General features: G+C 47.4%; 7 protein-coding genes and 1 long non-coding RNA gene across 13 annotated transcripts; 2 read left to right on the top strand and 6 right to left on the bottom strand.

Annotated features, from left to right (window-relative positions):
- Window positions 1-8,917: 8,917 nt before the first annotated feature.
- MRPL23 (mitochondrial ribosomal protein L23) lies at window positions 8,918-19,947 on the bottom strand. Of its 3 annotated transcripts, XM_021526740.2 has the most exons (5): window positions 19,881-19,947; window positions 19,626-19,748; window positions 18,925-19,007; window positions 17,019-17,092; window positions 8,918-9,265 (listed from the first exon to the last, which is right to left on the bottom strand). In XM_021526740.2, the coding sequence occupies exons 1-5, from the start codon at window positions 19,904-19,906 to the stop codon at window positions 9,101-9,103; spliced, it is 471 nt and encodes a 156-aa protein (XP_021382415.1). In that variant the 5' UTR covers window positions 19,907-19,947; the 3' UTR covers window positions 8,918-9,100. The 3 variants fall into 3 exon arrangements, with proteins under 3 accessions (XP_021382415.1, XP_077640379.1, XP_077640380.1); XM_077784253.1 differs by lacking the exon at window positions 19,626-19,748 and having other exon boundaries at window positions 19,881-19,933; XM_077784254.1 differs by lacking the exons at window positions 19,626-19,748; window positions 19,881-19,947 and adding an exon at window positions 19,435-19,453.
- Window positions 19,948-21,653: 1,706 nt separating this feature from the next.
- Window positions 21,654-42,648, bottom strand: TNNT3 (troponin T3, fast skeletal type). 2 transcript variants are annotated; one of them, XM_021526732.3, is made up of 13 exons: window positions 42,131-42,648; window positions 41,550-41,564; window positions 36,714-36,725; window positions 35,132-35,155; window positions 31,028-31,046; window positions 30,196-30,241; window positions 29,304-29,420; window positions 28,895-28,972; window positions 28,549-28,662; window positions 28,280-28,389; window positions 27,360-27,450; window positions 26,618-26,658; window positions 21,654-22,046 (listed from the first exon to the last, which is right to left on the bottom strand). In XM_021526732.3, the coding sequence occupies exons 1-13, from the start codon at window positions 42,213-42,215 to the stop codon at window positions 21,998-22,000; spliced, it is 801 nt and encodes a 266-aa protein (XP_021382407.2). In that variant the 5' UTR covers window positions 42,216-42,648; the 3' UTR covers window positions 21,654-21,997. The 2 variants fall into 2 exon arrangements, with proteins under 2 accessions (XP_021382407.2, XP_021382408.2); XM_021526733.3 differs by having other exon boundaries at window positions 35,132-35,152.
- A 10,144-nt stretch (window positions 42,649-52,792) lies between these two features.
- On the top strand, window positions 52,793-72,353 carry PRR33 (proline rich 33). Of its 2 annotated transcripts, XM_021526724.3 has the most exons (4): window positions 52,793-53,036; window positions 58,532-58,661; window positions 67,583-69,121; window positions 70,031-72,353. In XM_021526724.3, exons 2-4 carry the CDS (start codon window positions 58,641-58,643, stop codon window positions 70,067-70,069), a joined length of 1,599 nt encoding a protein of 532 aa, XP_021382399.2. In that variant the 5' UTR covers window positions 52,793-53,036; window positions 58,532-58,640; the 3' UTR covers window positions 70,070-72,353. The 2 variants fall into 2 exon arrangements, with proteins under 2 accessions (XP_021382399.2, XP_021382398.2); XM_021526723.3 differs by lacking the exon at window positions 70,031-72,353 and having other exon boundaries at window positions 67,583-69,849.
- On the bottom strand, window positions 62,200-110,186 carry LSP1 (lymphocyte specific protein 1). Of its 2 annotated transcripts, none has more exons than XM_021526725.3 (11): window positions 110,015-110,186; window positions 85,567-85,719; window positions 83,382-83,471; window positions 79,998-80,181; window positions 78,900-79,031; window positions 75,747-75,790; window positions 75,502-75,583; window positions 75,001-75,141; window positions 74,130-74,210; window positions 73,163-73,277; window positions 62,200-63,569 (listed from the first exon to the last, which is right to left on the bottom strand). In XM_021526725.3, the coding sequence occupies exons 1-10, from the start codon at window positions 110,092-110,094 to the stop codon at window positions 73,188-73,190; spliced, it is 1,077 nt and encodes a 358-aa protein (XP_021382400.2). In that variant the 5' UTR covers window positions 110,095-110,186; the 3' UTR covers window positions 62,200-63,569; window positions 73,163-73,187. The 2 variants fall into 2 exon arrangements, with proteins under 2 accessions (XP_021382400.2, XP_021382401.2); XM_021526726.3 differs by lacking the exon at window positions 110,015-110,186 and adding an exon at window positions 98,258-98,669.
- Window positions 110,187-110,859: 673 nt separating this feature from the next.
- TNNI2 (troponin I2, fast skeletal type) lies at window positions 110,860-112,733 on the bottom strand. The gene is made up of 5 exons (XM_021526739.3): window positions 112,617-112,733; window positions 112,199-112,327; window positions 111,723-111,812; window positions 111,414-111,590; window positions 110,860-111,106 (listed from the first exon to the last, which is right to left on the bottom strand). The coding sequence occupies exons 2-5, from the start codon at window positions 112,319-112,321 to the stop codon at window positions 111,008-111,010; spliced, it is 489 nt and encodes a 162-aa protein (XP_021382414.2). The 5' UTR covers window positions 112,322-112,327; window positions 112,617-112,733; the 3' UTR covers window positions 110,860-111,007.
- A 1,890-nt stretch (window positions 112,734-114,623) lies between these two features.
- On the bottom strand, window positions 114,624-116,820 carry LOC144246490 (uncharacterized). The gene is made up of 2 exons (XR_013340185.1): window positions 116,594-116,820; window positions 114,624-114,658 (listed from the first exon to the last, which is right to left on the bottom strand). It is a non-coding gene; the product is annotated as an uncharacterized LOC144246490 (long non-coding RNA).
- Window positions 116,821-125,330: 8,510 nt separating this feature from the next.
- Window positions 125,331-128,268, bottom strand: SYT8 (synaptotagmin 8). Its single transcript, XM_077784252.1, has 8 exons — window positions 128,163-128,268; window positions 127,641-127,798; window positions 127,416-127,511; window positions 127,016-127,183; window positions 126,649-126,816; window positions 126,339-126,456; window positions 125,823-125,956; window positions 125,331-125,739 (listed from the first exon to the last, which is right to left on the bottom strand). The coding sequence occupies exons 1-8, from the start codon at window positions 128,266-128,268 to the stop codon at window positions 125,506-125,508; spliced, it is 1,182 nt and encodes a 393-aa protein (XP_077640378.1). The 3' UTR covers window positions 125,331-125,505.
- Window positions 128,269-132,166: 3,898 nt separating this feature from the next.
- LOC110468663 (cytosolic 5'-nucleotidase 1A) lies at window positions 132,167-138,496 on the top strand. Its single transcript, XM_031504865.2, has 7 exons — window positions 132,167-132,255; window positions 133,599-133,657; window positions 134,311-134,478; window positions 134,811-134,940; window positions 135,432-135,554; window positions 136,605-136,783; window positions 137,310-138,496. The coding sequence occupies exons 2-7, from the start codon at window positions 133,613-133,615 to the stop codon at window positions 137,610-137,612; spliced, it is 948 nt and encodes a 315-aa protein (XP_031360725.2). The 5' UTR covers window positions 132,167-132,255; window positions 133,599-133,612; the 3' UTR covers window positions 137,613-138,496.
- Window positions 138,497-139,459: the final 963 nt, after the last annotated feature.

Below are 139,459 nucleotides of genomic sequence, written 5' to 3'. Positions count from 1 at the left end.
ATGACCTCTGTTTCCAGCATTCCTTGGCAGGCAGGAAGTGGCTGGAGCACTCAGGGACCTGTTGTGCTCTCTTCTCCACAGGCTTGAAATTGATATGAAGGCCTCTCACCCAGCTGGTCCAAAGTTGCAAGATATGCTCCATACAGAGGTTGTTTATAGCTATCAAAAGCAGTGAAAAGAAAATACAATAAAAACAAAACAGCTCTTTTACTGAGAAATTGTTATTGAACAGCACAGCTCTACAGCTAAGGTGTTCAGAGTTGCTCTGGTACTTTTTCCAGATAGCTAAATTAATTACTTTTAAAAAAAGCAAATTATGAAACAAGCTTTTGACCTCAGTACATCAATATTTTGTGTAGTGTGTCATACTCCACCAAAGAGGGAAAGGAGGGGCCCTTTTCACTTAAGGACACCTAGATCTTAGCCAGAAAGACAAGAGGGGTCCAGAGGAGAGTGATCACCACTAGATAATTTCTATGACACAAAATGAAGGCAGAAAGATGCTATGGAATTGACCCAGCCCAGTTTGGGAATTCACTCTCCCGATTCCCAGGCCACAGAAATGAGCTTTCTTTTGGGGGCAGGGGGAAATCATGACGTTCACAACTGGCAGCTGAAGAATGCAGAAGGGTGCTCTACCTCCCCACAGGGTCTACCACATAACTGGAAGTACTGTAGCTGAGACAGCTGCCAAGCCTGATGTCTTTCCCAAGCTCCATCTCGGCTCAGATTCTGCAACACAACAGAGGCTGATCCAAAGGTCAGGAAAAGAAACCCTGCAAGAGGCAGCTGACAGACTATTTCACTTCTGAAATAAGTAAATCTCTTCCTATCCCCGTCTCCATCTGCTGGATTCAGCTTGTGCCTTGACGCACGTGGCACCGACAACTTCCCAAAACTCTTGTTCTTTTAATATTACCATTAGCTCCCTGATATCTTGGTTATCCACAGAAACAGTCAGTGTGCCTGCATCTAGCAAAGTTCTTGGCCCTGATATTTTGTGGCAAAGAATTGCACAACACTAATCTAACCCACTGCCCAGTGAAAACATTTTATGTCAGTTTCTATCTTGTCTTCTTTTTTGTTTCTGACAGCTCCCATTCCCATATAACATAAAGGGATTCTGCATAGTTCATCTCTAATAATAATTTCTTCTAATTTCTCTCTTTTCTAGAATTAGTATTTTACAGGCTTTTCAATGTCTTTTCACAAGGGGTCTTTCTACAATCACAGCTGGCTTCTTCACTCCCCCTCCTCTTGGAGACAAAGTGGCCAAAACAACATGGTGTATCCCAGTATTTAAGGGAACCTTTGCAACAGGGAAAGATGTCCTGGGATTGCTGAGCAGCTTTCCCATCAATTCAAACAGGGAACATGGAGATAAAAGGAGTCAACTCCTTCTGTTGCTTGAAACCTCTGCTCTGGGATGCATGGGGCAATACAGAACTGACTTGAGTCCGAAAACATCTGCTCTTAACACAAGACCAAGGCCATAGGCACACCCATCAGCTCCTGTCCTCTTTCACCAGTCAAAAAGGATAAGAAAAATTCCAAATGGAAGAACACCACTTAACTCTAAAACCTGCTCCAGTGGAATTATCCATTGCTTTCATTAGCCATTCCCTTGCCCTGTCTCACACTGCAGAACTCTGCTGGCCACATGCCACTGCTCTCAGTGCCCAGAACCAGAAGAATGTACATGCAAATAAATATGGGATGTGCCCATCTGCTAATCTAAAGACATTCACCCCTACTTGTGAATAAGCACCCTTAGTTTCTGTTCTAGATGTTTCAGAACTGTGAGATATGAAGATCCAGTCAGACAAAGCAGCCTCATCCACTGAGATGCCAGCAAGCAAAAGTAACATAGATCTCCACTTTCCCTCCTCTGTTGGATCTCCAGTCAGGTCACAATCACTATTAAGCCCATCTGGAGAAACTGAAGCATTCAGAAGTTCACTGAGTCATCAAAAGCAACAAAGAGCAGCAGCAGCAGGCTGCCACACAGCTCTGGAAAAGTCCCCTTCAAAACACTAAATCCCTGGAATGAAGGGCTGCCTTGCTTCATCCATGACATTATTTTAATGGCACGTTCATGAATTCATCCCAAACTTCATTCAGAAGAGTCAACAGGGAGGTGCTGGGAGAGAGGAGCATCATCTCCAGTTTGAAAGCAACCTATCAGGAGAGATCCCATGGGCAGAGTGGGGAGCACCACAGTGTTAGAGCAACACAGAGTTTCAACATCAAGTCTTAGGGCACCTTAGGCCTCCTCACACTGACCCTGTGGAGATTTGCCTGATCAGCCCTTAACAACAGGACCTGTGTTTGAAGTCCAGGACCCAGCTCCATCTGCACAAGCAGTAGCAGCATCAGGCCCAACATACATTGGGCAAAGAAGCAAAAGAAACAGCCCACCTCTGTTTCAAAAGGCTTGAAAGTTCCTGCCCTTCTCTTCTTCTAGCCCCTTCCATAAAAACTTCGCATGCAGAGCAGTGTCTCTTGGGTCCCTCATTCTCTTGAGCAAAGTAAACAGACCTCCAGTGCAGTGACAAATGAACAACAAACAGAGGGAGAAGAAGAAGAAAAAAAAAATCTTGCTGCCAACTCAAAGATTTTTTTCTTGGCATGTTTAATTAAAAAAAAAAAAATGTGCAAGCTATGCCCCACGGGTGACCCTGTATAAAACATTCCAGCAGCTCCAATGTCTGCCATTTCCCCCTCACATCACCACAGACACCCCATCTCTTCCTGTGCTCTTACCCTGCTGCACACACACGCACATACAGAGCCCTAAGAATCCTGGCACCCAGATGGCTTTTTCTTTTTCAAGCATGCCAAAACAAGCTCAGCTCCTAAATCCCTTTTTGAATTTGGACTTGTGTGGAAATGTGTTTGCCTCCATCCTATGTTTATTTTCTTTTGTTTTCAGGTTTGTTAGCCCAAGGGCAAATGTTGTTCCTAGCACCAGTTTTGGGGTTGGGTTTTGTTTTATTTTGTTGTTGGTTTTTTGTTTTTTGGGTTTTTTTTTTTTTTGTATTTATCTTTCAATCAAGTGTTCCTCCTTGCAAGGATAAACAGGATGTTTAGAGACTCTGGGTATGACGACCAGTCTTTGACAGCTGTTGTGAGACACCACACACTGGGTTTACCATGTGTGCAAGCACTGGCACAGCTCAGTCTGCAGCAGGCTCTCTTCATGACCTAAGAAACCTTCAACAGCTCTGTGTTTTCAGCATGGACTCACGAGAAATGCACCACACAGACATCATCCAGAACAACTCCCTGGCTTCTCCCTCCATTTAGGAGAATAACACCTGCCCACATCACAGCCATTCCCTTTCTAGGCTGCTCATTTCACTTTTTTAGCTACACTAAACTATGCTCTGCCTCTGAGAAATTTTTCTTTTCCAGGCGCATACAGACAGGCAAGAGTCAAAATACTTCTAAATCACAAATCAACACAGGGAGTTTCCCAAGCCTTTTTTTTTTTTTTTTTTTTTTTTTTTTTTGAGTGGAAGTTTTCCAAGCCTTGAATCACTGACATTGGTCTGACTGCTGAAACAAGAACTTTGGAAAATGAAACACAGATAGCACTAAGGGCTAGACCCCAAGCAAGACCTACTTGCTGTCTAAAACACTGTGTGTGAACATCCAGCATCCCAGTCACCACAGAAGAAAATGCACTGCCTAATTCTCCGCAGCACAAATCTTAATCACTTTTTATTTGCAGCATTTTCTAATAGCAGAACGCAGGAAAGGTTAAGAGACTGATAATTAGTCCTGTTTTGTAATTAAAAACAATGAGTTTTGGACCAGGCCCTAATTACTTTGTTCTCAAGCCACAGAATAAGTGACTGTGATATACTTCCCAAATTCTGAAAGCTGGGTGTGTCCACAACAGCAGCACACACTTTGATAAGCCATACTATACACAAAGAGCTAAATGCTGTCTAAACAGTCATAAATCACTTCAGAAGAAATGGCTTAACCACTATGTCATCTTATCTAGTCTAAAACCTTTTGCATTTAAAGAAAATAATATTTACAGAAATTACTTCCCTTCTCTACAAACACATGATTCCTGAGCAGCAACGCTCAGTTTTCCTTATTACCACCACTCTGCGTAATTCACAGGACAAATGACAACATGTTGGTGACTTTCCTGCTGTTTGGGCCCAGCCTATTCAAGGAAAATTACTTGGTCCTGCAATGCTGGTCAAGTTCAAACCTTGAAATCTATTCCAGGTAACATTCAACCACAAGTTTCTGGCCTATGCACAGAAAGTACAGCATGAAATTTTATGGTGTGTGTCATTCAGGAGGTCGAAAGGGATTATCACAATGTTCCCTTTTAGCCGTGGCACCTACGAGCCTTGGCATGTAAGCCACCCTGGAAAGCCATTCGCAGACAACTGCTTTAAATTGGACTCTGAGCAGTCCTTGAACTCTACTTCAGGAGAAAGCAGCATTGTCAAGATAATGGTTTTACAAGCTTTCAGTCCTCACAGGAAAAATAGTGTTTGCTTTGTGTAGCCTGCCCTGCTGCACACATTGAGCAGACGTCCTCTCTCCAACCCTCACCACTCTCTGCGAGTTGTTCCACAAACACAGCAGAGCTGAAGAAGCAATAGCCTGTCCTACAGCCTGAAAATCCAAATAAGTAAAATACTTCTCCTGAAATAAAAACCCCAGCTTTGATGTCATTGGGATAACCTGGAAGGTGCAGGAATTCCCCAGCCATGAAGGTATTTTCCACAGCAAATCCACTTTGGATAAAGTAAGCCAAATTTTCCTACTGCTTCATTCACTCAGCACTGCTGCTGGTAGTGGGTCAAGAGTAGATCAAATCATTGAATACAATTTTCTGTCACCCAATGCATAATTTGGGAGTCCCAGTATGGGAGCTGAGTGATGCATTGACACACCTGAGGGATGGGATGCCATTCAGAGGGATCTGGACAAGATCAAGAAATGGGAATCTTGTGAGATTGAGCAAGGCCAGGTGCAAGGTCTTGCTTCTGAATTGGGGCACAAAGAGATTAGAAGGGTGGAACACCTCTCCTGTGAGGAAAGGCTGAGCAAATTGGGGTTGTTCAACCTTGAGTGGACTCTGGAGACCTCATTGCAGTATTTCAGTATTGAAAGGCGGCCTACAAGAAAGATGGGGATAGATTTTTTTAGCAGGGACTGTTGCAATAGGACCAGGGGTAATGGTTTGAAACTAGAAGAGGGTCAGTGCAGATTAAATGTAAGGAAGATTTTTACCATGTGGATGGTGTAACACTGGAACAGGTTTCCCAGAGAGGTGGTGGATGCCCCATTCCTAGAAACATTCAAGGACTTGTTGGACTGCGCTCTGAATAACCTGATCTAGATGAAGGCATCCCTGCTCATTGCAAGATTGATGGACTAGACAATTTTTAAAGCTTCCTTCCAATCCAATCCAATCCAATCCAAACCATTCTATGATTCTATAGTTTGGGTAACACAGCAGATAAATCTTGCAACAGATTTCTGTCTAACCACTTACTGTGGTTAGCTGTGCTGAACCCTCTGAGGTCACATAGCAAGGCTCAGGTGACAACAAATGGTTACAAGACTCAGTACCTTTGTAATCTATAGGAACCTGTCCCTAGTGCCTATCAGAGCATCACCTACAACACAAAACTCATTTCTAAGGTGTAGTGTTAGGGGAGTCGCTTAGATAGCACTGTTTCTGCAATTCATTTTGGTTTATTTAAAAAAGAAACACAAGGAATTGCATGTTCCCTCTGAAGTGTCCTGGTACTGCTGGGATAGCTGGATGGTATTGCTGGGATAGCATCCACTCGGCATAGCCAGATGCCTTTCTCCACCAGGCTGGCCAGCACAGCCAACCACACATCCGCTGGCTGTTCCAGCACTTCACTCTCTTTGGGGGGTTGCACACGTTCAGAGCGGAAAGGAATTGCGTTCAATATCTCCCTTGCACGTCAGAGAAAGCAGCAGCTGCAGAGCTGTGCACGCCAAGGGCAGGACGTGGCTTCTCCTGCACCACAGTGAACATCAGTCTCTTCAACCAAGTCATTACTCTGGTCCTTGGAGAAGTTGTTGATTGTATATATGCACATCCTTGGCCCACAGGTATGGCCAGTAACACAGCCAAGGGCAGCTCAACACCTCTGACAGCAGGGCTAGATGTAACTTCACAGGAGCTACTGACCCTTTACATCACCCAAAACAAACAGCAGGATGTGCTGGAAGGAGCACAGTACATTGAATAAAACTAAGAAAAAACTCTGAGTCCCTGTCCTAGTTTCAGCACTCGTTTGCTGTACTTGTCTCTGGTACACCTAATACAATCTGTGCCTTTATATTAAAGTATCCTCTCTGTTATCTTTTAGCCCACCTGTACAGCTTGGGAAATGGGATTTGTGAAGTACTGAAGCACTAGATCATACTAACCACTAGCATTTCCCCAGAAACACTGCTCAACAAGGGACTGGGAAAGACCTGAGTTCTCTTTAATCCCACTTCCATGGCAATTGGGAGAATTAAAGGAAAATAATGTTGGCTCTTTTCTTTTATCTTACCTTAATTTCACAGGAGTACTGTTTTAGAGGTGGCTGGTAACATCAATGAATGAGACTCTGCCCAGTAACAGTGGCTTGGAACTAGGTGATTTTTTAGGTCCCTTCCAACTCAAACCCTTCTATAGGATTACATGATTGCTCTCTTATGCAGCTTGAGTATCTGGCAGAATTTGGTTACAGCAACTTCATGCAGATATGGGTGTATTTGCATCTCTGTTTCTTCCCTCTCGTGTTACTCTAAAGAGAAAACCTGCCTTGAACATGAGCTAGAAATTAATTGCCCATGGAGAAATCACAGAGTAGCAAAGCATGGTAGACCTGCACAGGGGCTTTTGATACTCACTGAGCTTAGAGCACATTTGGGACTGCAAATAAATTTCACTCATCTTGGTGAACACCAGTACAGAAGCTGACAGCTCCAGTATCTCCTGACCATTAATCGGGAAGGCAGAGGGTGATGGTTAAACCTATCTTTGCTGTTACACCTAATGCAGCCTCATTTATCCAGAACTAACATACCTGACTGTTATTTGCTCAAAGCTGACCAACCACTTAGGAAGATGTATGGCAGCCCTTTCTATCTCCACCATGGTGAAAAAGATCAAGTCACCCACATTGGAAATAACCACAAAGGACAGTGAAGAAAAAATAGCAAATTCCGTAATATTATAATGAAGGAACATAGCCCAAGTTGCAATATAGGTCATCTTCATACTGATCTGTGAGTTTGAGAAACAGCTCCTTTAAAAAATGTATTAAACAAAGGAGGTGGGAGGAGGAGGCTGTGTACAGCAGAGAGACGCTTGCACTCAGACAAATTCAGTCACCCTACTTTAAATCTGCAGGCCAGCTTCTGATTTAACCTGGAGTTTCACATGTCACTACAAAACTCTGGAAATGTTGCCTTTGCAGATATGCCAAGCACATGAACTGTTTTCAGTGAAGTCAGTATTTTTCCATATCTGCTATTGTAACTCTGCTGGCAGGCTGGGAGTAGCAAATCCTCCTTATCTCCCTCCTCTCTAAGAGCATCTCTCTGTTTAAGTACCAGCTAACTTAGATCATGCACGATCCCCCTTGGAAAGTGGACAAAGCGGAGGGGTGTAGCCAACAAACCACAGAAGGAGGTGGACTGTCATGCACAAGGAAAGTAGCAGGGATAAGGAGGTGACTAATGAACAGAAGGGGGTGCGTAAAATCCTACTTGGATTGACTCTCTGGAAAAAAGCTGTTTCCTTGTAAACATCTCACTAGTTGTCCAAACAAGAAGTTCAGACACAGAACAATAAAGGAGAGCACCCGGGTAGAAGGGTTGAAGGCATGGACTCATTCACCATCCTGCCTATTGCTCCAAGTGGAAGAATTCAAAAGCCAGGGAAACATTAGCTATACATTTAACCCTGCATGTGCTGTGTTGCAGCAGCCTGCAGAGACACCCTTCTCTATCTGTGAAGTCCTTCCTAGCCCTCCTTTCCCCCTACTATTTCTGACACAACAGCAAACCACATTATTGACAAAGAGGAAATATCCTCATCAGAGCAAGGAGAAACAGCCACAGAGGCAAGAAATGAAAACACTGAACGTGGCAGCCCAGAAGGCCTAGAAAAGTTCTACCACTACCCTGGCATCAGTAACTTGGAAGTAGAGGCAGTTACATCAGAAGAAGTAAAAGGAGTCTTTTTATTAGTCCTCAGCACAACACAGGCTACACTGGCAGAAGCATTTCTATGCCAATACAACTGTGTCTACACAGAACACTTGCCAGCACTGCAAGGTAGCTGTGGAGTGGGGAAGAAAACCAGCACAACTATGCCAGTAAACATTCCTAAGGCAGGCTGGTCACAGAGGACAGCTATCTGCACAGCACAACAGCAAGCAGAGATGTGCACCACCTCTGGCTGCTTCTTGATGCTTAAGGGGATCAAACACATATATGTGCAGTCACAAACCTGTCCTATCAAGCCTGTCCCCAAAATGCCACACAACTGTTATAAGAGCACATTAAGATCACGTGCGTTTCTCCAGGACAGGAGGGGTCACTGCAAGGAAGGCAATAAGATAGTAGGACATAGTAAGTGACAATAGGGGAACCCCACATCCTGAGCCTATAGTCCAGTTTTCTACACTTCCAAGTCCACCTCTAGCTAACGTACCTTGACTTTTAGACATTCTAGTCAATACAAACTGCACGTATCCTAGGAAATTAAATACCCAATTTCTACTCAAAACAACCCACAGCAGCACAAAAAAGGTAGGCACAATGACACTCTCATAGTCAGAAATTACAAGGAATTCCACATTTTAGAAACAGTCCACAAGTTCACAGAAAAGACCTGGTGCAGTCAGATTTATTTTACCTTTTTATTTCTTCAGGGCCATTTTGTTGTAGTCATGTACAAACAGCCAGAAAAAAAAGACATGCTAGCAAGGGCTGCTCAAGAATAAACATTCGGTCTTTACAAAAAGAGAAGAGTGCAAGTTGTGCTAATCAAAATCCCTCTGGGCCTAAAGGAAGGCAGCTGGCTTCAAAGTCCAAACCAATCAGGGACTCCACCTCGTCTGGGGTCACCTTCCTGCTTCTGCTTCTCTTTCTCCATATATTTATCCCTGAAGTCATCGAAAGAGCGAGTTTCTGCGTCTTGTTCTTTCTCTGGAAATAGGTTGGGAAACTGAAAGGTTTGTCCTTGACCCTAAAGAGAAAACAAATGGTCAGAGAGACATTCCAGCCTTTCTGCAGTAGCTATGATCTTAGGGTGAAACACCACCCTGAATTTTCAGCTAGTGCAGAATGACCTCCCAAAATCTCTTTCCACCCATGTCCCCAAGATACATGTACATCCCTTTTCCTCAAAACCTAACTTTCAGCCTCTCCTCCTGTGTGCTACTTAAGATACTGACTTTTTTTTTTTTTTTTTTAACAGATGAATGATCAGGAAATGGAACATCTCTTCAAAGACTTTGAATCAACTCAGAGATATTGTGTGAGTCATACAGTAAAAGCAAGATGAGCAAAATAAGTGATTTTGTTAAAGTAACACCACCAGGGAAATACACAGTGGAGCAGGCATTCATTATGTTAACACTCAGGATATGAGTAGTGGTTGTAGTTGTTTAGATCTCCGCTAAGGATAAGAGAGAGCAGTCCTAGCAGCTGTTATTAGAGGGTGTAATGTGGGAATACAGAATAACAGATATCAGAGGTCTCTTATCAACAGACATAAAGTCTATGGTGTAAAACAATTACAGTGGGAACAATCTGTCTAATATATCACTAATGAGATTAAAGCGATTACATCTGCATCAGTCATTCTGCCTAACAGACAAGTCATTTTAGTGAAACACCATCATCAGATCTATGTCTCCCACTTGGAAAACAAACATTGCTTGGTCTCTGGTTTTTATCTAGCAGCAGGAAACCATTTTTCTGTGGAAATGAACTATCCCATTAACATTACCTACTTATTTTTAGTGGTGTTTGCTCTAAGCACAACTTCATTAAACTCAACAATATCAGCCCTCCTATGCTGTATGGGACCTTGCACAATAAAACTTGTAACTGGTCACCCATAACCCTAAAACTATTCTCCAAAACACTTATAAACGTTACCATATATTAACTCTTTGGCAGCATTCTGCATACAGAAATCTCAAGAAAAACATTTAACTGTTTCAGATAAAAACAGGTGGGTTTGGCTTTTTTTTTCAGATCAGCCAGTCTTTAAATTTATGCAGTAAATACAACCAAACAAGAGGCTCAGTTATGACATGGTTCCACAAAGGACATGAAAGGAGCCTTCCCCAGCATACCTACTCTGCATTTTGGGATCAGAAGTATGACATAAATAAATCCAACAGAACCATTACCATGTCTGTAACCCAGCTGAATGTCTGTTATGTTTTATTTAATCATATACACTCAACCAGGCGAATAACAGGTGTGAAAAAATCTAAACCTCATATGCTTTGGAGAGAAAAAAGCATGTATTATCCCAGATGAGATTATCCAGACTGGAATCTACAAAATACCAACTCTACCCAGCAATGCTCCAGTTGTTTTTGTAGTGCATACTTCTTGGGGGTTTCCTAAGAGCCTGACCATACTACAAAAACAACAAGGGAGCTGCTGTGTACATTGCTTTTTCCTTGAGCCTAGCCTGGATAAGCTCAAATGGAACATATCAAGGTTTTCTTTTCCATTGATGTACACTCTGGGGTTTCAGCTCTTTTGTACCTTTAAATTACCAACAGGTATCCTCATAATAGCTGTCCTCTGACAGCTAAAGCACAGTCCCATTTCATGGCACAGAAATTGGACTTACCACGGTCCTTGAGCAAGCCCAAAGCTGCAGCCTACTGAACATCTTCCTGTACTAGGATCAGCAACAAGCACCCTTGAGGCCAAGCACTGCCCAAGATTTTAGCACACTGAAGCATTTGGAAAGGAATTTGCTAATATTACAAAAAATTGCTGTGTTTTAACTGCAGGACCTACAGAACAGACAGGGCCCACACTAAAGACCTGTCTGCCCTGGAGAGGAAGCCATTTTAGCTAAATAAGTCAGAAAACAACTCAGGCTAACATGGTAGGCACACGACCTCCACTGAAAATCTGAGAACTATTAATATTGGTAACAGTGTAGTAAGGGACTGTTCTTGTTATGCAGCTCGCTCTTGCCTTCTGGTATGCTTCCAGGACCAATGCATTTCCCTTATTGGAGAATGAAGGAAAGCCGTCCCTAAAGCATACTAACAACTTCCACGGTAATTCACCAAGCATTGCAAAACAGTTATTATTTTAAAAAAAGTGAAAAACCAAAAAAGATACACACAGAGGCTGTAGCAAAACCAGACGAACCTTTAAGCTGTTTATCAAAGTGCTCACAGTTCCCCCTTCAAGGCTGGTGGAAGTCAAATATTGAGCTGAAAATGTCAATCTGTATCTGGAGTCTTTTAATAAATCCAAATCAGCACAGACAAGTCGGCTCTTTCCAGCTCTTGTTTTGTGAAGAAATTCTGATTTTGGCTGGCAGCCAAACATGATTTGAAACAGCCAAGACATTACACCCTGAGAACTGAAGGTTGATAAATCTTAAGTAACAATACTCTGCAGTAATACTGCACTGTAAGGGTCTGGAGTGATGAAAGCTGTTTGAAAAATAGCTGTTGTGCATGCTCAGTAGCTGCTTTTCAGAAGAAGCCTGTATCTTGGGTATTTCAAAATTTCAAAAATACCAAAAGGCATCGACTTACATAAAGGATTGTGAGTCTGTCCAGGCATATTTACACTCAATGCATCTTCTACATAATGCCAGAGGCTACTGAGGCTCAAGCTCATATGCCACCTCCTTAAAAAAAAGGCTACCAAAGGGACAGAGGGCTTGTCACTCCTTTGCACAGTGCTGCTTTTCATTAAAGTTCTTCTTTGCAGAGGTTTTTCCTTCTATATAGCAACCATCTGACAACCATATGATAAATGCATTCTTAGAATGAAATCCTCACTGGAATTAAGCAAGCAATTTTTACCAAGTTCATCAGGGTTTATCTGGTTTACAAATTGCTAGAACATGAAGTGCTGGCATATTCAACCGGAAAAGAAGATTCTGCCCTACTTGAAAACCTTGCATTTGTCCATAGTTTTACATTTTGCAAGCTATTTATCCCTTTAATTGCTGAATTACTGAAATTATCATAAGCTGAAGTAGTCTCTAAAAAGGCTAGAACTTGCTTCTGCTTTAGAACTTCTGCCAGCAAAATTACCTTAGCTAGAAGCACAAAGAAAAGGGGAGAAGATAACACCACCTTTCTACTCAACACAGCTGTGCTAAAAAAAAAAAAAAATCCTGTGAAAAAGACACTGGAAAAAAGTAATTTTGCTAGGATAATTCAGTCTGTCATGGAAGTGGGTGGTGCACTGACAACAAAAGCTCTTTTTCACTAATGTGAAGTGATCCCCTGATACTCTGGAATTTGTCAGGGCAAGCTCTATCACCATGTGTTCACCTTGCTCTCAAGCAAAGCCTTACAGTACTATTAAAAAAAGGAGCAAAAAGCCCCGAACAAAGCAGAGGTGGCACTGAACACCTAAAAAAGTAAAGGCAACATGATGATTTTGCACATTGCTCTTCTCAGTTTGGGGTCTTCCCAGTGATCTCCCTTTTTCCTACAAATTCTAAGGTTATGCACAAGTGAGATGTGTGGTTTCACAAGTGAGAGTGCTCAGATAACAGAAAAGGGACCATTTAAACTGCTACTCCTCTAATTCTCAATTCAGTATTACCCAAAATGAAAGTGAATTATATACAAGGCCTTATGAGGATTCATTTGTTAAATGCTAGTAACATTCTTCACACAAAAAGTGACTTAAGCATCGAACATGCATTTTCCCCGTTAGATTTCAAGCCTTTATCCTAAGAAAGGCTGAAAACACACCTTGTTCTTGGAGTCTAAGGAGTTATCATAGGAGTGGCACAATTGCCTCCATTCATTTTAATGAGAAGTTAAGTGACCATAATTAAGCCTATGAAGTCAAGTGCTGGCCTTTCACTGCTGAGTCTCACGTCAGAAAACTGCTGGAAGGATTATCCAGCACAAATTCACTCATACGTCTCTGACCTCTGAGTCCCCTGAAATGGAAGATCAGCACAGATATTACTGTGCAGCAATGATGCAGCAAACACCAATCATGTAAACAGCTGTGAGATCTTCTGGTTATTTGGATAATTGAAGCACTTACTACTGTCCTTCAGAATTAACAGAAAAGTGATGTTTATTGTATCATTAACTACGAAAATGTTGGACTCCCAAAAGCATGGGATTCAGTCCAGCAGTAGCAGCAAATGCAGCTAAGTTTAATAATCCAGTGCATTTGAACAATTCTCCTACTACTGCAGTAGTAACATCTGATGCTAAAACGTATAGAAAAATAGCACAGAAAGCCACTTCAAAAATCCACTCAGGAACAACACTGCATATGGATCACCCAAGTTTCCTCTGAATTCAAAAGAAAACTGCTGTCACATCTGATGTGCAAATAGGCTATCCTGTACTGTGAATGTACAGGATACTCTAAACAGGGGTTGAGGAGAAAGCATTTGCAAAAATGTTCCCAACGGTGCCATCATTCAAACAGCTAAATAGGTGTTAGTCCTAACGCTGACAAGGTCAGACTCCTTTTTAAAGCCATCTCCACTAGATTTCTCAAAACAGGTTTAATTAAAAATAGGTCTGGATTCCAGAGGCTTGTCTACAGTTGTGCTCCCATGGGTACTAACACCTGCTAAGCTAAACCAGTGAGAACACTGAAGGAGGAGAAGGAGGGGATGTTGTTTTTTTTTCATTTCCCTGATGTTAATTCAACTGCAAAGTTTCCCACTGTCTTTCTTTTCTTCTTTTTTTTTTTTTTAATTATTTTCATAATCACAATTATAGATGTATTGAAGTGAGGAGAAAGGCTGCTGTATTACATGTATTTTATCTAGTTTGCAAAGATACAAAACTTGGGTTTAATTTAAAAAATAGAACAGTAGAAAAGCAGCATTTGATAAACAGGACCATAAGTCTCTAACTTAAACCTTTCTTACCACATTCCAAAAGGGGAAAAAAGGCAAGCAGGCTCTGGAATGGCAAGATATTGTTGATCCACAGCCTTCTATGATTCGAGGTATTTTTTTAGTGTGAAAATATTATGCTTGGACAGATCATGTATTTGTCCAGTTACCGCCTGAGAATAAAGTAAACAGCTCTGAATATCCAAGAAATAGTATTTGGAAAAGAAAGGACAACAATGCTTACATGTGGAGCAGCTGGGGCATAGTCTGACACCTAAGGGCATGTTGACTATGACTTCATACACCTTCCACCTTTGAGATACTTGCAGTAAGTCAAAGGATGTGTGTGTTGCACTGGGACACATAAGGTGATGCTTTATGAAGCAGGGAAACATAACTACTCATGAGAATAAACTCAATTTTCATTCAGGTAAACTGCACCACAGCTGCAATGTCACACTGGAAAGAGCAATACTTCCACCTAGTGGGCAACCGAAAGATCAACCCAAAAGCTTACAAAAACATATTCATATTTTTCCAGTCATAAGCAGTTTTAACTTGAAACTGGACTAATGAGAGAAAACACAGCTGGTAAAAATGGTGGGAAAGCCCAGCTACTCTGACTCATGGCAGATGCAAACTAATTCTCATGAAAATAAGGATTTTACAGTCGTTACCAAAGACTCCTAAATTAGGCAGATAGTAACAATGGACTGCATGGGGCCTGTAATGGCCTGATCACACCATGAATGAGAACGAAGGCGAACCCTTTAGATTCAGAAATGACACTGGGTTTCTGGCTTCACCCACTGTTTCAAGCTGGTGTGAACACAGAGCTGGGAGCTCATTGTCTGAGACATCAGAGCTAGTGATGAAAAGCAAGAAACAAAAGTAAAAAGAGAAAGGGGGAAGAATAAAGAAACCTAAATGTTAATGTAATTAACAGACCACAACAACAATAGGAGAAAAACAGACCAAAGAGACCAGGAATGAGGTGAGGAAAAAATACAGACACCAAGCTTCACTAGCAAGAGTTTAACAAATGGCCAGGATTCCCTCCCTGGACATGAAAAACATCACCAAAAAGTGGTCCCCTGACCCTGTTCATGGAAGAGATAGAAAACATGGCATTCCTTAAGAACTTATTATGGTAACTACAGTGTAAGGCAGTGAGGGACTCTTGCTGTCCCATGTACTATGAGACCTCAGCTACAGTGCAACAGTGCCCTGTGCATTGCCTAGAAGACAAAATGGGAGGCTGGAGGAACAATCAAACTACTCCTGTGCACCTGCCTCCAATACCAAGCTTGTTTAGGTAAATCTCCACACCTGGGCTGACCAATGCTTAAGGTTATGGCAACTATTCCAGGTTGAGAGGCTAAATGTGAAATATGTAAAAAGATACTGCCTTAAACCTCTTGCTCCAACAGAGCAGCAGCATTCTGCTTCCCACTCCTTCCCCCTGAGTATCTATGGGTTGCAGACTACCTCCTTCTCACCTCAGAAGACATAGGACAAAAGACTGCATTACAGTGAAATAAAATTTGAGAACTGACTACAGTTCACTAGAGACCTATGTCTCCTTCTGTCTTGGGAAACAAGTTTCTAAAAGCAAGGAAGTCACTAGCAGGGGCTGTGGCAATGGAAAGTGCCTGCAACTTCCTACTAAAGGGAACAACACTCAGAGAAAGCAACTTGTGAGATACAAGATCATCAATTCAAGCATTCACTTCCTAATCATACAGTCCTGCTCTCCAGCAAACAAAAACCTAACACAGACAATCCAGGAGGGAGAATTTGCTCACCAAAGCAAACTCTTCCTTGAAAAAATGAATGTGCATTTTAGCCATAGTAATGTAAAATCCTCACAGAGATGAGGCTGCCTTTAACTTCAACACAGTAAATAAAATTAACTAATCTAAATATAACTGTTACTTTTTAGTAACATTGAACTTTACACTGTTCTTTTAAATTAGGTAACGGCTGTCTAGAAAAACACTGTCCTCACTTTCCTTTCTACTCCCCTTCCCAGAAGGGCTTAGAAAAAAACTTCTAAGTATATTTAAACTTTGAAATATTAAAAATCAGATTTCCCATTGTTTGTGCCTCTCGAGTTTGACCCCAAGTCCATATGAAATCTTAACCAGTCTTTAGGGTCACAGAGTGTTCCTCCAACACTGAATCCTTGTCCCAAGACAGAGTTAACAGTGACGTTGTGTTGCCCACTGCAATTTTGAGCTTCTGGTTTTACAACCATGAATACCATCCCTTTAATGTCATTTCGGTATGTGAAGGGGTTTTCTGTCACTGGTTGCACTTCTTTTTTGCATAAAGACAGGTAAGCCCGACAGAAGTTTAAACTATAAATTGGTGCTGTTATGAAAGAAATTTACATGAACATTAAGCTCCTTTTCCACTGGGCAACCAATATATGTTTCAGAGACCTGTCCAGCCACAAAGCAAACTTGTTTAGACATGACTAAAGGCTCCCCAAGGAATAAGCCTTAGTCTTCTCTGAAATTCAAAGACCTTTAATAAGAAGTTCCCTACCCTCACAATATATTCTTTCACTTACTAGACATTTCAGCAATCAACCACATAAGTTGTGAACCTTCCAGCACACAGACTACAGGGTCAGCATGAAACTCTCTGGCAAAACAGCACCCTATGACATCAGCCCACAACCTACAGACAGACCTCAAACCAACACGGGACTTATTTTGTTTGAATTTGATCTGTAGAGCAAGTCATTTAAATCTCTTTACATTCTGGAATGTGTTAAAAAAACTGTTGGTATTAGAGGATTGGCAGAAATAATTCAGCCAACCAGCACAACTCACTGGCATTACTTTCAGCTTGGCTGGTTAACAGTGCCTTCCATGTTAACTCAACTCACCAGCTGTACATAAGCGACCTTGTAATCTGGCTTCTTCACTCTCTGATTCCTGTGATTCCTCTTGTTGTTTGCACCTGCAGGAATGAAAAGAATCACACCTTTTACTTCCCAGGACTTCTGAGTTCTCCAAAGCAAGGCTAAGCTGAAGAAGGGACTCGGCTATCTCTAATTTATTGTTAAGAGGAATACTCTTTCTTCACTACTAGCACAGTACCACAATTATTAAAGTGTATTTTAATACACTGGTAGACACTGCTCTCCTTGTTTACAAGCAGGGAAAGAAGGCATCACCAGCCTGCTGCCACTGTGCTTTCACACACAAAGTCTGCAAAGAAGCAAGGAGAAAAGTGCCCCAGGTAGGGGCCAGGGGTGATAAACTGCCTTCCCAACATCCACAGCTTCAGGAAGACAAGGGGAAAATTACCACTGAGTAGCCTTAAACTTGACAATTTTTACTATTCAGCAACGAGCTGGATCACTGTTTATACACCAGGATATTATATTCCCATCCAAACAAACTAAAGCACCTCAAGCTTCTCCAACCATGCTGGTCACAACTGAAGTGGGGAGTACAATTCTCCCCCTTCGTGTCAGGCAGATACTAAAGCTCTCAGACTATTGGGAGTTGTAACCCTCTTTAATCCCTGTCTATATACAATCACCTAAAACTAGCAGTGGGGGACAAAATGGTAATAAGGACAAGCATGACTATTTTTCAGTGCTGTTTGGAACTACATGTGTTTGTATTTATGACTTAATTTAATTCTTGTTTTCACATAAGCATATTACAGAGATTTCTCCTTCCTTTGTAAGTTAAGAGTTTTAGAACCTTATTTTGAAGCTTTTTATTTTATCCATTTTTCACTACTACAGGTCTTTTTTCCTATTCCTTTTACAATCATCCTTTATCTTACCATTGTAAATAGACAATTCCTTTCATAGAGTCACTACATGAAAAATCAAAAACCCAGCCATCAAAGATGTCCTAACCAAGAAGTCACTCTCCATCCAATAATTACACTGCCTGGTAATAAAAAATGGAAATTAACATGAGAAAAAAAAAAAAAGAAAAATATTTCTGACTGCATCCAAACTGCAATCAGAGAAGCTCTGGGGAAGGAAGCAACCCTATGTAAAGGTGATATTATTTAGATTTATCTTATTTCAGTTAGAGATGAGTTCATCTGCCTCTAAGTCAGAATTCAGCATAGGTTAAACTAGGGATGTTTTTTTTTTCTCTTGGGTTGTTTTTTTGTTGGGATTTTGGTAGACATTTGGGTGTTTTTTTGTTCTTGTTACTGTTTCTAGGGGTTGGACAAGAGAGAAATACCACAAGTGGAAACATTCAAGTCTGTAGCAGAAATCTGGTAACAACAGATGATAAAAACCTGAAAGTTTGTCAATATGTTTTTCTGGCATTATCTACTGGTTCAACAGAGGATTCTTCTTTGCTCTACAAACTTTACCTTTTGTTAGACCGTAACACCTCCTGTGTGTGCATGCAAACTAATCTCAGCTCATTTTTTAAATGAAGGCTACAGCTGAATTTAAATTAAATTACTACTTGTACTAAAACACATGAAGCAGTTCCTTCTGAAGGGAGACACCCACCGGTCTTCAAGTATCAACTACAAAAGCACAAGCTATAAAACTGTCAGGATGATCATCCTTTTTAAATCCAGATTTTTCTTTTTAGAGTGAAACTTACATCATCATTTAATCACAGCATTCAAATATGAAGTGGTGCATGTTCATTTGAGGGGATGAATAAACAACTATGCTAACAGCTAAGCACCTGGAACCACCGCATCCAAAGTCTGCTGAAATCTAACAGACCTTTTGAAAAGTAAAAGTCTACTCTGGCTGCACATGGATGCATTCCTTTGCGTTACTCAGCTGCACTTACCATACTGTATCCTGGTTCTCACAGCAGCTACAGGCACATTGTATATTCTTTCAAGGTAATTCCTGATATCCAGTTTTGTCATTCTAGGCAATGAAAAAAACATTTTGGGGAAAGAAAGAAAAAGAAGTGTAAATATTTAAACAAAATAAACTAGAGACTGATTGATACTGAGGAATAAATATGTCTTCTTCTTGCTTTAACCAAGACAGATTTACAACATGAAAGTGTAAACTCAATCGAGACCACACACTGCCACAGCGATTTATGAACCATAAACTGTAACAACTGTCAAATACTTCATCCTCTGTAGCCTCAACATTCAAAATGCCAGGTATATTCTGTGTTCAGCAGGCTTTCTCACTGCCCAACCTGAGACGCCTTTATTCCGAGTAGGAGCTGCTGATCTTACAGAACCTGCCACAGTCTAGGTTCTAATAGGTTCTAATGTGTGCCAGCAAACTGGTCAGGCTGAGAGAGTCCTGACAAATAACTGGATACCACCTTGCTTACTCTGGATCAAATTCTAAGCCCTTCTTCTTCCCAAGCCCGTCCCTGGGAAGGCCGAGCCTCGCCAACACTCGGGGAGAGGAGGCACGCAAAGCTCGTCATCAAATCCGTGCCCTCCGCCAGGTCTGCCCGATGCAGAGGGGCCCTTCCCTGCCGGCCCTGCGCCCGCGGGCCGGCTCCGTGCCCGCACTCACTCCATGGAGACGCGGAACTGCACGGTGTCCTCGGGCTGGGGCACGCCGGGCCGCACCGCCAGCATGAAGAAGTTGGGACGGAAGATCCGCAGCTGCGGGCCGCCCCTCTGGAACAGCGGGTACCTGCGGGAACACACCGCCGCTCACCGACCGGCCGACCCCCCACCCCGCGGCCCGCCTGAGCCCCAGCGGTCCCCGCCGCCCTTCCCTTCTCTTCCCTTCCCTTCCCGGCCCGGCCCGGCCCGCCCGGCTCACACGGCCCTCCTGCCGCCCGCCGCCATGGCCGCCCGCGGCAGCGCCGGCCCAGAGCGGCTCCGGCGGCGCGGCGGCGCCCCCTGCTGGCGCGGAGGAGCGCGGCGCGGCCCCCGCCCCGGCCCGCGGGGCTGAGCGCGGCCCGGGCCGCCTCACGGGGACAAGGACAAGGAGCAGCCGGAGAGGGACATGGGGAGGGGCCTGGAGCGTCTCTCTTAACAGGAGAGACTGCGGGAGCCGGGGCTGCTTAGTCTGGAGAAGAGAAGACTCGGAGGGGCTCTCCTTGTCGCGTACAAATATCTCAAAGGCGGGTACCCAGAGGATGGTGCCAGACCCTTCAGCGCTGCCCAACACAAGGGGCAATGGCTGTAAACTGGAACAGAAGTTCCGCCTCAACGCGAGGAAGAACATCTTCACACTGAGAGTTCACTGGCTGGCCAAGGGAGAATGTAGAATCTCACTCCCTGGAGATACTGAAACCCACCTGGACACATTCAAGTGTCACCTACTCTGGGTGACACCACCTTAGCAGGGGGGTTGGACTGAACAATCTCCAGAGGTCCCTTCCAACCCTACCAGTCGTGTGACTACACGAAAATCTAGTCTCTGTGGGATGCTGCAGTACTGTCTCCTTTGGTCCTGTCCTGACTCTCCTCCTGCCCTCCACACTGGTGAGACCCCAGCACAACACACACAGGGCTGTTGGATCAGGTCCGGAGGAAGCCACAGGGATGCTGGAAGGGCTGGGACACCTCCCTTGTGAGGACAGGCAGACAGCTGGGGCTGCACAGCCTGGAAAACAAGCCTCCATGGAGACCTGATTGTGACCTTTCAGTACGTAAGGGGGCTTACAAGAAAGACAGAGACTTTTTACCAAGGTATCCCATGACAGGACAAGGGACAGCTGTTTTAAACAGAGGGGGAAGGTTTAGATTTGATGCTGAGATGAAATTCTTTACTGGGAGGGTGGTGAGGCACTGGCATAGGTTGTCCAGAGAAGCTGTGAATGCCCCATCGCTGGTACTGTTCAAGGCCAGGTTGGATGGGGTTATGAATAGCCTGGTCTAATGAGAGGTGCTCCTACCCATGGCAGGGGAGTTGGAGCTATATGGTCTTTCAGGCCTCTTCACACCTAAACCACTGATGAGTCCATGACACTTCAGCACATGCCAACAGAGAGCCAACAGGTATCAGAAATAGAAATTTGGAAACATGGGAGAAGCTCTAATGGGCTTCCCACCACCAGGGCAGTTCAATGCTTGGCAAAGACAAGAGGCCCTACAGAACAGCTTGCCTCTCAAATTTAGTAACAGCCACTCATGTTTTGACATCTACATTGAATTAACCAAGTAATTCACACTTCAGCATTGGACTTTAATATTGTATGCAGGCTAACAGCCTCAATAAATATTTTAATGTAATATTTGAATTAATCATTCTCTATTGCACTTGTGTGCATTTAATAAAAGCTATGTGCTAAGAACTACCACTTCTGTAGATTTGTTCCTTTATTCCCAATTCTTTGATTCACTTCATCACTTGAAGTCAATTTCAGCTACATTTGGCAGCCAGATTATGAGCCCCCTGAGAACAGTCGGCTTTTGGTATCTGCCTGTACGATGGCTTAAAACAGGCCCCCAAACCTGAGACTTTGCTGAGCCTCTTCACATTTGGAGAAACAGATCAAATGATACTAAGTAAGGATTTGGACCAACTCCCAAATCCTTGGAAAATGGGAAGGCATTAAATAAAATACAAAACACCATTCCAGAGGGCTGTTATTGGAGTAGGTACTGGTTGTGCTTTATTTACAAAATCCAGAGATTTGTACACAGCAATCTACAGGACAGCATAGGACTGGTATCAGGAGGATAAGGGACATGCTCAGCAGGAATTGAAGATGCCAGCAAGGAGTCATCCCAGTTCCACAGGGAACTTGCTTCCCCTTGCCTGAGGAAGCCACCAGACCCCTCCAGGAAGAAAAGCAGCAGCAATAGCCAATCCAGGCTGATGTGATTTTTGTTATCATTGAGGCATGAGAACACAAGTGATCGGTGAAGGAGGAAAGAGGAGACCAGCAGGGGTTCAGCACACCATTAAAGGCCATCCTGCCTGGTGCTTTACTTCCAGCGCCCACCAACCTTGCCCTTGGCTCCTGCCTTCTTGCTGCTACAATGCAAAAGGAAAGGAAAACATGTCAGCATGATGGAAGCACAGGGGCACTGTGGCCACTCTGCATTTCTGACTCTAAGGTTAGGTCTCAACTGCTTTCACTTCTCACATGTTGGGCACACCTGCCATTGACCACATCCTGAGAAAAATATTGTCGATATCGTGGACAAATATTCCTCCTGGGGCTCTTAGTGTGAAAGGTAGGATGTGCATGCCTGAAAGGGATGGACCCTTCCAGACTCCTGGATTACAGGGTAGAAATCTAGGTGGTCTCCAAACTAAGTGACAGGCCTATGCAGGCACAGACTTTATATTTTCTGAATATCTGAAATCTGCTGTGCTCTGGATTTTAGGATTTAGAACTCTATCTAGAGAAATTTGCTCAGTATAAAAGAACTCTGATCAAATTCCCCAGATACTACATTCACTAGTGGAGGCAAAAAGCTGAACAGTAATTTAAATACAACTAAGAAGTGCTTTGTTCTAGCAAAGGAAGAGTGGCTGTTTATATAGTGAGAACAGAGCTTCCAAAAGAATTCAAACTATTTTTTAGGCCTGATCTCCTATCAGTATCCCTGTCTTTTCATGGTGTGTGGGAGCAATCCAGCTACCCTCCCCACTCAAATCACCTGAGGCAAACTCTCTCTGAGAGTTCTTGCACACAGAAGAGCAATCCAACATGCAAGCCACTTACCTTCTGCCTGAGAAGCCTGAACTCAGAATGGGGCTAGGCAGGAAGTTAGTTGAGTTAGATTCTGCACTAGTTCCCATTAGCAGCACCTTGATTTGTGGGGCTTGGCACACCCCCAAACCCTTCCAGCTCACACACACAATGATGAGGCTGCTTCTTGAACCAAAGCACATGCAGAGTGTGGGGCTGGGGAGCAGGCACAAGGTGGTGGGGCCTTGCTGCCAACAGAGGCCTTTCTTCAGAACCACTGATTCCTCCAGGGAGAAGAAAAACATGGGAACATGATATCTGGGGAGATTTTTGTTGTGCTGCCCCATGGATTGGTTCAAGAGCACCAGCCATATTTACAGAAGGATGTAGTACAGTGACAGAGACAAACACATAGTGGATACTTTACCTTTGACCAAGATAGGCTTGGTCTATTTGAAAAAAAATGATGGTTTACATAAAAGAGAGTATGCACTTTCTGCTTATCTTAAATTAAGCTCTATGCCCCCTTTTGCCAGCCTTTCTGAAGGTTCAAAACCCAGTGTAGGAACTGCATAGCTCCTCAAACAAAGACAGAGTCCTTTTATGTCTACAAGCACCTGTGATGTTTGATGTTACACCTAACCTTTAGAGTGTGCTTAAGGAGATTTAATAAAGTCTGAAGCAAGAGATTCATTTGATCCTTGTATAACACACTGGCAGGCACTGCCTTGGAATGATAGTGTCTAGCAGGGATAGAAACTTAAGCACACAGAAATCTCATTAGCTCTGGGCTTCTCGGTGCAACCTTTTCAAATAATGTCCTGGGAGAGTATCATGTCTTTTTGGGGAACAAGAAGGCCTGTTGTGGGTGGTGTGGTAGCACCCCACAAGAGCAGGAGCACCCAGACAAGCCATGGCATCCTTCTGCAGCTGTGCATTCTGCTGATGATTATCAGCCTACACTTCTGTACAGAAAATACCATGGGGAGGTCAAGCCTTATGTTTGGCATTACAGACAACCAAACCTGCAGCGTTACATTCATTTGATAAGCCAGGGTATCTTGAGGAAGTGGGAAGGCAGCAACTGGTCATCCAAATATATCACCAAAGACCACTGCTTCATTCCTGGTGTGACTTTGGTAAAAATATACAGATGCACAGAGAAGATCAAACCCACCACTGGAGACCTCCCTTTCTGCCCTGCAGTTACTTCTCTGTGTGTGTCAGTTTTCTGCATGTTCTAACCCTCAAGTTGTGTCTACCCCTGGTATCTCATAAATCCATTAAAAACACCTAGTATAATGATATTAGACTCAAAAAAGTAATGAAATAGTCTTGTGGTGAAGGAAAGTGGGAGAGAGATGAGTGAAAAGAACTCACAACAGTAATCCCATTATGTTAGTCTTGTTACACACCATTCTTCTTAAACTTAGCAACCACTTGTTTATCCTTCATAAACAAGGGTTGTAGTCCCTCAAGTATTCAAAGCACCTCAATCAGGTGTTTGAAAAACCCAACAATAATCAGAGGAAATTTTTGAAGGTATGGTGTGAAGAAACATGATCTGTTCTTGTTAGGTGTTACATTCACTTCAGTTTCCCCTTCATTTTCTCAATGTGAGGCAGGATGGGAGTTGCTCTTCCATCTCTAGCCCCATTTCATTGCAACAAGAAAATGTCAGTGTTGAGGCTGAAGTGACACATTTGAACACTGAGAAGATATCCCCAAGCCAGGAGCTAGGATGGGGATATAAATACTTACTGCTTCTGGGCCTGATCGATCCGGTTTCTGAGGGTGACAATCTGCAAACAACATACATGACCAGGGTTTTTAGAGACAAAGAAACCTTGTTCCCTCAAGGAGAGGAGCATTTTACCTGTGAAGTGCTCAAAACAGGCGCCTGTAGGAGGAATTAATACTTTCTTGGAAATAAAAGCTCACCCATGGTTGAAGGACAGAAATGTTACTTCTTGGCAATAAATCCGCACACCAACTTCATATGTCAAGGGACAGAAAAGGTAGAATTTTATAACCCTTACCAGAAGTGTTTCTACATATTGAAGTTAATCTCCTATGAACTTGCATGTCAAACTGCAGGCAGGCAAACTGGAATGAATATCACCTTGGCCAACTGGAAAGCTCTCCAGTGGCTCCATCACCTTCATCATTCAGTGCTACCTGCTCACACTTCCCTTACTCCTATGCATCAAGTGTTTGTGTAAACCCAAAGATCTTCAGTGATCTTTGGATGGGGACCACAGAAATGGAAGATGAGTATCACATTCTGCTGGAATACCTTTTGCTGGCTGGCAGAGCAAGAGGTGAGGAGCTTGCAGCACTCACCACTTTCCCAGCCACTCATTTAATAAGAGATTACCTAATGCATAGAATCATAGAAGAGGAAACACCTACCTTGCATGGGATAAACACATTATAGCCTGACTTAGTAACTCTGTTTGGTCTGTAGGCCTGAACTCATTACTGAAATCCAGGGACTCATGTACTGGAAGAGCCTACACTAGGATGTAATAGAGACTTTTGCCCCTTCATCTTCTAATTTGTAACTGAGTTAGTGTTCAGCTTGGATTTCCTGGACTGAAGAAATGCCTTTGCCATGAGGTATGCTTTGCTTTTGCTTTTGACGCAATTCAAAATTCTGCACAGGTTCTGCCAGTCCAAAATTTGACAACCTAAATTTTGAGTATTTAAAGTCGCACTTGACGGTCCCGGCGTGCAAAAAAAGAAAAGCAAAAGTCATACATTCCAGTTGCCCCAAGAACTGGTAATTCCTGTCTCACGTCTTCCCATGGCAAACAGAAAAAACATAAGAGACTGAAATATTACCAGGAACAGGACAACACAAGCAAGGAAAGATCAACAGGTCACTTGCTTTTGTACTTACTTGTGGAAGTTTTAGTATTTGTCACAGCAGTTTAAATTGCTATTTTCCAGACAAGTATTTTCCCCAAGTGTTGAGGAGAACCGTTTGTCTTCAATTTGTCCCAAGCACTTAAGACTTACCTTCAGTCACAAACCTTATGATCGTGACTATGACACTCACTCTCCAATGAAGCACCAAAGAGCAACAGACACTAGAGCTAAAGAATGACTCTTCTGTGTCCTGCTTCCTTCCTTTTTCTCTCCCTTGCATCCTTGCTTTGTGTCCCTCATTCTCTTTCCTATTTTCACTTACCTTTCTCCTTATTTTTTTCCTGCTGTCATCCTCCCTTTATTCTTCCACTTTTCTGTTCCCATCTTAGCTGTGCATTTTCCTTCTGCTTTGCTCATTCTTTGTACTTAGTCTCCTTGCTTTTCATCAGCAGGCACCCACCTCTGTGTTTATGCAGAGGTCTCTTTACCATAGCATGTACCCCTCCCCTGGCACTGCCTTATTCCCTGTTTTTCCACACCCACTTGGCCTGTTACCATTAAGCTAGTCCTCTGCAGTATTCTGGATCTAGATAACCATGTGCCACAAGGTGGAGAAGTTATCCAAACCCATACTATTCTCTCTACACTGTAGTCCAAGCTATTACACATGTATCTGTGTTTCTGCTTGTACCCCAGGTGATGCATCAGGGGTGATGCTCCCATGCATGCAATACCTGGTTTTGGATAGGGAATTATTTTCAGGTGCTCTCAATAGATTGCATGCTCAGTTCTTTAACCAAATCCCTGTTGGACTCATGACTCTTTTCCTAAATTACCACTTTACATCTTTTCAAAGAATGGAAAAGGAGAGAAAAAGGAAGTGAATGGAGAGACATAAGATCCATTTTTCTCTTTTCTGTCTGCACTTGGAGCCAAGTGCCAGCTCCTGTCTGGCACCGGCTCTGACCATGCGGCAGGCTCATGCATTTGGTAGCCTTTGCTGCTGCTGTTACACAGGCAAGTTCATTGTACTTACAACTTGGAAAGCTCCTGCAGCCTGCAACGCATTGTTAAAATCTAAGAGAGATTGAGATAGTTACATTGGTGTTGCTCACTGCCTGTCAGCATGTGTCTGTGTGATTGGGAATTAAAAGGAGAGCGAGACAGAGAGAGAGATCCAGTAGGATTTCTCAGCCACTGAAACCTAATGCAGGTGAGTGCCGCCCTATCAAGAGACTGTGTGAATGAAACATGCCCACTTTCTGTTACCATATGACACTTCAGTCAGATGCTCCTCTCTGGAGACAGTTTTCAGTGACTCCAGAGAGCTCAGCCACAGGAAATCTGTCTGGGATGGAATAAAACTTACAACGTTCAAGTTTGAAATCAAAGATGGATCTAAAAATATTACGTAGCAATGGAGGTGTGTGAACTGAGAGTTACTGAATTTTCAGGTCACAGTTACCTATAGATAAACAAGAATGAACAATATTCCAGGAGAGGGCAGGGGGTCCATTTTCCATTGGGATTGCCTTTCCATGAGGCACTGAAAACCTTAGAAATTATCTATTCAGTTTTGGCCTAAAACGTGAAATCCAGTTCAAGTATGTATGTTAGGGGAATGCAGTTCCAAGCATTTTGCTGCATAAATATTGCAGAGGGTCGTTGGAGATCCAAATAATGTCCATTTTTCTATCAACATGACTTCTGCCAAATGAATCAGAGAGATTTTTACATGTTGGACCCTGCGCCATTAGCAAAATGGCCTCTCTACTCACCTCATATTTTTTCCTCTTGATCTGCTCTGTAAAGTCATACTTTTCAGTCTCCAGCTGATATAGCCAGTCCCACAGCTCCTTAGCTTTGTCCCTGTGTGTTTATGGGGGAAGACGGAAGAAACACATGACATCAGATATTTTCCTTTGTTTTCATATTAATAATGAATTTTATTTGATGCCGTTCACACATCTTCCTGTAAACCCTCTGTGCTCTCTTAAAGCTACTCAGCATTTTCAAGGTCACATTTTTCTCACCTTCATGTCTTTTAGACTTGCAGTCTTGTATGTGTCACATATTAACATAATTACTCTAATTTTCCCCCAAACTCCTAATGAAAGATAAGACTGCAGTGGAATCAGACAAGAAGGAAGGAGGACTCTGAAGGTCACCCAGATAAGCAGAGCAGTTGCCATTGTGCAATCTCATCTGTGTCAGGGCTGAGGTAAGCCAACTTCATCTTTCAATCATGTGTAAACTCCAACACATGCAGTCCAGACTATTATCTGATTACTACCCTGCACCAGAGCACTTAGCTTTCAAACCTCCAGCCTTTATGGAGATCCTATTCGTACCTTAGCAGCATAACTCACCCCTGGGAATGCTACAGATACCAGTCTGTAGGCTTGTTCACCTAATTCCAGAGCTAGTCCTGAGAGCAGCTAATCCTAATTAGCAGAAGAGGCTAACAGAGCTATGCTAGGAGCACAGCTAGAGGGCTACCAAACCATTTCAACACTTCCGTACATTCCCATTTCTCCTCCATTCTCCAGGTTAAGCAAGGGCACAACTTAAGTGGGTCCCATGATGAATTTCAAGGAAGGCCCGCTCCTCTACCTCATTTTATCACCAGAGAAGATTCCAGGACAGTAAAACCAAATATCAGTGGATTACACTCCATAAATTAGGATAAACATGTTACCTCAGCTTGTCTTCATTAAGGTGGTCAATGTTCAGGGGCTTGCGCCTCTCAGCCAGGACCTTCTTCTTCGTCTCTCTAGCTGTTTGCTTCTTTCCTCTCTTCTGGTCAGCCTATTTTCAGAACACCAATTAACATCAGACTGCAGAAATTAAGCCTGAATGAAACAATTTCAACACTGGGCCTTTTCCTCAACTTCTAATGAAGACTGTTCTCAGTCAGCTTAATCGTTAAATGTTTTCATATTTCTTTCATCAATACATGATTTTTACCTTAGCCAGATAACTGCTGTATGTTGCACCCATGGAGGACAGAGCCTTCTTCTTCTTCAGATCATCCTCAGCTTTTCTCTTGGCATCTTCCTCCTCTCTGCGTGCTTTTTCCTCCTGTGGAGTGCAACACAAACAAGTGACTCCAGGACAGACTCCCAGCTTCCCCAGCAGACAGTGTCAGTGCAGGGAATGTGATCGGAGAAGTACATTGAGGAGAATTAGCAACTCCTGTTTTCTGCCCTTGCTTTTGAGAGTGGTCACCTCACCTCTGGACTGAGGCAGGCAGAACCTGTAGTTTTTCTGTCTCTAGATGCAGGGACAAGGAGAGGGAAGTAATGACACTCACCGCAAGCCTTGCCTGACGCTCCTTCTCCTTCTCAGCCCGGATTCTCTGCTGCTCTGCTCTTTCAGCTCTGCGCTTCTCCTGCAGGGAGCAGTGGCAGAGGCATTGGATCACCACCGTGGCTTTACCTGCCTCCACTGCTACATCCCACTACCAAGAGCTTTGCTTCATTGAGTGTGAGCCACCTTCTCTCTTTCTAGAGTGAGCAGAAGGGTCTCTGTGCAATTCTCAGATATAAAACAAGGGGCTAAGAGAGGGGACAGATGGGGGAGAAGCCATTTGATGATGACTTGAGCAGTCACTTCTTGTACATGACAGCACAGCTTTCTGTCAAAGTCTGACAGCGGTTTCAGCTTCTCATCTACAGATGATCTCTCAATCTAGTACAGGGAAATGGAGTACAATGACTCACAATCCTCTCCTTGAGGGCAACCAGTTCTTCCTCTTCCTTTCTTCTGGCTTCAAAGTGGCTGTCAATCAAGGCCTGCAGTTCAATCAGGTCTTTGTTCTGCCTTTTCTTTTGGATGTCCTAGAAAAGTGGGAAAACTCATTAAATCCATATTTCTCTAGTATTATGTGCTGGACATTCACAGCACCATGCATGCACAGAGAAACTAAAGCAGAAAATGTCTGTAGATTTCCATCCAAATCTATGGATTTGGTACAATCAGACACTCAGTCACGCAACAGTCAGGAGCCCAGAAGTGTAAAGAATCCAAATCTCCTATTTCCCTACACCCTGTTTTATCCCTGGTTTTGCTTATACACCTATCTTTGCATATATTCAGCTGCCTCCTCTTGGCTTTGTAATAGATGTATTACTTGGAAAATATTCCTGCATTTTGGGCAAAGCAAATATTTCTGTGGAGCTTTTCAACGCCAGACTTTCTTCATTTTTCTATCAACTTTCTAGGAAGGTGTTCGGCCCTCTACTTATTATTGTAATTTTAGCTAGTGTTTCTCAGCAACAGATGATGGCTTGTAACTTTCAAGGCATTTGCAACAGTGGGACAGAGGATCTGAGATCTCTAAAACACTTTCTCCTCATAATGGCTTCAAAGATTCAAGGAGATAAACAAAAATAAAGAAATACATGACTTTAGCTTAGTCACATTATCAGTGAATGCATTCAGTTTCACGGAGCAGAGAGTAGCCTTTTGCTGAAATCAAATGACAAATCAACCATACTTTTGTCTTTGCCTCTACCCTCAGCAATATCCAGTGCAGGAGGAATTATGTGGGTTTGCACTCATGTCTATTATCAAGTACAAAGGACTAACACAGCCAGTCTCAGGAATACTTACATCAAAATCTACTTTCTCACCCTCTGGTATTTTAGGAGCAGTTAGTCTGCAGAGATTCAAAAACAAAACAAAAAGAAAAGAAAAATAAAGGATTTTCAACTTAAAGAATATGCAGCTTTTTAAACAGCCTATTCTACCCCATCCTCAGGAATCACGCTGACAAGAAGGAATGTTGGTGGATATAGGGAGGGGTGAAAGAGCACATCAGTGGAAAACTACTCCAGAAAATTCCTAAGGACCACTCTCCTTCCTGGAAGGTCATGCAGGGCAGGGAGTTATCCCTAAAACCCCTCTTTATTCCCAAAGCCTGCGGTCATTCCCTACCACATGGAAAGATGTGTTTTTCTGTGATTCTGCCTGTGCAGGGCTCTACACTCTGTCCTGGGCAGCTGGCAGAGTGGGAAGGGAAGGTGCAGAGCCAGAAGGTCCAAGGTAAACCTTAGCAAAGCTCAACTCAGCCCAGCCCAATATTTGCCATTGTCAGCGACCCTGGATGGAGAGGGCAGTTTCCCAGCCATGGCCTCTCAGAGCATTTACTGTGGAGCTGCCTGTATTTTGGGATACTGTGAGCCCTCTGCATCTCACACAGTCCATGAATTCTCTGACTCTACCAGGAACAAGTCTTAAGGCCCAGGCCAGTAAGTGCAGCTAAGGCATCCTCTGAAGGAAGCAGACATCCTGGAAAGGCATGCAGGGACAAACAGACGGATGCTGTGTGAGGGAGAGCTGCAGAAAGGCTGCTGGTGGCCATTTGCCCAATAGAGAATCGAAGGGCTTCTGCCAGATCAGGAAAATGAGCCCAGGGTTTTGAAACCCTGCCCGTCATACTTACTTTATTCTGGGCTTCTCCTCTGTATTTGGAAGGATGTTGCAAAACAGGAAGGGAAAAAGAGGAAGAAAGTTAAAACAACAGAGATCACGCCAGCTGCTAAAGTAAGAGGAGGGAAGGGAAATTTAATCTTAGGGGAAGCATACAGAGAAACTGGTTAAATCTCAAGCACTTCCAAAACAAATACACACACTCACACACCCCTTCTGCTAGGAGTGAATCTGTTTTTACCCTCAAAACAGAATTTGGCAGAAAATAATCGAGACTATATAAAAGTCCCAAATGTAGCATCTGGAAAGTAGTGGTTTTATGTAAATGCAAAATTATATTTCTCAAACCATCCTGACCAAAGCTCTAAGGAGGCCAGCTGGGCTGGAGGGTAGAAGAAAATGATGCCTTTTCAATCAGCACTTTTTTGTTAAAGTTAACTCGAATTCACAATATCATATCTCAGTGATAGCCAGGCTCCGCCAGTTTTGTTCAAATTCCTCACACGGAGTCCAGGAAGGGAAAATTTTTATGACAGACATTTTCTCCAGGCTCATTGGCTTCCAAGACATCTTAGGGCACGTGTCCCTGAGATACCTCAGTGCCATGTGGAAGACACTTATTCTTCTGCACTGTGTGGTGCTCCTCAAACCCAGCTTGAAAAGACCATCCTCTCTTAGCAAGCATCCTCTCCTGCTGAGGTACATGCAGAATTCCCAAGGGCATTAATGGGAATGATGTTTTCATCTCCAGGAGAGGCATAATGCCCTGATAGGCAGGCCAAACCATCACAGAGACTGCCAGCCTGGGCCCTCTGGCAGTGAGAATTGTTCCCTTGCAACAAGTGACCTTTCCCTGGCTCTCAGACGTGCTGGTCATATGAGTTACTCGTTTAACATTTGTGCTTGTGGTCAACTTCCCTCCCTGCTATTCTTTTTAAACTTTAGTTATTCACTCCAGCGTAATGCCAGCAAGTTGAGTGCTGTAACTCTCACAAACAGAAATAAATTAAACCTATGTGCTTATTCTGGCCCATTCTCTCAGAGACCCAGGTTGACTTTCATAACCACACGCTACATTTGAACTTTCAGGGATGCTGATGCATTCTGCAATACAAGACTCTCCCTGTGTTGGCTCATTGGGAGGAACTGAGGTAAAAAAGCTTACAGCTTACTGAATCTGGTAAAAAAAAAAAAAATTAAAAATTGTAAAGTAAAAGTAAGAATAACTGCTTCAGTAGCAGGTGCATGAACCCTGTTATCTATATCATAAATCAGAAAGATATTAAATTTTTTCAAGTGCTTATTTTTATCCAGCAGTTTGGGGACAGATGGTGGAAATTTGGACTAGCAAATAGAAAAAATAGAAAAAAGAAAATGAAATATTATAAGAGGGGAAAACAGCAAAAAACTTACACTGGAAAAAATTTATTGAGGCAATCAGATGTAAGGGTGTTGGATAATAAAAAATTGAGAGAGTGGTTGGAAATGGGTTATTGAGATAATCAAGAGAAAAGATGTGAAAAATGGATAAAATAAATCAGAAATTGACATTTCCTATTTTTCACTCTTTCCCATACAAATTTCATTAATGCCATTTTAAGGGGTAGACTTTTCTCATTTACTGCAAGAACACTGCCTGCCAAAACATTTCTCAGTCGAGGCCTCCAGATGCCAGAGCAATGCTAAGAAAATAAACAGCATGTAATTACAAATGTATTTTAGACTGCTCCACTATAAAGGAAGTCCCAAATCACTCCTGAAGAAAAATACCATTAGCCAACAGCATGCTTTTCTATTCCTCTACTTATTTTTTTGTTTTGCTTTTCAAATAGGCAGTGAGCTTTTTAACATGTTGGCTAAATTGCCTTTTACCTAGAGAGAGGAAAAGTAATTATAATTAATCAGTCTATCAGGGATGTTATTTACACAGGATTCCCTTCCTTCATGACATACCCAGATAATTTTCATAGGCATTCCTGTTTGGCTTAAAGCTGCCAGTTAGTAACACTTCAAAGAGAGGGGGGGAAAAAAGAGTAGACAGGAAATGACTGGTTTTGTTTGTTGATCTTGGTTGCCAGGATCGACACCTGTCTGTCAAGAACTGTGTGAATTTGGTCTCAGCTGCCACCAAATCAGCACTCCAACAAACAATCGTAAAAATGAAAAAACAAGGTTAGTTCTTGAAATAAGAAATTGTAGTTAGAATTCTTAAAGGTACCTACAGAAAACCAGAAAAAGGGGTATTTTATTAAAAATTAAACAGCAAAAAATATCTGTCCTCTGCAGTGCATGACCCAGCCTTTGTCCATACTGTATGAACCAAAAGCAGTCCAGGGATGGGGTTTATTTTGAAATGCCCCTTCTTTGAAGACACTGAGTCAAGGAACTGGGCCAAAATTTGTTGACCAACAGGAATTGTCATAGCAAATTCCTGTTCCTGTGGTGGATTTTGACTGACATTCCAGTCATTCCGACTGTGAGCCATGGGGCTGAGACAAAATCCCCACATAGACCCCTGCCAAAAGAAGGCAAGAGACACTGCAAATCCAAGTTCACTGCCCTGGTGGTTAGAGACTCTTTGAGTTTCTGGTTTCCCAAAGGCTTTGCACAGGGAGAGGATACACCACCAAAATACCACCGCCCTGCTTGCTCCTGCCCAGACTTTAGAAATTCACACAGTGCTCTCCTTCTCTGGGAATCCATCTGAACTGCCTTTATTTCACTCAGAAATCCCTAAACACCCTCCCTTAATCCCACTTCTCAGAAGCAACATATCTAACTCACACTGTGTCCTTGGGGAAAAAAAGGAAATCAATATGCTATTAAAAATAAAAGCATGAGAAAAAGAAAGAGAGGGGCTCAGGAAGGTCCTCAGGATACTTCCCTATATTAAAAAAGAAGCCTGAAAAGCGAGGAAGAAAATTAAAATAGAAGAACAACAACAACAAAAAAAATCTACAAAAGCAAAACAAGGAAATGTAGAAAACGCAGGGTGTTTTCAAGTGACCTTGGGCTTTGTCTTTTGAAACATCTGCCTGGGTGTTCTAGGGGCTGGGGCAGTCAGGAAGAACCCAGTTACTTCAACAGCCTCTAAAACTTGATGGGAACTTTCTATATGCTTAAACTGCCCAGGGAGGGGCTAAGTTATCTTCTACAAGAGCAACACTGACCCTGCATACGTTTAGGTTTGGTCCTTTCACATGAGCCTTGTCCCTACCTGTGTGCTCCAGCATTCACACAACCAAGTATTACATCCAGGCTATATTTAGCTCCACCCATCTGAATAGATGTTTAATGTTTAGCACAATGCTAAGTTCATGGCTTGAGCAAAAGTTTACATTTCTGTAGATTCGGCCTGGAGCCCATGACCACCTAAGGCTGTGTGAGGGATGCATGTCTATGCAGGGCTCAGCTGCATTTTCAAATATGCCACTATGATTTAAGAGATTCTTTCCTGAATTTTGGATATAGAGACATTTTGCTGATGAGAGCTAGGACACAACAGATTCTGGCTAAAAGACAAGTGCAGAGCAAGCTTCTAGAGCTTGATTTTCACCATCTACTATCCTAATGAGGATGTAGAGGCTTCTCAACACACTAATGACTCCCCAAGGGTGAGTGGATATGCACAGTGAGCGATTCTTTGCAGCAGAGATGTTTTGGCCCAGTTCCTGAATTTAAAATAAAGCGAGGAACAAAACAGACTCATAAAAGAGAGTGAGATGTTAGAAAGATGACTTTGTTGTCCTAAGACAACAAACTGAGCTACCATCATTGTATTCGCCTTCTTCATTGGCTGTAGGTTGGAGGACAAAAGAAAAAGAGAAGAAGCACAGTAGTCAGTCCACAACCAGCACTGTTCTAAGAGCACCTATCCCCACTCCCTCCATTACGCTGGGAACCTTGGACTCTTTGGAGATGGAACAAGAAGGAAAAACACCTTTTTGGTGATTTGACTTGGCTAACAAGCGTCCCTTTCTCCAGGTTCATTGAAATCCATCTAGAGAGATCATTTCCCTCCCATACTCTCTTTTCTCTTGAACAATGTAAGTGGTTTTGACACTTTCCCCAGCACTGAAAGAGAAAAAGGATGAGGGTCTGTAGGCACACCACATACCTTCCTCATGAGCTTCCTCTGCTGCTGTCGTGGTGCAAGCAGTGATGGAAAGACAGGAAATAGAAAAAAACAAAACAGAACAGTTATTTGAAGCTCTTGGAATCCTGAGAAAGAGACCAGGGAAAAAAAAAATAAAGGAATTAGTGATTTAAGGCAGGCAGAAAACTGAAGAGACTGTCAGGACTTGAAAATGCTGTAATGTTAAAGCAGCAGTAAGCATGGAGGTTAAAGGAGAAGGGGCTGCAAATGATAATTGTGGTTAATGTTTGTTTCTCTTGTTTTCTTCTCTTCTACCAGCCCAGGACTCCTGTTCTCTCCCTTTCTCACACACATACACACTTTTGTGTTGCACCTAGGTGGAGTAAACCAGAAGTCATGTCACATACCTGGCTCATGAACTTCAGGCGTGAAGTGTCATGGAACAAGTTGCAATAGACAACAAGAGAATGAGAATGAGAAACCTGTTATTTCACGCACCAAAAGAGCTTCTGAGCCAATGGGGAGGAGGGGCAGAGAAGAAAAGGGGAGCCTTTTCAATGAAGTTAAGAAGTAAACAGGCAAAATATTTACATTTGAAATAACACATAAAGAAAAGTCACAGAACAGGAAAAAGAGGCAGATTTATGATAATGGTCCAGTGCTTAAAAAACACTTCTAATCATCACATGGCATAAAGCACAACCTGACAGCACAGTGTACTGAGGTTTACCTTGATTGGAAATATGCACATGAACATAGCCAGCACTCTCAAAGCACTATAGGACCCGTCCTTTACTACAGCAGTATTTCAGCCATTTGAAATAAACGCAGTGTGGTTCAGAAACCTACTGAAATACCTGCCATAACTCATCATCAACGTTCAGCTAACTTCCAAAGAAGCTCAGTTCCCTTCTAGATCTATGGCTCAGGCCATTTTCTTCCTTGAAGACAGCATTGATGTCTATGTAAATGTACTGGCGCTCTTCAAATCCATTTGCAATGTAAAATTACAAACAGATTACTTCATAGGAAGAAAATGTTCATTAGAAGTCTGGTCAGGTCTACATGTCATTCTTCTGGGTTTTGGCAAAGCAGGAATAGATCAGCAATGTGAATTTGCAGGGCAGATTTTGCTTTTTAGCCAAACACACACACCACCAAATATTTTGCAAAGCAGGCATAAAAAACCCACAAACTCACACAGTGTTTATATTCCCCACAGAGAGTCAATGGGTCAAATTCTACCCTGAGATTTTAATAAATCCTCCCCTATAGGAAGAAATATTCATTCCCATATCAGAGGGCAGAATTTAATGCATTCCACAAGGAGACTTTTTGCTGAGCTACCCTTTCACAATAGTATATGTGTGTTCCCCCAGTTTCTAGTGAAATTTTCATGCAATGAGTAAGTTCCCTCCACCTTACTGATTATTACACTTTACTGAGAAAAAATATTAAACTAAAATAGAATCACCCCAAGGGCATGCAAGTTATAATCCACCCTTAACTGATCAGTTGTTGTCCCCTGTCACCTTGTATTCACTTCTCACACACACCATCACAGCAGACAGACACCAGGGAGTTTAGAAGTTAAATCACATACCTGGAGGGGGGGCTTCATTTAGTAGGATGTGTCAGGGGAAAAACACAGGAAAGGAAGATAAAAGAATTAGAAATAAGTTATGCAGGAAGGGACCACCTCAAACTTTGGTAAGACTGGGTTGGAGAAGTATAATTTGCAGACCAAGTTATAGGGATGGACTGTTAATAAGAGTGGAAAAGGAGTGTAATTACAGTGGGAAGTAGAGAGGAAGGAGATGCCATAGAAACAAAAGATAAAGGGAATTTGAATGTTGATGATTTGCAACAGTTTAAACCATGCGAATTTATAAACCATGGGCAAGTGTAGTAACACTGTTGGATCCTTAAATTTGAAAGAAAACATACCCAAGAAGAGAGTTTTACAGGCATTTAGTGTTACCTAGGTTTCAGTTGCCCTTTTAGCTATCAGAGCTGGCATGAGGATGTGAGAGTTAATGAAGGAGGTACTGCTTTGGATGTATCCCTATGCCTGCACCTGAAACTCCACCATCTAAGAATCCCTGCTAGCAGATTCTGGGCTTAGCTCTGCAGAACTGGCAATATTTGTGTTTTCACAGAGCTTGTCTTTGCTGCAAAGGACTGGAAGTGCTTGAGTTTTTGTGCCAGAATCCACGCTTGGGTTTCTGCAGCTCAGGTACCCTCAGAGCTCAGGCACTATGGGGTAATCACAGCCTTCAAAGACTTCACTAAAAAAGCTTATTCTAAGCTTCTTAGATGGTGATCCTTCAGTTACAAACAATATTTATACCCTCCTATAGGGAAAATAAGTTTTAGGGCATTTCAAGAATGGATTGATTCTTCATGATTCTGGTATTCTTCAACATCTTCAAATTTCTATGTACAGGAACACTTCTGATTAATACATAGGAATTAAACATAAACATAAAACATGAGCTTGGTTAGGTGAAAAGAGTCAAGAAGTAAAAATAAAAGAACTAGAGCAAGAATTCCACAACAACAACAACTGTGACTTGTGCAGGCCAAAGCTGTGACTTAGAAGATGTGGCAGGCAAAGACAGCATTAATAACAGAAAAACTAAAGAATCATGCAGTTACATGAAAAGCTGGGACAGTCTCCTTCTGGCATAAAGGTTTTTTTAAGTTTGTTATGTTTACATTGTCTTTTGGTTTTATTGTGCTTTATGTTACAAAGAGAAAAGAAAGCATGGAGAAGGTGTGGTTATGGCTCTATTTTTTATCATATTATGTGAATACCTTGTGTTTTGCACAAATTTCAAGCTCATACATCTGTCAGTGCTAGAGAACCAGCTCTCAAGCAGTGAGTGGCAGTTCAATAAAAATCATGGAAAAGATATACAGAGGCAGGCAGAGCAGCTCTGATGGAAACAATGACCTTTAGCTCGTGCAAATCAAAATCAGAAAAACCTTAGGTGCAGATTAAGAGACAAAAATGAACAGGATTAAAAAGAGAAGAGAAGAATGTGAAACAAGAAGCGAGGAGAACAGGAGAGACATGAGAAGCAGTGAAGAGATGAATGTTGAAGCATTAAGTCATGTAAAAATCAATCAGCTTTCACCTCACTCCAGCCTTGGCAAAAGCATCAATCTGCTCTGAACTAAGAGGCTGGTCTCCCTCTGTGGACAGCAGAGGGAAATGGCTGGGCTGGGAGGCTGCCGAGATGTGACTACTTTAATAAAGCTACTCCAAATCAGAATCATTTCCACAGACAGTTTAGAGGACACTGCAAGTTCAGTTTCTATTTTCCCAGGTAACAACCATGATAACATTCCCATACGCACTGTGAGGGTGGCTCCAAGTCCGGTGAGCGCCTGTTATTACAGCTCATACATTGAGATGTTTGTCTATAAAAAATGTTACTACATTTTTCATGCAGCTGTTAGCTTTATCCTCATTATTATGCATCACAGAGTGATAAGGAAATTATGACTGGTCAAAGGTGTGAGGAAGCTGCAAGTTACAGTTTATCGTTAAAATTTGATTTATCGTTAATATTTGACTTTTATGTTTACTTCCACCATCCTTGAATTCCTGAGTATAATACTAGAGTTACTGGTAAAATTTTCCAACATAAATCAGAGTTTAAATTAAATTTCAATATTTCAAAACTCACATAGCTGAGATTTTAGTTAAAAAAAATAGAAATGTTTCACAACCATAAAGGCTGCAGAAATATTAACATCTCTGGAACAACACTTTTCCACTTTTTGCCTTGTGGCATCTTCTTATTCCAGATTTATTCTTGCATTACACTATATATACCCCACATTATCCTTAAAGGCAATGCTTCAGAAGCATCTAAAATAGAACTTTCATTTCAAAATTTGAAAATCTTCCATAAAGGAGAGAGGGAAAAAAAAGTTGGAACAAAATGTTTTAACTAAATAAAAAACATAATTTTCAAAAGCTGTCAATGAAGTGTTCCTCTTTTTATTTTTTTTTTTTTTTTTTTTTTTTTTTTTTTTTTTTTTTGTTGGTTGAAAAGTTTCCATTTTGTCCCAATTCAGCACATGACCCAATTGTGAAATTGCCAAGTGGAATTGAATTTCCAGCACACAATAACCCTTCAGATTGATGCAGAGGAATTCAGAAGTCACATACCTGGTTCATGGACTTCTTTAAAAGGGAAGTAGCAGGGAAGGAGATGCAAAGAAAAATAAGAGAATTAGAGCAAGAAACAGAGGATAATTAAAAACCTTTACACTTTCCTTTGCCAAGGTGGTGGAGGGTGTATTAAAGGGATAAAAACCATTAATAATATTAAGTGAGAAATAGAGGGCACATGTGAATGTCAATTAGAATTGTGGAGAGGAAGGGTTGTTTGAGTATAAAAATGCAGATGCCTAACATATAAATTCATAATGTTATAAATCAAATGCCACTATATAGCCTTTGGCTGACAAAAACATTACTTGTATTTAAATTAAGTCCATTACCCATAAGTTTGAATGTGCAAAAGGGGTATAGACAACCCGCTCTTATTCATGTGCATAGAAATCCCAGCCACTGTGGAAATCAATGGGCTCTGAGGAGCTGGCATTGATTTTCTTGGTGCCCAGGAATTCACCACAGGTGCATAGGGCTGCACACCAATGTGGGAGGGTGAGTATGAGCAAGTTACTGCTCTCCAACCTGCAGGATAAAACATCCCATGGAAGCCTGGCTGGGCAAGCAGAGAGGGGCAGGCAGAAGGGCAATTGCAGTAAATGGGTTTGGGCTGCCAGGCTGATGCTTTAAGAAGCATGACCTTCTATTTTGGCAATCACAGAGATTGTCTTACCAGATCTGGACCTTAATTCTGGTTACAAAATCAAGTCAAAATACAACCCTGCCACCCCATTTTTTGCATAATGCGCATTAAACCAGAAACACCCCAATAGGTATGGAAAAAGCACCCACTACAGCTTTTCTCAAATATGCTCCAGTCAAAGTGATGCTACTTAGCCCAATCCTTACCCCAACAGTAAAAACCAGGTATGACACAGTGTCACTTGTTGAAACGCTCATGACTTTGGGTGCAGGTCTCCCCACATCTCCATACACTGCTGCAAAAGGGAGCTCTGTCTCTGTGCAGTGACAGGGGAACTGGGGAAGAGGTGCAGCCAGCTGAGGCACACAGTATTGCCTCAGGACATGGCTGTCCCACCTCTAACCCTGGGGCGTGGCACAGAGGAAATGGTTTGAGGAACACTATCCCTGTACCAACTGGTGTCCATACAAATAGCCTGGCTGGAGCCATCAGGTGCTGGGGAATACATAAGCAGCGCCCAGCCTGTGCCCCAGGCTTTGTTTTCAAATAGCAGTTAGTACTCATTGCTCATCACACCACTATCCTGTGAGAGCAAAGCGACCGTGCGGAAGATATTTTTTGCATCGGCTCATCTTCAAGCACCTCCAGAATTCCTGCACGAGTTACTGCTCCAGACAGAAACAGAGGAATTCACAAGTCATAGCACATACCTTCCTCATGAGCTTTAGCATGTGGGAAGTCACAGAGCAAAATGCAAAGGAGATGAGAGCGTTAGGAGCATCAGAACAACTTTTCACTTGGGCAAAGTGGAGTGAGGAGGGAAAGACTAAGAGTACGTTGCAAGGAAATAAAATGAGAATGGATACCAAAAGCTGTACTGGCAGTGAGGGTGTAAATGGTCTGAGATATTAGAAATATAAAGCTGATTTAAGCAGCCATATCAGATTACATTTGTCTTATACAGCCATTCCTGCAGTCCTGCCCAAAGCCAGGAGCAGCACGCTTCTTTCATAACCCTGATGCTTGCCCAAGTGAATTTACAACCTGAGGCCAGCAGGTTTTGGGTATCTGCAAGTTCTGCCATGAAACAGTGGCCTAGAAACTCCATTATATGAACAAGAATACCATCTTTAATCATTTGCAAAGCTAAAGCATCAAATTTATATTTATCACCATTTGCTTTATACTACAGGGTTTAAGCTGAAAAAAAAAAGCATGTGGAAAGGCTATTGTAAGAATATCAGCCAATCATGAGCATTTCTGCATACAGTGTGCAGGCCAGATCCACCCCAAATGGTCCAAAATAAGCCTGCCAAGGAGATCCAACCAATCTCAGAGTAAAGGCTTTTCAACATTCATCCTTCTAAGAGGTTTACATTTCCCAGCACTTTTCAAGGTTTTACTTCATGCGACAGTTACCACGTACATCAACAGTGCATTCAATGTCAAGACAGGGCATGATGGCAGACAGCACAAAAAACAACGTGGTGGCAAGTTTTGTCTATATTAATATATCTATTTCTACCTCCTGTTTCCCTTTGCCATGGTTTGCTGGCTAAGCCAAAGCTTACTCTTAAAGACGAGAATTCAGGAGTCATGTCACATACCTTCCTCCTGAGCTTCTTTAGGTGTGAACAGCCACAGGACAGGATGCAAAGGAACATTAGGAGAAATACATTATTACATGAGCTGAAATAAGCTGAAAACCTTTCATAGGCTGAAAATTCTGCTCAGGGGGAAAAGTTTAATCCCAGTAAAGAACATGCTAATGGCCAGGAGGGGAAAGAAATTTGAGGCACCTGTGGCTGAGAAACAACTTCCCTTCATGTGAAGGGAAAAAACAAAAATGTATCAGACAGGGAAAATCTCAAAGTAAGCTCAAATATCACATGCTAGAATTTCTCTCTGGTTCCAGTTTTAGAGGACAGCTCCTGCCCTTGCCCAGCTGGGTGAGCCCTGCACATGGCAGGGGCGGCAGAGCCACTGAGCCAACTCTGCCAGACCTGGCACTGAGATTATTCCCGTGTGTAGCAGTGGCAGAGCCCATCACAGAGGGGACGTGGAAAGCAAAGACAGCAGAAGCAAAAAGGCAAAGTAACTGGTACTGCTCCTCTTGCACCACCCTTGGGGCCCCATCACCACCACCAAGGAGACAGCAGGGAGCAGTTTGGAAGGTGATGGCACGTACCTGCTGGAGGAGCTTCATCAGGTGGGATGTGGCAGGAAGCAAAAGCAATGAGATGGAAAACAGGAGCAGTTAGACTAAAGAGCATATGAATGCAACAGAGGGTTTTTTAAAAAAGCACAGGATGTATGAAATAAGGAAACAGAGGAGGAGATGAAATGAGCACACACAGATACAAGAAATGTAAAACCATCTGGACCTGGATGCTGTAAAAACTCTGCAAACTGCTCAGAGTGGGTCGATTGTGGCACTACAGACAGGTTTACCCCTGTTTGTGCCCATAGCACAAAGCTTTGCAAATATGGAACCAACATACCCTTTGGCTCCTTGCACCTGGAGCACCACATCCCAAACCTCTTGAGTGCAAAGGGTGAGTTTCTGTTCCAGCCCCTCTTCCACCCTGTCTGTCCCACCTTGCCAGTGCTGTGTGCAATGTAAGGAACCAGCTGAGCTTACTTGCCAGCAGCTACATGGTTATAATTCTGCAGTATTATGTATATTATACATCATATGATATAGCTCATTAACTTATAATATATGATATATTTTATACATAATATGACATTTTATAGCATATGTACTATATAACATAGGGCTAAGCACATACTTTACCACAGATGGATTTTGACTTCAAAATCCATCTGGTCATGATCTGCCAAGCTACATAGGAGAAACCAGTTGACACCTGATAGAAACCTTTCTATCCAGACCCCAGTTACTCCATGGCACACAAATACCCAGGGCTAAAAATCAGCCTCAGAGCATGTTGTGTCTTGGATAAAGGATAGTATCCACATTTTCTGTGCTGCTTCCTCCCCAAAACTGGAGCAGAGGTGTCTGCACAGATATTCAGGGATGTGGGGTGCCCTCAGTGAAATTTATGCAAGGGACAAGAAAAGCCCTCCAATAGTTTGTCCCAGCATCTCTCTTGTCTCTTGCTTTGTTCTACCACCTTGCAAAATCGAGGTGCACATCATCCTGCTGGTGCAGCAACCAGCAGGGCTGAGATGCTGCTTCACCTACCTTCTTCCTGAGCCTCTTCTGTGCGTGGGAAAGGTCACACAGCAAAAGAAATGGGAGGAGAAAAATTAAAACAGGAAATATGTTATTGGAACATTCCTGAGGTTTGCCAAGCTCCCAGGCCGTTATGGGTAAGAATACACAATGATGGAATTACAGGGTAAGAGAGAATTAAAAATAACATTTTTATGGGCACATTATGGGGTTATAAATGTTACTGAAATATGGGAATATGACCACAAGTGAAAACCACATAAAAAGGCATCCAATATGTTATTCTTTATTAGAGCTGGCTAAAATACCTTAAATCCAACTTTTGGTGAATTTTTAACCAAAAATAAAACTGTTACATTTCTTTTGCTTCGCTTTTTTTTTTATTTCTCAAAATTTTTCACCAACATTTTTCAGTTTTTGAAATTTCAAACAAATTCATTCCTGAATTTTACCAGATGGATATAAACTTTCCAGGGTATCTCCCTCCTTTTAAAATACTTCTTTTGACACCATTGTGCCAAAAAAAAGTCAAGCTGTTCAGCAAAAAATGTATAATAAAACAAATATACATATATGCTTGCTTTCACACACATATATACAAAAACATATATATATTTATATGTGTATATTATATACACTTTTATATGTATATATCTATGCATTTTATTTCTTTCATATATATAAATGCTTTTGTTTATTTTTTCAATAAATAAAAATATTTTGTATTAAAATGGGCCAAATTTCAATCATTTTTAAAATAAAATTGGCCCAATTTCCTACCAGCTTAATAAACAACATCAATGTCCACTATTGCATTGATGTCTGTGGCTCAAGACAGAGTCCTGACACAGGATGTGAGATATTTGCTCTGGATTTCTTTACACACATTCTCCCTCCACACTGAGAGAGAAAGAAAGCAGAAGCCATGTCACATACCTTCTTCCTGAGCTTCAGGTGGCAAGTGTCATGGAACAAGAAGCAACAGCAAGCAGGAAAATGAAAACAGAAAACTGTTAGAAACTGGTGCTAGGGTGAGCTAAGGCCTGGAGAAAAAAGGTGGTTAGAAAGTGATGGAGAAAAGTTATATGGAAGATAAATGGATGATATCAGAAAGAGACACAAAGGTCAAGCAAAAGTATGGAGCAGAGAGAAGATACACCTCAGAGGAGCCAGTCATGCAGATTAAAAAGAAATTCACCTGCCTATTAATGCCTATTAATGTCATATGAGTCATTAAATTCTTGAAAACAAAAAGTAGACGGTTAGGGAAGAAAGGAGAATGGCAAAAAAACTGCTTTTCCTTTTAGGAAGGCTTGTCTATAGGAGCAACACCCTTCGCTTGCTCTTTTGACATTTGACAAGACGTAAAGGATGGAGCATGAAAAATGCCTTTGCCTTCCTGGCTCTGCCACTCCATGCAGGACCAGAGAGACAGGTGATGACTGAAGGCAGCTCTACAACCTATTTAGTGTCTCTAATTTCTTTTTCTTAGCTTTTGGTCCCTTCAGAAGCAATGTCAGGGGAAATAGTTACTTAAGGATAATGTACCTTATAGCAGAAGCAGAAACTAGTCTCACCATGGCCACAGTTACACCTCTGTTCCCAGCACCACTGATGGGAATTTGCCTGTTGCAGTAACTTGGAGGAATCCATGACAAAAAAACAAACAAACAAAAAAAAAAAACCCAAAAAACCAAACAAAAAACAAACTTAAAAAAAAAAAAACAACAAACTTTGCTGTGTATAAATTTCCAAAATGGACATTTCTACACAGAGACAACTCTCTGTCTCTGAGCTGGTCTCATACCTTGCATGTGCAAATATTCCACCTCCAGTAAAGGGTTTTCCTTTTGACCCCCTTAGAAGATGCCTTACACACTAAGGGCAGATACTGGGAGAAATTCCAAGAGTTTGGCCCTTAGCTCTGTTCCAGACACCTTGAGAAAATGAAGGGTGACAACTGGCATCTACACTTGCCTGAACTGAAGCCAGTGTGTCAAAAGTGCCCAGCAAAGACAGTGATACATCTCCAAAATAATCTCCTCTCTGCTGCCTACAAAAGGTGAAACAACTTGGGTGAGAAGGGTTTTTCATGCTCCATCTTTCCAGATCAGCACTCTGTCTCTCACAGCTTGTCAAATCCCATTTTGCCAGCTAAAGGCATGGTAAGAAACATCTTTGCCAGTTGGTTCTCTGCCTTGCCTTTTCTGTCCTCAGCAGTGCCCTGTCAGCTGCTCCTCAGGAGCTGGACAACCTGCTCTTCTTTTCAATTTCAAAATTAAAACGCAATTTGTGGACACTGCCAAAATGAGAATGGCAGGAGTTCACCAATGATACGTTATGGGGGCTCTGCACCAGTCCCTGCTCTAAAAAGCTCCAAGTTTATGGACAGATGAGCCCCCAGTTTTTCACCATCCCCTCATACAAATACTCCATTTCACTGTAGCATGAAGGCTCTGCACATCACAGCAACAATCAAGAAACTTGATTGTTTTTTTGTTTTCCAACTGGTTTACTGATCAAGTGTTTCAGGTCGCCTTTAGCAGCAAGCACCAAAGAGAAGGGTGAAATGTAGACAAGAGAAAAGCAGAACCAAGAATCAAAGAAAGATAAATTACGTTCCACTTTTTTTTGTTACCTTCTTCTTCATACTCCTCTGCATTGAAATGGGAGAGGGGGGAAAAAAAGCAGAGAAATGAACCATCAGTCTTGACACATCAGTAGACATTACCCATGGCAGAGCCCTCTGTGCTCACAGGGATGCCGGGCAAGATGGTTTCTGAGAGGCCACTTGCAAACCAGCAAGTTAAATAACAGATTAAATTACTTTGAAAACAAAAAAGAGCAGTTATAAAAAGGGGAAGAAGATAATAAGGTATTGAATTTTTCCTTGGGCAATGGAGACTCAAGGTTACATGTGCATTAGAAGGGAAAAGGTAGCAGAGAGAGCCTCTGAATAGAAGAAAAGTCTCTTATGTATATTGCTTTATAAACATTGAGGGGATTTGTGTTCTAAAAGCAAAATATATTTCACATACAGAAGCTTCAAAATAAATTGCCAGCAGATGGCAGTGCCCTTACAAAAACTAGCAGCGTCCCCTCCCACCAGGGCATCAATCTGGGGCTGAAACCCCACAGGCTGCCCGCAGCATGGACAGGGCCAGGGTGCTGCAGGTATTATAAAAACCCCAGAAGCTGGTGACAGTCAGGCAGACAGAAGCACAAAAAAGAAACTTCAGATTTGTCTAACCATACCAGCTGACACAGCCAGCAAATGTTGCAGGCTTGCACAGAAGCAATTACAGACAGATTTAAGACTTACCCTCTCCTTGTTCCCTGTGAGAGAGGAAAAAAGAATATTGAAGCTAGGTAGGTATTTATCCCGTTCTGTACTGATGTCAAGCTTTAAACCATACACTGAAGCAACCCAATGCAATGTTGCCTAAATTCTGTTATTTGCAGGTCTGTCCATGATTCCTCTGATCCCATGACTGCCCTAAATCTCCCCTCTGTATTACTGATGGAAGAATGTAAAATGATCCCGTTGGGTTTGGTCGTACTACTCTAGATTTGTTAAACCAAGGCAGAAATCACTGAAGTGTGATTTAGGGTTTTATTCCCCCTCCTGCAGGGTTTTATTCCCCCTCCTCCTGGTGCAGTGTCACAGCCACAGAGCTGAGGCTGGCTGCAGGTGTTTGGGGGATGTCCCATGTTGGACAGGGAGGGGTCTTTGATGCTCTAGGTCAAGATGTCCCTTCCCCACTGCCTCGGGGGGCTTCAGGTTGAGCACAGAGCAGCACCCTGCAGGGATGCCCTTGTCTGCTGTGTGGAGCCAAGCTGAGCAGATCAACACACACACAACTTGCTCACTACTTACACTTCCTCGGTATCAGACATGTTGGCAATTAGTTTCTAGACAAAAGAGAAGAAAAGGAAAACAAACAAGAAAAAGAAGAAAAAAAGGTGTTATTAGTGAGTGCACCTCATAAAAAAATACCAAGGCAGAAGCAGATGGATTGACACTTGAGGACAAAAAAAGCCAAGCACCTGCTTTCCCACACACCAACCAGCTCCCCACCAACACTGACATTTTGGGAGAAGCACAAACCTTTGCCACCCATGTCAGAGGACAAAGGGAGGGGGGAAGAAAAAGATCATCTGGAAAGATAAATCCCATCAATTCAGCTGAACCCACAACAGACCCAAGGGCTGCCTAGTCCCAGCTTTGAATTACAAAATCCTCAGAGCTCAGGGAGATAGGCAAGGCCAGGGTACCCTCCCACACCCGTGTGACATTCCCATTACTCCAGCAAGATCAGAGGCATTTTTCCTTCTTTTGTGCTACCACAGGTGGAAAGGTGCCAGCTCCAAAACCTCAGTCAGTTACAAAAATAACTGAAATTACTAATAAACTTAAATACTTATTTGTCAGCACCCAAAAGTGTGTCTGGTTTATATAACTGATGAATGAGTGAGCAATAATTTGATTATTAGTTTAAGATGAAAACCAGCCACATGCCTAGTTAGGCAGTTCACATTTATATAACCATTTCTTTGTAATGCAACACTGGCTTTCCTAACAGCATCAGCTGCCCTGAGGCCAGGGGAGAAGATGAGGAAAAGCCCCTGAAACTTTCTCCAAATCCACAGCAGATCTTAAATTAGAAAGCCAGGCTTCTCCTTGCTGGCCCAAACCCCAATTTTCATTACTTCATTATTCAGCTGATATATGAGAGATGTCTTGAAGGAGCAGGTGGGCTGACTTAGGTTCAAAAGGAACAACTGCAGCTCAGCAGCTTTCTATTTCAGAGGAAGGCAGTAATCCCACAGGCTCCAACCCTGCCCTATAAGGGATTCTCTCCATTCCCCAGCAATGACCTTGGGCACCATACATTACCACCAACAGGATTTAGAACCCCCATGTTGCAAGGAGAGATAAACAGCCAAGATTTTTTCTTCTAGCTCCTCATTTATTCTCTTTTAGAACTTCAGCATTGCCCTGGAAGTAGTGCTAGCAGTGTCTGTGTTATGGCCTGACCTGAGGTGCTGGATGGGAGGGGTAATCTACTGGCAGGTCACATGAGATTTGGGTTCAGTGGTCTCTTGGTCCCAGCCTGCTTTTAACTTCATAGCTGTGGTTGCCCACTCCTTGGTTGTAACAGTCATCTCAAGGATGACTCTAGTTCTACCAGGCAGAGGGAACAGGGGGAATTTTGTGTTTGTGAGGAATTTCAGCTTTAAAGTCTTTTCTGCTCACCAATTTACACTGCTTCTTCTGCTCATTGCGTGAATGCTACAACACTGCTGGTCTCTTTCCCCTGGTCTTTTCAGTCTAGATTTCATAAAATCTTCAGGATGAAGACTTGCACTTGCTATCTCCTCAGTGGCTAGCATGTTAGCAGTCTCATTTCAGCCTTCAAAAATTATTCAAGCTATTAGTAATAATGCTTGACAGCATGTTGGTTTAAGCAACAGGACAGCAGAGCTTCTCCAGGCAAAAGCCTGCAGAGGGAACCTGCCTAATGCCCAGCTGTTGGCTTCTTCCAAAATACATGTTCTGTAAAGACTCAGGGCAATGGCCAATACTCCCATGGATTGAGCCGTGAGAAATGCAGCTTTCCTTCTTCCCGAGGTAGAGGATTAAAAAAAATAAGGACTTTTAAAAGGCTGTGGGCTAAAGTCTTCTCTCATTCTAGTGAGAAGAAGAGTAATACTGCTAAATGGTGAAGAAATCAGCTCGAGAACCCTCTGTGTGCAGACAGAGAGTGAGTGTCTGTTCAGTGCAGGGCAGGCACGTAGCGCAGTGCACGCTGTTCTTTCCAAGGCAATTGAAGTCAATGGGAGCCTTTGCAATCAGGCTTTCCATTAGCAGTTACTGGAATGAGCTCATCTCGTCTCCAATTTAGCTCTAAGGACATCTTGCTGAGAGTTGTCACACTGGCTGTTCCCCTACCCCCCTTCCATATTTGTTAATCCAAGCGCTGCAAATGCGAATGGGATTTTGCATGGCATCTGTCCGTGTGCTATAAAAGCAGAGTGAGAATGCCAGCATCCCTAAGACCCCAACCCTGAGGGGATTTCTTGGCCCCAGTTAAAATGAATTAATAATAAGTGCATTGGCAGACTCTGTACAAAGATGAGCCAGATACAGGAGCCCCATTGGCAAGGGCAGGAGGACAAAAAAAATCCAGGAGAAGATCACTGATTTCAGCCTTGCAAGGGCCAAAATTCAACCAGGTTTGGTCTCTCTCTCTGTCAGGAGAAGCTGGCATTTAAGGCAGTATCTGACTGCCACTGCTCTGGCTGGAAAGATAAAAAGGTTTAGCTTCAAGAAAAGCAAGGTGTCTGTCCACTTCATGGCATTCAAACGCCATCTGGTCCCTTAAAGCCAGGGGCAAAATGCAGACTGGCATAGCTACAGCCACCAAAGACTAGAAAGGCTCTTTGATGCCCAGCACTATCCACATAGCTAACTCTGTCATCAAAGCAGCCAGCAAAATTGGACTATATTTACATCCAAAAGGCAATAAAGAAAGCAATCTGTTAAGAGCGGCAGTTTTTGCAGCTAGGATTAAGTTTGCCCGAAGGCAATGGAAAGTCTCCAGCTGGCTCGGGATTAGCCTTTGGTGGAAATTACTTTACACACAGCAAATGCAGCCCAGGATTAAGGCTGTTAGCACCTTCAGGCAATAATTGGGCTTTGTTTGTATAGTGGCAGAAAAATGGATTCTGGTCTTGACTGAGGTTTAAGGATGTAATAAAATCAATTAGTTAATGCTGCCCACCCTTTGGAAGGAAATAAAAACACATGGGAAAGTTTCACCAGACAGAAAACTTCCTGCCTGCTCCCACCCCTTAAAGGTGAAAGCAAATGTTATTCTGCATTCTGCTCAAACCAAGCAGGTCACTGAAAGGACAAATACACCGATTCCTGCCCAGGTGGGCAGGAATACCATTTCTCTTTTGGCCCCAAATGCTCCTGGCCTCAGCTGAAAGAGCAGAGCCAGCACATCCCAAGAAGCCTATTAGCAGCTGAGAATGCACCCGGGCGGGGGAATGGGCTGCCTTGAACCTCCAGGCCATCCCTGGAAATAGCCCACCCATCAATCATCCCCTCCCAAGCCAGGCCATACAAGGTAGGCAAGGTAGCAAGAGCCATATGGAAAGGGGCAGCACAGAAGTGGCCATGCATGGGCAATGGGACCTGGCAGGGACAGCTCTGGGGCAAGAACTGGGGCTGTGATCCACACAGCCACTCTTTCCCAGCAGGAGCCACTGCAAACCCACTGCATGGATTTTTAATATATGTACATATCATATTAAAAGAGACGGGTATTATATACAATATATCTAGTAGATATATAAACATATGCATATACTTCTCTCTAATGCTGAAACAGAGTAGCAGGACTCCAGCACTGCTGCAGGAAAATCCCAATTAGGAAAATCCCAATTCCCTATCCCAAAATGTACCCTTTATCCTTGTCTGAAGAGTAGTATGAGCTGTCTGATCCCTGCAAGGGGCTTTCCAGTGATATCAAAGTTGAGACAGAGAACAAAAAGCCAATGACCATGCTCAGCTCACATCCCCTGCCTTTCCTGGGTCTTAGAATCAACAAGATAGGAACAGACCAACAAGATCATCCAGTCCAACCATTCACCAGGCACTCCCACTCTAACCCCTAAAGCACTCAACTGGGTGCCTCTTGAACATCTCTTAGGGACTCCACCACCTCCCTGAGTCTTGTCCTGCTGAGGGATGGCTGCCTGCCCTGGCAGTCACCTACAGCCTCACTGGAGCTCCCCCACAGCAGCAGCACAGCTCCCACCCAAGCTGCTGGCCCCAGAGTAACCTGTGCTGGTGTCCCTGCTGCCCCCATAGGATATCCACCCCCCAACAGCAAGAAACCCCCATGTTTCTTGATCCAAGAAATATAAATGTGCTCATAGAAAACTTTCCACTCTCACAGAAAATAAGAAAATTGCAAGAGAAATTCCTTGTGTGTGCAGAGGGTCAGCAGGAGTGGGTTAAATTCAGAATGCTGATGGGATGCTCTCCATATTCATTACTTCAAACTCCTTTCACTTTGCTAGCCTGACCATGCAAAACTCACAATTTTCTTCTTTCCTGTGGGAGGGGACAGTTTTCCTTGGCCACATATTTTTTTTTCCTAGGTCTCCCTCTAGACCCACAGTCCTCCTCATCCACCAGAAGCTCCCTGATAGTCTGCCATTCACACCTCCTGCCTCAGCCATCCATTTCTCTGGGTGACAGGGCAGGGCAGGTCAGCACTTTCTTCTTGCTGCTTGAGGGAACTTTCCCTGACTGCCCCAAGAGATAACAATTTCCAGTCCCAAATCTTGGTTTGGAAGGAACTATTCTCCCACTACTAATCCTTGAGAGATCAAAGCACCCAAACCTCTGTGGGTGACATGAGACTTGTGAGATGCCCAGCTAAAGCTCAGACCTACAAGCGGCTTTTCCTTAGGATCCTGTGTCAGATCCCAGATCCTGTGCAACCCAACCCTCCCCTGGTGCTTCTCCATTCAAACCAAGGCTCGTCCCTTCTGTAGTGTTGTCCCCCTTGCCAGGGGACCCCACTTACCTGGGAGGAGTAGAGAGAAGCACCGAGCTCCCTGTTGGAGGGGACGGGCAGGCTGGGATCTGCGAGCGTCCCAAGGTGATGCAGCTCTCAACTTATAGTGACATTTGATCGTCTGGAAGAGCTCATTGGCCCCAGGCTCCCTGTGCCGGGCAGGGAAGGGAGCAGGGATGGGCGGGGAAGGGGTGAGATAGCAGGGGAAGCAAGGGAAGGGGATAAAAAAGGTCATACCATGTATAGGAGCAGCTGGAGGAATTGCACAGATGATGCTAAGATGGGAGGGACATGTTTGGAGAAAAAAAAAACTCCAGGGCTTATGTTTCTATATTTACAACCAGGCAAGGCTCAAAGAGGGGTATCTGAGGCAAAGGCACCTCAGAAGCAAATTGGGGGGCTCCCATAGCTCCGTGGAACATGATCACTGCTAAAAACCTGGCTGTGGCAGCCTGGATCTCCCAGTCTCAACACTCAGCAGCAACCTCCACTCTCCCCCCTGGGCAGGGGCTCTTCCCAGCTCCCCTCCACATGCAAAGGGTTTGGCTGTGCTGCAGGGTGAGAATTTTGGGAAGGCCTGTGGACCTTCTACATTTAAGGCTCTTGGAAACCAGCAGCCACAGGCACGCAAGGAGGCAGAGGCACTTGGCACACACGTTGCCTGAAGTGCATCTGTGTGTGAGTGCTGTGCGGCTCACACCCCCCCTCTCACTGAGACTGCTGGGGCTCTGCCACACACCAGGGCTTCAGGGGACCTGGAACAAAAAGCAAGAGAGCAGGAATGCCACTAAGGAGCTTGTAAGCCTTTCTTAGCATGACATGAAAGCATTATTTAAGTTAGGACTTCTTAGGGAGGGCAACCCCAGGTGGCTGGAACTTGGGTGCCTGGAGCAGTTTTGCTGCCAGAGCTCTCCCCACAGTTGCACGACTATTCCAGCAGAGGATTGCAGCGCCTCACACAACCCTCTGGTTCAGGGTTTCCATTTCACTAAGTATCCCAGGCTTCAGCTTCCCGTCCTCTCCCTCCCCCCAGCTCCCCTTGGCAGGGCTCCCCAGCAACACAGCATGTGCCCTGCTGTGTGCCTGGCAGCTCCAGCACCCCCTTCCTCCCCGCCTGTAGGAGCCGAGAAGAAGTTCAGGAGCTGTGGGGCAGGCGATATTTTTGGCTCAGGTCACAGATTGATTCCTGCCCACTCTTTCCCTGCTGCTTGCAAGAAAGGGTCCCCATCTGAGGATGTAGAGACAAGCTTTCAAAGCCGTGGAGTGGGAGCACAGTGCTGCAGCTTCCCAGTCACCAGGTAACATGCACGAGCTAAAATCTGTCCAGCTTGCCTTTTCCAGCTGTCCTGCAGCTTATCCCCTGCAACCCACATCCAGCCAATGCTTTTGTTATGTGTCAGGTGGGAGGGGGACAGCATATCCATCCTCAGCGCTCCGGCTCCATGTGGGAATTTGCTGGGTAGGGTGGGGAGATGGGTGGGCACCCAGAGCTGCTGAGGAGAGCAGCAGCTGCATGGGAACACATGGCCAGACCTGGAATCACCACCTCCACACCCCTCTCCAGCTCTGCCCAAAGCACTAACACGGCAAAGCAGCTTTCACGCTGTGCCTTCGGAACCACCGAGACATTTTGCTCTCTTCCACTGGCTCATTTCCCCTAAGCTCTCCACCAGCTGGGCATGCCTCCAAGAAATACCATATTTGCCCAAACTAGCAGCAGAGTGGGGGTGCATGGGAGGAGAGGCTCCCAGCTGTTTCTCTTTTCGTGTCTGTGGTGGGCCCAGTTTGGCAATGGCCTTCACCAGCCCCTGTGCCTGCCTGCCAGCTATAGACTGTCCCTGCTGCCAATGGGGGGCTGCAACTCAGGCCTGCCACGCCAAGGACCTGATCAATCAGCTCAAAAGAAAGCATAAGAGTGTGTGTGTGTGTGTGTGCCCAAGTGCATGCAGAGCCTGGGCTTACAGCAGGGTGCTTCCCAGCAGGTGTGGGCTGAGTGCTCCCATGGGCCCATCTGCTGCCAGCCATTTGGCAGGAGCAGCGTGAGCATCTTTGGGCAGCGCAGCCTCCACCAGAGCGGTGCTGCTCCTGCCCACCTCACTCAGGGCTCACTCTAAGCATCCTGACAAACATGCAGCTGGTACCAGCACTGGGAAGGACAGGCACTCAGACCTCTCTGCTGCAGCTCTGTTTGCAAATAGATGAGAAGCAAACATTGCTGCCTGCAGTACCCACTCGGGTTCTGGACATGGCAAGCAACTACTCCAGACAACATGTGTCATGCCTGTGCTCTGTCCTCCCCATCACCATACCCTGAGAGCATGGCCTTTCTGCTTAGTACTGTCCCAAAGGATACCTGTGCATCCATGGACTGCCTCTGCCACAACTCATGTCATTCATCTCATTTGCAGTCCCAGCATGATCCGCATCCCTCCTCCCATGGGACAGAGGGACCTTTTCCATCCCTCAGCAAAGAGGGCTTGTCTGATGCACACCTCTTACATTTGCTCTGCTGACATCTGGTTCACAACCAAGGTTCATTCCCCACAATCCAATTTATGTCTGTCCTTTCTTCCCTTTGTGGGTCTCTCTATCCAGTTTAGCATGTAAGTACAGGCCCCTCCAACATTTGTTTAATACCTTAGCCACATAACCTGCTTTTCACACATTCTCTGTCACATCCTGATTTCACCTCTTGATTCCATCACACAGCAGTTTCATTCACAACCTGCCACATTTTCCTCATCAGCTTTGTCTCTTGTTACTTCAGATGCTCCTGCTCTAGGAGATATAATTTTTGCTGTCTTGACATCATCTGCTCTCCCTGCACCAGCAGCAAGGTGACTGGGGCTCTCCTCCGAGCTGCACAGCACAGCCATGGCAGCCTAGAGAGCAAGCAAGCACCACCACGTATCTCACACTCCCTACTGATCACAGAGCCCAGATGGGGGGGAGATGATCCCAGCTGTGCCCACACAGCTGCCAGAAGCCACTCAATTTCATTAGGAGAGGGTGCAGCTGCACCTGTCATGGGATAAGCCCCTCTCTGCCACCAGCTGCCAGGTTAGGAGACAGCACCAAGGCCAAAGAGCACACGTGAGGTCACAGGCATGAACCAGGGTCTCAGACCACAGAATGTCCCTCTGCCAGCTGACCTCAAGCCAGAGCCTGGCATGCTTTAACTGTGACAGAATACAGCAAACCAGTGTCCCTCCTTGAGCAGGAACTAGAGGCTGGGACAAAGATCTAGACAAGTTTCCATAGGCAGCATTGCCTAATACCACTGGCTACTTGAGATGGGCCACAGGAAGTTATTGTGCTGCTGGGCCACTTGCAGGGAAGCTGTAATCAACTCTTCTCATATTTTCTAGCTTTTGGTTGACCTATTGCAGCAGCCAGTGCACCCAGGGGAGATGATTTTACACACAATATGCACACACATTACCCCAGATAATTTTACAAGCTGCATAAAGATGTGTGCTTGATCAAAGGCTCACATACATGCTTTGTTCGGGTTTGTTTTTTATTTAAATATCCTTTCCCTGTGCTCACTGTACACCAATCAGTAGGCAGCATTCAGCATTTTCATGGATCATTGCCTCCATGGCTGGTTAATACTCAGCCAAGGAGCTGAAATAGCACTGGAAAAGTTTATCTGAAAACCTACATCCCTGGATGTCTGAAATCCTAGATGTTCATTAAAGACTACAGAGTTCATAAAATCAGCTACATCCTTCCCATAAAACTGCCCAGGAGATCAAATTTCTGAGATAAAGTAATACCTATCCCTATCCACCATTACTCTCCAACACTGAACAAACAGATCTGCTTCCAAAGCAGACTTTGCTTTGGCCCTGGAGTTGGGCAAGAGGAGCTCCTGAGGTCCTTTCTCACTCAGACTTGCCCATTACTGCACTTACACCTTCGTGGTACAGCTACAGAGGAATTTTCACTGACACCTTCTGTCATTCAAAAATGGTTAAGTTAGTTATGAGGAAAAGGTGTTTTACTTGATTTCACAGTCTGAATGATTCTTTATATCCCCTCCTCTCCAAAGTCATGTTTTAATGCTTTCAAAGCAACATTTTTTACTCTTTTGCATGATACAGGTATTTTGATTTTGGCATGTTTGTCTGCTTCTACAAGTACCAGCCTTGAAATAATTGAAGGTATCCAGAAAAATGTATTAAGCTGACTGGGAAAGTGTGGGGATGTGGTTTTCTGTTCTGTGACATTCAGTTATAAACCTTTTACCATGATTCAGGGCAGAGGGGAAATGGCAAGCACAAAAGCCATTTAAGAAGGCAAAGTAAATTTTGTACAGTTCCCCTACGTCCTTTCTTCTCTTCATTGCACCCCAGAGAAAGGGTTTCTGCAGGGGGGCTTATTCAGCAGTTCAAGGTTAGAGTAGATGCCCTATGTTCATTGAACACTCTTTCCAAGTTAATTGAAGTAGCTGTCAATAAAAAGGCAGATCAGATAGTGGCTAAGTACATTCCAAGAAAGGACAGAATATAAATACAGAATATATATATAATTATTTTCTGTTCCTGGGCAAAATCCAATGACCTGTTTTATGCAGCCAGTCAGAAAGAGATCAGAATAGCCTTTAACTTTATAACCAGCTCCTCTGAGTTATCAGCAGACCACTATCATTTTACTGGTGATAATGGGATCCTGGGGAATCTGAAACAGCACAAAGGGGCTGAGAAAAGACCATATTTTCTCCCTGGCTCCTCTAATAATACCATCCTCTTGGCACTTGGGCTGAGGATCTCTGACCTTGTTTCCCCAGCAGTGCCCTGGTGCAGTGTTTGCCATGCACAGTGATGCTCCTCTTGCAGCACTCATTCAGGTAACAAGGAGAGCAAACATTTGCCAAGCTGTGGGTTCACTGACCTGAACCTTGGAAGGTGGCTGGGGAGCCTCAGTGTGCCAAAACCTTCTGCTGGTTGTGGCTTCATGAAGTCACAGTTCAGAGGCATAAAAAGGAGAATAAAAGGCAACAAACTTGCATTCTCTCATTGATGACCTCATGACCTACATACACCTCTATTTAGCTTCCTGGCATTGCTGTTCTCCTCCTTGCATCTGGTGGGAGAGAGTCAACCAACATTTCCATGGAGGTCTCTAGTGTGTCATCCCTTCTGTGAAAATTGGTTGGTAGAAATATCTGCCTCTCTTAGCCTGTAAAAACAAACTCTACATCTTTGTTAAGAAATAGGAAGGGATCTGAACACTCCCTACTTCAGCATGTACAAACACAAGCCAGCCCTTTGCATCATTCATACAGTGTGTGCTGGAAATGCATGCATTAGGCTGGTGTGGTTTCAGTGGTGACAGTGGCAGAGCAGGACACAATGTGTCCTTGGGCATTTCTGAAGCCTGTTAAAAATATTCTTATTCAGAATATGGGGATTCTTAAGTTTCCCGTTGGGTTATTATTGCCTGTTTTTTTTTTTTTCTTAGCAACATCTTCAGTGTTGGGGACTCACAAAGTCACTAGCACTCCTAAAAGACAAGGGCATTTTTGAGACATTGAAGCTGTCAGTCAAAGAGGAATTAATTGCATTAGGGTGATTGTATGAAGGACCAAGCAGCTACTCCAAATCCTTCCAGAGGTCTGCACTGCAATAAGGAACAGTGTGTCCTGCAGAGCCAGGCAGGACCTCAGCAGTCATCAGGAAGGCAGAGGGGAAGAAGGCAAATTGAGAGCTCACCTCTGACACCCACTCCAAAGCACCAGCACAAACCCTCCTTCCCCACAAGAACCAGCCTCATCAGATGGGCCAGACCTCTGATGGATGAAGGAAGAGCATTGCTACCTCGATCCATGCTGGAGTAACTCAGATTAGAGAGGAGTCAATGAGCAACAAGGCTTAGCAGGGAGAAGCAGAAGGAATTTGCCTTTAGAGCTGGCTTTGTGGCATAGCTCACCAGCATCTCAAATGCCATATGAACAGCCCAAGCTAACCTGGGCATAGAGCTGCTTTGTAGACCTCCAGGAAATTGCTCTCACATGCCCCCATCTTCCTGGGAATGTGTTTAACCCCCCTGCTGCTGTGGCATTCACACTTAAAGGCTCCTGAAAAGCTGGCAAAAAGCAGAACATGAGAAGTCAGCTGTAAATCAGGAAGAAATGCCTCAAGGCCTAGAGGCAGAAAGCACCTGCATGATGTCTGGGCAGCTCACAGGCTGCCCAGGACAAAGGCAGGCACTGATGCTATCCCTACCAGCTCACTTCAGCAGTCTTAGCTGAGATCTTGGAGTCAAACTGCACACAAACCCCTCAACCAAAATTCACCAAAATAACCAACTCCAAACCTTCTCTGCTCCCAGTGCAGCATTTTCTACACTTGCATCCTCTGCACATAGCATGTGCCTCGCCAGGAACAAGTAGACAGAGTATGCTCTCTTCCTCTCTTGGGAAGGTAACAAAGCACAGCTCCAAATTTGCATTTTGCAACCCTGACTTTTGCAAAACAGTAAATCTCACCAGCCAACTTGAAAAGCCTCCAACTGGTTTCAGTGCCTGGAGCTACTCTGCTAGAATAGCCGTCCTGGCAACATCACCATCCTCTGCCCTTCACCTCTCCAGTACTTCAGATGCTGAACTTTGCAGAGCCAAAGTTGGGAGCACGCAGTGGTGTTACTCGATAGCCCCTCTTCACGCTAATTTTAGGTGGTGGAACTTTACATGCTTTTAAAAAGTACTTTTATTTATTTTTGAGAAATCTCTTTTACTTAGTGGTTACCATCAACACTTTTCTATCTGATGTTTTGAACTCGCCTACAGGTCTCTAGAAGTCACAAACAACCAGCACCTGGCATGATCTCAAAGGAACCTGTTAATTTTGTAAACTGGATTGAGTAGCATGATGCTCCCAACATGCAAATGATTTCAGATGGAAACAAATTACACATCAGTAAGTAATACATTTTTTCAGTTAATATCGATTTCTGACTTTTGTGGTAGACTGTTCCTCCATCACTCATTTGTTTGCCCTGGGACGTGTCCTTGCTGCATCTGCTTTAGACAACTAAGGCACAACCCCTGTGGGATTCAGGAGATCCTGCTTGGACTCCCTAGATCTAGGCTAGGTACCTCTCCAAATACAACAAATCAGGTTTGGCCATTCAAGATAGGGGCTGGGTCTCATCCTCACACTCTTTACACCTAAATGGATCAGACAGGTTGACAGTGAGGATGATAACTGAGCAGCAGGACAGGAGTCCGGACCAATGCCTGCAGCTGCTGATTGGTGTCCCCAGAGGAAGTGAGCGAGGCAGGAGACCAGTCAAGGAGCTCACAGCTGCTCCACAGCCTTGGGGAAGACCCACCTATCCAACCAAACACCTCACTGCATAATTACACTTGCAATTTGCTGCTTTCATGCCTTCAAGGGCTCACTTGTATAAATCCCAATGGGATCTCCCCCTTACTTTTACTCAACTTTTCCCCTTTCTTCCCATCATTCTTACAAGTCCCAAGTCCATGACACTTTTTTCTATTTATTTAACGCCTGTCTTTAGCATTGCTAAACCACTGTTTCTGAGAGTTATAAGGAAGAGATGAAGCACCTTTCTGAAATTTTGCGATCTAAATCAAATCACTCCAGTGCAAACAAAATCCTCAGGGAACTCAGTGCAAAATCCCAGGGAAATCACTTGTCTCAACACCAGGATCCTTGGAATGGTTCAATTTCTAAAGTAAATCCTAGCTGCAACTGCACTTTTGTCAATGTGAAATACATTTTTTCTTTTAACTTGTTTATACACAGACATCTATATATATAATGCAGCATCAGGGAAAGTGTCTTGAGCTGGCAAGGAGTTACCAACAGACCAACCCCAGAACCTTGTTCAGCAGCATATCAGCTGCCACCTCAGTATTTATAGCCACCCTGCTCTTTGAGCTTGTTTATTTTCCTTCCCAAAGGTGGTGGTGGCAGGAGGCAAAGCTCTGATATTCAGGCTCAGGTGTCCCCGAGGCTGACCTTTCCTTCAAAGAGCAGAAGCTGCAGACACATTTCAAGGAACAAAGTCATTTGGAAACTCTAGACTCGTGTCCATTACCACACCAGAGTCCCAGTGCAGAGCAGCACACAAGGGTTGAGCAGAGATCTGTTAATTAGCATGCACTCATATATATTAGGATGGATGTAAAAATGAGTCTGTAATTATTTTATACCTGGAAAGGGAACCTGATGAAGTCCAGAGCCCAGTCTCAATGCAGAACAAGTGCTACATAAAGACATAACACTCAAAACAGACTTGAGTTTTCTGTTATTTAAGTTTCCCCCAAGTTTAAATAATGCTGCTTGACAGCAGTACAGCAGTCATGGACCACATTTTTCAAGATCCCATCTTCCATAAATTCACGTAGAATTCATCTGTTAAACCCTGTTGGGGAAAAAAGCAGCCCTGAAGCCCACCACAAAGACAAGCAGCACATTTCAGTATCACTGCAGCCTCCACAGATTTACTTCAGAGCCAATGCTGCCAAAATGATGTTCCCCTTCTGCATAATCTAGACAAGATGGGTAAAAAAGAAATTGTAGTGAAACAACACCTCAAGGTATGCTACCAGTTCAGAGCACTGAGAGCCCACATAGGGGTTCCCAGTCTCTCTTTTTGGGCACTGCCAACCTGCCAAGGGGATGGTAATTTGGAGAAGCATGGCAGCACAGGGATGCAGGCAACCAGCAGATACAGGGTATCAGGAAAGCATCACTCTTCTCCACCAGGCTTTGAGAGTAAGACTAAGCCTGTAAGACTCACTCAGTGTGACAGTTTGTCCTTGCTATGCTCAAAATGCAGCAGTCTCAGGAGAAGACAGAGCTAAGGTCTCAAAGCAAAAGCCTCCAAGATGCCAGTGCTGCAAAAACCACAATGCTGTGAAAAATGAACAGAGGGAAGATAGGAAGCAGTCAGGCACTGACTAACACCAGACCGGTAATTGCTGCAGAGTGTACCAGCCTGCTCCCCTTCACTCACAAAATCAGCCACAGGTTCCTGCTGAGGGAAGGGATGAGCTTCCATGCCCCCATCCCCTCTTAGCATTGCCCAAAATGCACATCCAGCATGTCTGGGCTGCAGCATCCCTTTTTTGGTTTTTTTTTTCATTTTGGGAGGTAGGGGAAAGTATCACCATTCTGGTAACCCCACCACCATGTGCACGCCATGTTACTTTGGGAGGAGAAATAGCACATCAAGTTAATTTAGCTGTGGAAACATTTCCCCTGGCAGATAGAAGTACCTCATAAAGAGCTGCACACATTTACTCTGAGCCAGTTCTCTCCATGGTTCCTGACCACCACTAGAGAGCTCTGGTGTCCCATAACCTGCTCACTTCTCTGCTGTCACCACAACCTGAATTACAGCAGTTGTTTATTGAAACCACATTGAGGTCCCTGTGGGCTTTAAGTGGAGAAAATACACTCTGCAAATTAATCCTCCTTAGAGAAGGAATCTCACACAAACAACCTTTAGGGCTTTCTCTGCCCTCTCCAAACTGGCAGGGCACAGCAATAGTAACTGGAGAAGTTTTCAGCCATCATTTCTGCCAGCCAGCAACAGAATTGTGTTGAAAAATCAGTGCAACCAGTTTGCACACATGCAAAGTTATTTTCACCTCAAGCCAGAACATCTCTATGCACCACACTGCCACTGCTCCAGCCCCTCTTGAAAATCCCAGCACAGCAGAGGAAGGGCTGAAGGGAGGAAAATGGGGCCAAGCTGCTCAGTGCTTTGAAGAACACAGGACTCCTTGAATTCCTACCTCCCAGAACTGAAGCAGAGGATGGGGAGAACAAGAGTACCAATCAGCAGAAATATAAGAGGAAGAAGTTATATTTGGAATTATCTCCTTCCTTACCTACACTTTCCTGAAGTGTTAGGATAGCAGAAACTCTTCATTGTCTCTACCATAAAAGTGTTATTACTTGGAAGGTCACCCCCATAAAAAGGTTTTTCCATAACAAGGTAGATGGTTCCAGATAGAGCCATCAGCTCATTAGTGTGCTGGGCTCCAGTACAGACAGCTACACTGACCTTATCAAAGCTGGACGAGCAGGATACAGAGGATTTTTTTTTTTTAATAGCTCCCATCAGCAGTGATTTTGGTTCAAGCCTTTGAGGTTGCTCAGGTCTGTTACCTGAGGAGTTAAGCTCTGTGCTTCTCCTAGCTGATCACACTCCCCAGGAAGTCTCCGCAGCCTGATCCATTACTCCCTCCCCTTTTAAAAAGGAATTGCAACTCCTCCCAGTGAAAAACCCAGCAAAACAACATGGATCTAAATGGGGCAGGCACACAGAAAGCCCCTTTCCCTGCTTATGTCAAGCTCCTTTTCTTCTTGTCACTCAGATTGATGCTTCTTCTCCTCTACCTCATATTCAAGCAGAGTTTCAAGGTCTTGGAAACAGCTTTGCCGCAGACTTCTCCATGAACAAAACTCTCAGAGCTGTCATCATTACAACATCTTCTTCAAATTTTATTAAATGCTTACAAAAAAAAAAAAAAGAAAATCCAGGGGCAGAAAGTTTTAAGCAGAAAGCACATTGATGCAGGAGGAAAAACAAGCTGCCCTCCCCTCCTCCAGGAGGGTAGAAACAAGTTGCAAAATTATGATGATATGGAGAGAAGGAAGGAATGAGACTAAAGAGGGGATGGGGGACATGTTAACACCATGAAGTATGAAACATAGGAGAGTTCAGAAACAACCCTAGAAGTCCATTTGCAGACCTCAGGCCCAAGGCCAGAAATGTCACCCTTGAAGGACTCTGTTTCCTCAAGGTCACAGCAAACCTTGGTCTCCCCAACAATTCACTAGGATGCTATTTCACCAAGATAGCTCCCAGCAGCAGCCATTTCCCAGGTATCCTGCTCAGCCTCAGGAACACAGCTCACCAGATATCAAGGTGCCACCACAGCTGACTTTCAGAAATGTTTCACTCACTGGCACTGCAGCCCACTGGCTGGAGAATAAGCAAATCACTTTCCCACAGAAGGGAGATAACACCAGTGGCCAGGGAAAGGAGACCTCCAATCCATCTTAGGCAGGCAGAGAAAGGCAGCAGCCATTTGAAATGAAGCTGCTATTGTCCTACTGAGACAGAAAAGTGGCAGGAACATTTTGGCATGGGCACATAACTGTGATTAAAGAATGATCTGGGAACTAAAGAAAAAGACCAGGAATAAGTCAAATGCAACTTGATGTACACTGACTAGAGATGGAAGTCCCTCAAAGCAGATAACAGAGGAACAGAGGCTGCATCATAAACAGGGCAAGACTTTACCCACAGCTGGCACCAGCAGAGTGACAAGGGGTCCTTGCACTCTCATCACACTCTCCTTGAAGGTCTTTTTACACTCAGGACCTGCCCACTGCCCTCCTTTCAAACACCAATTCTTCACCAGATTTCTTTTGAGTTCCGTTTGCTGCCACAACCCATCCACCAAGGGGCACAAAAAGAGAAATTCTTAACCACATAACAAAAGCCTTTCCTGCTCAGCAGGGCAGCAGATCCCTCTCTTCCAACACTTAAGGTGAGGGAACAGAGCCTCTCATCTCCATAGCAGACAGATTAAAAAAAAAAAAAAAAAAAAGAAGAAAAAAGGCAAAGAGTCACATAGAAAGTTAAGACAGGGATGACTTTTGTCAGCTGATCTAGTTCCTTTTATCCATCTGGAGGCAGTGTGGGGTATTGCTCAAACCCCAAGAGGAGTCAGGCTGTACCCAAAGCAGTTAGAAGAGAAACATCCTTCAATTATCTTCTCTGGAGCAGAGGAAATAGTGGCATGGAGGGTCGTGTTGAATCAGGATCAAGCTCAGCTGCAAGACAAGAAAACACAAAGTTATGGATGCCATTTGGCTGCCATGAGCAGCACCCAGGGCTATACAGAAACTGTATCTTCTCTAGCAATTACAGGTGGGTTTCTGCCACCCATTTGCACAAAGCCCTGTGAAGCAGCCCACCCATAAATCTTTGGCACAAGTGAAGCGTGCTGGCAATGTCCATGCCCATGGCAGAGGAGATGCTGAGGGCTGTACGCCCCGCAGAGGTCATGGCTGCACTCCTGCCACACTGTCTCCCACCCCAAAAAAGAGATTTGCAGGCTTCCTCCCAAGCCCAAGAACACCACTAAAGCAGAGAGTGTCCCCTCTGTTTGGGACCAGCTGCAGCAGGGCTGGGTTCCTGCAGATCTCCATCTGCTCCATGCACAACAGCTGGTGCAGCCAAGGGACTCCAGCACACAAATGACTTTTCCATCACTTGATAAATGACTCCTGTATGCTGACACTCTCCCCACTATTCCTGATTTGGGGCTGACTGCAAATGGAACCAAGTCAGGAGAACAGTTGGGGTCCAAGAGTGGATGAGCATCCATCCACCCATGGGAGCTCAACCAGCAGCAGAGAAACTTAACCCTTTAAAAGCCTCTTGACATCAAGGCTTACTTCCTTCTATCTCATTAGAAACCCACACAAGTTTCTCAGGTAGTGCTTTCAGCTCCAGCCTTTCCACTGGCAATAAAGCAAGTCTGTCTGCCACTTTATTTTTGCTTCATTAGGTGGCAAGGGGGAAGACAAATCTTCCTTGTTAAGAATTTCTCCTGAACACACAGAGCTCTGAAGGAGATTCAAAACAAAGCCAGTCATGACAGGGAAGACAAATAAATTAACAGCTGATTTTCTTTTGCTGTCTCTCAGCATCTCGCTGCTCCATTAGTCAAGCACACAGATTCCAGTACAGTCACATGCCATGGAAGTTACCATCCATAAGGACTCCAAGACCCACAGTACAGCAGGTTTCAAGTCAGATGGGATGCTGAGATAGCAGCAAGAGTGATTTTAAGAGCACAGACTACTTGTAAGAGACAACAAATCCTGAGGTTATACAGCATGAAGCAGCCTCTGACTTTGGGAGCAGAAGGATTTTCCTGGTGTGTGCACACTAAACTTTCCAGTCTGAGAGCCCCCTTGCCCTCCTCGGTAGCATCTGGCAGTTTGCAGCAAATCCCAGACAAGATCCTTCTCTGACTTATGTGAGGAGCTGCATTTTTCTGGAGTGCAGTAGTCCATAGGACAAGGAAAACACTCCAAGAGCTGATCAGTAGCTGGGAAGTTCACTGCCCTGCCTCTTTAGTATTCCCTACACAAGTCTGAAGCAGGTCAACCTTATAAATCTGGTTTACCAGTGCTGCTAGACCATAGCTCATGTTGTAGTACAGGCTGTCCATGGGACCACATTAAACAAGAGCAGATTAAGTCATTCCACAATAAATCCTACCAGAAGGTGCATGTATTTGCTCACTCTTCAGCACATTTTTAAAAAGGCACAAAAAACCCCATAAGCAATTACCAATCCCTACACAAACAGAGCCAGAGTAGTGTCACAAAAGTACCTGCAAATCCCTCCAACTGAGACATTTTGGCTTTCTGACCCAGAAGAATTTAAAATACCCGTGAGGCTGGGGAGGAAAGCAGGTATATGACAAAGGAATGGGCTCTCAGCCTTTTTTTGGAACAGCGTAGACTTGCATCTAAGAGTAGCTCCTGGAACAAAGCAAATCCTAATGACAGCCTTATGCCTAAGGAATGAAGCTGATAAGACACTGGGAATGTCCAACAGTTGTCACCCCCAGCTGACACAAATCCCCTCCAAGCCCCCTCACAGAAAACAGCAGGTCTCTCATGCCTACAGCTAAAGTAAATCATAGAATGATAGAATAGCTTGAATGGGACCTTTAGTTGAAAGGGACCTTTAAAGGTCATCTAATCCAACACCCATGCAATGAACAGGGACATCTGCAACTAAATCAGGCTGCCCAGACCCCCATCTAGCCTGACCTGGAATGTTTCCAGGGATAAAGCAAGCCCCACCTCTCTGGGAAACCTGTTCCAGTGTTTCACCACCCTCATCATAAAAAAATAAACCAACTTCTTCCTTATATCTAGCCTAAATCTACTCTCTTAGTTTAAGAGCTTTACCCTTTGCCCTATTGCAACATGCCCTACTAAAACGTCTGTCCCCATCTCTCTTATGAGCCACCTTTACATATTAAAAGGCCACAACAAAGTCTCCCCAGAGCCTTTTCTTCTCCAGGATGAACAACCCTAACTCCCTCAAGCCTGTCCTCATAGAGCTGTTCCATCCCTCTGATCATTTTGTGGTCCTCCTCAGGAGTTGCCCCAACAGATCCATGTCTCTCTGGTACTGAAGGAACCACTTTCTAGACACTGCCTGGACCCTGCCCACCACAGCCTCTGCTCTGGAGGGCAGCTCATCCACGACAGTGAGGGTTTGACCTTGAAGCTTTTGAGCTCAACATGCCACCTCTTCAGTGCTGTTATTTGCTGCTGCTGCCTTTAAAAAAAAAAGTCATCCTTCTCCCCCCATGCCCAACCAGTTTTGGCAGACACACCACCTGCTTGCTGGGCATGGATCACCTTCCCAGCCCAGTGCTGACAGCAGCACTGCAAGCCCAAAGCCAGCACTGGGCACTCAAGCACAAATAGATGTTCAAGCACTTTCCAGAGTTCTACTCAGGATAGTTTTCCTGCACAGCAGGTATCACATTACACACCCACACTAACCAGAGCAGGCTGGGAGCCACCAGGAGCAGAACACAGCACGTGAAATAAATAGCCCCCCAGGCAAGCCTGACATCACCCTGCCCTCCTTCTTCCTTGTTTCAGGATGCTCATTTGCACCCAGCACCAGGGATTAAGGGGCTCAGTGATTTATGCCTCATTTCATTGCAAAACTCAGCAACTCTGTGCTGACCACAAGGCAGGATAGTCAGATTTCCTTCCTGGGGCTGCCAAAGAGTCATTGCAGGTCAGAGGCTGTTTGGTGCTCCTCAGCTTGCTCAGGAAGAGAAAGAGAACTGAGACTGAGAACTGAGAAACTGAGTTTTATCTTTGCATCCCCAACACAAACCCTTAGCTCCATTCTGCTCATCTGACCAGTGGTCACTGAGCTCCACTGACCAGAACTCACCAAAAAGGAGGCAGGGATGAGTTTGCAATAACGAGCAGGAAAAGCAGCCATGCATCCCTGCAGGAGCAGCCCAGCATTGGCCAAAGGGCTGCAATTGCCATTGGAGATCACAGCTGACACAGAGCACAAGCCATTTCTGCTTCATTCAAGAATGAAGGACAAAGGCAAGACAGGGGCAAAGCTTCCCAAGGGAAAGAGAAAACTTGGTTTTATCTTGGAGGAAAATGTTGTCCCCTGTGCTTCATGCAGCAAGAAAAAAACAGCCAGAGTCAGTGCTGTGACAAAGCACTTCCTCACTGATAAACAGAGCTTCTGAGAAGCCCTGTATTTCACAGGGGTGTCTTCATGCCAGCTGAAATGAATCAAGGCCAGCACTGACTATGATTCAAATGACACATGTAGTTTATGGCTGTTCTGTTGTATGTAACATTGTATCAGACTTTTAATAACTTGAATTTGGAAAGCCATGAAACATTCCTGCTTTTTGCCTCTGGAGATGTTTCAAAGCTTCAAAATTTCAACCCACTTTTTTTTCCCTTGACATTTCCTTCCAAATCCCATTAGGACTTGCCAAGACACGAACATCTGGGGTCCCCAGGAGCAGAAGGGCTCCAGGTTTGGCAATACAGCTTCCCCCCAGGACATCTCTTGTCCTGCCACACCCACCCTCAAGACTGGCTGAGGTTACCTCAGGAGAGTAACAAAACAAAGACTGATGCTCTTCTCCCATAATACAGACGCCATACTGATAGAGAGGAAGAGGAGGATTTGTGTATTAATATTTCAGAATCCAGCCCAGGGCTAAGCCCACACCAACTCTAAACTTGGTCTTTTCTTGCAGGAAATGACAATGCTGATAACAGTATCATCCTCCACCCAGCCTGTTCCCAATCACCACCCCCTCTCCCCCCCTCCCACCCTCCCAAAGCCCGGGAAGGACAACCTGCGGCTGCAGCGGCTGCTGAAGAAGGCAGCGCGCAAGAACGCCATCCTGGCCTCGGAGCAGGGCAAGTCCTTCCGCTCCAGCCTCTCGCCTGTGAACGAAGCCAGCCCCGACCAAGAGTGTGCTGAGAGCGCTGCCCCAGCCCAGGAGACCCCCGAGAGCACAGCACCCCCCTGTGCCCCCCTGCCAACCCAGCTCTCCATCCGTCCCGTCGGCCACCGCGCCGCCTCCCCTTTCCGAAGGGGGAAGCCCTTCGCGCTGAAGGTCACCGAGCAGCGGCGCATTGCTGAACACGTCAAGCTCACAGCCTCCTCGGCCATGCCCCTGCTACAGAAGCCAGAAGCTCCCGAGACTCCACAGCAGCCTGAAGGCATGGGCTCCCACCTTCCCTCTCCATCTGACCCCTCAGTATCTGTTCTCCCTCAGCCTCCTCCTTCCACTACACCCAGCAAAGAAAGGGCACCAGAGGTTACCTATGTCACCAAGGTGAACACTTATTTCCACAGTGTCAAGCCACCCAGGGCTAAGACTCCCACACCAAACCCAACCCAAGGAACTGTCAGCCAAGAAGACAAAAGGCCTACTTCCCCAGCACCTCAAACAAGCAGCTCTGAACCATCCCCAGAGCAGACACCCACATCACTTAAAGACAGCAAGGCCGCTCCCCCTTTGCCAAAACCTCCCCTCATTCATGCTTCAGAGACAGAGCCTCCTGATCAAGCTCCCAAGCCTGTTCCTACTGAGAAGCCTAGCACCTCTGATGCCCACACCAATAAGCCTACAACCCACAGAAGTGACACTGAAAAACCCAGATCCAAGACAGCTCCTGAATTACCAGAGCAAGACAGAGACATCCTAGAACCATCAACATCCAGCACACCCTGGAGGCAAGCACGCCCAGCGACAGCAACTCCAGCACAAGCTGATGGTCCTGGGTCCACCTCCACAGACACCAAGGCAGAACAAGTCACTGAACCCCCAATGACTCCCAGCTTACCCAACTCCAGCTGTCCCTGCAAGGCTGAGCCAGCACCATCATCAGGAGAAGCACCAAGACCTCCTGGAACTGGTGCCAGTGGCTGGCATCGCCTCAGGAAGCACTTGATAATGCAGCCAGAAGAAACCAACTTCCCAGAGTCCAGGCCAGAAAAGCTGGGACAGGAGGAAGGGAATAAAGAGGACACTGCTCAAGCAGTCATCAAGGAAGACTGCGTGCTGGTTAAATCGAAAGCCATGAGAATGTGGGATGCCATTTTATACCAGGTGACACTCAGCAAGGAGAAGAAGCAGCAGGCAGAGGAAAAGAAGCCACAGAAGGAAGAAAGCTTCTTTCTTCCCCGTCGCTTACCCATCCTTCTACACAAGCCACGTTTTGACGCCCGGAAGCTGAAGGAACTGGCTGCCAAGCCCATGACGAAGATCAGCACCGTGTTTGAGGTGAGCCGCTTTCGGCCCAAAGGGGCCGAGGAGCACACCAAGAGCTTTAACAGAACTGCATCAGGATGGTCGGTCCACTGAAGCCAGGCTGCCCCACGCCTCTGGAGGTGCAGCAACCTCTGACCAAGCTTACTGCCCAGTGGAGCCAAGAGTAAGGAAAAAAGGAAATTAAACAAAACCCCTCCAAGCCAGCAGCCCCTTGCTGCAGGTTTAAGGGTTACTCTCCATACACTTAGAAGCTCAAATGCATAACTACCACATCCACAGATCACAGGAAAACAAACGTGTTTGTTTTAAAAAGAGTCAACAACAATCACTGGAGGCAGTAACAGAGTGAAGGCACACAGTGAAGAGGACAAGCTGCCTACAGAAAAAAAAAAACAGGATAAAAAGAGTAGGATAACGGTATCTGATTTTTTTTTGTTGTTGTTGCATTTATGTAAGAGATTGATCCTAGGAACAACAGCAGTTGCATCTGAAATGAAGGAATCTGGGTTGCTCCACATCTCTTGGGAGAGTCTCAGAAACCAAACTCAAAGAGGTTACATATAACCTCCATCTCCTCTACTGAAAGTGTGCCCCATGCCCATTTGCTGAGAACAAAAAGGCACAGATAAGAGACAGAGTAAGATATCCCTGCTCTCACCAAGCAGTTCCTCTGCCTATCAAAACAGGCATCATCTGACACCCTCCTAGGCCAGTCTACTAAATAGTGCACAGAAGCATAATTTTGTTTCTGTATTCGAATTCTGTTATGTATTTTACCATGTTTTCTCCACAACACCTGATGGTTAATATTTCCATGATAACCAACAAGACCCTGCTTTAGCATGTGTGTATCCAATTCTCTATTTAACAAGGTGCTGGCTTCTGAGGAGTTCTGCTAACCACATGTAATCTCATTTTCAGGGCAAGCATCATGACAGTTGTACACCCTCTTGTCTTTGACATCCTGAAAAAAGGATATTTAAAGGAAAACTCTGCCCACCCACAGAGACAACTGTGTTTTCCAGTATCACCCCTTACAACTCCACTGCCAGCAGGCTTGTGATCATAAAAGCTTGGAGGTTGGTTATTTCTGTTTCACAATGGTCATATGCTGGGGTGTTCCTGCACAGCTAATATAGGATTGCTATGTTTAGCCCAAGTAGAATATAAAGAGCTGTGTAGAGAGTTTCCTTTTACACGTGCAGAGGATACGGAACTGACCAACATCTCCTCAGGCCAAACTGGAAACAGGAACAAAGAATTCCTTTTGCCTTTTTTGAAGTCTTCCTATTTTGCAGTGATGCTACAGAGCAGTTCATTTAGCAAACCTTCACTTAAGTTTTCACTTTGCCAGTCTTATCTCCATTCTGTAACCCCTTCCCTACTCAAAGGGCAAAAAAGAAGGAAGAATAACCCAATTATCTAAAGTGGGGATTTCTTCAAACCCCCAGTTTTCAAAGAAAAAGGTAAAAAGAGGTTGGAAATGTGCCAGTAATCACAAGTGAATCCTAGGTAAGTCTGCAGGATTATTTAGCATTGCTGCAAGAGAAGGCTACAGAGAAACACCCACGCAGCAACACAGCCATAAAAATTTAAAGAGTGCAGCGTAAAACACGCAAAGCAGATAAAGGGCAACCTTACCAGAGAGTGATAAATGGCACCTTAGTGCAGCACAGCCAGATGGATGCCTCTGCACAAAGGTCTGTGTGCACAAGAGCCACAGCACTGGCGTGAAGCAGAGCAGCCAACATCAATTGGGAGTGAAGATGGCTTAAGAAGCACTTGTGCTTTAAAACAGCTTTTGTCCTGCACCAAGGACAGCCACCCAGAGCAATCCAGCACCACTCACCTAAGGCTTAGGTTTTCCATCTGCTAGGCTTCCACTCAGACTGCATTCCCACCCCAGCCCCCACTGCACATGGATGAAGGATGGGGAAATACCACTGAGAGAGCAATTCCCACAAGCAGAAGGAAGGCAAGAGAGGAAGGCAGGTCTGGGTGCATGGTTCAGCCCTTTTACCCCAAAATCAAAGGGGGTAAGAGGCCCATAGCAAGTATGGCAAGTCCTGCAGAGAGACAGACCCTGACACAGATGGGAGGGCATGTCCGTGTAGACAACATATTTTATCAATGGCTGCTCACTGGAAGTCATTGTGGTGTGTTCCAGCCTGAGCTGCTGTGCTGAGGAAGAGAAGGGGAATGCTACTGGGCACAGGATTTGCCTATTTTTCAATGCCAAACAGCATCAGGCAGTTGCTATGTGCCCATACTGACACTTACAGAAAATGCCTTGTTCCACAGCCTGCAGTGAGGTCCTGCAGCCCAGGAAGGGAGAGGAGGAAAAACCCACACCTGTGTTTTAAGCAACTAGAAAGCTGCTAAGGTGGTATAAAGCAAGTGACAGGAGTGAGACAGAAGGTTTGGGAGCAAGAAGGCCATGACAGTGATCCAGCAGTAGGGAAAAAGGATGAATATAGTTCAAGGGGGTGCAGAGGAGCTGGGGAGCAGCAGAGCACACAAAACAGCTAAGAACAGAAACAAGCCAAGCTCCTTCAGCTATCACAGCCATTTTGCTATTCACAGTAGAAAAAACCCCAATACTTCCATGTGAACAAACCCAGGGAGCAACAGTGTTGTGCCATGGCTGTTAGGAGCACTGGGTGGATCCTAGATGACATCCTGTGACAGTGCCTTGCCTTTCAAGAAAGGCTGCTGGACAAAGACCAGAGGCAAAGGCACTTCCATTTGAGCTGCTCAGAGAAGCTCAGGGAGGGCAAACAAAACCTGCTGACAACCTAGCAAAACCTGTCTGCTGCAGAGAACTGAAGCTCAGTAGCTTCCCACCTGGTGCACTGAAACAGACCTTTAGGAGAAAAGAGGAGACTGATCAAAGGGGAGACCTTATAATAGGTTTCTCAAAGTCACAGGCAGAGAAGCAAGTTGAGGATGGAAGTTCTGTGCACTAAAACCACAGCTTCAGGCAGTCTTGGGCTTGTACTGCTACCCATCTCAAAGTAGCATTCAAATGGGCATTTCCTCTAAATGGGCACTAAAAATGAAAAAAACAAGCCTAAATAAACAAAACATTATGCAACACTCAGAAGCCAGCTCCTTAAGGGTGGGAGGGAGGGGAAAGAAGGAACACAAGCCTCAGAAGAATTCAGAAACAAAAGGTGTTTTGTAGCAGGCAGAGCTATTTTAACCTTGGCAGTGAAATAAAGCTTCTTTTTTATAGTAGAAAAAACAGAGAGAATGAGCTTGTTTTCACCCTCAACTTCCTCTCCACTCATTGTGCCAGATGCTGCCCAGTTGGATCCAACCAGTTATCATCTCCCTCTACACCATTCCTCCTTATTGCCACAACCCTCTACTATCATCCACTCAAGATAACACCAGGATATCTATGAGCCTAAACACAATAGGAACATGAGATCCAAAGGCTGTTTTAAGAGAGCACAGAGACAGCAACCCAGCTCTACCTTCCCCTTGCTGCACAGAGAACAGTCCTTTCTGCTCTGCTGGTCTACCCAGTACAACAGATGTTCACATCCTTCCTGCTACAACTTTATTATAGACTGGTTCCAAGAGGTTACCAAAGTCCTTAAAAGTTAATCATCTTAAAAGATGATTAATTCAGTAAATCTGGGAATTAAACCCCAGAAACATTTGAATTTCAGAAGTACATCAGCCCCTATTGCTCAGCCAGAACAACCTCCAGCTATCTCTCTCTATTCCTTGCAACTTAAGAGAGCATAAGGAAAGACAGCAGAGAGACCATTCCTTTGAACTAGCAAAGGCAAACACATCTTCACCCAAACAGCAGCAGCTAAGGGACTTGCCCTGCAGATTACACTAGCAGAGGTATCCAGCACCATCAGAAAGGCAGAGACCAAAACAAACCCCTGCTGTGTACCCACTGTGCTCCAGCCAGACAGAGGCCCAAAGCCAGGCTCCAGCTGCTCCCATACAGCACCTTCCAACTCGCCCAAAGTGCTGCTGGCAGAGACAACCCCAGCGTGCTGCCAGAACAGAGCAGAGCCACGTCCCACCTACCTGGTTAATGAGTCCTCCAGACACACTATTGCTCTGCAGCATCGTCTATCAACACCTTCTTGTACTGGCCGTGGCCTGTTGCAACAAATTTATACTTTTTGCCAGAAGGAGTGGACTGAACAGGAGAGAAAGGAAGAGCCAAAGTCAGCATTTTTCTTTGTTAAATAGGCAGTCAAAAATCAAGTAACTGAAGCTAGAGGAGCACATGATACAGTTGCCTTGGAGACAGCCCATTCTGTACTGCCTTCTTGCCCCCTTCACACAAACTCTCTGCACAGATCCATCATCACCTTCTATAAGCAAAAGGTAACACCAAAAACCAGGATATGCAATAGGAAAGTGGATGCTATGCAGGCATTGTGAGGGAGGGCTCATCTAAGAGCCCAGACCCCCAAGCCAGGGTTGTTTTTATTCATGGCAAGAGACTGTGGGATTTACCAGGTACTGGCAGTTTCAACACAGGAACTGACAAGATACTTTCATCTTCCTCTCCCAGCCTAGACAGTTTAAGCAGTAGCTACTTGCTGCATTTTAGAAGACATTTCCACAAACATTCCCACAAAACCCCAGATCCATCTGCAAGCGATACAGTCTTAGGTTCAGTTCCGCTTAGTTTTGCACGTTTTGTTTACTCTCAGTGCCAAAAAGCATAACAAGAATAAAATTGCTCAAATTTGCAGTTCCATCTGAGCCTAGATGGCTGGAACTCCCAGCACATGGGCTGAGAACAACATGTTATTCAAGAGACCTTTCAGAATTAGTGGATATAAAAGTATTTTTGCCCCCATTTTCACTAGAGCTGAGCCAATAGCAATTCACTGTCAGGAAGAGCTCCTAAGCATCCAATTGCATTGACAGATACAGGCAGCCCTTGTCCCTACAGAACATTGTCTTCTCAATACTTCCAACACAGCTCTGTTCTTTGTCAGCAGCTCAAGTGCTCTCATACTCACAGACACCAACTCACCTTGATACTGCTCTCAGGTTTGGGATTCCCCTTCTGTTCCCAAAGGCTTCTTTTACTGACGATGTCTCCAGCCACGATATCCTGAGAAAATTATGATTTCATTACCCTTCACTGCTCATGCTGCTGAACACATCTTTGTTCACATCCATTTCCAACCCACACATCTGACCTCCGTTTTTTATTTATAATATCACATCTGACCTACAACAGCTGCTGCTAAAACCCATGACTGTGAAAATGTCTTCCTGTTCCCAGTAAATCCTATGTTTTCCTATCACTCTTCCACAAGAGTCTGAATTAGCTCCAAGATGTTTATTTTCTCAAGTTCATTAACTATTTAGGACATGTAAACATCAAGGCTTCTCTACCCAAAGGAATTCTGCTCTCATAAACAGACTTGCAGCCAACATATTACAGAACCAGCCTCACCCACAACAGCCAGAAAGTGAAATCACTGAGAGCAATACAAAATACTCTCTGCATTTTCCAAGTTTATAAGATTTATCACCTTAGTACTAGATGCAACTTCATGCTTGACAACAGGAGCTCAGCCCTAGCCCCTGTAGGAAACACACACATTCTCCCCACCAGCTGATTTTATTCCCATTTCAAATCAGAGCTTCAACCAGCAACACAGAGGTTTTCCTGCATGTACCACCAAGGAACAATTGGGGATCTTGTCAGAAAAATTGAATCTCCAAGGTGCAAAGCCTTACAAACAGGATGGAAGACCTCTAATATCGAAGCCTTTGGAGCTTTTAGGCCCCACAAACAAGATGTACCAACAGGATGAACAAGGACAACGCACGTTGTGCCCAGGGACCAGTCCCTGCCTCTGGCACAAGCAAGGCAAGTCCTCCAAGGGCTGTACCTTACAGGCTGAGGGCTTCACTGCAGATTGAGCTGTGACTTCCCCAGTCTCCCAGAGGCTTTTTGTGCTGGCTACCATCATGCTCGTGGTGGGAAGGTCAAGAGAGGGCTGCCGGACAGATTTTGAAGCCTTTGTAGAGGTCTGGAAAATAAATGGAGACAGTCTGCCATCAGAGTGTGCCTCTTGATTATGTTTAACCCCAGAAGGTCCTTCGAGATAAGGGGGTGTAAAAGGAGACCTGTAAAGCCCTACTAGTTCCTGTCAGATACGCCCACTCTTTAAGCAGAGAACATGAAAAAAACAAGCACAGGACAGCTTGCTAAAGAAACCTACTTTATGCTGTGGAGGGACATACAGACAGGAGCAAGGAGTGCTCACATCCAAGGGAGGACAATTCAGCTGTCACCTCACAGATGGTAAGGCTGGGAGGCATGGTGGGGGAGCAACACCAGCAAAGAGGGTTCCTGGGAAGGTGGGGGCAGAGACAGCACAACAACCCACCTCAATAGCCTGTGTGTACTGCTCCAGCCTGTCATCAATCTTCGACACAGGGAGAGGAGGCTGACTCTTCTTTATGCTGTTGCTGCAGAACAGAGAGGAGGATTAAGGCTCCCCCAGTGCCTCAGCCAGAAGGGAGGACTCTGAGCCATAGGCAGCCTGTCACTCCTGCCCCTCCCCACAGCAGGACCTGCTGACCACCTCCCTTTGCAGGACCTGCTTTGCCCTGAGGCCAACCCCAGAAATACCTTTTCTGTATTGAGCGGTTCAGCGACTCAGTTCTGTCCGTGATCTAAAGGGGAGGAAGAAGACAGATACTGCTTTTGTCCAGGGACCTCAGATGGATGCAGGTCACCTTAGCTGACCATTTCTTGGCCCTCATCTCTCACCCATATTTTGGTTAGAAATTACTCACTCAGCCCCCATGTTCCCCTACAGATCAGAGAGACAGTGAGCATGCCCTTTCCTCCTTTCCAAGCAGGGGAAGAGCATCCCAACCAATTTCAGAGGCAAAGCAACCATGTGTAGATTGACTGACAGCTGAAACACCAAACAAGACTATTTTTTCTACTGCCTCTGGTGAAGGAGTTCTCAGACCTTTGTTTTCCTAGCCAGACACAAAAAGGGAAATGGCAAGCACAGAAAGACAAGGGGGAAAACTAGAGGCCACATCTTGCAGAAGAAAAGCCAAGCATGGGAGCAGCACAGGCATGCATTATGTCAAATTATCCACACCAGAGAAGCACACAGACAGGGCAAATCAGCCCATGGAGCCACCTCTTCATGCCAAGCCATCAGGAATAAGTTTTGCACAAGAGGCTCCTGTGAAATAACTCCTTGGCCAAGACAGGAAGGCAAGCAAACACTTCACAACCACTGCAGGAAAGGAAAGCTCAAATGTTACTAAACCTTGTGACTCTTTCATGGCCCAGAAAACAAGCATACAGAGAAAAAAATCACCTCGAAGCCAAAGAGGGGGCTTTCTTAACACCAGCTCCCACAGAGTCAAGGAGCAGCAACCAAGCAAAAAGGAGCCTTCTCCCCCTGTAAAACTGCTTCCTGTGCCACAGGAAGCATCACCTACCAAGTCAGCAGATAAAAAACACCACTAAATGATCCTTTAAGATGCTTTCAGGATGCTGGTGCTAATTTTTAGCTAAACAGAAGACAGTGTCATATAGAGGACACATTTACCAGCTGTGCCCAGGAGCACAAGGCCCATTAGAGAACAAGCAAACAGTGCAACCCTGGCTAATAGAGATGACCTGGGGAGAGTCACTCTGCAGGGTCCCCCCACAGCAGCAGGACAGAAGCCCATCAGCCAGCTCTGTCTGCAGGGCAGGCTCTCTGCCTGCTGTCAGCTCACTCCTTTGCTTGCTGCTGCAGGAGCTGCTGCTTGCCTCTGCCATGACTTCAGAGACTTCACCTTGCTCACTGAAGGGCAGGCTGGTACCTGACAGGGCACAGCACCAACCTGAAAGGGCAATCTCGTAGATCTTTGCCTCAGTTTCCCAAACACCAGCAGATGTCACTAGGAAAAAGCCTTGCCAACCCTGCCAGGGAGATGGTGTGCAGGTGCAAACCATACACAGGCATTTCTGAAAGGTTATCAGCAAGCATCAGGTTAAACACAGAGGGGCCTAGAAAAAGCTGTAAATGACAATGTACCTCAGTGTGACGGTGTAGATAGGATCAAACTTTCACTGTGCTATTTGGAGACCACCTCCCCCCATCCCTGGCATTTCCTTGCAGTGAGAATTGTGCATTTCCCTGGTCCCAAGCACTTTCTGAAGGCCAGAAGAACCCACAGTTGCTCATTTAGCCAGCCTCAAAACTCAGGGCTCACAAGCAGCCTGTGACAAAACAGGACTGGTACAAAACTCGCCCCCACTATTTCAGCCCTGAGGCCACACTGGCCCCTCTGCACCCCAAACACCCACCACCCTACAAGCCAACATCAGCCTGCCCCAGGTGTACACCCAGCCTCCACCAGCCACGTCTGACAGGGAACACAGCACTGACTGCAGAGGCTTTTGCCTTCCACTACAAGCAGGGCTTCTGCTGAGCTTCCTGAGCCAAAACACTTTCTTGGTGGCCAATGTGCTTATTAGTTCTCAGTGGTCACAGAGCCCTGCTAGCTGGGGTGTAAAGATCATCCTTCCTTTGGAAAGATTCCAAGCTCAGATTTTTCCTGAGCAGTTTTGCATCTAGCTTAGTGTGTGGGGTGAGCTCTGACATCACCACTACAAAACAGAGGGGCTGCATTTCTAAACATTTCCCTGGGCTCATCCCAGCAGCAGCAGTTCAGCTGAGGTCAAGAAGCTATGTGTGTTTTGGGGTTGTAAAGACAGAAGGTGCAGCACATTAAAGTTGCTGAAAGCATTTTCCACATTTTCCCACCAGTCCCACTTCAGGAATATGCTTTGGCTACCCCCTCCACTTTTCAAATCTGGCATTAGCACCCAGCCTGCATCCACACCCGCTCTGTCCCCCCCTCTTTTGACTATAAAATGGATTCTCCACTAAAAGCAAAATCAGATAGCTGTAAATGATGAAACCTTCCTCTTGCCATCTATTTACTGATGTAAAAGAAAGTACTCATACAATCATTCCCACTCAGGAACTATTGAGTAAGCCACAAATAGCACAAAACTAGACTGAAAAAAAAAAAAAAGCAAAGGTAGTTCTAATAGCAGATTAACAGGCTGCACAGACTCCTCACTATCTCTCACTGCTACAATCAAAAAGGTTGGGGCTTACAAAGACAAAAAAACCACTCAGTACAGAAACACTTATCTGTATCTATTGTATTCAAAAGCACACACACAGAACCGAGGATTTGTAGTAAATGCAATGCAAGTCATAAGATGCAATTCAGGTGGTGTTAGTAATGGGAGTTTAACAAGAACATCAATGTAAACCGATGTGATTGGGAAGGACACAATGCTTCAGAGCTCAGAAATCCTCATTTGTTTAAACAACCTCAGTCACACACTTTATTCTAATTAAGAGAGAAATGCCACTGTTTCAGTTATTGGTGTTTTTTTCCCCCTTTGGAAGGGAAATTTCATTAAGTTCTTGAGAATTTTACTAAAGACTACACAAGTTGAAAGCACAGGTATCTCAGTATCACAATATTCCCTGGTGCTCTCAATGAACTTTAGACTTTTAGAGTGACTGCTACAGCCCCTGTCAGCTCAAGCAGGCCAAGTAGGAGGAGAGGATGACAGCCATGAAAGACGAGGCAAATTGCTCAGGTGGTTTGCCTCACTCGTAGCAGGACAGATAACAGGTCTCACACCCCCCATTGCTGCAAGCCCTGGGCAATCCTTCCCCATCATCAGCTGGGTCCTCTGTTGTGACAGCTGCCACGCATCCAGCAGGACCCCGGGAGCACAAACCTTTGTGGAGCACACTGCAGTGTGGTCAGAGCACAGCTCCTCCTCTTCCAGGCTGCCAAGGCTTGGGGCCTTCTGGCGTTTCTCTGGTGTTTCTCCTTCCTTCTCTCCATCATTTCGTCTTCTCTTCTTTTCCTGAGTGCAGAAAAAAGAACAAGCCAGGAAGTGAGTTGGTCAAACTGCTTATTATGCAACAAAAGTGATTTTTCCCGTCTCCCAGGCTTCCTGCTTTACACTAAATAAACACAAAAGCACAGAAACTTTGCATTAACATTATCTAATTTGGAAACATTCAGGAAGAAGCTCATATGTCATTTGGAAGGGAGGGCAGAAATCAGAAATTTTGCAGGTTCAGGATTCCCAAATGGTATGAAAAGGGGTTCTTGCATCAGTTATAAAGATTGCTTACCACAACTGAGATAGGAAAACATTAATTTCTCATTTAGAGGCCAAAAGGAGAGAGAGAAGCTGCCTTTAGAATAAAGGGTAACACACAGTTCAAATTCAAAAATCTTACTAGCCCCAGACAGTCAAAATCCATCTATAACAAATGATATTTGAAGCTCAGCCCCCTGACTTGCACACCACTTGAATTCCAGCTTTGTCTCTCTCTCTCTCCCCCCCCCTCCCCTTAATCAGGAATTATCAGAACAATAAAAAAACCCACTCAGCTGAGGGCAATGCAAGGCTAAGAGATCTATCAAGACAAAGTACTCCAAAGGTGTGATAAAGGCTGGGGAGAGAAAAACAAGCAGTATAATTTAGATTTCAGTTCTCCTGTAAAGCTACTCACTGCCCACAAAGCCACAGGAGAAATAACACTTTCTTCTCAGCATGACAGGGACATGGCAAAGCCACTACAAACTCTGGGAGCAAGCACATCCCCCTCACAAAAGGGCAGGGCTGCCTGCAGTGATCACAAGAAGGCACAGCACACAGGCAAAAGTGGCACCAGCCCAGGTTATGCCATGAAAGAATAGCTAATGTCTGCATGGGCTCAGCTTCCAGCAGCAGTGGTGAGCCAGGACATGGCAGAGCAGCCCCTACCATCAGCTCTCCCATCAGTTCTCTGGAAAGAGGGTCAGCTCCTCCTGATCCCACCTCTTGCTCAGCTTGTTCCTCTTCCTCACGTTCTTGAGCCTCTTGTTCCTCCTGGCACAGCCTCTCGTCCTCTCTGATAACCATATTCTCCTCCGAGCTTTCCTGATCCAGCTGGATCTGCTCCAGTTTGACTTCAGCTTCTCTCACACCACTGTCCTCTTCTTCATAGGACTGCCTTGGAGACCTAGAGATGGGGGAGAGATCAAAGAATAAGAGCACAGTTATGAGCCTACAGATACCATGATGTACCTCACACCTCTAGAAATCCAAATTTACCACTTCCCCAAGCCTACAGCGTGCTGGGTATTCCACACCAGGGCTCACAGCCAGTTCCAGGCACCCAGATGTAACAGCAGTCACATCTCACTCCCCCCCACTGCAAGTGTCCAAGGCTCAGCTCAACTAAGAGCTGTGGCAGAGCTGAAGGGATCTGCACATTACCAGCATCATGATGGGCAAAACCCATAGGAAAGCAGAGAAGAGCCCTCTGCTCAAACCTCTGGCAGGGGTTTGATGCAGTGCTGGCTCAATTCCTTGCCTAGCTACAGCTAAAATTCCAGGTGCACCAGCACACCCTGCAAAGATAGTTCAAACACAAATCTGATGCTGCCCCCACGGATCCCAGCATTAATTCAAAGTGGGGCACCAAACAGCCCTTCTCTGCCTAAACTCATCTTCCACATTAACAGAGTCTCTTGCTGCAGGAGAGCCCAACCAGCAGCACATGAGCATGCTTCTCAAGCTGAAGCTGAACTCTAGGGAAAGGCTGCAGAGCCACTTTCCTAGAATCATTCCATGGGCAAAGCACAGCACGTCACAAACAATGCTGCATTGACACTTGGTCCCAAGCCTCAGTTCTGCCACTGGAAAGAATTACACCTCCACTCACATCACTCATCTCATATCCCAGCAAAACAAAGGAGCTCCAAAGCAAATGGGGTCACCCCTGGCTTAGGGGTTTAAAAACCACAGTGGGTTTGGTCCAAGAGAATTGCTCCAGGTCTCCAAGGCTGAAAGAGGCAATCCAAGAGTATGTTTATGCCATCAGCTTTGCAAGAGCAGAGCAGCCCATGCCTTTGGGCACAGGGACACAGGAGTACATAACCCCAGAACTCTGACTAGCTCACAGCCACACACCAAGCTGTTATTGCCATCTTTCTTTCCCCAGCCAAAAGAGCTTTCTCCTTCCACCCAGTTCTTAGAAAATCGCCTGGCTTGAGAGAGCAGGGCTAGAGAGCTGGCTAGCAGGCAGCTGCCAAAGGGCAAGGCTGACTCACTGCTCCTCCCTCAACAGGCAGCACCAAAACACAAAAACAAGTTCCAACAAGACCTTTCCACCCACCTCTCTGCTGCTGGGAAGGCAGCTCACAGGTCAGCCCCCATCCAGCCCTCCACATTAACCACATGGGGAAAAAGATGATGCATATGCTGGCTCACTTGACTTGTTTCTCATCATCCTCTCACGAAGAGCAAACAGGCTCTGAAGGCCCAGGAAGCTAGCAGCTCTCCACCAGGATGCCAGCAATATCTCCAGCTCAGGTACAAGCTCATATTAAAAATTAAAGCCAGCAAACAGAGTGCAGCCCATAGGATGCCTTTCACACCACAGCAATGCTGTATGGGAGGCAGCTAGGCTGGCACAGCTTCACCTTCTTACACACAGCTAATAGCATGGATCTCCCACCTCAAAGAGAAGAACCAGGACCAAAGAGAAAACATGCCTTAGCACCAAGGCTCTCAGGATGCAGGACCTGGTTTAGCTCCATCCAGCAGAGAGCAGCTATCTCCATCCACTCATTCACCACTTAAACCCCAGGATTTGCTCCATCTTCAGTTAAACAGGAGTGAAGGAGTTGGGAAAGCCTGACCACAGCACTGCTCGTCCCAGCACGGGGCACCACAGGCAGACACACAACCTACCTGTGCTCACAGCACGCTCCAAGCTCGCCCTTTGGATGAGGCAGGTCCCAGGAGCTGCTGCAAGGACCTTACAGGGCACAGCCCCTGCTGTGAGGACAAGCCCAGCCTTTACAAAAAGCCTGCCCCCAGCAAGCCCACAGAGTCTGAACTCCTTCAGGTGCCTCTCCCAACCAGCCCTTAGCCAAACAGCCTCCACCTCCTGCTCCTGCTTTTAAAGTACCACCTCTCACTGATGGGCTTCACCTGTCATGAACACCACCCTCCCTTCCCACTACAGGAGAAACACAAGCATCACATAAAAACCCAACTAGAAAGACCTGGGGAGGATAGTGTTAATTCCAACTAATTCTCTTTTGAAGGCCAAGGAGGGAAAAGCAGTGGTCTTTCTTTCCAGAAAAGCTCTTTGCAAGGGGGGCTGGAAAAAGAGGCAGCAAACCAAAAAGCAGATGATTTCTAATTGCTCCCACAGGTGTTATAATTACATTGTGCTGTGCCTTGGAGGTGCTTGAGAAGAGTTTGTGGGGTCAGGGCTGCAAAGGTACAGCTTGCAACATGGTTTAGCCACAACATTTAGAGAAAAGTAACAAAACTTTGAGCTCATTTTTATTTATTCAGCAGTAAATATTAATCTTAAGCATTTTTTCAGTCACAGAATAGTTTGGGTTGGAAAGAACTTTTAAAGGTCATCTAGTCCAATCTCTCTGAAATAAGCAGGAACCTTTTCAATCAGATCAGGTTTCTCAGAGCCCTATCCAACCTGACCTTGAATGTTTCCAGGGAAGGGACATCTACCACCTCTCTGTGCAAAGAATTCTTCATTGTAAAGAAGAGGCTACGTCAAAAATTCCCTACAAAATCAAGCTGCCAAGAGAGCTGAGTCACAGAGTTCATGTGCAGGTAGACAGTATCCAAGGGAAATGGTTAAGGCAGGAGTTTGGTTTAGTTCTGTAAGGGAGGAGTGATGGGAGGGCTCTCAGGGCTCTTTGCTGCCTGTTTTTCCTTCCTCAGAGAGGAGTCAGGCACAAGGTGGGCTGGGGCCATAACACCCACTATGCTGACATGAGCCAGGAAGCAGCAGTAACTTAGAACAGCTTTTTAGGCTGGCCTGGATTATGTTAGAGACCGTTTCAGCCCCTGCAGCAGCTCAGGTGGCTTAAATCTGCTGTTGTCACTCCTCCAAACCCAGGAGTCCTGGCAGGCTGCCACTGCTTGGAGCACAAAGCTCAATCCAAACATCCCCAAAGCTTGGGGCTGTCCCTGGGCCATTCCCTGCTAGCCCAAATGGCAGGCAGAGAGCATCTGTCCCAGTGGTGTGCGCCTGTTCTGTCCTGCTGATGCTCTGGACTCTGGCCTCCTTCTTACACATACTAGACTTGCCCTGGGCTTGGTCACCACTCCTCAGGGACAGTCCTTCTGCTGGGGACATGGGTACCCCTCCCCTTGGCTCATCTGTGTCCTACTCACCTCTGCTTGCGCTGCTCGAGCTTCTGGGACCAGTCACTGAACCCCTCATCTTCCTCCAGCTCCGAAGTCCCAGATGGCTTGAAGTCATAGCTGAAACACAGCAAGAAGGAAAATTAGCATGAAGGGTAAGCAAAAAGGCCTAAAGCTGGCCTGAAAGAGCCACAGACTGACACAGTCCTTCTCCTTTCAGTTATTCCATTTATTCTTCTCTGGGTGAGCTGTACTGTTGAAGATAGCCATGGGAAAATCATTGCAGTATCTGTGTCCCTGGCCACAAATGTGTGCTCAGGCTAACAGAAAAGCTCCCAGGGAGCAAAGGAGACTGGCTGAATGCTGTCAGAAAACTGCTTCCCTGTGTCCCTCTGCAAACCCAATCCAAGGAGAAGCACAAAGCCAGCACAGCCCCATCATCACCACTTCAGCTGATGTGCATCCCTCTGGCTCCCAAGAACAATCCTGTCTTTCCTGCAAACCCTCTGTCCTCCTGACTATTTCTGGTTTTCTTTAGTGGGGATAAGGGAGAACAGGAGGTTCATTCTGTCCCTTTGGAGCAAGGAAATGCAAGGGTGGGTTTGAACTAAGGGGAGTGACATGGACAGGACGAGTCCCAGCGTGGGAAGAGCCACAGGAAGGAGGGGGCAGGATTTACACAGGAGAGAATGAAGCTTTTCAGAAGATTAATAGCCAGGGCTGACCCTGGCTGCATGAGCAAGCCCAGGTGGCTGTCAGCAGCTGTAAACAAAACCAGGGAATGGCCAAAGAAGAAGAAACATCTTTGTGGTTGAGCCTGGCCCAGCAGGCTTTGGCATCACGGAGCAGGGAGCAAAACCCTTCATTTTAGGAGTTGTCCTTGTCATTGCCCTCTTCAGCACTCAATTAAATTTGGGCTATGCCAATGGTCCTGTGGGGCCAGCAGCATGGCTGTGCCCATGCCAACAGGACTGGAGCCTGCAAGCTGGGTCACTGGGGCTGCAACAACCAGCAAAGCAGAGACCAGAGATCTCATCTGCCATTTTAAATACCTTTTCAAATTATTTCCTAGCCCCTACATGAAGGGGGCATTTGGAAATGACTATTATTACTTTCCAGACCTTCTCTTTGCAGACTGAAGCAGCTCTGTCTGCAGAATATCACTGTGTGTATTTCCACAAAACTTTGTGAAGGTGTTTTGCAATGCTATTAAAAAAAAATCCTGAATTATTTTGGAAGTATCTTGGCAAAAATAATCTTTTAATGAAAAAATAAAAGGTTTTCATAAATAACTTTTGCTTTTTTTGCAGTAAAATTAAGATGTTGCTTCTCTGTGACTATAACTCCAAATCCTGCCACTACTTTTCCATTGTGTTCAACAGATTTAGAAACAAGTTGAACACATAAATAGTGGTAAGACTGAGTACTTTGAGACAAGAATTTGGCAATTCAGAGTGCAGACTAGTTTTTCTGCTAGCCCCAGTGCTGCACGGCATCTGGACTGCTGAAACATGGAAATGGGGAAGCTGCAGTAGGATGTGGTGTGGGATGCTGGGGATGTCATCCTATCCCTTCTCCAGGTGTTTCCTTTCTGACAGCAGAGAGCTCAGCACCTCCATAAATGCCCCCTGAGCTATTTCCATGTAGGACTTGCCCCATTAAAATACAAAGTTAATTTTAACCCTTGGAGCTGTAAACTGCACCAGCTCAGGTGCTGCTCCATGCTTCCCACTGCCAAGGAAGGAATGGAAAGCCCATCCAGGACAGGTGATTGCTTGCACTGTGATCTGCCTGGGATTATGCATCACCTCCTTGGGCACGTTTGTCTGTGCACGTATCAGGAAACTCCATTACTTTTAGTGTAGGATGACTCCCAAGTTGAAATTTAACCAAGCACTGAAATCACAGGCAATGGGGACTCCCTACCAGAGCCCAGCCTGACCCAAGCTGTCCCAGTGTAAACTCTCAGGGCAGTAAAACCCCCAGCCTCCAGCCAAGACAACTATCAAAGCAGGACTTGTGGGGTTCCCTGCCCAAAGAAGAAAGAACTCTACTTGCTAGTGTGTGCTAAATCCCCCAGCCCAAACCTATCAGAGAACTTCCCCATCTTCCCCAAACCACCCCAAACAACGGGGGCACACGCTCAGTGGCTGCAGGAGGGGTTTGCAGGAAGGAAAGCGTCTGTTGCTGAAGGATTTGTCCCTGGGTATCTTACTGGTTTTCCTGTGCCAGGGCTGCGCTCTCCGAGCAGGGGCCGGTGCCATTCAGGCTCTCTTCCGCCTGCGAGCGCAGCTGCTTCTCGCGCTCCCGCCGCCGCCGCTCTCTCGCCGCCTCCTCCTCATCCTCCACGCTCCACTGTGCTGTCAGCCTGCCAAGCCAGAGGGAAAACCCATCTTTAATGCCATCAGGCAGTCCTGTGAAACCCGGTAACAGTGCTCTGAGGTGTCTGTGCTCCCCCCAGCAAGCAGGAGCCTTCTGCAGAGGAGTGCTCCCACCATGAGCGGTGATGCTCCAAGCGGCATCCTCACCTCCATCAGCACAGCTTCCAGTGGGACTGACTGATGGGCAAGGACAAGGTGGGACACAGGGACTGGGAGAGGGGTGCAGGAGAGCCTGCAAGTCTCTAGAAGGAAGATGTGGTACATACCCTCTTCCCACCTGCCTGTAGGCTGAAGCCCACTGGACAGCACCGTTCCCTGCAAAAACAGCTTTGCACCCCCGCTTTGGAAGGGTTTGTAAATGGTCCTGCAATGCTGCAAGGTGCCTGAAGGGTTTGTAAAGGGTATTGCAGTGCTGCAAGATATCCAACACCCTCATCTCAAGCTTTGGCCCACAGAGGGCAAGATATATACCCTGGGGATGAGTTTCCTTAGGCAGCTGAGCTGCTCCTGCCTGACCAGGAGCCAAGGAAACAGCGGCCAATGGCAGCACCTAGGTCCTGCCTGGCTTCCTATCAACCCTGCGGAGAAGAAAAACCTGCCCTGGCTTCTCCCAGACATCTCAGCTGCTGGACAATAATGCCTCTGTGAGCTGAACAGCCTCTTGCATCCCCAAGGAAGTGATAAGGCAGGTGCCACATTCCTTCTCTGGTGATAATGCCAGTCCAGTGGCTCCCCACGTAGGATCGGCTCCTGCTCCACTGGCAGCAGCAGCTGAGATTCAGGCAGAAAGGGATGTGCCATGGGGTGGCCTCCAGTCACCCAAAGGGCCTGTGATGGCAGCTGGAGCTGGGCAGGTCTGACTGTGGTACGTAGGGCTGATGCTGGTGCAGATGCCTCCTCACCCCACTCACCCCTGGCTCAGCCAGGTCCAAAGCAGACACAAAATCTGTTTCCCCTGGCATTTTCAAGCCTGTTTACAGAAATGTCTTTCAGGAAGGCACACACATGGGAGCTGGGAAGTCCATCTCCCACCAGCAGCAGGACCCAGACCAATCTGCACTTCCCCACCTGAGGCACACCTTGAGGACCACAGTCCTCTTAGGATGAACCTGCACAATGGGAGATACAGTGCAACATTATTCAGATTGGAAGAAATAGCCAGTGGAAAGGGAAATGGGGGAAAAAAACAAACAGAAATGCCTTAGTTGAGACGTGTTTCAGCACGGTTTGAGTGAATGAGGGGCAGGTTTCAGCTGGCCCCAGGAGTGTCAGTCTGCCAGCCTGCCCAGCTTTGCCCTCAGTCTGGACTATGAAGCATGTGAGAGAGCCTCACTTCACCATGGGTCTCACCAAAGAGCTGTTTTCTTCTGAAGTTCAGGGCAGATACCTCCCTATCCCAGCAATGAGGGAGGAAAAAAGCCCATTGGGATTAATTGATGAAAAACATAGCCTTTCGAATTACACTGTGAACCTTGTTACCCTTTCCAGGGAAGACTCACTCACAGCCTGTTTTACTCTGCAGTGTGAGCAGGACTGTTGAGCTCAGCCCCAGTAGCATCCCTTTGCACAGTGGTGCCATCACCACCACCCTGTCAGGAAGCTGGGGATGACTCCACATAACTGCCCTCCCAAAATCCCAGCTGCCCCAAGGCAGCAAAGCCAGGTTGTGAGCCCATGAAGAAAGGCTGCCCATGCCTGCTGTACCCACAGGGCAGCAGGGAACAAAGCAGACCCCAGGACTAGCCCAAGAGAACGCTCCACTGCTGAGCAGTTACTGCCTGCCTTATTTTGGGTGGGGTCCTTCTGCAAGCACCAAATTCAGCTCTTTCCCTTTTTACCCCTTCATCGCCCCTTGCCAACTGGGTCTCCATGAGGAACAAAGCAGACCCAGACCCGAGCCTGAGCTCCCCTCCTCCCTTCCCTACTCATCCCACACTCCTATTTATTATTTTTCCTCAGGTTCCCATAGAAACCCTTGTCTGTGGACCTGGCAGAAAGCCACCATGTTGTTGTTTTTTTTTTTTTTTTAATATATAAATGAAGTCATTCATTAAACTCTGCCATGATCTCCCTCCCTTGTGCGACAGCTCCAGATAGTCTCCAATTTGGAAAGGCTCTTAACCCCCTCTCGCCCATATCGCCCCAGTTATGGAAAGCAAAGTCCATGTTTATGGCAGAGAAAGTTAGATTTTTATTAAAATCTTTCACTCCTTCCTCCAGTTCCTTGGGAAGCTGCTGCAGAGGTGGTGCTCCATCAACACCCCCAGCTTGGCCAGGGTGCTCTGGAGGGCGGGGGGTGGGGGGGTCCCTTCTGAACCACATGAGCTTTCCACACTGTGAGAGCAACACTGGTTGGCAGCCCTCTCCCTTTCCCAGTTGGATGTGACTAACTCTCTCCCCATGACCTCACCGGCTCGCTATTCTGTCCCTGCATCCTTCGAACAGGCTGAGGACAGAGCCGGGGGCGACCGTTCTGGGGAGAAGGATTTTTCTGCAAAAGCAGAGAAATAACTTTCCCAGCTCCCCTTGCCTCAGAGCAATCCAGCTTTGCCACAGAGCAATCCCAGCTTCCAGGTTGCCTGTGCTGGGATGTGCCTCAGACACTCTGCACATCCTGGGGGGCTGCGATGCTGGGAGCACCATGGCTCTGCTCAGCAGAAAGGGCTGCAGATGAAGCCCCCACAGATTCAAAGATACCAGCACACTCCAGCAAACACCTGAACTGAATTTATTTTCAGATTCTGAGCTCTCTGTCATGCTCAAACAGGCTGGTAGGGGAGTGAGGTTTAATAAGTGATGCGTTGGGGTTCAGTAATCACACTGACAAGCAGAGGAAAAAGGATGATTACTTTTGGACTGACCTAGCAGCACAAATATTTATCTTTAGTGAAAAACAAACAAAACAAAATTAAGCAAAAAAAACACAAGCAAATGAGAAACTAAGCATTGCCAAAGTCCTTGTGTTTGGGTCAGCTACAGGGTTTATTGGACCCCAGACAAAATGTGCCATTTCAGTTTGGACAAGCACAAGTGTGAGCAGGGGGTCAGCTGTTAAATTGCCTTTTGAAGCAAAAAGGTGGAAAGATTTAATTTCCAAATGGTTCCATTTACTAAAACGGGGCCATGGTCTCCCATTTGCTCTAATTGTTCACAACCGCATTCAGTAACTCAACGTGCTCAGCTCACAGTGGTATTTCACAACCGTCTTTCCCAATCCTAGAAATAATTACCCAGTGCTTCAGGATCAGGCTGATCCCATGTATCTTTTCCAGCCAGCCCTGCCCCAGATTCGTCCCAGGCTGCGGAAATTTGGGGATAAAGCAGACTCACAGCTGCCAGTGGGACCAAGAGTTCTCAACTTCATTTCACCCATCACAGGATGGGGAAATGGAAAGCAAGACTTGAAGCTTGAGGAGCTGCAAGATGAGCTACAGCATGCTACACTCCTGAATCCAGCCACCTGCCTTTATAAAATCCCTCCACAGAGGGATTTTCATGCAATGTGAAAGGAAATTCACCCCGTTAAACAGACTTTAGTGTGACTGGAGAAGGGAGGAGAAAAGGCAGAGAGACCTCAGTGGCCCAAGTAGCCCAGAGGTGTGGCAAGATTTGCTCCAGCAAAAGCTCATCACAGGGCCGGGTCATTTCTCCTACACAGTCCCTACATCTCTGCCAACAGCTTTTGGATGTCTTGGTTGAGCCAAACACGCTTTGTGGAATGGGCTTCTCCCTTCCTGAGGACATCCTGCAGGTGTAAGGATGAGCTGAGAGCACCTTGGTTCAGCCGTGCCCACGGAGACACCGCCTGCCAAACACTGGGGATGCTTCGATTTCTGCTCTGACAGGCCAGCTGCCTGTTTCAGATCCAGCTCTTGACCTCACCTCCCTCTGGACCCCCAGCCAAGGAAGAGGCTTTATTTCTGTTTGCACTACAGAACACCTCTTCCTGCAGCACAGCAGTACAGGCACCCACACTCTGCCACATGGCCACAAACACCCGCTCCAGACGAGCCAGCATGGCTGGGAAGGTCACGTTTCCTTTGGGCAATTCCTCACCGGCTCTTGAGGAGATTTTAATATTCAGGCAAGGGAAATTTCTGGCAGCAGATGAGCTGTGTTTAAGGGAAACTCTGCAGACTCAAGGAGTCTTTTGCATGGTTGACGGCTCAAAGGAAGCTTTGCTGGCCCAAACCCAACCTTCAGCACTAAAGCTAATTCCAGAAAGGAAAATCAAATGCCTCCCAGAGGCTCTGGGCTTTTGCAGACCAGAAAACTCAGGAACCCTCTACCAACACACTGGACATTCCTGTCTCCTGAGCTCACCGGGGGAGCAGGCCAGGAGTGTGTTGGCTTTGGTTGCCACCTCTGTTGGGTAGGTTGTCTCCACAAAGCCTGGCACAAGAGGGAAGAGGTTTTGGGAACAGGATTTAGGAAGAGCCAGGTGCAACTCCAGAAGATACATTACCCCTTCACCTGTGAAAAATACAGGGTCCACCACAGCTGGAAATATCTCCTGGGAGCCAGGGGGCTGCATGAATTAGAGAAGAATTGGGAAGAGCAGCCATCCCATCTCCATCCTGTTGAGGTCTGGGGAAAGGGAGATGCCAGAAACCAGTGCAAGGGACCTTCCCCTTCTATGCAATCCACTGCAGCCTGCATTGCCCTGTCCCAGTGCCAGATACAACACCAGTGCAGAATATGGCCTAGGACCATCAACAAGTTCATCTGATGCCGAGCAGAGCTGCCAGGCTTTATTTTTTATTACATTTATCACACATTTATGAAGGGCCCTAACTGCTGGCAGGAGAAGTGCAGCTCACCCTGTCACACGATAGGGAAGAGGACGTCCTCTGAAGGCTACAACTCCCTCACCCACTTGACCTTCTGCCAATAAATTAATCACTTATTAGTGGCATATAATGGCTCTGTGTGACTGAGTCAAGTATGCTGAAATACACAGATAATGCTTCCACTCATGTCATTCAGGACCACTGGTGTCAGGCCACCACAGGAGTCATGGGTTTCCATGCCTTAGGAGTAACGTGGCTGGACAGCAAAGATTACAGCTGGGTCATCATCCCACTGCATAAGGAATGGGGTGAAGATAGCAGAACAATACAGGGAGACTGAGAAAAGAAATAAAATCAAGAATTATTATGTCACATCCTGAAGTTTATTTCAGCCTTGCCTCAGGAGAGTTATTCTAGCTCTGAAACAGCAGCGTGTCAGTCAAAGGCAGCCGGAGATACTCCAAAAGCCTCTCCCTCCCATACATTCATGTAATTCCTCAGCTGCATTGCTCCGTTCAGAGTCCACACTACAGAGTTTGAACAAGAAGGGGGGCAGGGGGAGAGGAAAAAACGCATCTATGTGCTTCACCCTCAGCCTTTTTCTCATACCAAGATTCCCCACCCCGCACGTAGCTGTGCAGTCTCCCCATTTCTCCTATAAATCACGGGTCACCTTCAGGATGTGAACAGCAGGATGGAGCTGCTTCATACCCAGGAGTGGCCACAGAGCCCATCTCCACCTCCTGCTAGAACTGGGGCTGTGGAAAGGCACAGCACGTACGGGGGGGATAAGGACACACCCAAGGCAGCTGAACAGAATATGATACATCCTAAACTTTCATCAAACAGAATAGAAGGAAAACCACATTTAGCATCGCCGAGAGAACTAGCTCCCTTTTAAAAATAAAAGCAACTCTTCTTTTTTTAAACAGATCCTGGATTTCCTCCATACCAGCACATCCCTTTTTTGCCCTGAGAAGGATGTGCAGATGTACAGCCACACATCACATGGGCCACGTATAAAACTCTGCCTAGTTTAGCCTTCGTTCAATCCCCTGTAAAGATTGACCTGTCACTGTGGCATGACAAGCAGGGAAAGCCCCAGGATGGTAATTTACTGCTTCCACAGGCAAAACAAGACACACTTGAGAAAGCTGGTGGCAAATGGCAGGAGCAGACCCCAGAGATGAAAGCAGGGCTGGTCCTTCATCATGAGCTTCATCTGTCCCCTCCTGCCACTCGCAGGACTGTGGCTTCAACAAGGTGCATGGAATGCTCCACACTTCCAGATGCCATAGGTGATGCACAGCCACTCACAGAGGCATGAGGCAACCAGTGGGAACAACTGTTTCTTTTTATTATTATTGATTTTAATCACGGCAGGCAGGATCCAAACGAATCGCCTCCGAGATGATGAATTGCACCCTCAGGACCGTGGGTCCTTAGCACAGATAGGCTGGTACAGTAATGCATCAACATCACCGGCCAGGAATTTGGCAGGGAGGAGGAAAAGGCTGGAGCCTGAGCCCTCCCAGCACTGCATTCAGTAGGTGTGAGAAATCAGTGCTGGGTACGACCTCGAACCATGGCCCTTTCTCACGGTCTCTCCATCTCAGCCCTAAGGTTCAAGGAATTGGAGAGTTTTTCTACAGGGCAGGAAGTCTGGGCTCTGTTTTTGCAAGGGAGAATCATGTCAGAGGAGAAAACAGACTTGCCAAAGAGATGCAGACTGTCTTATCCAGCCTTTATTTTATTTTTCTCCTCCTTAAGAGGGAAGCAAGACTCCACAGCCTCCCTGCCTTGGCTACAGTCAGCCAGCATCCTTGATGCACCCCTGCTGGAAAACAAGTCCGAGCCTCGGAAGGTGAGCAGTTGCCTTATCCCCGCTTCAAGGCGGGATTAAGAGCGAGATGTGTATCAGCGCGGTGGTTTTTACAGCACAGCTGGCCTGGCCCTCGCTTTGCAGCCCTGGGGCCGAGGCGGTCCCCCAGCAGCAGGAGGGAGCCGTGGCTGAGGCTGGCAGGAGCCGTGAGAACGCTGCTCCGCTCCCGGGACACGGGCGGCTCTCCCGGCGCGGCCGCGGCTGGGAGCGGGGCGGCAGCAGGAGCAGTCAGCAGCGAGCCCTCGCTCCCTGCCGCGCCAGGGCAGAGCCTCTTCGTGGGAAAAAAGAGTCTGCCCCAAAATACCGCTCCCAAAAGCCTGCGCTTGAGGGCACGGCACCCCAGCTTCTTGCTGGGGCACTCGGCAGCCACAGCTGCCCTTTGCGCACCATAGAGATGGTGCTGATGCTATTTGATGCTCCATGGAAAGAGTTGGAAATGCAGGGAGAAAGAGAAATCAAAAAAAAAAAAAAAAAAACAAAACTGGAATCTGTCTGAAAATCAAATGCTATCCCAGCTGCAAGGTCTCAGGCCTGACCTTCTCCAACCAGTGCCCTTCTATATGAACCACACTCAGATACACATGGTGGTCCTTCTCCACACCATCAGAGGATGTCAATAACCTGTGGTTGCAGCCCTGATGGGCTCAAAGGCTCACACAGCTTCCCAAAATTTCCATGGGCTCAAAGTTCAGGCCCTGAACATCCAATTGCTTCAGAACAGGTAAAAATCTGGGTCAGGCCAGGCTAAAGGCAAACAAAACCCATGCACTGGTTTCTGGGAAAGGTCAGTGGTAGGTGGAATTTTGACAAAACAAACCCCAGGGCTGGAAAAAATCTGGGAGTGGATCCACAGAGTACTCAGAGGGGACAGATGAGCTGTTTGAACTGGAGAGAAAGGATGAGCTGTTATCTTTGGGTGAAAGCTGAGGGTGGGCAACCCACAAGACACCCAGAGAGGAACTTACCCACCACACACTGGCTTAGCCCTTACCCTCAGCTTGCCCCACAGCTCAGCTGGGCTGCAAATCCCCAGCTTCCTCCTGGGTTGCAGAATATGGTGGCATCACTCTGCAAGCAGCTGGCACCACAGAAGGCACTCTGGGATGTGGAAATCCCCCAGGCATGCCATCAGCCAGGCCCAAAGGGCTCTCCTGGATGCTCCTCCCTGCCAGCAGCCTCTGCTCATGTCTCCCTTTGCATCCACCCTCTGTTTGTGGGGTCCACAAAGGTGCCCATCTGTTCTGCCCTGACCACAGCTATGGGCCACAGAGGGATAAGAAAAAAAAAAAAAATCCACTAATAAAAGCAGCAAAATAGGGAAGATCCAAGAAGGGAAGCACCATTGGCTCCTTATGACACATTGAGGTAGCATTGCAAAGCATGAATCCCACTGATGAAGGCCCGGTGTCCCCCGTGTCCCCATGCAGGTATCCCTCCCTCTTCTTCCCACACAACAGCTCTGCTACTGGCACATTCCTACACATTTCAGTTTCCCCATCATTCCCTAAAGAGCTGCCCAGCTTCTTCACAGCAAGAATTCCTTTCTCCCTACACCTATCTAGGAGCCAGGGAGTTGAAGCAAAGTGGTGCTGCAATAGCCCCTGGAGGCAGCAGTTATCTCCCAGGCAACAAACTGTGCCCAAACCATGTTCTGGCATCAACCACACACTCCCCCACCCCACAAAAAATGTTCTTCCCCTTCAAAGCACCATCCAGCCCTCCCAAGTGCTTCAAGCTCCTTGTTCCCAGCTCAGCACTCAGGAGGTCAAGACAAAAATACTGGAGTAGCATCTTCCCTGCTGAGACACATCCTGGCAAGCTTCAGGAAACATCAAATGCAGGCAGAAAGGAAGGCATCCCACAGAGCTGGGCAGAGCCCCCATATCCTGATCAAACTGAATATTACACCCACAACACGCAGTTCGGGGAATTTTAAAGCTACCCCTGGTGCTGAGAAAATCCAAGCATCACCAAGAGCATTGCTTGAAAATGCAGTAACGCATTGTAGGGGCCCTGCAGGTGCCTCATGGGTGCCAGGATAGAGTGCTGTAGGTGGCAAGCACCTCATCACATATAGCAGGCCAAAACACAGCACTGTGCAAGATTCATTTCAGATCTCGTATTCTGGCTTCCCATGTTAATGGCTCCACAGACGATAACAAAGCAAAAATCCCATCCTACAGAGTAAATAATTAGCTCTATCCCATGGTCAAATTTTCTGACTTGTTTTCATCCCCTGAGCTTTTTCATCCTCAAGATTCAGCCCCCTTTTCCCACAGGATTATTTGTATTTCAAACTCCATGGCACTGCAGAGACGTACAATTAGAGACACTGGTTTATCTGTTGCTCGTGCAGCAGCCATGCTCTGAAGCCCCTCTTCTGGACCAGGTCCTCGTTGTGCTGGGAAGCAAAGGGGTGTTGTAGCATGTAAGAACACTGTCCTTTCTCCCCAGGAACAGAACACAGCTCACTTCTTAGTGGCACTCCAGATTCAGCTACATGCCAGATTAAAAAGACAAGAGCAGCAGTGCTTCCACTCACATCCATATGCCCACACACAACATCCCAGGGCACCACGTCCCAGCCAGGCACCAGAGCCCAGCGTGGGGACACCACTGCAGCAAGCCACCACAGCACCCAGTGTGAGCAGTGTCAGCCACCAGGCCCAACAATCCAGTTCCAAGGAGCAGCACAGCTGCTTTACAGAGAGGCTGATTTGTAGGTCAATTAAACAGCCATATTCTTTTGTGAAACACTTCAGGCTCGATAAATAGAGGGAGAGTAAAATTCCAGGAGGAGCAGATAATGAACTGAATGAATCGACATGACAGGTGCTGGATCCCTATCTTATTTATAGGAATTCATTAGAAGGATAAGGAGAAAGAGATCGTGATAACAAGATAAAGTGGCTCATGTTTGGAGAGGACTTTAGAAAAATACAAAGCCTTGTGGGCCTGTGGGGGATCATCGCTGTAAGCTTGCTACAAAGGGAAAAATATTTCCCTGGTGATATCCTGATAGAGAAACTATGCTGGACAAGGGGAGTGCCTGGGCACACGGGCCAAAGCAGGGAAGGTAGATAGCCCGGCAATTGCCCATTCTTCTCATACCTTTCCCAGGCAATTACTCAGCCCCTCGTGCTCTGCAGTTGCAAGGCCTAACCCTGGGCTCTTTTCAGCCTCCAGCTTTTCACATGTCAATGGAAGGTCCCTGCCTGCACCTTCTGCAAAGCCACTGAGGAAGAAGGAGGGCTAATTTTTCCAGCCCACCTCCTGGCTGGGCAGAGGTGAAAGATGTTTCTGTGAGTGCTGGCTCAGTGCTTCAGCCTCCAGGTGTCTCCAACGTGTCCTAGTGATCCCAAGCACACCAAACCACTCCAGAGCACTGCGTGCAATAAGCCTGACAACAGTCAGTGGAAAAGCCATTTCATGCAAATCTGACTCCTGGGACTGATATTCAGGTGATGCTTCACCCATGGGCCCCTTTGTCTAAAATGCTGGGGTTTTGTATCAAGCACAAGGCAGGATGCTTAAAGCATTGAGACTCAGCTCTTCAACCCAAAATCCACAAGCCTTACACCAATTTCAGCTCAGGAACCCTTAACCCAGCTGTTGGACAGCTGGCAAGCAGCTCCTGTAGCTGAGCAATGCTCAGAGAAGGTAATTCCCTGGTTATCCCCGCTGTCGCCCTGCAGCAGGAGCAGCCAGGTAAATCCTGACACCACACTGATATCCCCAGTGCTCATGAATATGGCTCTGAGCAGCTGTTTCCACTGCCTGCTCCAGCTCCCCAAAGCACTCAGACACACCAGAATAGCCCAGGCCCTGCACAGTGTAACCACTCTGTGGCAGTCACCTTGGGACAGCAAAAAGCAGAGCACAGCAATCTTGACAGCAACTTATCTTCAAGCCAGGAGCCTCGGGCCATTCACTAAGGAAGCTCCTTCCTGCAGCCAAGGTGGCAGGACTTGCAGAGCCAGCCCCACAGCTGATCTCAGGAACTCCAGGAGAACAATACAGCTGCAAAATAGGCTATGGAGGAGCGTATGGAGCAGATCCTGCCTGTTCCACTGTTGAATCCAGTGAGCATAAGTGAGGCTTTTTGTGAGCAAACCATGGAAATCCCTCACACCCTGCTCCACTCCTCATCTGTAAAGCAGGACTGGAAAACACAGCCACAAAGCTAAACCACAATCAGGTTAGGTGTAATAACCCCACTCAGGAAACTTGTCACCTTGTAAAAAAGTCCCTTTGAGTCTCTGGGACACCAAAAGTCCCTTATCCAAAGCAGAAGGAACTTGGAGATGTCACTCAGGACAGGAAAACACCCTGGTTTAGGCTGTGCTGAAGACAGTTCTTTGGACACCTCTTTTCTCTGCATGAAGCACATGTGCTTTCCCTTGCTCCCCGCAATCTGTCACCCTGCAAAATAAATTGCTACCCAGCTGCAAGCAGGCAATTCCCACCCCAGTTCATTTGCCTGGCCCTCTTCAGTACCAGCTGGTCCCAAATCTGAGCTCCTCTTTGACTTCTGCACAGCCACAGAGGTTTCCCTACCCGTCACAAGCTGCCGGCAAAGCCCTGCTCTGAAACAGGGACGTGTAACTCAGATCCCAGTCCCCCTGGGCCGAGACCAGGGAATGGGTCCAACAGGCCAAACAAAAGATGCACCGAGAGGAGTCAGCTTCTCCTGCCCATTTTCCACCCCAGGGGCCTGTGCAACCAATGGGAGCTTTCTGCCAACTTCCCTGGGTCCAGAAGGGCAGAAAGTGGCAAGGACTGGATGGGCTGTAGGCACCCATTTATCTTCCAAGGCAAGAAACTTATTGAGAGATGAGGTTTAGAGGCTGCATTAGGAATGAAAGACATCCCAAACTGACTGGAAAATACCTGGTGAAATAAACCCCATCAGGCCATCCTCCACATCTCAGCTGGAAACCAGCAGTCACAGTGAGCACAAGGGAGCCAAAGGCACCCAGGAGGCAGAATGTGAGTCCAGCACTGCCTAATTCCATCTCTAACCCATGCATCTGCTCAACTAAATATGAAAAGGTGAGAAGTGCCTCTCTTCAGCCCGGTCAGGGCCATCAGCATGGCACACCACCATCATCCAGAGATGGATCACAGAGACCCATGGAGGGAAGCAGCAATTCCAGCCCCCAGGGAAGAGCACGGTGACCGCATGGCAGGGAATCTCAAAGCCAGCAGACAATGTAGCCGTCCTCCCGGGCTCAGCGCCGGCTGACAAACGGGAATAAGCCCAACTGAGCCATCCACCTCCCTGCCCTGGCAATTATACTCGGAGAGAAAGCTTCAAAGCACTATTGTGATCAATTAAATCGAAAAAAGAGCAGTGTCAGCTTGCAGCCCTGGGAGGATCCAGCCCTTTACTGATCTCTGAATTAAAAACGCGCATCACAGCGTGCACAACGTACAGTCCCTGCGGAGAAAAAAAGAAAAACCCTTTTTCTAGGCAGAAGCGTTCAGCACTCAGGAGACACAAAAAGCCACGTACTGAGACATCCCTTGCAGGGAGAGGGAAAAGCAGCGGCTCAGGTGAGTGTCACAGTACAGTTGTGCTCAGTTATTTCAGTTGGGAGCTCCTGGAAAAGCCATCAGTAAGTTCAAATCTGCTTTTCTCATCCAGCTTTAGGGGAGGAGAGGGAGGTTTATCTATTATCCTTCCTTCCAATGCATGGGGGTAAGGACGAAATTCCGCCGATTTAAAGGGACACGAAGATGGTCGGTGCGAAACGCGCTCCCTCTCCCCCGCGGCGCGCCCCGCCGCGCCCCGGGGCGCGGGCACATCCAGCGGGAGCCGGGAGCGGAGCCCGCGGGCAGGTGGGCGCTCACCTGATGAGGTTCTGCAGGCCCTGCTTGCTGGAGTTCCTCCTCAGGATCGCGCTGGTCATGGTGGCCGAGCCGCGGCGGGCAGGGTCCCGCTGCCGCCCCCTCCCCAGCGCCGCAGGCAGCCGCCCGGCACTGCGCGCTCCCGCGGCCCCCTCTCCGCCTTCAGGAAGTTCTGCAGCTGGTTTCCTTTTGTTTCTGCTAGCCCCCCCCCTGCTCCACACCCCCGGCTCGTCTCCTCCACCTCCACCTCCTCCTCCTCCTCCCCCTCTGCCTCGTGGAAGTGTCACGGGAGAATCTCTGGGGGCGCAGCCGCCGCCGGGCCCCCCAGCACAAAGCCCGGCGCTCCCCTCTCCCCTGCCAGGGGGAATCTCTCCTGCCTTTAACTCTCCTCTCCCTCCTTCATCTTCTCTAGCCCCCTCCTCTCCCCCGCCCTTTTTTTTTTCTTTTTTTTCCCTCTCCCTCTCTTTTTTCCCACCTTTCCCACCGTTTTTCTGATTACACAAAGCAACTAGGGAGCAGGCATCCAGGTTGGCAACTTGCACTCGGTGGGCTGTAAATCACTGCTGCTCCATTCACAGCAGAAGTCTTGCGTGAAGGGCTCACCTCCAAACAGTCCCTGCACGTCGGAAGGTGAGCCAAGAGTCAGATTAACACGAAAGGGGCTTAGCACTGGGAAATGCCACACCAGAGGAAAACGTTCTCCTGGGATGGAGACAGCAGCAAGATTTTGGAGGAAGCCACAGAGCTGCAGCCCCTGCTTCTGCTCTCAGACATTGCCCCCTCACCAAGTCACCCGTGCCTCAGTTTTCCCAGCCATCAAACTGGCCAAGAGGCAAAAAAAATTGGCTAAATTTGTCTTATCTCCATGAAACACTGATATTTCAGGAGATAAAAGAAGTGCATGAGTGTTTGATGAAGGACTAAGATTGCCACCTGCTAAAACAAAATGCCCATCTGCCACACATTCAGATGGTTGTTCTTCATGCTGCCTCCTCATGGGAGTAGTCTTGGGAGGAAAAAACAAAAGAGTCTTTCTCCCTAAACTGCATCTCCTGGTCCACATGTGCTTTTTGGGTGAAAAGAAAACCTCTACTATGCCAAACCAACAGGTGCCTGGACTTGTACCTAGCAAGTTCCAGCCCTGCCTTGTACTTGCACATTATGGTGCTCATGGCATGGCCTGCCCATGTTCCCCAAGGTTAGTGGGAATATTCCTCTGGCTGTCTGCAAAATGGGAGCAGTTGTGATGGAACCACTCTGCTGAGACCCTCACCTTCCTTCTGCTTTCATTCCCTCTCATCTCATTTACATGTGTCCTTTCTTCTGCAGAAATGTTTCTTGATGCCTCATAATCTGAAATGGGGAAGTTGCCCATAAAATACACCAAGAAATCTCAGTTTAAAAAAAGGAAGTACCTGCCCTCCCTTCCACTGTCTCTTCATTTCAAAACAGCTTGTTTTTTTTTTTTCCTGTGGGTATTTACTAAGCATCACCTAAGTGATTATGAACAACAAAATCCACAAAGTGCAGACATTGATGCTGGCCTCACTCTGTGGGCTGCTCAGATGATATCACACTGCATATTTTTCTTCCTAAATTCAGTGAGAAGATGCAAGAGATCCACCACAAAAGATCTCTTGCTGAAAAAAATGTTTGTTCCAGCCCTGCAAGTGCTTGCAGGAGTAATTAGGTTTAAGCATGTGAGCATTCCTATTGACTTCACCACAATTGGCCAGAGTTGAAATGAAGTGTGCATCTACAGGGTTTTGTTTTTGGAGAGAATGGGCCCAAACCTGCCACTGGCTCCCATGGTCCAAGCCAGGCAAGGAGGCAACTTGAAGGAGCCCTGTCAGGCAGAGATGTATCTCACATGGGCCAGCAGCAACCTCGGGCTGAATGAAATCACTGCAAGCATTCTTCACTCAGGCAGAGATGCCAGAGAATCCTCAGGGAGCTGAGGAGGGGCAAGGAGGAATGCAGTCTCTGTCACCGGGAGAAGGCAGGAGCCTCCTGGAGGTAACGGGAGGCTGCTACCTGTGGGAGGCGAAAAGTCTGTGTGTAAATGGGCAGAGGAAAAGCTGTTAATTCCCCCAGCAAGAGAGCCTTGGCTCCACACCGGGTTTGACTCCCCCAGGATGCCAGCATGAGCTCCTTGTCTTGAAAGCACTTGGCAGACTTCCACCCAGGTTCCAACACTGACTGCCTCTCAGAGATGGGGCTTTCAATGAACAGGGCTGACAGAAGTCATGCTTGGATGATGAAATGCAGGACTGGGGAGAGGTCATGACATTAGCTCTTGCTGGTCTAAGGTGCTAAGATAATATGGAAACACCAGAAGAGAGGCAGTGAGGAAAGGGGTCCCTTAACTGCAACAGGCAGCAGGCTGAGCTCTGTGTTGCTCCCAGGGAGAGAAATTCCTGGTACTGAACTCTGTCTGGAAAAATCTTTCAAGGTGGCTGGGCCACTGAAACTCTGGAGAAGGCTTCCTGCCCTTCTCCTGGCTTTCATCTTTGAGAAAGATATTAGATATGACAAGAAAACTCATCCTTCCTCCAGCATAAGCAGGGTCCTGCAGGACCACAGCAGGAAGAGAACAGGGCAGGACCCACAGCTTGCAAGAAAGGGAATGGACAGAGTCACTATCCCCATCTCTGTGAGGCAGGGAGCATTTAAACCCACTATTCAAAAGCACAAAGGCCATGCCCACAGAGAAACCCCACAGCACTGCCGTAGAGTGCAGAGGTACCTTGGGTCCCCTCTCCTCTCCTGCCCCTCACTGCCACGTGCATCAGTCTGAGTCATGCCATGTGTCCAGGAGCAGTAAGGTCAGCATCAGTCCCACAGCTGCTTGGATCCTTTCACAGAAACAACCCCCCTGATCCCACCAGGAAGTGGGTAGGAGTACAGTGGACACAGGAAGAAAAAAACCAAAAATTAATTCATCTGTTATTTTTTGGCACAGTTTAAGCTAGGAGAACCAGCATAAATCTCTGCAGAAAAACACCACCCCAGTAAAGGAACTGGAGCACACAGGAGCACATTGTGTGGCACTGGAGTTCCCCAAAGCTCTTCCCAGCAGCAGGGAAGGCAGAGAAGGTGAAATGCTGTCAGAGAGAGTGGGTCTGCCTCCATCACTGTGGGAAGGAGGGCTGGAGTCCCAGAGAGATAGGGCTGCACCAGTTCCCGTTAATTACACAATCATTCTGCTATGTAGCACTAGTTGCAAAATCCGCTGAAGGCTCACACATGGTCAAGGGGAAAAAAAAAAGGAAAAAAAAAAAAAAAAAGAAAGAAAGAAAGAAACAAAAATACCCTAGCCCTGCTAGTGAGCATACATCTCAATCTTTTCTCTCCAATACTGCTGGGATGTTGGCCACTGTCAGCATAAGACCCAAAGCACAGTCACTGCAAGGGCCAGTCCTTTACAAGTGCCACCACCTGCCAGCATGGTTTCCAGAGGTCCATGCCTGCATGTCAGTGGTGGGATCCCACCCTGAGAAGATATTCTCACAGGGACAGCCTCACATCTTCAGTAAGGACTAAGAGCTCTATCTCAGCTGGAGACCATGTGCCTCCACCAGCAGCCCCTAGGAATAGATGGGGGGTGGTCTCTGGTTTTCCTTTGAAATGATGCATCTTCCCCTCTGCCATCCCAAACCTCTCCCCCTATCCTGACATCCCAGCAGCCTCTCCTCACCAGGCACGTGCATCCACCACTTGGAAAGCAGCCTGGCTGGCATCAGCATTTGCCCAGCTCCCCAGGAGCCCCAGTTCAGGGAAAAGGGGCTGGTACATTGGTACATCAGCTGCACAGATGGTGTGGTTTACATGCTGGCCTGTGGGGTAGGGTTTGCCCACCTCACCTGCACCCTGAATTCCCACTTAACTCAGTCCACCTTACTCTGCCAGCACTCACTTTCAGGCAGCCAAATCCAGAGACCAAGACAGGTAAACAAGAGATAATCCTGAGGAGACAGAGGACTAGGAGCCAAAAGCAGCACATTGTCTCCTTCCCACCAAACAGCTCTTTGCAAGCAGCAAAGTGTGCTGCCAGGAGGGCAGGGCGCCCCACCTCTGCAGTTAGCTCAGGGGGCAGGGCAGGGAGTCCAGTCCCAGTGATGCTCCCCAGCAAGCCTTCCTCTGTCCTGGCATGAGTGAGGAGAGGATATTCCCAAGGCAATGCTCGACCCCATGGGTGTTCAGGGAGGGGCTGCTGTAGGCAGGAGCCAACTCTGTTGGCTCAGAGTTGTTGCCAGGCCAACGTGCTCAGAGGAGCACCATGAAAAAAATGTATAATTGTAGGTCTAAACAGCCAGCAAACACTGTGTTGTACTAAGTCTGAAATATTTGGCATGGGATCAGTGATGACTTTCTTCCTCTGATATCCAAAGAGGCAGAAATGAGAGGGAATAGGAAGCTGGGTCTAGAAGGAGCATCCTTCTTCCTCTACCCCACCACCACCTCTCACCCTCACACAGAATGGAAAACAGACACTCCCTGGGGAATTCAAGGGGTACATCCATAAACCTAAAATCACTAGGTTTCATAATGACGTTTGCTTCATTTATCAGTGAGAGGGGAAGGTGCAAGTCACAAGCCTTATAAGAGAAGATGTTTTTGCCCCAGGGGTGATAAACACAAGGACAAAGGATGGATTTAAAAAGCAGGGGAAGGAGAGAAGCATTACCAGGGCAGCCCAGCACAGTTAAAAGAGATCTGGGCTCCTGTTGCACCAAGGGCTGGGCAAACAGCAAGGACCACCTGAGCCACTGTGGTGAGCCACCCTCCAGGTTTCCCAGATCAGAGCCAAGGCCAAGTGACCCAGCCAAGCCCTGGAGGAGTGCAGCTGGTCCAGCATGTCGAGCCAGCAGCATTACTGATACTGTGCACTGCTATCTATATATTATGTTAAATTAACAAAGCCATTGGGAAAGAGACAGGAAGACAAAACAATGGCTGCAGATAAGACACTCCCATCCCACACAGGAGGGTCATTACAGGACAAGAGGAGAACTATTGGCCCTGAGGAGGCAGGCTTCATCTCTTAGGGATGCTTGTCTACCATGAGGCCAAGAAGCAGGACAAAGGACTCCAGCCAGGATGGATAAGATACAGGCAGCTGCTGCCAAGAGATTGTCTTCCCCCAGCAGACACTGCAGGAAAAAAGCCTTTTTATAGCATCACATTGCTTCGTCATGAGTCTCTGCTGAATGAATGTGAATTTTGAATGTCTATTTAAAATCAATGGAGTGGTCTTTGCTTTGACTAGGTGGATTAGATGGACACTGGGCAGCTGAAGACACCTTCAGGCATCTCCCATGCCAGGTATAAGAGGTGCACTACCATTAAGGGAGGCACCACCTTTCTTCAGCAGGTGGCATCTGTGTGACACGTTTAAGCATCGCCCAAAGCCGTGCAGCACATTTTGTGGATAGGCCTGTAGGTGAGTTCATGAGTGCACGAGTGCAGCCCTATGTCGAGCCATGCTGCTCAGCTGACCACACAGCTTTCAAGAAGTAAAATACAGCTTCTGCCCAATATAAACTTATTAGCTCATCTGCAGCTGGCTCCAGGCTCTGATGCAGCACCGTGTTGTGCAACACAAGCAGTTTTAGCAACCATTAATCTCCGCTTTACGCTGCCAGGCTGTCACTCCAGCTGGGGTCAGGGGAGACTAAAGGGATAAGAAGGAACTCCCAAGCACCATCAAGTAGCTCCTTGTCCCAGGGAAAGGCATCTAATATCAGCTTGCCCATATCCACCCATGCTTCCCTAGCTGAGCTGGACAAAAGACAGGAGCTGTTTTGAAAGGGCTGGCAAAAGCATCATCATGTATTCAGAGAGCTTGAAGACACATGGCTCCATCAAGGGGGAATAGTCATTAATGCTCCAAAGTGGGGCCCAAAGAAAAGCTGAGAGGAGCCTTTCTGCACAAAGGGCAGCTAACCTTGTATGCAGGAAGATGGCAACTGGAATGCAGAAGCAGCAGAAGAGACAAATGCCACCCCCAGGAAGAGGTCCCACCAGAGCAGGGGTGCACAGCCTGTGCATCACAGTAGTCTGCCCTTCAGGACAGCTCAGCTTGGGCACAATGCTGTCAGCTCCTCTTATGGGAAACTATGAGACATCTGCAAGGAGGCACTTATTTCAAAAGGAAATTATTATTGTCATCAATTTTACTGGGAGAGAACTCTGCCCCTCCTAAATACCTGGCAGCCATGATTGTTTAGGGTCTGTCAATAATTCAGAGTTTGTCAATGCTAATGGCTCCAAAGCAAGCTTGCATTGGAAAGAAAACTGCTTCTGCAGCAGAAAAGCACAAGCATGCACGAGCACAGAAGAAGAGATCATATTTTCCAAGCTATCTGGCAAGGACTTGATAAAAGGCGCTGTACAAACTGTCTAGTCAGCTGCAGCAAGCAACAGATACCTAGAGCTGGGAGAGAGGCTTCCTTAGTAATGCAGAATGAATTCCTAACAAAAAAAAAAGTCTGTTTTCAAAATAAGCACATAAGCAAAAGAACTGAAGACCTCCAGCGGAAGCAAACTGGCAGAGTTTTCTCTATGGCAGGCAGAGGGATGGTGCTGACATACACTGTCAAAAGCATTTGGGCCTGCATGTCAGTTTAATAGCAAGAGAAATCCAAATAAACTGAGCTCCAGCAAATCTGAGTCTTGCACTTCTCAGATCAATTGCTTGCAGATTGCCCCAAGCTTTCAGACCACTGGATGGAAGTCACCAATTAATCCAATAGAAGCCCTCTGACTTCCATTTGTATTCATCAATAAATCCAGCTGGGTTTGCTCATGTATCTTCCTCTTTATCCATGTATTTTGGACAGTTACCAGATGCACCAGGCTGCTGGCCACCACCACTGCTCATGTGAGACAGGCTGAACCCAAGTGGTTCCTGGGTTTGACACTCCTGTGTATGACTGAATATGGAGCTGTGCTGCCAGACCCAGCAGCCCATCCCAGGAGGGACTTACTTAAAGTAGCAAATAACAGAAGGTATTTTGTCCTGCCTTGCTGCAATTTCTCCTGCAGGGGATGGGGGCTGCAGGAGTGGAGCCCCCAGAAAGGCACTGGAGACCTGCCCGTGAGAAAGACAACTCTGAGTGCCAAAACCTGGGATTAAGACACTTCAAAGGCTGCCTCACACATCTGGTGTGTGTTAGGACGGATGCACTGGCAAGGAAAACATACACGGGCTCCAAGTGGGGCTGGTTAACCCACTCGTGACTGAGCCTCTGTGGAACATGTAGACAGGCTGAGGACTCAGAGACACCTGGCCAAGCCTCAGGAGAGCTGGGATCAAATCTCACTAGTGGCCTGTGCTTCCTAGCTGATTCTGGGAAATCAGGGAGCCATCCAGGTGCCTAAACACAGGTGTCAAGTGTGGGATGCCTTGGGTTAGCTAAAACAGCTGCCAAGGCCTGGCAGATGTCACACAGGTCCAATAGGAAACCGCCTCTTCTGGGCACCAAACCCACAGTGGGTGAGTTTGCAGTCAGGGCATCCCTTCACCCTCCTGAACACCTCAGCTTCAGCTGTCTGGCCTTGCAGCAGAGAGAACCAGTCCTCTATCCCTGAGGCAGCAGCCACAGGCTTAACCACAGAATACCCACCATGGTGACACCCTGACCTTGGCTGGGCACTGTGGGTGCTCCTCTAGTACTGATCATACCAAATTCATGTCATGCAGGACAGCTGCTTTCCCAGAATGTGCAGTACCTCCTAGGTGCTATTTTTTGACCCATACTAGATGGGCATGATCCAGAACATGACCTGGGTAAAGAGGCCTGAGCCCCTATCATACATGCCTGTGTTTTCCTTTCACTGATGTACATCCCCAAGGCTTCTCCTCATGAAAGGCTTTAGAACAGAACCATATAATGAAGATCCATTCCCCACACATTTGGCTTCAAAGGATGCCAAAAACTCAGCCTGATCAGGAGTTTATTGGACTCATTAAGAGAACAGGACCTGCAGCTACAGGAGGTCCAAGCTGCTGTGCAAGTTGGGGGAGCAGAGCCCTCCCTCACCTGTTCCAGGTGAGCAGCACCATCCCTCCCAGGCAGGTTTGCAAGGCTGGACTGTGCCAGGAGAGCAGCATGGGGAGGATGAAGTGAGAGCACCAAATCCTTGTGATGATCCCTCTGAGCACGACCACAGGTTTGCAGTCAGTCAGAGCCAGATTACGCTCTCAGGAGCCTGGTGGTCATACCAATCCCTCCTGGAACCTGAGCAACAACTTTATTTGGGTCAGGATTCCCACCCCCGCTCAAAGAAAAAGCTGTTCCCAAGAAAAACATGACACTGAGGAGATCTCGGAGCACCTCCTGGCCAGGTGGTCTGTCCAGATGTGAGTCAGTGTCCTGACTGAAGCAGCAGCCAGGCTGGATGAGTGCCTAGCTGGGAGCAAACCCAGCTCTGAAGAGAGCACCAGGGCAGCAAGGAGCCAGCTGAGCCCCCAGGCAGACCCCACAGTTGGGCACGTGGGTCACAGGGGTGACAGATGCAAAGGGGGATGCAGGCAGAGCATTAGTCAGGGCTGGATTAGCAAGGTCGTTGAAGGTCAGAGCAGAGGGGCCCAGGATCCCCAGGGCATACCAAGGTTAAGCACTTCCCTGCTGCACAGCCAACCCTTCCAGTTATCGCAGGGTTTTCAGATTTGGGGAAAAGCCCTAAACCCTCTGAAGTAAGTTCACCTTACAAAATCCAGGGGCAAAGGATTCCCACAAGCTTCAGAGCCAGACTTCACACCAAGAGTTTTTAAAAAGCCAGCCTTTCAGCCAGGAGAGAGTCTTCTGTGTTTTAAAAAGGAAAGTGCAATTCAAATGAAGTGCTAGGCAATCCCCTGCTTTAACACACACTCCTCCAAACCCATAGCTTTACAGAGCAAAATAAGCCTGGAGGCAAGGCAAGGCAAGCCAGGCTTAATTTATTTTTTTTTCCTCAAGGAGAAAAGGACAGTGAAAGCACCTGATACCTCCTATAATTAGAGACAGTTCTTTATCCCTAATGCCACTGCCAGACCACCTATATCCAATTTGGAAGCCAGAAGTATAACCCAGCTTCATTAAATAATCCATCTGGTCCTCCCCTGTTAATTTCCCTACTATTTTTCCACTTTAATGAGCCCAGCTGGGTCAAACTGTGACCAGTTACTCCTGAGCAGGGATCAGCCATCCCTTCATTCTACCCCCAAGGAATCTGGTGCACTGAGGGGTCCAAAAAGTCTCCAAGTATCAGTTTTCCCAAACAACCTCCTTCCAACCATGGGTATACTTAGCAACAGCAGTCATTTCAGCAAAGACCCTTAAGACTCCTCTAAGGATCTGGAGAATTCAAGACAGCTGGGGATGGCCGTGGCAAGGAAAAGCCTGGGGCTTGCTGGCACAGCAGAGCCTCTCCCCAGGCAGTGACCATACATGGGCTGCCTGCCCTGCAGCTCACGGGGAGGAAAGCCCCAGGAGGATGGAGACAAGGGAATTTGGGAAAAGCCAATCTGCCTCCCAGGTGCAGATATCCTGCACAGCACAGCCCAAGGGACGTGCCCAGCCATGGCTGTAGGAACTAAGGGCAGGAGTTACCTGTAAAGCTCCAGAGCTTTACAGAGAGCTCCGAGTTGCAGACCCTGAACATACTGGGCTCCCAGCCTCTCCCCATCAAGGCAGGACAGCCCAAGCAGCCACCTCTCCAGAGCTTTTTGCTTATTTGGGAAGACTCACACCACAGCAGTTTCCATATAGCTATTCCAGTTCATGGAAGAGAGCATAACACAGGTCTGGTTTAAGCAGTGTTGCACCTGCATCAGCAGGACTTTGCCAGTATGTCCCAATCTGTACGAGGAAACAGAGTAGGCTGTGTTCAAATTAATATTTCTAGAACCTTTTCTACTGCATGCTCCTATATACACTGAGCACAGTTAAATAGACAAGGTCCATTGTCTAGGGAAACACAGCACCAATGTTTTTCTCCTGACATCTCCCACTGTGCATTACACCCAAGAGCCTTGGGATTTACTTTCCTGACAGTTCTATCACAAGATTGGTTGCTCTGACATCCATCATGCTTTAGGTTGTCCTTAGAGCCTTGGCCTGCCTCCATCCATATATGGGTCAGATTGAAAAGAGCTTTTTCATCAAGGAGAGGAGATCAGGGAGATAAGCTAGCCACAGGGTGAAAAAAGGTAGACCCAAACAGCAAATAAACACTTCCTTCCTCCATTTTGGGAGTGGAAATCACCAGAGTCTAGCAAGTGTTTAAACGGTACAAGGAAAAGCAAGAGAAGTTGAGAGCTGCACATGAAACTAATGATACAAATTGTAAGAGAAAGTAACTCTTCATATTTTTGAAACAGAGGAACTAATTTCTGCTCACTATTTTTGCCATAAATTTTCATTAAGATTCTAGAACACAGCTAAAGAGGAAAGGATGTGCTGCCCTACTGTCAGTGTTCACACTCTTTTTAAAGTAGGCTGTAAGGGTCTGCCTGCTACAGAACCGACAGAACAGACTCCTCCAAACAGCCTTTTATTAGCTGAAACTCCATCAGGAAACAGAAAGGGAACAAACTGACCCAGCCCCACCAGCAAACCCCGCCAGTGGCCCTGCAGCAAGAGGGGAGCAGGAAGGTTTGCTTGCCTTGGCCATGCACAGCAGCTGCTCCTTGCTGCTGCAAGGTGAGCTGAGCCTGCAGCAGAGGCACAGCCAGGCAGGAACACTGCTGGGAATCACATCGATCCCGCTGCTGAGGAAACCCCTGTCCTCCCTCAGCAGCCAAGGCTTCCCCTTTGTTTCAGCAGCAAGTCACGTACAGAGATTTCCAGCACATTTTGAAGCTTCCAGTCAAATCTTCAGCCGAGGCTAATTGCTGTCAGGTGTCAGCAGAAGCACTTACTGCAACCACTGATGACAGGAGATGACACACCTTTCTCCTCTCATTGTCACTCAAGGGGCTTTTTTCCCCCCATCAACATCAGCTATGCCAGCTCTCAGAAGCCTTGGGGAGAAATGCTAATGTGAGCTTTGAAGCTGGAGGTGAAAAATCAGGCAACCTCCTAAGCTCCCTGGATGCTCAGCCTGAATCCAGTCCAAATCTGAGTACTTGTGGGTGATGCACTTTGGCCAAGCTTATCTATCTGCCTCCACCACAGACAGATATGGTCTCTGCTACTGATCTGTCTTCTTTTAACCCTCATGGACAGCTGTCTGTATTCAAGTGAAGAGACCCCAAATTTTACAGTCTCTGCTGATTAAGCAATAAAGCAGAGCAGAGGCACAGGGAGATATATAATTTTACAGCAGCCAGCCTGAAACATTGCCAGGTTACTTCGGCTGGTGACATAGGGGATGCAGCAAGAAATTAGATGTGCTCAGAAAGGACAAGGCAGCTGATCTCCACATTAGAGAGGTCTTAGAGACGGGGCTGATTTCAGCTGCAGAGCAGCTCCAGGTCACCAGACCTCTCCCTTGAGCTTTCCTGCTTCTGGAGCTGGGGTTTCCACTCGATCAACCCCTTCCCAAGAGCTTTGAGGTTCCAAGGAGTTGAGACCTTTAGGAAATCTAAGTCTCATCCTAGCTGGAGAAGCTTGTCAAAAACCTGATGGAACATCTGACCTATTCCAGCCTCATGGGTCATCATTGTTCTGGTTGCACATCCTCCTTTCCCTCTGTGCCCCCCCCCCTCCCCCAGCTTCCCAGCTGCCCAGTATCCTGGGACTGGAAGGCAGCTGTGGTGTCCCCAAGCCTCACCTCTCGTTCTCCTCAGGGGATTCATCTCCCACTTGGCTCACTCCTTCTGCACCCTCCTGGCACCCCTCCGAGTCTGACATCTTCTCCCCTGGTTGGCAGAGCAGCCCCACAGACAGCTCCAGCACCAGGGTGCTGCTGTTTCGCTTTTCCTGTGCTCAGCAGAAGTGAGCTGTGCCGGAAACTTCATGGGCTGAGGGTTTGGGGGGATGGGAGAAGGTAGAAGGAAGATGAATTTGGGTGTTTGTTTTGTTTCCTTTTAAAAACCATTGAGACTGATTTAAGATTTTACTTGTCGGTAGCTAAAAATTTGGAAGTCCTGGGCTAACCCAAAAGAAAAGTGGGCAGCACAGACATCCCCACCATGGCAGGGACAGGAGTGGACCACTGCCCCCCGTGCCACTCTGGTGACAGCCATCATCTCTAAACCACAGCACCCTACACTGTACCAGTCCCAGGCTGCTGCTGCAGGTGCTGCCAAGGTTTTCCTGTCTTTGCACCTCTCAGATCCCACTGGAGCCAAAGGGACTGCTTCTGCCCTGCAGATGCCACCCCCTCTCCCCCCATCTCAGCTCTTCCCCACAGCTTCCTGCTGATGCCATCATAGGTTGAGGTTCTGCAACTCCTCCTGGGGCTAGGATTGTTCTCTCTTTGTCTCTTCACCACTGGAGAAGGGCATGAGCATCTGCAGCTCTGGACAGGGACCAACAGCAGAGAGGCCCCCCACCTCCTCAGCACAGCCCCTGCCAAAGCCCCCCCATCCCCACCAGGACTGCCACAGTGAGGCAATCCTTGCTGGCACCATGGCATGAGTCGGGGTCTGGCCACCCAGGCAGGCAACACCCACCTCTCCCACCAAAGCTTTATTTACATCACTGCTGCCATGATGCAGCTCTTCACAAAACTAGAGAGAAATGGCACCCAGTCAGCGCCCCTGAGCCCGGCGGGGCAGTGGGGACAGCGGGGAGAGGAGGACAGCTGTGGAGATGCAGGTGCTTAGGACTCGCCAGCCTCAAACATCTTCTTCCTGCCCTCCATGCCAGACTTCTCCTCAATGTTCTTCCTCCAGTCACCGACATCACGGAGATCCTTCTCCTGGGGGAGGGAGGTTGCGTTGGTGTGAATGGCGCCGTGGTAAGAACCCACCCAGCCCGGGCCCCACACCAGTCCACCCATGGAAACCCCCATGTCAGCTGGAGGAACCCAGTTCCACCCATGCAATACATCTTTCTAAACTGCACCCTCCTGTTTCAACATCATGGGTGCCAGAGAAGGAAATACTGAGCAGGAAGAACATTATGGAGAAAGAGTCATTCTCAACTCTGTCTGTCTTGCGGGGAGGTGTGAGCCCTCAAGGGTGGGAGCTACTCCTGTTAGGGACAACAGGAAGAGGGAAGGATACCTTCTCAGTGTCCTCCTTCTTCACTTGCTTCAGGTTGGCTCGGAGGTCCATGCAGACCTTGTGCTTGGAGCCCAGCAGGGCCCGCAGCATGGCGTCAGCCGACATGCGCACCCTGCGCAGCGGCGGCCGCTTGAACTTGCCACGCAGGTCAAAGAGTTTCTGGCTCAAGTCTTCCAGCTGGGGGGGAAGAAATGAGGAGGGTTGGAGAGAGAGGAGGGCGTGGGTTTAATGAGATGGACCCAAGTGGCACAGGGAGGCATGAGGAATGGGCTGCAGACTCCCCTGAAGGATGGCTCCAGAGGAACTCACCTCCTTTGTAGTCTTCTGTAGCTTCACCTCTGTGTCATACCTCTCCTCATCCACTGACTCTATCTTGGCATGAAGCTTTTTGCACAGCTCCTGGGAAGAAAGCAAAGAGGGATATTGACTGCTAGGACTCACACTGACTCCTGACTGCTTTGGCTCTGAAAACCCTCAGTCCAGAACACTAGACAGGCTTAAGGTGAAGAGGAGCTTATCAGCCAGCTCCTAATCTCCATGCTACTGGCTGCACACAAATGCTGCCTCAACACATCCTTTAAAACACATCTTTCTTGCCAGCCAGACCCCTTTTTTTGGGAGAGAGACCCCACCTGCCTCTCAAGCCAGCTCCATGTTCATCTGGCTCCAGGGTAACACAGGTGAGGAGAGGGTCAAGATGGGAAGGCCAGTCTATATCCACCAGGCTGACTGACAGAGTCAAATATTTTCTGTTCCAGCACTGAAAGGGTTAAAGAAGCCTGTACCTGAAGTTCCTGCATGGATCCTGGGAGTGACAGAGGAGGGCAATGTTCTGCCAGGTAGTTTTGCTTCTCCACTTCTTTAGCAGCTGCTTCTTTTTCTATTTCAGTGACAGCAAGCTGGAGCATAGCACTCTGAAAGGCAGCAGGAGATGCATCAGTGCAGGATGGAAGCAAGGAAGGAGGGTAGGGGGGTCATTCCTCAGGGGAGTGGGAGTCCTGATGGAGAGGCAGCCTGGGGAGTTCCCATAAATACCATTTCCAAGCAAGGGATAAGATAGAGACCCAGTGAGCAGTGGGCTGGGAGATCTATGCTGTGCATCGTGGCCTCTTCTAGTAGGGAGAGTGCTGAGAGCTGCCTGGCTTGGGATGGGAGATGGGAAGGTTGGGACACACATCCCACAGCCACAGCAGTGCCACGTACCTTCAGGTGCTGCCGACGGGCAGTGGCTGCCCTCCTCTTTTTCTGCAAGTGGAAGAAAAGACAAGAGAAAAGAAGGTTACCAGGTGCCCATTCCCCTTTCCATTGCCCTTCCCCATGCAATGCCACAGTCCACCAAGGACCTGCAGCCCTGCCAGGGAGATTGCTCCATCTTGACACACAGTCTGTCCCCAGACCAGCAGCACTCAAGGAAGAGGCTCCCTGCTGAACCCAGCTTTGCCAACCTCAGGTATCTAAAATCTACAAAGTCCCCGAGGAAAAGATAACAAGGGTGATGAATTTGAAAATATATGTATAAAATATGGCTTCAAACATGGCTTCTTGGGACTTTTAGCCTTTTCTCTGATTTCCTCTTCACTCAGATGTGTTTTACACTGTGCTCAAGCTAATGACCCCCATGACCCTGGGCACTCAGGAGCTGTGGGATGTCATTCTGAGCAGTCCAGGGCATGCGTCCTTCTGACACTCTAGTGACAAGGACAGCCAGGCAGGTGAAAACATGAAGGCTGTGTAATTTCTTGGAGCTGGAAAGACCCAGCACAAGTGATGCTGAAGCAGGGTTCATCACAGCTGGAGGACAGACCCAACCACAGGCTGCCCTTCTGTCCTTGTCATGCTGGACCAGCAGCAATAGGACTCCTACTTACAAAAAAACCCACAACTTCTGCATTTCAGCTGTTTCCTGAGCATTTCACCCAGAAGACAGGGCATGGCTCAGTTGGGCTGGCCCAGGGGAAGCACATCAGATATGCTGAGAGGTGGGGAGTAGAAAGCAGCACTTGGGTGTGGGTTTGTGCTGCGGAGAGGAGGAAGTGAATAAGGATGTGCAGAGTGAAATGTAACAAAACTTGACGTGTCTCACATATGTAAATGGTGCCAAGGCCCTCCTGACAGGGCTGGAGGGCTTTGCAGAGAAAAGGCACCCAGCTCAGAGATGCAGCACACTATTAACCATCAGACAATCAGATCCCTTGAGGGCTGTTAGTCCAAGGCTTATTCTCCATCTGAAAACTGGTACCTTAGCAAAGAGTGTCCTCCCAGCCTTTTCTGGGATGTCTGGGCTTGATGGGGAGTAAAAGAACATGTTGGTTATCAGCACCATTTTGTGGCATTTCTATGTGTCCCTGACATCCTCTTTTCTCTCAGTGAGAACAAGTTGAAGCTTGTGGTGTTGCAGACATATGGGGAGATGCTAAGCAGAAATGAAGGATGGAGCAATATGCTAAGAGGAAATGTGGAGTGACAAAGCCACAAACAATCCTCCCACACCTTCGCCTGCATTTCTTCAGACACCCCCAACCCCACCTGGCTTTGCCAGAAGCCAGGGAAAACTTGCTAAGAATGCAACCTCCACCCTGCTCACACTCCCCTGGATCCAGGTCTCCTTGGGTTGCCTTTGGGAAGGGATTTGTCAGTGCTCAGTGGGTAGAAAATTAAGGGCTGGATGTGGGGAAGGAGGGGAGGATGCTCGGCCAAGGGCGGGATGGTGGATGGATGACGGAGGAGAGGCAGCTCTGGACCACTGCCTTCCCAGCACCATCTCGTGGCCGGCTGGGGAAGCAGGAATGGAGGGGGAAAAGCATCAAACTCCATGCCAGGGGACAAAAAAAATAGTCATTCAAAAGGGATTTTTCTTCTCCTTCATGTGTTTACCAGGAGGAGTCAGCAAGAAAATAACCCTGAGCCATTCTTCACACACACACATACACAGAGCAGCTGATTTTCCTAGGGAGGAGCGGTGAAGCCAGGACTGCTGCCATAAGCATTGCTAAAGGAAAAACGCCAGCAAAACACACTTACCTCTTCACTGTTCAGGAAAAGCAGATGGACAAGGAAAGGAAGGAAGAGAAAGGGGAAAGAGGAAAAAAAAGGCAGTTAATTAGCATCCTAACTAGAAACAAGCAGAAGAATCTTAACAACCATAAAAGTTGGTGGTTGAACAAAAGTTTTTAAATGCCAACAGTGTATTAGAGACAGAAAAAATGGGAACTTACTCAGACATCTTGGTTTAGATAGTTCTGAGCCTGAAATGAAAACCAAGAGAAAAAGTTTACAATTATTCATGCTTGTGGTCACTTTTTTGTGGATTTTAAACTCACTTTTTTGTGGATTTACAAACAAAGCAAACCTCCTCTAGAAAATGAAAAGAGGAACAGGTTTGTTCTTATTTCCCAACTTCACAAATTTTTCATCATATAGGGAACTAGGCTGCAGTTTGTAGATGAGAGGCAAATATCTCCTCATAGCAACACAAACCACAACATCAAAGGACTTCTGGAAAAGGCTAAATGGGATTGAGACAGAAAAAGAGAGATTTGTGACAGTGATTCCTGCAGGTATGTTTCTTGTCTGACCCCCATAAAACCATTTTATTCAATGAAGAAAGAAAAGGCAAAAACTATTTTCAGTTTGCTGCTTCACTTTGCCATTCAACCTTACTTCACTTCATAAACAAGAAATATCCCAAAGCCTGCAAAGGGTCAGCGATGACCCCAGGTGGCAAGGAAGGACTCCAGAGGATGCTACTGCCAGTGTATGCATTCATTCTGTGGGACAGGGGAGCCTGTTGCAGCAGCCTCAGCACAGCTGGAAGCTGTGGTTGAGTTGATATAAGCACAAAAAAATTCCCCAGGCAATCCCTTTCATTTGCTTTAAGTGGAAATTTTACACATACAACACAGTGTATTAGGGAAGAGATGGAAGAGCACCTTTGATTTGCTGTAAATGATTTCCACATAAATAGAATTTTACTTTTCTATCAGAGCAATATCTACTTGCATCTCCTAAGCCTGCCCTTTGCAGAGCAGCCAATGCAGCCGTCTGCAGAGCTGGGAGGCTCTGTCAGGAGGGGAAGTGTTAATGGGGGCTCATGCCCGAGGCAGGAGGCACAGCTCGCAGGGCCAAGGAAACTTTATCCTGGAAAATGTGCGGGCCCATCACATTGCTTCAGAGAGGAGAGGCGGGGGGAGGAAAGTGCTTCTAAAAATGGCCAGGGAGCTGCAGAAGGAGCTGCAGCTGTCTCCTGGGACGGCAGCCTTTGCCCGGTGCCAGCCCCGTGACTCGGGGAGGTGGCGGCGGTGCGGAGCGCAGGTGGCGGGGCCGAGCCCAGGAACGCGGGCTGTGTGCGCTGACAGCCCTGCCCCGCACACAGCTCCCGCCGAGCCGGGACAGCCCGGGCCGCGAGTACGAGCCGGGGGACAGCCCGGGCCGCGAGTACGAGCCGGGGGACAGCCCGGGCTGCGGCTCCGAGCCGGAGTACAGCCCGGGCTGCGGCTCGGAGGACAGCCCGGGCTGCGGCTCGGAGGATAGCCCGGGCTGCGGCTCCGAGCCCGGGGACATCCCGGGCTGCGGCTCCGAGCCCGGGGACATCCCGGGCTGCGGCTCCGAGCCCGGGGACATCCCGGGCTGCGGCTCGGAGGACAGCCCGGGCTGCGGCTCCGAGCCAGGGGACAGCCCGGGCTACGGCTCGGAGCCCGCGACGTGGGCTCGGCATCGCCTGTTCTGCCGGGAGGACACCGTGAATTGGGATGTCGGTGCCTGTCCCAGGGTGGTTTTGGGCAGGAAGGCTCGGCAAGGGTAGGGAGCTGGAGGATGGGGTGTAAGATGGGGGCATAGCCGAGTCACCGCAGGCAAGGATCCGCAATCCATAGGCCCTGTGGAGGGCACATTAGGCTCCACTTGCCCTAGCCACTCAAGCTGAGAGCAGAACCAGCCAAGGCAGGGGAAAGCATGAAATCAGAAAGAGAAAAGCTCAGTGGAAGCGACAGCGCGAACCTTTCCAATGCACAGATCCTCTCCAATAAGCAAAGGATGGAGAAAGTGTTATTCGCACTCCTGTTTCTCCCAGTAGGCCACCCCCACCTGGTATTTATCTCCTTAATACTCAGGTAAGTAAATCTGCTTCCCCATCACTCCCTAAGAGCAAGCTGGGTCATTAGGAGATATGCAAAAATGCTCACCCAAGCCTGGAGAAAATCAGAGTCGTGCAGGCTGGACAGGATGGACAGATGAGCCGCAGACAGCTGGCTGAGTAAGGAGGTATAAAAGGGCTTCTCGGGTGGCTCAGCAGAAAATCCACCTTCTCTTTAAGGGCATGGAGACCTTCTCAGACCAATGATGTGCAAGAGTCTGCTGTGCACCTCCCTTGGCTGGGGCAGGCCAGGGCAGGAGAACAGGAGAGGGCAGCCCCCAGAGAAGGAGGGGTGGGGAGGAGGAGAACATCTTCTACCCGTGGGATCCAGTGGAGCTGGGGAGGTGTTTTTCCTCAGAAGTTCCAAGTAGGGAGCCCTCCTCTCCCTTCTCCTGCCACCAACCAGTCAGAATAGATATGGCTTCAAATCTGTGGGGAGCCCAGGCTCTCTGCACACAGCCATCCATCTGCAAGGCCTCTAATCAAAATTTCCCCTTGGATATACAGAGTGGCTTATCCATGGACAAGGGCATGACTCAATTTGCCTTCAAGGGCTTGGGAGGAACTCTGCCCTTCAGGAAGGAAGAGAAGAAAGAGCTTGCACCCCAAATATCCACTGCCAACAGCATATGCAAGAGCAATCCCTTAATAAGCTATCCAGTACTAACATGCTTTTTTAACCTCAATTATTCCTCTTACACAGTAAATACTTGTAGCTCTTCCCTGTGTGAAATATTTCAACACAACTCAGAGATTTTTTTAGAAAAAAAAGCTGTGAATCTGCTGCAGGCAGCCTCAAGCCTCAAATCCAGCCAGGGGCTGGGCAGAGGCAGCAGAGCGTGGGGGAGCAGCCCCACACTGACAGCAAGAAGGGTAATCCCCTCTGTGGGATGACCCAGACCCATATCTCCATGGATCTGAAGGAGAAGCAGGTGGAAATGTGGCTGGAAATATTCCCCAGCCCTTGTCACAGCACATGTACAGTGTGTGTGTAGGGGATCCCATGGAGACGGGGACCCAAACAGCTCCTGATCTCCTCCCCCAGGCCAGGCACTCCCTCCAATCCCAGCCAGGGCTTTTTAGGCTGATTCAGACAAGGCCCTGACAATATTTTGCAGGTGCCTCCCAGACATTATATGGATAGTGGCAAATCCCTTGCTGCAGGCTTCCTGTTTCACCACGCTCAGCACCACACAAGTAGTGCTGCAGGTGCTGCTGAAGGATGAGCCAGTCCTTGCTATGGGGCTGGTGTCTCACAGGGGTTTGCCGTGGTAGCAGGTGGAGGAGGGAGAAACCCCCAGCGTGGGCAAGGCTGGGTGTGCCTGGACTCACATATCCCACTTGGGATGTGTCCCTTTGAAATGCTGCAGCTACACATTCTGGCCTCTGCTGGCCCATCAGTCCTCCAGAGTGCCGCTCAGCTCTTGGTGGAGGAATCAAAACTGGGGGAGTTCTCCATTCAAAATTCCCCACAGGCAGGGAGTTTCCTTCAGTTCTGTGAGAAGAAGGCATCCTGGATCTCCTGGAGTCCAGGCATGCAGCACAGCAAGAGAGATCTGCTCAGAATTTCAAGGGTGTGGTTATCACCTTGTGACAGGAAAGTTTTGACCTGGTATAGTGGAAGAATGAAGTTCAAAGAAAGAAGTGCCATGACCAAAATATTGGCCAACAGAAGTGTTCGTGGGATACAGGAGGAGTGGATGGTGAGGTGTGGTAATAGCATGAGCAGAAGGTCGAGTTTCTGAGTCTGCAGAAGGGTTTCCATGGAGCTGCCTTGCACAGGAGTTAAGCTGTAAGGCAGCTTTCCCAGAAAAAGAAAGAAGCACCAGACTTAAATGGCATGAGGAAGAAACCCAGTGAGGAGAAGAAAGAATGGAAAAACATATCTATGTCAAAGCTAGAAACCATGGTTAACATTAGGAAAGACAGAAGTTTCCAAATGAATTATTTAAGTATTTGAATGATGAGAGAACAAGTTTCTTGCAAACAAGCTCAATGAAGGCATAATGAAGCTCCAGGCACATCCTTCAAAGGGGTGTTGGGCTCTGAATATTAGGTATTAGTGAGGTAATTAGGCAGAGGCCAGGAATGGATGCACTGTTCATACTTGGGTACTTTCCTATGGACCATCTGACCTTGTTCCTTTCCCTCATTTCCCCCCACCTGAGCTAGAGGAATGTACCATGGGTGTGGGCCACCATTCTCAGAACACTTCCACCATCCTGAGGGTCAGACGAGGGAAGACCTGTCACACACAGGAGCTTCTGCACAATGTTTTAGAGACTCAAGTGCAGCTCTTTTGGGCCAGGCTCCTCCATGGAATCACCACGTGGTGAAAGGATAAGGCTGATGAATCCATGCAAGCTGCTCCTCATGACACTCTCCTACACCTTTACACCTTGCCTCCTCTTCAGCATCCCACAAGGATCAAGTGGAAGGGCACTATGGAGTAACATGACACCAGATGATGCTGTGCCTTATTCCCAAGGATGACACTGTTAGCAAAACACAAGCATGCTACTCAGCAGAAATGGTGATCACAGTAAAAGTTCAGGCAAGATCACTGGGAAAACCTGTATTTGACTGTTCTTTGCTTTCCCAAAATCTCATTGCACCAAAGCAAAGCACATGGCCCCCATCCTGCCCTGGACATACCCACTGCCCTCCAGTGTGTCCCTAGAAGAATTCCCCATTTCTTTACTTCTGCTGACAGCAACCCCCAGGAGCTCTACAAAGGAAGTCCATCACTTTCACATCATTGTGCCAGAGCCATCCTACATCCCACAGCTACTTCCCCCAACCCACAGTCATCTTATTTGCCCATGAAATGGGATTAGGGATTTTGGCTTTTCCTGTACAGGGCTGCTGCCAACAACACTGCCACCCTGTGCTGCATACTATCTTCCTTGACAGGGAGTGCTTCAGGCACATGATGTCAATGCCCTCAGGCTCCAAACCCACCAGCAGGTTCTGATGACACTCTTCATGTTCAGCAGATACATCACAAGCTCCTAAGCTGACAGCTGCTTCATGCTCTGACCACCAGCTACACAATGATGCACACAGGACTCTGGGAGAAGCCATCCCAGCAGTGGATGAGGACACAATTCCTTTTTTCTGGTGAGACTTTGATGTCCCACAAACAGGGCTTCCCATTCCAGGACAGTCTCCATGGAGCAGAGCCCAGATGTCAGCCATGAGGCGTGAGCAGAACCCTCTCTGTGGCAGAGGTAGGGGATGACACTCAGGCTGCCATCGCTGGGCAAGCAGCTCATGTCAGTGAAGCTGTCACTGCTGAAGCTGTCACTGCTGAAGCTGTTGGTGCTGTTCAGGCACAGCCCTGCCCACTGTCAATGTTCCCCAGGTGGACGCAGTCAGTTACCGGAGTGATGACGAGTCCTGTGAAGGGGCAACACACCAGTGGGTTCCTTGGGATGTGGCTTTTCTTGTTCCTCCTGAGGGTTATCTTGGAGCTGGCATGTGGTGCAGGGGGCTGAAATTGGGCTCAGAGCCCCACAACAGCAGCAAAAATAGGGACAAGTGACAGGAGAGCTTGGCCTTGAAAGGAGAGTCTGCTGGAGAAGGCAGGGGAGGAGCAGGGGTAGATCTGTGGGCCTGCATCAGGGACCCCATGTTGTGGATTGCCCCTCTGCTCTCAGCCTCTTCCATCTGCCAAACAGTATAAAGAAAAGGACTGGTGAGACCACAAAAACTCATCTCTCCAGCTGCATGAGCAAGGAGACATGCAGACCAATCTTACTGAAGCAGTCATGGCGTTCTGCTGATGATGCTAAGAAGAGTGACTAGGGTATCTTGCCACGTTGCAGGATTGTGAACACCACATCCCCACCCTTCTCTTCATTCACTTCACTTTTATAGTCAACAACTTTGGACAAGTGCCTGTAGGAACAGAAAAACTCCCTATTGACACACATAAGTACTCACACATGGCTGCTTTTGATAGAAACACTGGCCTTGAAGAGAAACAAGGCATTTTAGTGATCCCTTCCACTCCAAAGGGACACTCTCTGGTGTGGGCTTCCAGAAGAGTTTGCAGCTCACTGCAAGCTAGAGCATGGAGGAAGGGTGGCATTTCAAAATGGAAACACAAAAGGGTGAAGAAAGGCTTCAGGGAGAGGGCAAAACCCAGAAAACTCCTCTGGATGAAGTCCCTTCTGACCACGGTAGCACACAGGGGCTTCAGTCTCCAGTGATGGAGAGTCTGTGTTTATAGCCAGGGTTAGGATCACTCAGTTCCCAGCACAGCCCTGGGCACAAACCTCACTCCTCTGAGAAGCTTTTCTCACTTCTGCCCAGGACCAGAAGCCTCTTCCACAGTGTGGCCCTTCCTCCATGACTCCAGACTGAGTTGGCAGCCCCCTGGAAAGTGAACACCTCTGACAAGCACTGGTCCGTGCCCAGGCCTTCAGCATTTAATGTGTACAGGAGGTGATCCCTCTGGAATTTCCACCCAGCTTGCCCCTGGATAGTATTACCGAAGTGACCCAACACCTGATCACAATCCTTCATGTGTATGCACATCCTCAGAGCCTGGTTAAGACCAGGGTATGACCCAGAACGTGTCTGGAGAACAAGCTGAGACTTCTGTGTGCTCAAATGAGTATGGCTGAAACGTGTCTTTGCTCTCAAAAGGTCTTTCAGGCCCTCTGTGCCAAGAAAAAGCAGCAGCAAGAACATGGTGTTAGTTTAAAAAAGGCCAAGAGCTCAAGAAAAATAGATAAATCACAAAGCTCTTCTCTCCCCAAGGTCAGCAATTGCTCTACAAACCAGTAGCCATGCAAGGAATGATTCTCCAGAATTTATCCATTCCAAGCACTCTGGCTTTTTGTAAATACTGTGTGACCCCAGACACCTCATTTTACAAAAAAATAAATCTGTTAGCTGCAAAGACCCTTGGCAGCCTCACCTGCCTGCACGCTTTGAGAAACCCTTGGGAGAAGACAGCTGCAAGGAGATGGGCCTCTGGAGGCTCTTCCAGAGGTGCTTCTCATTCAGGTTTGGCAATGGAGGGGATGAGCTCAGTGTAGGAGAGGGCTGCGCCAGGAAAATTCAACACACAACACCACTGAGCATCTCTCAAGAACATCCCCAAAGCCAATTAATTCACAGAGTATCTGCCTTCTTTTATGAAGGCAGGCCTGAGTTTAGCACATGTGCAAAAGCTGGGAGTGGTGTGAGATGAGTGCATCCAAAGCAGAGAAACCTTCAGCAGAGGCCTTTGCAGGTATGAACACATCCTTTGTCACATCCAGAGTGAACACCAAAGCCAAGTGTTTTAAGTGGATTGTGTTAAGTGAAAACCTTCATGCCAAGATTCAGGCTTCTATATCTAAACTGCTCTGACTTGTATGTAAAAGTTAAGAGGAAAATGCCCTGTATCCAGGCTAAAACCAGATGTCAACTGGGCTGGTTTCCACGTGAGACAGCCACCTCTTTTATGGGCTCTGGGCTCTTCACTGGCTCTTCCAAGGGGACAATGTTTCTTTTACTAAGCCAGCAATGACTGATTCACAACTCAAAGTGCCCATTTCCCACAGAGAACTTTTTAGGCTCAGACAAGGACATCTGCAATGCCCATGCTCACAAGCAGGGTGATGAAACACTTGTTTGCAAACCCACCGTCTTCCCAGGTGCTGCTCACAGAACGTAAAATACAATCTGGGTTGGGTTGCTTGCAGGTCAAGGCCTCTTTTCAGCTCAGTTGAACTCCTCTTCCTAACTGACTGTGCTTGTTTCTGCAATTGAGTGGCAATAAGTGCCTGCAGGGGTTTCATCAGCTCTCTGTGAAGTCAACAAAGCCGGTTGAGAAATTCCCATCTTGTTGACATGCAATAAGCCATCACTGATGGACACCCATTCACCCATTCACTTTTTGCCCAGCAGCAATCAAAGCTATGCAATCCTCATGCTGCTTCTCCTTTGGTTCCATCCTACCTAGACCTGAAATATGGAGAAATGACAATTCTGTTTTTTCCAAGTCTGCCCACAAAGTTCAAATTGGAACTTTGGGAAGCAGCTCTGTGCACCCATTATTATTCCTGGTTCTCAGACTGGACTGCCTGGGGCTTCTACCCCTCCCTTCCTGCCCATGGCAGGGCAAGGTGCATTGAGATGTAAAGTGGTCCAAACAATATTTCTGTATCCAGAAGCAAAACAAGCCCAACCAGGAGCAGGAACACTCCCAGACACGAGTCCCAGCAGCAGTCAGAGCAGGGGAAAGGGGCTGGGAAAGGGGAGGAGGAAAAAGGGAGAGAAAAGGGTAGGAGAATGAGGATAGAGAAAGGGAACTAGGGATAAGGATCCAGGAGCTGGAGCTTTAAAAAAATAAGCCCATGCATGACAAAAGTACACATTTTACCCATAAAGTTGTAAGGCATAAAGATGATAGCTAAGGAATATTTATAAGGCAGGCATGCTTGCTCCTAGTGAGAAGAGCTTACTTAGATGCTCTCCAGCTCTCAAAAACTCTAAGACTAGCCAAAAAATCTGTGGCTGGAGGACAGCCAGCCCATACCCAGGCCGAATGATGACAACCCATAATGATTTTTGTCTCACTGCAGACGACTGGTGACAAGCACATATGAGGCTCAGCCTTCTCCTTGTGCAGCCCTCCCATTTGATTTCCTTGAGTGGAGGGACAAAAAAAGATATCACTGAATGAGGGAATAATTAACTTTGGGAGGGACTTCTGGAGGTCAGAAGTCTTGGATCTGGATGTAAATAATTGATATTATAAATCTTAATAACAAACACCTCAATTTTCAGTGCTTCTTGTCTCTTTTATCAGACCTCTGCTTGGCCCAAGCCCTGCCTTTTGCCTTGCCACTGACCTGCAAAGCTGCTAATTAAATACAGAGAGATAAAGTCCCCAGCCACCTCCTGGGCACCTTGGATGGACTGGGTACCTGCTTTTGCCCCCTTAACCACCAGCAAAACCCTCTTTGCCCCTGTGGTGCAGGATCAGCAAATGGCTGGCTCTTGCCTCCTGGAAAAAGCCACTCAGACACCTCCAGCATTGCCACACGGCTACCAAGGGGCTGTGCAGCATCGCTGCTTTCTCTCCCTCGTGAACACGGGCTCCATCTCCAGAAGAAGAAATCTTGGTTGGCGAGGCTCTAGGGGACCACAGAGCAGATGACACAGCGACCCAGCTCAGAGCACGTACTGCCCTGCCCTCTAGGCGCAGACACGGAACACAGCACAGACAAAAGCCGAGGACCAGTCGGTTTTCCCCCTCCTTTACTTCTCTTCTTGTCTCATCTTCCACCCTCCAAGTGCAGGAGGAGCACTGGTGAGGCAGAAGATGCTCAGACATCTGGCTTTGATCTGATTCTAATGTTGAGACTGAAGGCTGAGGCTTTAAAACATCCCTTTACAAGTCTTTCTCAGGTGACTGATTTCCTCCTCCATCTCATTAGCAGCTGCCAGCAGATGCTGTTTCCCCAGCAGAAGGCACACTTCACTTGTTACAGTCATCTCAAAACCACCCTGTCATTTCTCCCCTCCTCACAGCCACAGCAAAACCTGGAGAATATTCATCAAGAGGCAGACACAGCAGCAGCTTTTTATGGTTAAGTTCAGGTCATTAATCTCTATCAAGGCTTTTCATAATCTTCCTCAGCTTCATGTTTGTTTAACTCTTGGATAGTCGCTCTGTGGAGCTCTGGGTAATCACAGATTAACTGCTTTTTAATATTAATAGCTTTTCATTAATGTGCCAGGCTCTCTCCCCTCCAGAGTCCAGGCAATAGCTATTAGCACTGAGCTGCAGCTCCCTGTGGTGAAAAGGACTTCTTTTTTTGGGGCCAAAATTCCACAGCATGAGCCCAGATCTTGTGTTCTGTGGCTGCTTTGTAGCAGAAGGATTTTAGAACAGGAGTAATTCCCAGTGCAGGGAGCTTCCTCCTGCATATGGCTCAGAGAAGCTGCTTTGGAGTCACCCCAAACTGCAGCATACTCAAGGGCATGTAGTGGCACCACTGCAATGCCCTCATCCTTCTAGAAGAGATCTTTGCTTGTGCAGCCCCAGCACCAAGGCCCCACAAAGTAGGGTGGAGCAGGACATGTGGCCACAAAAAACTCCCAGATTAAACATGAAACCTGTCCAGAAGTGATGTGAGGGCTGCAAGCCAGTCTTCACCAGGGTGGTGTGATCACAGTGTGAAAGCAAGAGCCTCAGCCCCTCCACCCTGGCAGGACCTCCAGGTGCCACTCCTGTAGGACCATGTGAGGTGAAAGGAGCTGACATTGTGCATCTTCATCCATGTGGTGCATGGGGATGGCCACTTGTGAGTCCCAGAGCCCGAGTCACATCTTAGTGTGCACAAATCCTCATGGGCTGAGAATAGGCTATGTGTGAAGCCACATTGCTTCTCATTTAGCCTCTAGCCAGGACACAGAGCACACATTAGAGAGGCACTAAAGAGCTAGCTCAATGTCTCCAACACCTTCCCCATCCACCTGTATTCCTTCTCTCAAGCCTCTTATGTTCTTCAATATCTTGGTCTTGTTTAAGAGCCTTCACAGGAAACATGAACACACTTCTCGCCAAGGTATTCACAACTAAAGAAACTTCCCACCCATGCCACCAGCATGCTTTATAAATATCAATGGACTCTGTTTTACATGAGCCTGAAGCTCTGTGTATTTTCCCTCCAGCCCATGAGCAGTGGGATGGGCTGGCTCCTGTGCCTGTGACATCCCCACTAGCACGCTCTGCTCCACATCCAGCCTTGCCCTGGGATGCCAAGCTCCCCTGTCCTAGGTGCAACACAGAGCACAAGCTGCACCAGCAGCCATATCATCTCTTGGCCAGAAGGAGTCCTAGTCTCTTTGCTGAGAGTGAGCTGGGACCAACATATCTAGAGCTTGCTGAGCAAAACCCCCTCACTCTTCCACAAGCCCACCATCCTGCTCCCTGGGTGGAGAATGGGACCCCCACTATCTGGAGTACAGGGGCAGCTTGAGGTGGGACTTCAGTCCCAGGGCTTTGTCCACCACGTCTGGGGGCTGCAGGATGTGCCACTGGGCGAGGGGCCGGCGTGGGTTGGACAGCATGTCGGACCAGTGTCGCAGCTGGCTGCCTGTGGCTCGGCAGCCCAGGAAGAGTTTGCCCATGGGCTCGTTCTTGGTCACTTTGTCATGATCCCAGACGGAGATGACCACGTCCACATTCTGGGGGGGACAAAAGAAAGAGGGTCAGTGGGAAGAGGTCTGCTGCAGTGGGGACCTGCTCAAGGAACTTCAGGGAAACCTACCTGGATCTGACTGAAAGGCACCTCAAAAACAAATACCTCGTTGAAGTAAGGGCTTAAGGTGTTTTTCTTCACACTTGTCCTTTTTTTCTTCCATTTCTTCCTGTTCAGTATGAGATGCACCTTGACAAAAGGATCTGAAGAGAGAGAGGGCACATCTTGCACAAGTGACAGTTTTTGACTGAAGAACTCAGACACAAAACATCTTTCCTGAGCCATTCCCAAGGAGACCATGGCATCCCACTTGTCACTCCTTATGGTGAGACAGCCATCTCAGAGCTCACTTCCTTCTGCCAAGTTCCCTGTACAATCCAGTCATGACATTTCCTCCTGGGAGATACCTGCAGTACCACCCAAAGCTGGACTATCTGTGCTGGGAATCAGCCAAGGGCTGAATATGTTGTTGCAGCAGGAAGCAGGCCTTAACACCAAGAGTTTTCAAGGCTTTGCAGCTCTTGGTGCCACCACTGAGGCCTGGGCAGGAGCAGGAAGGTCTGAGCAGAAGCAGCCCCCACTGACCTGAGAGTCCATCCGAGTCCATCCGCTTCAGCTGCCTGGCTTCCAGGATGAGCACCGTCAACTTGCCAGTGCTGGGGACGTAGCGCAGCAAGAAGCAGATCTCACCCAGATGCTCTTCCTGATAGATGCCACTAGTTAGTACCAGGCAGAGGAACCAGCTCACCTGAGGCTCTAGCCTCACCAGGCTGGCCCCAGGTTTCCTGAGTCTCCCCCACTCTCATGCTTGCCCCTAAAGGCTTGCTTCTTGGGGCAGTGGCAAACCAAGAAACCGCATATCCCTCCCAGCAGTTTCCCACCCACCAGGACCAACCTCCACTTTACTGGCCACCGCCAGGTCACTCCACTGCTCAATGACATGCTGCAGGTTGACACTGGCCAGGGACAGCCGAACCTCACCAATGATGTCATGCTTGGAAAAGCGGTTGAAGTCATAGATCTGCATCACCAGTGTGGATTTAGACACCTCAGCCTGGGGTACCTGCAGGAGAGGATCCAAAAGCCTGGACTCACTCCTCAGTGGCAGCCCTGCCCCATGAGGGTATTCCTCTCTCACATTTCCCAGTCCTGATTGCACAAGCAACTCCCAGTTTGGAGAGTTTTTTCCTCAGGGAGCAGTGTCTGTGCAACACTCTTGATGGGATAAAAAAAAAAAAAATATCGTTTGCTTTGGTTTGTACCTGGAACGTGAAGGTCTCGTTAAAGATGGGGTTCAGGGTCTTGCGGTAAACCTTGGTCTCGTATCTCTTCTTGATATCAGACGTTAGGTAGACAATCACATATGGGTCAGATGTGCCTCTGCTGTCCATGGCCCTCAGCTCAACTGCCTGCTTCACATCAACTTTCAGCTGGAGAGGAGTGAGGCACAAGGTCACCAGGTGGAGAAGGACGGGGTCAGGCAGCTGGGGGCTCAACGGGAAATGAGTGCAACAGTGTGGAACGCCTTGACACCATGCAGGCATGAGAGCTCATGGGCTGCAGGCAGGTGGGAGAGGGCATGTCCACCTCAGTGGCAGAACAGGGTGACCATGCAAAAGCATGGCTTTTTCCCTGCTGTGCCATGGCCATGAGCATCCCCACCTCCTGTATGCGGAAGTTGTACTCCAGGGAGTACTGCAGCTTTCCTCGCCTCTTCTGCTCTACTTCCCACTCCAGGTCCTCCATCTCAGGCTGGACCTGTGGCAGAGAGCAACACTCAGACATGTCCCTGTTATGCCATGCTCCCACCATCCCTGGGGCTGGGAAGTGCAGCAGCAAACCCCTCATATGGGAGGGAGGTGGGATTGAGGGGAAGGCAGGACGCACAAGGTTGATCGTGGTGGAGTTGCTGACGGCGCACAAGCCAATTCTCTCCTTCTTCTTGTGCTTCTTCTTGGTACAGCAGCACTTGATGATGCAGATGAGGAAGAGAAGGAGGAGAATGGCCCCTGACACAGCCACGGTGATGAGCGCCCATTTGGGTACTGGTGCGATGTTCAGGGAGAAGAGTTGGATAGAAGAGTTAAAACCAAGCAAAAAATACAGAGTACATTTAAACTTCTTCCTGGTGCTTCAGCATTAAGGAGTTCTACTTTCAAAGTTGCCCCTAGAATCCTGGATAGGCCCCATGCAAGGAGACCAAGGCTGAAAACCCTTCCCCAAATGGGTAACAAAAATACCCTCTGCTCCTGAAGTAGTGTGGTACTACTCTGCAGTAATCCCACCCTGATGGAGCCCACTAGAAAATGGAGTTTGAAGGGAGAGTGAAGTGAATACACAGCCTCAGAGTCCAGCAGCCCCATCAGGTAATGCTGCCTGGGAGAGGAGGGCAAGAGACACCATACTCACATGGGATCCAGCTAAACCAGCTGTCCAGGGAGCCTGGCCAAGCCGTGGTGGCTATGCTGGTGTGTGGGGAGGCTGTAGTCCTGCCTTTCCTGGCTGCCACTGCCATGGCTAATCTGGGGTGACCTGGGAACACAGGCAAAATTAACAGGGTGGGGATTTCCTCTCCAGTAGCACGTGTGCTGCCCGTAGCCCAGGGCTCTAATGAGAGCAAACACAATTAAAATATAGAGCTTAGGGTAAGTGATTAGAGCTTGGCCACATTGACAATGAGATGTGAAATGGAGCAGGAGGGAGCTGCTAGCAGGGAGGGCTCTGCACCACCTGGTCCCTCCTTCATATCCTTGCAAGTCTGTCTGCTGAAAGCAGAGAGGTTGCGGGGTCCAGGGAGTTTTGAGAAGAGGAATCACTTGGCTGTAGGGGATAAAAACCAAGGGCTATTTTGTGCTGGCTTGTCCCCAGCTGGGCAGAGTGAGCTGAAGGGTTTGCTCAGCTCCAGGAAAGCCTCATCATCAGCTAACACCCCTTTTGGCTATTGCCCCTCCTGTCGCAGGGCTGAGGAGAGGTCAGGTGCCCTCCTGCAGCAGGGTCTGGTGCCCTCCTTGCCAGTGGCAGTGCTGCCACCGGGCTGGGGCCACGCCGGCTCAGAAACTTTCCGTGAGCTTGGCCTGTGCACATGGGCAACGCTGACACAGCCTGAGGGAAGGCTTCAAGTTTAAAGCAGGATGGTTTTACAGCATTGCGTTCCCCACGGCAAAGCTGTTATTCTAGCATGAACACTTCCTCATAGCCGAATTCCTTTCGCGTCAGCGGGACAGGTGTGCCCGGAGCCGTGCTGCGCGGTGAGCGGGTCTGCAGCCACCAGGCACGGGTGGCACCCAGCCCCGGTGCCCGGGCTGGCAGGTATGTGCCTGTGGCTGTCAGCCTCCTGCCCCACGTTCCAGTGGCTGCCTGCTCAAGCAGACAGCTCCACCTTCCTCTGCCTGCACCCTGCCCACGCTCTGCCCATCCCAAGGTACTCCTTGCATGGGGATCTTCCTGGGGAGGAAGAAACCACAGCTGCACTTCACTGAGCCCGCAAAGCCAGCAAGCAGCCTTTCCTTTCCCAGCAGTGTACTTTGCTGCACGTGGGCAGGGGGCTGGAGAGACGTGGGAATTGCTGTCACCCCTGCGGTGTCATTGCTGGGACAATGAGGTGCAGGTTAAATTACTTGTCCAGGGCCACCTGGAACTTCTGTGCCATTGGACACCCGAAGCATCGCTCAGGTATTTTAGAGGTGCCGGCTGCAGCTTTGGAGTGAACAGTGGACCGGACAGCACAGGCGAGCAGGCATCCACCCAGCACACAATTGGGAGTGCCATTACACTTTGTCTGCCACAGGCTGTCACGTTAGTCTAACATTAACCCTGGTTTAAAAAAAACCTTTATCCCAACCCCAAAGAATGAACCAAGCCACCACCTTGGGAACGATGGGGACAGCCCTGCTGCAGTCTGGCACAGGAGGCATAGTCTCAGTGGGCAGTCTGCTGGGAGCACCGAGCATCCAATGTTCCTGGAAAAGGAGCTGGGGGAACCCTGGCTCTTGCTCCCACCCTGTGCTGACTGGGTTCCCAAATCCAGACTTACCAACAAGTATCCCTCTCAGTGTCAGCCTCCCCTCCCTGCTGTGCAGGCTCCAGTCAAGCCACCACGTGTGGCAGGGGCATGCTGTGGGCTGGGATGGGAGCCCACCAGGCACGCCACTGAGGGTGCAGAGGGGATGGTGGCTGCACTGCACAGCTGAAACTGGAAAGTCTGCTCTGCCAGCTCAGGAGCCAGGTGGCCCCAGCAGCTCCGCTGGCCCCACCTCACCACTGACCCAAGCAGTGTTCATGCAGGCGAAAAGCCAGTGGGGAACTCCCTGCTGGACCAGGAAGCAAAACCTGCCCTCCTGCCTGCAAGAAGCTGGAGGGCATTGCTGCACAGCTCCATGCACTGGGAAATTCGCTTCTCCAAGTTATCCCTGCAGCGATGCTGGGCTGGAGGCTGCAGGCTGTGCACAAGCCACTGTGTGGCTGCAGGCACTTAGCACAAGGGAATGGACACCTCCAAGGGGATGGGTGCATGACTGCATCCATCCCTGGTGAGCTCTGCACTTGGGCCACAGGGCATGCACTGTGTGAGGGCCTGCAAAACGTGTGTGTGGATGAACAGGAAAGCTCTGCTGCAACATGGCAGGGAGGACAGACAGGGCAAGGGGATACTGCTTGGGTGGTTTCATCCTCCAGCACCAACAGAAGCACCAGGCACACAGCCAGAAGCAATTTCACAAGCTTCCATTGCATTAAATTTATGCTTGTAAACTTCTTCCCTTGCTGCCAATTCAGCAAAGTCTGCCTGAAACCTTCCTTATCGCCACGTAAATTTGGGGTGGTGTCAGCAGTAGGGAGCAATACTGCAAAAGTGCCAGTGCCTAGTGTCTGGTGTAGTGATGGGAGGAGATGCCCAGAAACCAGACCTGTCCCAGATCTGTCCCACCACCCTAACTCACCAATCCTTCCAGATGTTCACATGGCCACAAAGGCATTCCACAGCGGGTGCCTAGCCACAGGAGAGGGCCTAGGGCTGCCCCTCAGCTACCCAAAAAACAGCCACACTCACAGGGGCCTTGCACTCCTGCTGCTCAGAGAAGCACCATCTCCAGGAGCAGGAGATGCAGGAATGATGATGCAGGATTGATGCTGCAGCAAACCTCTGGGGAAACTTTTTGCTCTAAACTGGAAATCCCAGGGATGCACAACAGAAATACATTATGAGGACAGGGGAATAGGGAATATTAAAATCCTCCAGGGAATGGGGGTCTGCATATACATACTAAAAGCTGAGCACATAAGGAGCCTTTTCACAGGTTGTTTGCTAGAGACAGCTAAAAGAGAAGAGATTCAGATCTTAGGAAGAAATTCTTTACTCAGAGGGTAATGAGGCACTGGAACATGTTGCCCAAAGAAGTTGTGGCCTCATCCCTGGAAGAGTTGAAGGCCATGTTGGATGGGGCTCTGAGCAAGCTGATCTGGTGTGTGGCACCCTGCCTATGGTGGAAGGGGTTGCAACTAAATGATTTTTTGGGCCCTTCCAACCAAAATCATTCTGTGATTCTATGAGCTCAGTGAGGCCAAGCTGCACAGGACCCTGGTGGCTTCCCACATTTTGGGAGGAGATTTGGTGATCCTGGTGATAGCCTGGTGTCATGCAGGAAGACAAGTGCTCAGCCTTAGTGCAGGTGAGTTTGGTCTCATTGGCAAGAGCCAGGCTGGGCAGGCTGCTTCCGTGGAACTTGTTCCAGCAGCAGGACAAAGGAAAAACTGCAGGATGGTCCTGTGTCAGCCCCCCTCTCATCATCCTCTCCCCCCCGCATCCCTGACAGTCACTCTGTTGGATAGAAAAGGGGTGTTGAACTATCTTGGCACCATGAGCCCCACAGGGCTGGGTGCCACGCAGCCTACCCAGAAAAGTAAAATCCTAGCCCCAGAATCAACCCTGCTCAGGACAGCATGTGAGACGGCTTTAAGATTAGGGAAAAGAGACCCAAAACCATTACAGTAAAATTGCAAACGTGCTGCATCCAGCCATGCTCTGCACGGCTGCATGCCTTTGCTCCCCACATCCCTGTATACGCCGTGAGTTAATCTCGACCAGGTACCCCTGTTTTTTTCAGTCAAAAATGCAACCATTCAGGGGCTGGGGAATGAGAGGACTAGAGGCACGCTATAAATACTCCAGCTGCAGAAATAAGACATCACGGCTTGTGGACAGCGATCAGCCACTAAGCACAAGCAGCGAGAGGGCTCCGGAAGCAGGAACAGCGCCGAGTCCCCTGCGCAGGGTGACCGCGGCTGTGTCCGGAGCCAGCCCCAGGTGACCGAGATCCTATGCAATGCCAGCTGGGAAATGCAGGCTGGCCCGGGCACGATGCCAGCCTGCTGGCTGCCTACAAATCCCGGCTCCCGCCTGCTTCCTGCAGCGCGGGCAGGGGGAAATATAAACAGCAGCGCCTGGGGCAGGGCGGGGATGCTGCCGCTGGACGGGCCGTGCCGGGGAGCAGAGGCAGCGCTCGCGGTGAGTGTGGGCTTTTCTTTCCAGCAGAGCCCTGTCTCTGTGCACGGGTAACATCTCCTCCCTGCTAGGCAGCCGTAGGAAGAGTTGCCGGGACCGGCAGCACCCGCCTGGAATGTTTTCCTGCGGTCTCGCAGCGAGACGTGTGCCTGTGCGGATCCGTGTGTTCGGATGCGAACGGCGCTGCGGGTTATCGGGGCAGGGAGATGGAAAGGAGAAGTCGAGCTTGGTTTGCAGTGCTTGGAAGAGCGAAGCAGAAATTACAGGTGGAGTCTCCCACCAGGAAGGGCTGCTCAGCTCCGTTGCCTCCTTACATTTAATTTTGACTTTCAGAGAATACTTGGCTGGGATTATGTCAGAGGAAAGCTTCTGCCTGCGCAGCTGGGCTGGTGTTTGCCACCCTCTCTGGGAGGAGACCCCTTCCCAGCATGGGGTGAAGGAAGCAGAGGGATGCTCAGCATCTCCTGCCTTTCCAGGCAGCCCTGGCTGGGGAAGCAGCCCTGCTGCAGGACTTTCTACTCCTCGGGTAGTCGAGGAGTGCACATGCAAGCACTGAGCCCCCCATGGCAAGGCTGCGGCTCTCACGGCTGGCATCAGCCAAGTGTGTTGCCCACTGGCCCAGGTAACATTTTGCAGTCCCTGAACAATAAACATTAATTAAATAAAACTGGGGCAAAAGACAGTTCTCTGTGGAGATCCTGACCTGTCCTTTACACTGCGTATTGGCCTTGCTCTTTGCTTGCCCAGCCCCCAGAACAGTAATCAGGTAGGGCCTGTCTGGCTCACAGGGCTATGGAAGGGCAGACCAACCCCATCACAGGGGTCTCAGCCTTTATCCAAGTGCTCACCCTCACCACACACTTCTACTTACTTTTACAGCCTTTTACAGCTGCAAATGAGCTGCTGATTCACTGAACTCCATAATTTGTAGATACAAATTCACCATTCAAGCAAAAGTGGCAAAAAGGCAACAAGGATGTGAACTAGAAACCTACCTGTAAGATCTAACCTACTTTGGCTTTTAAAGACAGCCTTATTTTGCTTGAAAAAGAGCTGTACAACAGCTTTCAGCAGTTCCACACAGTTTTTCTCTTTGAGAAAAACAAAAGCAAAAATAAAGCAGTGATCTGTGTTTGAAAAGCCACTTTTCCATGACATTTAGTTGGAAGTACTAGAACAGTTTTTCTTGGAGCAAAGCTGCTGTCAACAGAAACAGGTTCATTTGGGCTGCTGTACTTGGTGTGTAAGATGTTTCCTGTCTCCTTTCCACTCTTCCCCCTCTCAAGAATGACTATAGATTGGCTACATTATAATCTATCCATTTAATTTTATATTTTCTTTTAAAGGCTGAGAGTTGAAGATGGCAGAGCTGGAAAGCACAGTCATAAACACCAATGTAAAACAGGTAAAAGGCTGTCCATTACAAAACACACATCCTGTATTTCCAAACCATGTTCTGAAATGTCACCACAGAAGAGAACACTCCACAGCTCAGAACTGTGGTGGCCTGAATTGCTCATGTCTGGGTTTCAGCAGAAGTGGCTGTCCCAGGGCTGCTGGGCACCTGGTCCCAGTGAAGTCCATGCAATTTCCAGTTACTTGGACTGGGCACGTACATTTGCTCACACTTAAATTTTGGAGCAGCCAGGGAGAAAGCAGCAGCTTCTCTACATACACAGAGGCTTCATTCAACTGTCCAGAACAGACAAAAACAAAGGGTAGTACCACCAGTATGTGCAGAGAAACCCAGCACAAACAGATGACTGTGGCTGTGTTGTCCCCATAAAGAACAAAATTATGGAGCAATCCCCTCAGTGTGAGCTGTCCTTGGAGCATGTGGCACTTATCAGACAGGTTAGGGTTTCACAACTGCCAGCCCCATCCTTGGTGGCCTGAAAATGAAGACTGGGTGTGGTATCTGTGGCATCAGAACCGTGACACAGGGGTGATACCTCCAGCATCCAACCCTACCACTCTGGTTGGTGCCCCCTGCTCACCCCACCTCCATGAGCTCCTTCTCTGCTGTCCCCTGACTCCTCTTTCCTCCCTGTCCTGCAGAAAGACCCCAGCACGGCACTGGTCATTGCTGTGACCACCAGAGCCATCTTCAACCTGGAGGAGGAGCACAAGCTCTACCTGGAAAAGGGCAAGGAGGAGTACACAAGGCACCAGCAGGCCAACCAGGACAAGCCCCTGCCACCAGGCACAGCCTTTGCCTTCATCCAGGTGAGCCCCACACCTGTCTAGGGGCACATGCAGACACTGGCAGGATGGGGTGAAAGCTCAGCTTTCCCAGCTTTAAGTCTCAACTCCCATCACGGGGTGTAGTTATGCCTGTGCTGATCTCTTGGCCTCATTGCAAGGCATGGACACCTGTGCTCCTGACCAGTCCATCTCCCCCTGGCTTTTCCAGGATGGTTGCTCTGTCTGGCTCTCCATGGCATGCCAGCCTTGCCAAAGCTGACAGATGCAGCACAAACCACTAACCTTAACCACAAAAGAACCCCTGCAAAGGTACTGCAGTCATGCCTCTTTAAAAGAGCCCCATCTCCTCCCAGGCAGTGCAGTATGTTAACAAGAAGATCCTGGAGAGCAACCCAGAAGAAAGGGACCTCTTTGACATCCTGGTTCTCTCCAACAACAGCCCAGAGAGCGGCGTGCGCATCATCAATAGCGCCAAGCACTACGGTAAGGGGGACCCATCCCTGGCAGTGCCTGACACCCCTGGGAGGCTGCAGAGCACATCAGGCACCACAGTGGATCATCAGTGGCAAACAGAGAGCCAGGGCATACAAGGGAAAGTGGGGAAGGGCTTCTCTTAGAGCCCAGCTCCCCTCAGCCATAGCTTTCACACCAGGAAGTCTGGCAGCATTTTGCACGGCCCGGGCATGTTCAGGCAGGTACTGAAAATAAAAAAAGTTGTTTACAAAAGCCACCCTAAATCCCAGAGTGCTGTGAGGAGGAATGCCCATTAAGGGAGGGATAGAGGGAATATTTACCTGAACTCTGCAGTTTTATAGGAGCAACAACAGGTCAAGAAGATGCAGCAAGAACACAGGCACTGGGAATCCATTGCCCTGTGCTCTTGCAGCAAAGCACACCGAGACCTGGGGAGGGAGTGAGGGGCTGTGAGGAGGATGTTGCTCCATAAGACTTCATTCACATCCCTTATCCTGAAGGCCTGGAAATCTCCAAGTTCTGCTTTGTCAGTGACGAGGACTCCACACAGTACCTGAAGTCCCACGGCGTCAAGCTGTTCCTCTCAGCTGACAGGACAGATGTCTGCAACGCCCTCCGGAGAGGTACGTTCTCCCCTCCATCCCACCACACTTTTTCCAAGCAGCTCAGTACCAAGAGACAGCACCAGAACCTGTGATTTCACAGGGACAAGGGGTGAATGGCTCATTGATTACCAGTACAGTCCTGAACAGTTCAGTCTCCTTTCCTGTCCTTACAAGTAGCATGCAAACACACCAAGCTGGCTCAGATGCCCTCACAAGTCACTGAGTGCATTATGCATCATTCTGAAAACAGCTCTGCCATTGGCTGGTCATTCCCTGCCTGACATTTAAGCCTGTCTAACCAAAAATGCAACTCCATTCATCAATGAGAGTTTCTCAGTGATTCCCAGGACTTTGTAAGGATAACACAGAAATTTGCTATATTGGTACATGCAGAGTTACTGTGTGCGCAGTGATAGATGTAAGCACGTGCCTGACCTCAATCAGAGGCAACTCCTCTAATGCGGTTAATCACCTTCTTATTAATTCACTTGGGTACGAGCACATCAGCTGGCCACCGTCCTTCAAGGTCAGGAGCAAGCCATCTGCAACCTGGACTTTCCTTCACTACACAGCACATTCCTGGAACCTCCTTGAGAGAATCATTGCCCTGACAAGTGTCCCCAATCTGGGAGCCTGGGTCCACATATGAGGGTGGGCAGGGAGCAGCTTGTAGGAAGAGACTGTAATTAAGCCAATTACCACAATCAATGGAGATGCCAGCCCATATTATTCACACCACAGAGTGCTAAATCTGGGCATTAAAGATTGAGGCTTGGCAGGGTGAGCAAGCACCAGGAGGAGGGCTGCTAATGCCTTGACAACCACCCACCATCTCTTACCACACTTCAGTATCTCCCCAGACCTCGGTTTCTGATCAGCAGCACTTTCTCAGGGATAACACAGCCATGGGAAGGCTGGGCTGACTCCCCTAGAAAGCTCCCTGACTTGGGGGCCCTGCCATGATGATGTGGGACAGGGCTGCAGCAGATCCATGGGGAGCAGCTGGCCATGCATGAGCTGCCCCGGGAAGGGGTGTCCCTCCTGACCCCACCTTGCTCTGCCTCACAGGGGTCTCAGCAGCACTGGTCTTCCAGCAAGAGGTGCAGGCCCCCAGCACTCCACTCCGCGTGGTGTTTGATGGGGATGCCGTGCTCTTCTCTGACGAGACAGACCAGATCTTCCAGGAGCAGGGCCTGGAGGGGGCAATGCAGTACGAACGGGCAATGGAGGCTGTCCCCATAGGAGAGGTGAGCATGCCACCTCACTTCCATGGGCACCCACAGGCTCTGCCGTCTCTCCTGCTAGGGCTTTGGCATGAACAGTCACAAAAGCAGAAATCCTTACAGAGTCCCTGTGCATCCGTTACTCAGTCCCTGGTGTGGGCATGATCTGGAGTCTCACTGGAAATGGATCTGTTATCTCCTGTAAATAAGCCCTAAATATCTAGGATTGTGGCTAATCCAAACACCACCTTTCGTAGCTGTGACATCTTGCTGTCCAAGTCCCTGCAGGACTCAGACCCAGAGGCACTGCTTGCTGGGATGTACCTTGCTGGTCACTTTGGGATTAGGATGAGCACCACAAAGCTCACCTTCCTCCCAGGGACCACAGTACAGAGCCCCAGTCCCAGCATTGCCCGGTCCTGGAGCCCACAGGCATTGTGTGCTCTGCAGAGCCCTGACAAAACCTGGGAGAGGAACAAGTGGCTTCTACAGGCAGAGTAGGTGTTTGCTGATTTCCCACACCCTCCCGACTGTCTTGCTGTCCTTCCAGGGTCCTCTGAAGGCTTTTGCCATGCACCTCGGGAAGATGCGTAAGAAGTTTGGCCAGGAGAAATCCCCCATCCGCACCTACCTGGTGACAGCCCGCAGCGGCCGGGACATGGGCATCCGGGCCATCAAGACGCTCCGCGAGTGGGGTCTGCCCATCGACGAGGCTTTCTTCATGGATGGGGCTCCCAAAGGCCCCATCCTCGCCCAGATCCAGCCTCACATTTTCTTTGATGATGGGCTTCATAACATCCAAGGGGCCCAAAATGTGGGGGTAGCCTCTGCCTGGGTCCCTTCCTGCTGCTGATGGGCTGCAGGCCAGCAGTCCTCCCTCCCAGCTACACAGGGGACTGGGGCAGTTGGAGGCAAAACTTCTGGTGCAGAAGGAAAGCTCTCCTAATGTGCAGCAGGCAAATCTCAGGGAAAGGGGATGAGAGCATGGACTGCCATGCAAAGCTTGATGCATATTTCTGCTCCTGATAAGAGGTTCTCTACATCTTAGGATAAAGCCAAAAGACACAACTGCTCCAAGACGGGAGGACACTTTTTCTGTGACACTGAGGACGACACCTACCTGCCCTGTAGGACCTGGGAACTTTTCTCAAAGAAATTAGTGAAGCTAATGCCACACACACAAGCTGAAAGAAGCAAGAAAAAAAAAAATGCTAGTTTTGGCTGTGCTCACACAGTCTCCAAGATTGAGCAACACAGGAAGGACATCAGCCTGTTGAGCTGAGTCCAGAGGAGGCAAACCAAGATGATTAAAGGGATAGAGCACCTCTCCTCTGAGGAAAGGCTGAGAGAATTGAGATTGTTCAGCCTGGAAAAGAGAAGGCTTCAGGGTAACCTAACTGCAGCCTTCCAGGACCTGAAGGGAACCTACAGGAAAGATAGAGAGCAACTATTTACAAGAGCATGTAGTGACAGGACAAGGGAGAATGGCTTCAAACTGAACAAAAGCAGGTTTTGAGCAGATATGAGGAAGAAATTCTTTACAATGAGGATGATGCACTGAAATAGGTTGCCCAGGGAAGTTGTGGATGCCCCATCCGTGGAAGTGTCAAAGGTCAGGTTGGATGGAGCTCTGAGTAACCTGGTCTAGTGAAAGGTGTCCCTGCTCACACCAGGGTGGCTGAAACTGGATGATCTTTAAGGTATCTTCCAACCCAAACCATTCTATGATTCTAAGATTTATTCCCAGGATCTCTGCCTAAAGGGAGCCCTCAAGACCCTGCCTCACCAGACACACTCATCTTGGTTTCCTGAGGTGACAGATGTCCTAGTGCGTGCTTCAGGCAGCTCCAGCCGAACTCAGAAGAGGGAGAAAGACTTCAAAACTTTAAAGGACCTACAACCCTTTTAGAAATGGGTGCATGGGTTGAAGAAAGAAAGCCCAAGCTATTCCTCCTCATAAAAGAGATTGAAGCACAAGCCAGGTTTCCTTAGACATGCATACTGCTCAGAGTGCTTTTAGGAGACAGACCTGTGGGACACTCGGCTCCTGGAGCTGCAAGGCAGGGACAAGGCTACAACCCAGCACTGAGGTCCCACCAGGAGAGGGCACTGGAGATTGGCTGCCTGCAGCACAAGCCGTGCTTGAGGGGCCCGGATTGCAGACCAGCACCACAGGGGTTGGGGCAGGACTAGGAGCTGCCCAACCTCAAATGGATCTCCAGAGCTGTGGGTGGAGGGCATGGGTGGGGGTCTCAGGAGCAACTGCTCCTTGCACATGGGGTACGTGTTGTGCTCAGTTATGTGCCTGACATCATACCACACCCCAGACAAGGATGCCTCTCTGGTAGTTTGGATTCAGTTCTTAATTTTCCTGTGGAACAAGGAACCTGCAAGGTTCACCTGCAGGTTTCTTTCCCCGGGGCTGAATGTGAGTTGCCACTAGAGGCCACTGTGCTGCCTGGGGACTTGGCACCTCAAATCCCTGCCAGCTGTCCGGAAAAAAAACCACAAATTGGCTGCTCAGGCAGCAGCAGGATTATGGACGAGGAGATAAAGATGACGCTGGCTTAGTTTTTTTTTAATCTCAGTGTAATCAGAAAATTATTATTTTTAAAGGTTTCACAAGTGTTGCTCTAACCAAAGCTTTTTTCCCCCCAATAAATAAATAAACAAGCATCCCAGTGTGAGTGCTTGTTCCTC

Source organism: Lonchura striata, chromosome 6, assembly GCF_046129695.1.
Source record: "Lonchura striata isolate bLonStr1 chromosome 6, bLonStr1.mat, whole genome shotgun sequence".
NCBI classification, from domain to species: domain Eukaryota; kingdom Metazoa; phylum Chordata; class Aves; order Passeriformes; family Estrildidae; genus Lonchura; species Lonchura striata.
The sequence above is the reverse complement of the archived record's forward strand: the minus strand, read 5'-3'. Positions and strand labels throughout refer to the sequence as shown.

What these genes read in the sequence shown, in the direction of transcription:
- MRPL23 (XM_021526740.2), bottom strand. Translation starts at nt 19,906, where the DNA reads ATGGCGGCGGGCGGCAGGAGGGCCGT. An exon ending in CAGTTCCGCGTCTCCATGGA is followed by an intron (nt 19,008 to 19,625) that starts GTGAGTGCGGGC and finishes TTCATTGCCTAG; the next exon opens with AATGACAAAACTGGATATCA. An exon ending in AGGTCGCTTATGTACAGCTG is followed by an intron (nt 9,266 to 17,018) that starts GTGAGTTGAGTT and finishes TTTTCTCTTTAG; the next exon opens with GGTCAAGGACAAACCTTTCA.
- TNNT3 (XM_021526732.3), bottom strand. Translation starts at nt 42,215, where the DNA reads ATGCTCTTTAGTCTAACTGCTCCTGTTTTCCATCTCATTGCTTTTGCT. An exon ending in TTGCCCTCAAGGAGAGGATT is followed by an intron (nt 28,973 to 29,303) that starts GTGAGTCATTGT and finishes TGCTCCCTGCAG; the next exon opens with GAGAAGCGCAGAGCTGAAAG. An exon ending in CTGCAGGAGCTTTCCAAGTT is followed by an intron (nt 22,047 to 26,617) that starts GTAAGTACAATG and finishes TTTGCATTGTAG; the next exon opens with CAGCAAGAAGGCAGGAGCCA.
- PRR33 (XM_021526723.3), top strand. Translation starts at nt 58,641, where the DNA reads ATGGAAACAAATTACACATCA. An exon ending in TGGAAACAAATTACACATCA is followed by an intron (nt 58,662 to 67,582) that starts GTAAGTAATACA and finishes CTTTTCTTGCAG; the next exon opens with GAAATGACAATGCTGATAAC.
- LSP1 (XM_021526725.3), bottom strand. Translation starts at nt 110,094, where the DNA reads ATGTCAGACTCGGAGGGGTGCCAGGAGGGTGCAGAAGGAGTGAGCCAA. An exon ending in AACCGCTCAATACAGAAAAG is followed by an intron (nt 75,584 to 75,746) that starts GTATTTCTGGGG and finishes TCTGTTCTGCAG; the next exon opens with CAACAGCATAAAGAAGAGTC. An exon ending in TGAAGCCCTCAGCCTGTAAG is followed by an intron (nt 74,211 to 75,000) that starts GTACAGCCCTTG and finishes TAATTTTCTCAG; the next exon opens with GATATCGTGGCTGGAGACAT.
- TNNI2 (XM_021526739.3), bottom strand. Translation starts at nt 112,321, where the DNA reads ATGCTCCAGCTTGCTGTCACTGAAATAGAAAAAGAAGCAGCTGCTAAA. An exon ending in GATCCATGCAGGAACTTCAG is followed by an intron (nt 111,813 to 112,198) that starts GTACAGGCTTCT and finishes CTTTCTTCCCAG; the next exon opens with GAGCTGTGCAAAAAGCTTCA. An exon ending in TACAGAAGACTACAAAGGAG is followed by an intron (nt 111,591 to 111,722) that starts GTGAGTTCCTCT and finishes CTTCCCCCCCAG; the next exon opens with CTGGAAGACTTGAGCCAGAA.
- SYT8 (XM_077784252.1), bottom strand. Translation starts at nt 128,268, where the DNA reads ATGGCAGTGGCAGCCAGGAAAGGCAGGACTACAGCCTCCCCACACACC. An exon ending in ACTCCACCACGATCAACCTT is followed by an intron (nt 127,512 to 127,640) that starts GTGCGTCCTGCC and finishes TCTCTGCCACAG; the next exon opens with GTCCAGCCTGAGATGGAGGA. An exon ending in TGCCTTTCAGTCAGATCCAG is followed by an intron (nt 125,740 to 125,822) that starts GTAGGTTTCCCT and finishes TGTCCCCCCCAG; the next exon opens with AATGTGGACGTGGTCATCTC.
- LOC110468663 (XM_031504865.2), top strand. Translation starts at nt 133,613, where the DNA reads ATGGCAGAGCTGGAAAGCACAGTCATAAACACCAATGTAAAACAG. An exon ending in CAGCCTTTGCCTTCATCCAG is followed by an intron (nt 134,479 to 134,810) that starts GTGAGCCCCACA and finishes ATCTCCTCCCAG; the next exon opens with GCAGTGCAGTATGTTAACAA. An exon ending in CTGCAACGCCCTCCGGAGAG is followed by an intron (nt 135,555 to 136,604) that starts GTACGTTCTCCC and finishes TCTGCCTCACAG; the next exon opens with GGGTCTCAGCAGCACTGGTC.